This window comes from Tamandua tetradactyla, chromosome 5 (genome assembly GCF_023851605.1).
Source record: "Tamandua tetradactyla isolate mTamTet1 chromosome 5, mTamTet1.pri, whole genome shotgun sequence".
Lineage (NCBI taxonomy): Eukaryota > Metazoa > Chordata > Mammalia > Pilosa > Myrmecophagidae > Tamandua > Tamandua tetradactyla.
Genome location: NC_135331.1, coordinates 183,998,937 through 184,103,285, shown reverse-complemented (window position 1 = coordinate 184,103,285; position 104,349 = coordinate 183,998,937). Strand labels below are relative to the sequence as shown.

The following is a 104,349-nucleotide window of genomic DNA, read 5'->3' as shown; positions in this document are numbered from 1 at the left end:
TACCAATTACGGCACACAATTCTCAACGAATGGAAATCAATTGATGCTATCTGTTTATAAGCGTGACCCTCCCTTCACTGTCTAGGACAAAGGGGATGTGAAGACTGCTGGGGAGAGAAATCTGCTCTGTTTGTCACCCAAAAGTTATTCTGGAGTTCAGGAAAGATGAGGGTGAGTCCCAAAGAAAGTGTGATCAGGGAAGCATGAGACACGGGCCTACAGCCATGCCCCGTGCCCTCCTCTTAGACGCCAGCTGGCCCAGGGAGAAAGCCGTGGAGACAACGCTGAATCAGACCCAGAAAGAGCCAAGGCTTCTCCAGGCTTGGAAGAGGAACCTGTGCTCAGAACAGCTGGGTGAGAGCAGGAGAGGCCCCCTCTTCCCACCGTGGTGTGCATACTTCTAGGCAAAAACGGAAAAGCACGTGACTTTCAGATGTTGAGTGGCTTCATAGCAATGGGAACTCCACAAAGCATCATTCCGCTGCTGCTGTGATACACTCAAAGATCCCCAATGGCATATATGGGACAGAAAAAGTAAATCCTCAGGTTCTACACATCTTGTTACATAGTACCAGCACAGCCAAAGTAGAGGCTTTAAATCTCATCAGCTCCATTTGTTAGATGTAAACCATTTATGGTTCAGACAACTGAGCGTGGCAGTGGAAATGAAAACTAAAGCATCCACTGCAGTACTCTTTGGGTAATGTGAATTTGGTAAGTCTTATAAAAATCAGGAGAGCAGCTGCTTTGCCTACAAAGTTAAGTATAATTCTAGGCCCTTCTTTTTCAGGGATTCCCTTTAATTCCATGTTGTTATATAGTACATTTAGAAAAACCTGCTCTATACAACCCCTCTTTTATTTTTCTTTGTTTTATTTTTTTTTCAGTTATTGACTCCAAGGACCACACATATTGTCAACCTTCCTTTTGTCTTGTGGATTAAAAGGAAGACAGGAACAATCTATGAGGCTTTCTCTAGATTTTATACTTGTTTCATGCAATTACTTTTTTAAAAAAGTGATCTCTCAGAGCAAAAAAAAAAGATATTACCTTATATTTGATTTTCTCAAGCTTTGGAAACAAATGGCAACCCACTAGTTCAACAGTTTGTTTCTTTCCACTCTTCTTTTCCTCTAGACTTAATTGCTCCCTCCTCTGTCCTGGCTCATTTGTAGCTCTGTTAAAGGACTTGTTGTATTCCATCTGGAAGCAGACATTTTTCACTTGTTTATCTCTATGCCAGGATTGCCAGGTCTTAGAGGGAGTGTCTGTAGGATTTTTATCTTTGTATCCCTCACAGCCACAAAACTGGTACTCTCCAGAGAGAACAAACTCAATAATATTTTGTTTAATTAAACTGAGTTTGACTTAGCCAGTTCAAACGCATCTTGCAAGGCTTTTTAAATAACCATTTAAAGGGAAACATAATTTCTTACACTTCCCATGGCGGCCATCATGAACAACCTGTGGACAGCATGAGTCCAGGTGACAAAATCCATTTGGGCAGGTTAGACATCAATAAACCCTGAACATTGGTGTTGCGAGCTACACGGCCAAGACCTGACCATCCATGTAAGCAGTAGTGTGGTGAACACAGCATTTTTCTTGCCATTGCTACATGATAAAGCATCCAGATGAGAAAACAAAAATGTCTGTCAATCTTATGGTCGTTCTGACAAAAGACTACAATGTCCAATGTTCTAAAGGTATACTCTATATACATTGTATAGTTAATTGCTACTTCTAAATAGCTGACTATTTAATGTCAGTTGAGTAAAATATTTGTTAAAGTGTCTCAGCTTTATATTTTCCATAAAGCCTTTTTCGCATACTTGTGCTTTCAGTTAGCACATTTATTTGGTGCTTATCATGCTAAGGCTCTGTAAGAGGTGCATTAGCGCTTTGCAGGCATATGTGTGCACTTTGAGATTTACAAAGCGCCTTTGCATTCTTTGGGCATTTCATCCTCATAGCAATCCAGTATTTGTCTCTGGGGTAAAAGACATTTTTAATATCTGCTCTAGAGATGAGGAAACTGAGCAGACAGAGGTTAATGGTAATGACCCAAATCCATGGTCAATATACGCCTGAGTAAGGACATAAAACTCCAGGAAACTAGAAGCTCACCGAGGCTTCCACCATCTCTGCTACATGAACACATGGCCTGGAATCCAGGGTATAGCAGTGATTATCATATTCATTTGAATGTTTTTCTTGCACAATTCTTACTTTAAACTAGAAAAGCCCTTACTTTAAATATTAAAAGAAGAGCTCCCTGCAAACAGGATTATTTACAAGTGAAAAGACATGAGGTCTGGGATTCACTTTAAAATACTCCAGGGGTAAAAAATGAGAGTGGTTGAAAGTTGAAAAGACATTGGGAGAACATTGCTAATCGTTGTAACTGGGTCATGGATATATATGAATATCCATTGTGCTATTTTCTCTAATTTTGTGTGTATGTTTGAAAATGCCCATAGTAAAAAGTTGAAGAAAATAAAGAGGACTTTTAAACATTCACTTGGGAGCATAGGTGGTAAATTATTCAAGTAAATGATTCCCACTGTTGCTGATGCCAGAGTAATTCTGGCCGCTATCCAAAATTACAACTCTTAGAGCTTTCAAACTGCAGATTCCACTTTAAATTGCCCCCTTTCAATAAACAATGCCTTCACTTTCCCAAAACATTCACTGAGTATTCAGATTCCCCCATAGGCTAATCAAACAAAGTAACAGTTCAAGGAGAATTTATGCAAAAAAAAAAAAGACAGAAAACAAAATTAAGATACCTTCTCAGATTTATGGACAGAAGAACTATATGGGAAGGGGAATTAATAAGAATATATTATTTGACTGTATTATTCTCAAAGTCTGTATAATATAGTTTGACATATTTTAAGTACAAGGTTTTTAAATGGAATTTAAAGAATACTCTTTAAAGTAATTCAAGAATAAAACTAACACTATGTATAAATTAAAAATAGCACCGAGAAAAAAAATCATGATGTTGAGTGACTTACCCTGGGACTCCTCTCTGGCATCACAGGGGAAGGGTGACTCACTGGATGTGACAGTCTGCATCATGTCACCTGTGAAGGGAAAGGATTGTCTTTTGTCAGACAAGTAAAAACGATGCTATGAAATATCACACTTGTTCCAGTCCATAGTGACAAAAAGACAATATTTAGCACAAGAGATTAAATATTCCTGCTCATACTGGTCAGTCAAGGCAATTTGTCCAAGTTCTTCTAAAGAGACACAGACCTGAACTTTCTGGAGAAAGTAGCTATCTTAAATTTATGACCACCCCTTGGAACTTTAAGTGATATCCAGTATCTTTCAAAGTACACATAAGTCAAAAGAGAAGAGTGGAAACATTGAATCTCTAATTGTGTCTGCATTACTGGAGGCCAACAGAATTCACATTTTCTTTTTGTCAATGTTCTGGTTTGCTAGCTGCCAGAATGCAACACACCAGAGACAGATTGGCTTTTAATAAGAGGGGATTTATTTCGTTAGTTCTTCAGAGGAAAGGTAGCTAACTCTCAACTGAGGTTCTTGCTTATGTAGGAAGGCACAGGGTGATCTCTCCTGGCCTTCTCTCCAGGCCTCTGGGTTCCAACAACTTTCCCCAGGGTGATTTCTTTCTGCATCTCCAAAGGCCTGGGCTGAGTTGCGAGTGCTGAGGGTGAGGTATGCTGAGCTCTCTCATTTAAGCACCAGCCAATTAAATCAAGCATCATTCATTGCAGCAGGCATGCCTCCTAGCCGACTGCAGATGTAATGAGCAACAGGTGAGTTTCATGTACCATTGACTCATGTCCACAGCAACAGAACTAGGTACCTTCACCTGGCCAAGCTGGCAACTGAATCTAACTACCACAGTCAGTAAGTCAGAAGCATAACAACTTGAAACGTGAAGGGAAAATAAAAGAGGTTACAGTCACATCTGGAGAAACAAAATATGATTAATATCATTGATTTTCATTCTTCCTTAGAGCCCTCTTTGACTCTCTATTGGATGTTTTAAAGGAAGGGCTCTGCAATGATGGTAGTTTATTTTGTCCAATGCAACATGAACTCCTTTGTGAAGCAATTTTTTTTCTATTTTAGATGAAAATGGGTTAGTTATAGGTCAACACACCCCAGACTGTGATGCACAAATTGAATTAGGGGACTAAGGTGGATCTAAGTAAGACTCCCGGGCATTCTTTGGTCAAACATTTCTGGGGTCTTGTGCCTATAGCCAGCCACAGAAGATAACTGCTGCGTCTAATCAAGGAAAGGTCACCATAGACACTTGGGAAGTGGTCAAGAAAAAGCAGCTATGAATGACAATGCAGGGCAAGATTTTCTAAATGAAAACAGGAGGGAAGAGGAATTTTACTAAAAATTAAGGAAGGAAAAGATAATTGATGGACTTTACCTAATGCTCAAAGAGATACCCCCAGATTTCTCCACTTGGAACGCTAAGTGTTTCTGGCAGCCTGTTGTGCCCAAAGGAGGATGGGTGTAGTGTCAGAAAGATCCTGTTTTCATGCAGTGTACCCCACACTGCTGTTTACTTACCCAGAATCCAACCCCTTCTTTGTTCTTAACAGAACTCACTTTTATTCATTTATCCAACCCACCCCATTTAGCTTCTGACCCTCAAAGTAACTGACACTACTATTAGTTCCAGGACTGACTTTCATTACTCAACAGGCCATTGATTCCCTTTTGCCAGTGATTAGGTCAATTGAGTTTTGGTCAGTGAAGTTCCAAGAAAAGGCTTGCCACTGTTGTAGAGTTCTGGGAAAGTCTGCCTTGCTCTTCTGGGAGAAGCAATGTTCTCTCACTTTGCCCCTACACTTGAATGGGGAGACGTGTAGCTCAATGGCTATGGGCAGACACCGTAGGCCATGAAGGAAGTGGCCTTAGGTTGAAGGCCAAGCTATGGAGGGTTGCATGCAGAGACCAAATATTAGACAATGGGAACATATGACCCACAGATGACAATTTAGGTTTCAAGTCTGAGAACCGGAATAGTGTTCTCCTGCAAGCTACACAAACTGTACTTAGGCCGTAGTTTTTTTTATAAAACTAAAAGGGAAACTATACCAATGTGGTAGGCATTTGGAGTAGACACAGGATTAGAATTGCTAGGTTCAAGTCAGTCAAAAATACATAAATGCTTATGTGAAGGGAGTTGGAGACTTGAAGAGCTGCAGATTACCATTTGCAGCTCAAGGAAGAAATTGGTTCAGTAACCTCTACCCTGAAAATTGTGATTCAAGCTTCCATCATTTTATCACACAGACTTTGGATTCTCAGTCAGATGCCAAGTAGTAAGCTAGGACAGATTTAAGCTGATACAATAAAAAAGTTGTGCATTTCATGTCTCCTTGCAAAAGATTTGTGCATTTATGAGCTATATCGTTTATATAGTTTGTAGAGTCATTGGGTAAATCACACCAATACAAATAAGTGAGTATTGTGCAACATACAGAAGGCTTTTAATTTTGTGTGTTGTCAGGAATTGTTTATGATACTTTAAAATTTCCACACAGCCAGTGACAAATTATAATTCAAGAGACAGCTAGCTCCACATAACTCTATTATAGATTTTTGCTCTCAGAACACATTATCAAAGCCATTACTTTCCAACTTAACATCACTGCTGTCCTCTTGTGGCTTTAGCTTTTTCCAAGTTGATTTTATTTCTCTTGTCTACATCTTCATTTTTTTTAAGAGAAGTTGCAGGTTGACTTAAAAATCACGCATAAAATACAGAATTCTCATATTCCACCTATGACATTTTCTCTTTTAAATAAGAGTTATACTAATTTAGGCAGCATCAATGAAAGACAGTAGTTTGGGACCACATGGTTTCAAGTAATATTGATCATATTAGTTTCTAATCCTTTAATGTCCATAGTTTTAAAAATTGATCCAAAATCCCTGAGGAAAAAGATGCATACAAATCTAAAGCAGAAGGCTCTTATTCAATAGTTTATTGAGATGGCTATACCCGGTGGGTAGCTGCTCTTTGCTAATAAGGCAGTTTAAGAAGTTTATTAACTCTGTGAGCCTGCCTAATGGCAGCCCACAAAGGACCAGGTGCTTATCCTGCATGCAAAGAGCAGCTCCTGTGATAAGTTACTGGTTTATATTTGTACCATTTACTTCAGTTCGTATCACACCTGTCTTCTACGTCCCTGATATAAGCATCCGATGTAGACACAAAAGATTATAACAGGGTAATAGGTTCAGAATTAATATCATTTAAACAATTTCATGTCAACTCAAGTATTTGCTGACTACTTTAGACCAGGCTAAATTGGGAGAAGAGTAAAAAAGAAATTATAAGTCACAGTTCCTATTTTAGAATTTACTCAAGAAAAGGGAATCTGATTATGGATATATATAGAGAAAGAGAGAGTTAGAGCCAAAGTGATTATACAATTATGTATTATTTATATATTATTTAACATACTTTTAATGTACATATAATGCATATGCAAATTGTATTACACCTACTTATATACATTTGTGTGTAAACAATGTATATTATATATGTTATACATAATAATATAACTATATATAATAAAGTACCAAAATTGAGTTGTTTCATTCATTCATTCATTCAACCATTACTTTTGGAATAGAATTCAGACCCTCTCAGAACTACTCCATTCTGCAGCTGAATAATATGTAAATGAATGGGGGTGGCTACGTTCAATTAAAACCGAAGCTCTCCTGGTAGCCTGTGAGGCTCTACGTAACCTGGCCTCTCTGTAGCTCCCCTTTGCCATCTCTAACTGTTCCTTCCTGTCCACAGTGCTCCAGGCATCGGGACCCTCTACCTGCGTTGCCACCACAAGGCCAGGTGTTTGCTTCTCTCAGGAATTCTGTCTCCCCTGATGTCCATCTGTGTGACTCAGTTCCTCACCTCCTTCGCTTCCTCAAATATCACCATCTGAGAGAGGCCTTTTCTCACCATGTTATCTAGTCCACGGTTTTTTGAATTGCAACCTTCCATAACTTTGCCAGGACTTTTCTTTTGCTCTATGGCACTCATTTGCCAGAGGCTGGGAAAAGCAGGCTCTAAAGAGAGAAAGTCGGGTTGAGTTCTTGTTCTCTTGCTCTCTGACTGTGTGGCTGTAGACCAACTACCCTCATTCGCCTCTATCCATAAAATGAACAGACTAAAGCAGGGCTGTTCAGAAGTAATTTGTCAGCAAAACACAGAAGTTTGTTCTTATATGCCTCATGTCATTAACATTAATTTTTATTTTCTAATAAAAACTGCTCATTACAGTACTCGTAAGACTTTTACTACCGGTTGAATTGTGTTCACACTTCAGCGTTTCTATTCTTTAATGCCTAGAGGCATTAAGAGAAACTCAGTTCAGTACAACAAGTTTAGCCATATAGCCATGGCAGAGATTCTTCACATATTTACTGGGAACATAAATATTCATTAGCATGTCTTATTTCTCTTCAGGGTACTCTCAATCTAAATCACTGCCCACCACCCCCCTGTGCTCAGTTTCTACACTTCAACTTTGCAGCGATGTGGACATTATGATTTATGCTTTCCCACATGCATTTCAGACACTTGCAGTGATATGGAAACCCCCTACTCTCATTATCATGCATTTACACAATGCCACAGAGATATGGTTTGAGAATGAATAAAATGAATTTCAAGTGTTATATTTTAAAGATCTAACCATGAATATCTGGCTGACTTTTTAAAGCCATGTTATAAATGCCATTATATTGTCATACAAAAGGGAGATTTATCTGTACCCGTAGGTGGTGCTTTCTCAAAGAGCTCTCAGGTGCTTGTCTAGGTTATTATCTCTCACTCTCTCTCGCTCGCTCACTCGCTCGTTCTCTCATTCTCATTCTCTTTCCCACTTCTGTTCTCAAGCCCTTTCTTAAATTTTAGTTGAGCAAAAGAGAGAAGCATTAACATGTAAATAAAATTAAACCTTTTATTGAGACTGGATTATAGCTTTTAATATCTGAAAATGACCGGAAGGTAATGGAATCTTCCTAAAATGCTGGAAGGGGGCTGGAAAGATTGTTCTTGGGGGAAAAACCCTGTTGCCTGATTGTACCGTCCTGTGTTCCACCAGTTTGAGGAGCCAGTTGAATTCAATCCTGAAGTCTGGGCTGCCCACCGACAGCCCACCGCCGGGCAGCAGGCCTGGTTTCAGGGGCGCTTCCAGGCTAGCGTGCGCCCGACGGGCCCTCCTGCAGTCCTGACGTGTCCCATCCCTACTCCCCGATCAACCACTCCAAAGGCGTGTAGAGGGCCTGGCACTCTGAGAACAACCTATAAACTCTATAAATTAAAAAAAAAAAAAAAAAAAAAACTCAAGAAAGGACACTTATCAAGGGAAATAAATATGTAGAGATGAAGTCTGTGTATCAGAGACTGTCAGAGGGAGCAGTTTACTGCCTAAAGCCTCAGTCTTCTCCATGTAAAGGGGGTCTTTGCCCAACATTTGTGCTCACGGGGGTAATTTTCCTAGAAGAAAGGGATGCTGTGCACCAAAGGTGAAGTCAAGCCTTCATCTCCTACAGAGAGAAAACTGCTGGACTGGAAGCACTCAAATTGCAGCTGTTTGTTAAATTCTGCCTTTCTAAACAGAAAGAAGGCCATTACATTTCCATTTTGTATGTACACATAGTTACTGTCATACATTCCCTGCCTTAGCACTTCCCTGCAAAGGGATGTATACTTTCAAACTAGTGTATATGACCTTTTAAGAAGGGCATGACATTGAGAAGAAACAAAGATTTTGTTGTAAGCAGTCATTCTTCTCTCATTAGTGCATTCAACAAACACTTATCAAGCCTTACCCTGTTCCAGGCATCAACTAGGGCCTGGGATAGAAGGAAAAAGAGTGTGGTGCCTGCCATTTCTTCTCTTATCGAACACAGTTCAGGAGAGACCCAGTAAAGTCAAGAGAAGATTACAAAGCAATCTCATACGGCTTGGTTCCCAGGTCTATCACTGACTAGCTAAGTGACCTAGAGCAGTTCTGTTTCTTGGACTGTCCAAGCCATACCACCTTTACCTGTCCTGGCATTACCACGTCACACGTGGACTTCCAAAACCTGTTCAGTCTATACCCACAACTTTCCTTGCTATGATGGTTGGTGCTCTCAGGAAAGAGAGATGTTGAGTGTGCTGCGATCAGTGAAAAGTCCCATGGACCTTAAGGACACATAGTCTTGGGTGTGAATCCTAAATTTAGGAGGGAAACAAATCAGTTGACAAGGACCACCCAGACATGAATTCCAGGACTACAGTCAGCAGCCTAGAACAGTTAAGAACAAGGGTTAATAACAGTGTTAAGGCAAAAGGTCTGAGTTGCGGTCAGCCAGGTAAAGAGACCTACCTTAGTGGTGGTTCACAGAAGGAAGTTGAGACAGGCCTGCTGAGGGACAGTCAGTCCAATGTTTTTGCTTGTTCTGTTTTATGGGGGGTGTGCACAATCCGAGAATTGAACCTGGGTCTCCTGCATGGACAGCGAGCATTAATCCAATGATTTTATTTGAAGGAAAGACTGTGCTAATATAATGAAAACACAATATCAGTATATGCAAATTTCTTACTGGCATATTCTACCTCCTACAAATCATACAGGAATCCTTAAGAATTGCCTGACCTCAAAAAAAAAAAAAAAATGGCTTTCTGAAAGACTTATATCGTTTAAACACCTCAGCCATCTTTTTTACCCATAATTTAGCATGGATAATGAAATTAAATTCATTTAAGAAGAAAAGAAATAAAGATTATTTTTCCTGGGACAGGCACATTACTTTCTTTGAATAAAAGATAGTTCCACATTCCAGAAAATCATTTTACAATTATTCCCAGCAAGCATTCTCTGTAATGGGCTGTAATTTATAAACTTATCATTCATAAACCTGTCAATAAAGCATGAGGATTCCACTTTTCCTCAGACTTGGGACTTCAAATAAATATTTTAAAAATGTTATTTACACACACCTCATATCTAACAAACATACACACCCTTATACATGCCCCCACCCCATCCCCTGGTAACCTCTAATCTACTTTCTATCTCTTGTGGATTAACTATTTCCAGACAATTCTCATAAGTGACATCATGCAATATTTCTTCTTACATGTCTTGATCATTTCACTGAGCATAATGTTTTCAAAGTTCTTCCATTTTGCAGAATGTCTCAGAACTTCACTCTTTCATATGGTCAAGTAATATTCCATCATCTGTATGTAGCATGTTCATTCATTTGTTGATAGATGCTTGGATTGTTTTCACCTTTTGACTATTGTTAATAAAGCTGCTATAAGTATTGGTATACAGGTATGTGTCTGAGACCCGTTTTCACTTTCTTTGGGTCCATACCTAGAAGTGGAATTGCTGGGTCATATGGTAATTCTGTATTTAGGAACTGCCATATTCTTTTTCACAGTGGCTGTACCATTTTACAATTCCTTCAGCAAAGCACTAGAATTCTAGTTTCTGTCTTGTTATAGGTGCTAAAGCTTTATGTTTCTTCTTGATTCAACTTAGATATTTTGCCTATTTCTAGGAATTTTCCATTTTGTCTATATTTTTGCATTTGCTGGATTAAAATTGTACATAGTAATATTATAATCCTTTTTATTTCTGTAAAGTAAGTACTAAGTAATAAAATCACCAATCTTGTTTCTGATTTTGGTCATTTGCATCTTTTTTTCTTTGTCAGACTAACTAAAGGTTTGTCAGTTTCATTAATTTTTGAAACAACCAACTTTTTGTTTTGCTGACTCTCTCAATTGTTTTTCTACATTCCATTTCATTTATCACCACTCTAATCTTTCTCCTTCTTTCTGCTAACATTGGGCTTACTTTGCTCTTCCTTTTCTAGTTCTTCGAGATGTGAAGTGAGGCTATTAATTTGAGATCTGCTTTTATAATTTGGTCATTCATCCTTACACCTTTCTCTGTGAGCACTGCCTTTCTATAACCCATGAGCGCTATTGTTTTGTCTTCATTTTCATACATCTCTAGGTATTTTCTATTTTCTCTTTTAATTTTTTCTTTAACCTACTGGTTCTTTAAGAGTGTGTTGTTTAATTTCCATATATTTGTACGTTTCAAGTTTTTCTTCTGTTACTGATTTATAGTGTCACTCTAGTACAGTCGGAGTGGTTATTTTGTAATGTTTCAATATTTCTAAATTTGAGACACCTCTTGTTCCTTAACATATTGTCTATCCTTGAGAATGACCCATCTGCTCTTAAATTGAATGTGTATTCTGCTGTTGCTAGGTAAAGTGATGTATACATATATATATCTGTATACATATATATGAAATCTGGTTGGTTTATGATGTTGTTCAAGTCTTCTATTTCTCTGTTGATCTTCTGTCTCAATGTTTTATCAAGTACTGAAAATGGTATAATGAAATGTCCACCTATTATTGTAGAACTGTCTATTTATCCCTTCAATTCTGCCAATGGTTGCTTCAAATATTTAGGGGATTTATTGTTAAGTACATGTTGTTGTAATTTTTATATCTTCTTGCTGAATTGATCCTTTTATCTCTATATAGTGTTCTCCTTTGTCTCAGAAAGCATTTTTAAAATTTATTTTCTATTTTTTCTGATATTAATATTGCCACCCCAGCTCTCTTTGGAATATTCATTTATTTGTCGCCATTCAGCCTGCTCATGTCTTTGAATATAAGTTGAGTCTTTTGTAAAAAAGCATAGAGTTTGGTAATGCTTCTTTACCCGTTCTGCCACACTCTCTACACTTTTATTAGATAATTTAATCAATTAATTTAAGGTCGTTTCAGATGAGGCCAGATTTACTTCTGCCATTTTTCTCATTGATTTTTGTCTTGTGCCTTTTTTGACCCTGCATCTTTTTTGTCCCTTCTTTTCCCTATTACTGCCTGCCTTTGTGCGTAGATGACCTATATAATGAGCCATTTTAAATCACTTCCCATTTCCTTTTGTGTAAATGATTTATGTATTTTCTTTACAGTTACCATAGGGATTACAGTTAACCTCCTAAACCTATTATAATTTTGTTTATATTGATAGCAATTTAACCTCAATAGCCTACACACCCTGTTGCTCTATCACTCCCTCTCTCCTTTATGTTTTCCTTGTCACAAATTACACCTTTATGCTGTGTGCCCAGTACCAAAGATTTGTGCTTATTTTTATGCATTTGAAGATTAAGCCCTATAAAAAATAAAAGACAGCATTACAAATGAGAAATGCCATAATTTCTGGCATTTGCATTTACTCACATAGTAAAGAAAGATTTTATTCCTTCGTACAGCTTTGAGTTACTGTCTAGTCAATAAATATTATTATTGACTAACTGTTAGGTGTTAACTCTAGATTAATCTCTTGAATGAGCTCAATGAATACAAAACATGTTATAGGTTTTTAGGATGTACCACTGGGGCCTGCTCAGTGTGGGCAGCCCAGTCTACCCAGGAGAGCCTAACATTGAGGTGTAATTAGCTCTTATTAGACTCGTGGTGGTCCTTGTTAGCATGAAATATTTCTGTGCATAATCAGGCATATGACATAGGTTTCATTGATAGTAATGACCTGAAGTTGATCAGCATTTCCCCACCGCTGCTTATGAAGAATCTCAGGCCCCTTGCAGAGTGCTCCCAAACTCTACCTACCCAAATTTCCCATAGAAATTGTCACAGGTTTCCACCAACAAAACCTCTTCCACACAATATCACTGGGAACCACCATAATCTTCAGGAGTCAACTGTCTCCACCAAAGGAGGAGAGTCTTCAAAATGCCAAAGTTACATAATAATCCACCATTACATAGGGAAGAATTCACCCTTTAAGTTTTCTTATTGGGTCAGTCTTTTCATACTTTTTCCCTTCCTCTCTTGAGATGAGTTAGCTTCAGTGAAAATGGACTTTCATGTGATTGTCCCACCTATTTTCTATAAATGCCCAAATGTGTCTGATTCCCAGATATGGATACAGTTTGGGCTCAAGTAGAAATTTCCACTATATCAGCCAAAATCAAGACCTCATTAAGTTACTTAAACTGAGCTTTAAAACAAAAGGAGTTATCTAAAAATACTCCAATCTATATAATATGGATAAAAGTATAATTGGAAAGAACAAAACATTTAAATATGAACATACATAAAATTGTAAATATCTCATACCACTAGACAATTATACGACTATGATTTTTAGATTACAATATTTCTAGAAGTTATGCTGGCAAAAAAAATTCTTTCAAAAAAAAAAGAGAAAGAAATAAAAGGAAACCATCAAAAACATCAATAACCATCTTTCCATATCTTGCTGACATTTTCTATTTCCTGTGAATAGCAGCCAGCAACATTATTCATTTCAAAACTCCCACACTATAGTTGTATGACAGGCACTTAAAAGGTCACTATGGGCAGTGGGTTCTCCCAAGTTACACAGAGATGGTCAGAGGTGTGAGATTAGCATATAAACTACAAATAAGATGTCTGTGAAAATGGATGGAGTGCACAATTTAAAATAATTCCAAATGAAAACTTAGGTCTATCTTTCCAAAATACACCTTAGGTGGCTTCTATACTATAATTTAAAAGCTTGATTCTTTGCTTAGTATTAAGCCTTTGTCTCTAGGCTTTACTCCTCATCACTCATTCTCACATTTTAGGGAAAACTGTCATTTTCTGTCTACCAACCTGTTTTTTTTTTGGGGGGGGGGGGTGGTGGCGCATGATCCGGGAATCAAATACCTACCTATTTTTATATTATTTTTTATACTTACCAAATCCCTCACACTAAATGTTGGTGCATATACTTATGTAAGAAAGTACATAATTGGCACATTTATGTGTACACATGTGTAACAGAAGCGCCAGAAAAGACTAAGTATGACCTGTGAGGAAAAAAAGGGAAGGAGGAAATTTCATATTTTGAGAATCTACTATTTCTTGAAACTTTAAAGATACCATGAATAAACTATACCATTTAATTGCCATAGGCTATTAGAATTAGTAATATGTCCTTTCCTTGCTGTTGGGAAAACTGTGATTCAGAGAGATAAGTAACTTGCTGAAATGTACACACAAATTAATTACAAAAATGGGATCCAAGCCTAACTCCAGCTCCAAAATCCTTACTCTGTCATTTATATAATTATCCCTGGTGTTTGTGGTTTATACTTAAATATAGAATGGGATGTCTTTTCTGTCTCAATATTTTTTACACAGATCCTGTAATCGCAAGGTTAGGATCATCAAATAACTTGTCCCAAAACACAAGACTTACCCATCACCAGGCTTTGCTGATGATTATCAAAAGATATGACAGGTGCACCGAGTGAAAGTTCAGCTAAAGGGAACCCTTTCGTTTTGGGATATTGTGTACTCGATATCAAGCTAGTCGCCTAGCTTTGTTCTGGCTGCCTGAGTTTGATTCTTTGGTGTATCTGTGAGGTCCATATATTGCCTGTTTTCTTACAATGAACAGAATCCGTTAAGTGCAAGCTTTTAAATGCATCGCTAAGTCAATAATCAGTACACAACAACACGCAACCCCCATATATCTTCTAGCTCACAATTTCATTAGTCAATACTTGTATGGTCTTCAAGTTGTAATCAAATGGCCTCGGGCATTTTTGAGGAGTCAAGAAGGTGACAGACTCCATGTTAACCCTTTATCCCCCACAAACCTAACTGGGCATGCGTTTGCTGTGATTGGTTCCAGGTGGAAAAACAAATACAATCTTCTGCATGAAAACGGTGGATGGTTATGATGATATATAATACAAATATAGATTTATAATAGCTGAATACATTTACAAATCACTTTTGTATATAAGGCTCTTTCAGAATTAAGACATTAAGTTACTGGTTACTATTTTATTGTATCTGAAGCAAAGTTTCTAAGAGTCTCCTTAGAGAAAATAAGAGGCCCTGCAAAGACTCTTAAAATACTCTCTCCTCCCAGTCATGCCAGTTAAAGATTATTGAGTTTTTAAGATCTTTCTTTAGGTTATCAATCATTCACACCTCAACATGAAATAACGAGTTAATTTCAACATATTTCTTCCTATGGATTAGCATATTTGATGGAGGAAAAATGGAATAAATAAACTAGACATACTTTTGAGAAAGAAAAGCTTTGGTGGGGTCTCAGAGTGGGCAATGTAAGGGCAGGAGCAATTTATGGATGGTGAGGAGGGGGTAAACAGAATGAGGAAAAGATAGGGAGCAGGAAGAACACCCAATATAAATAAATCCAGCTTCCTACCACATTTGACAATGGCCAGACTTGGTGGTGTACCCCAGAAGACACCAACGAAGTCAACTTCTAAGTCACCATATGTTTTCAGTCCTTGTATGGTCATTCTCCACTCTGCGTGAATTTGTCTTGCCAGCCTTGTAGCTATATCTCTGTAGAGTCAACTCCTCTGTATGGAAATAGAGCCATTAAGGTTTATTCTCAATCATTTTGTCAAATAAGATCCACAGGAAATACCTTATCTAGTAAGTAAGTAAATAATGAAAGTAATAAATAATGAAAGAAATAGACTTTAGCATAAATGGAATTTCTCATGAAAATCCACAGTATTTTTAATCTCATTAAATCCAAGATTTTAAAAAATTTTATAACATAAACAAAGAAAAATATACAAATTAGCAGTACATATTACATACAGAATGCATCCTTATAATAGCTCCCCAGATCAGGAAAGAGAAAATTATCAGTACTCCAGAAAAACCTTTTATTTCCCATCCAGTCATTACACCATCAAAGTTAACGACTATCTTGACTTCCAGCACTTGCTTTTTGTACTTTAAATAAATGCAGTGATATATGTGTACTTTTTGTGACTGGCTTCTTTTGTTCAACATTTTACTTTAAAGACCTATCCATATTTTGTGTAGTTACAGTTCATTCATTCTCATTGCTGTTTCAGAATCCAAAGTGTTACATTGCTCCAATGTATTTATCCATTTCACTACTGGTGGAAATTTGGTGGTTTCCACTTTGCAAATAGTACAGTGTTGCTATAATCATTCGTACACATATCTTTTGGTGAAAATGCACGAGCATTTAACTTGAATGAGTGGCCAGGAATAAAATTGCTACATCAAAGAACATGTATATGTTCAATTTTCATAAATACTACTAAAGTGTTTGTTAAAGGGGTGGTAATAATTTATACTCCCATAGCAGTAAAATGAGAGTTCTGAGAAGTCTGTATCCAAGCCAAGTCATGGTATTTCATTTCAGTCATTCTGTTGGCTCTATAAGGTACCCAACTGGTTGGCTTAAACAAAAGCAACTTCAATTTGCATTCCCCTGACAACTAGTAAAGTTGAGTCTCTCTTTTTATATTTATTGTACATTTGGGTATACTCTCTTGTGACATTTTTATTCAATAATATCCTGACCAATTTTCTACTGGGCTATGTTTTCCTTATTGATTTTTAGGAGTTATTGATTTTTTATATGAGTGTATTATTGTATATACACATTGCAAATATCTTCTCCAAGTATGTGACCACCTTTCTCACTCTTAATAATGTCTTTTGAGAAACAGAAGTTCTTGGGCTTAATATATACCACAATATCATGCTATATATTAATATGATATAGATATTAATTTTATTGGACGCCATTCTTATTTTTTTCTAAAAGCATTGTTTTACTTTTCACATTTAGATCTTCAAGAAATCAGAAATTATTTAGTTTTCTGTAATTCATCATAATTTATTCACAAGGTTATCCTTTATCTATTGTGACATCATGTGACAATTTATATGTGGGCTGTTTCTGGACTTAGTTACATTGGTTTATTTTTCTATTCTTCCAGCAATGCCTCACTGGCTTAATTAATATAGCCTCATTCTATGTGTTGCTATCCTCCAGCATTGTTCTTCTTTTTCTAACTTATTTTCACTATTATTGGTCATTTATAGTTTGATATAAATTTTAACATCACTGCCCTAGTTTTCCAGATCTGTTACTGCAAAAACCGCCCACTGGTTGGCTTAAATAAGAGGAACTTATTGGTTCAAAGTTTGGTAGTCTAGAAGTCCAAAATCAGGGTATCACAAGGCCATGCTTTCTCCAAAATCTATAGTGATCTGTTGATGGCAATCTACCATCACATGGCAATCTTCCATCACATGGCAGTCTCTCTGGTTTATTCTACTTTTGGCTTCTCCTTCCATGTCTAATTTCCTATGCTTATAAGGACTTTAGCCTTCTGCTTTGGGGTCTGCCTGATTCAATTTGGCCTCATCTAAATAGAGTTTTTGAAGATCCTATTCACAAATGAATCCATACCTTAACTAATAATTATAACATTGTCAAAGTTCCTATTCACAAAAGAGTTCACACACAGGACCTGGATGAGGACTTTAGCATGAGAAACCTTTATGGGGAACAGGATTCAATCCCCAACAATCATCTTGTCAATTTACATTAAAACAGTACTAGGATTTTGGTTGGAATTTCTTTGATAAGTTTTCTACAGACAAATTTGGAGAGAACTGACATCTTCACAGTACTGAATCTTTACTTCCATGAAGATGGTACGTCTTTGCATAAATTAAAGTCTTCTTTATTTTCTCTCAGAAATCTTTCATTCTTTTCTGTGTAGAGGTTGTGTATGTATTTCATTCAGCTTGTTCCTAGGTATATAATGTTTTCTGGTGCTGCTGTAAATGGCATCATATTTAAATTTCCATTTTCTACTTTTTTTCCTCTTTAGGCTGACATATAGGTATTTCTGTATACTGACTTTGTATCCAATACCTTGTTATATTCACTTGTTAATTTCACTAGTTCTTGTCTAAATCTTTTGGACTTTGCACACTGCAGTAGTTAGATTCAGGTGTCAACTTGGCCAGGTGAAGGAGCCTAGTTCTATTTCTGTGGACATGAGCCAATGGCATATGAACCTCATCTGTTCCTGATTACATCTGCAGTTGGCTAAGAGGCGTGCCTGCTACAATGAATGATGTTTGATTTAATTGGCTGGTGCATAAATGAGAGAGCTCAGTGTAGCACAGCCCAAGCAGCTAGGCACACCTCATCTCAGGACTCGCAGCTCAGCCCAGGCCTTTGGAGATGCAGAAAGGAATCATCCCCGGGAAAGTTGTTGGAACCCAGAGGCCTGGAGAGAAGGCCATCAGAGATCACCCTGTGCCTTCCCATGTAAGAAAAAACATCAGTTGAAAGTCAGCTGCCTTTCCTCTGAAGAACTATACGTCAACTAAATAAATCCCCTTTTATTGAAAGCCAATCTGTCTCTGGTATGTTGCATTCCACAGCTAACAAACTAGAACATACACAATCAGTCCATCTTCAAATAATGACAGTTTTATTCTACGTTTTCCAATCTCACACTGCCTTTTTCTTTTTTTTTCTGTTTTTTTATTTTTATTTATTTTTTATTTTATTATTATTTTTTTTATTAATGGAAAGAAAAAAAAAGAAATTAACACAACATTTAGAAATCATACCATTCTACATATGCACTCAGTAATTCTTAACATCATCACATAGATGCATGATCATCATTTCTTAGTACATTTGCATCAGTTTAGAGGAACTAGCAACACAACAGAAAAAGATATAAAATGTTAATATAGAGAAAAGAAATAAAAGTAGTAATAATAGTAAAAAAAAAAAAAACCCTATAGCTCAGATGCAGCTTCATTCAGTGTTTTAACATGATTAATTTACAATTAGATATTACTGTGCTGTCCATTTTTGAGTTTTTGTATCTAGTCCTGTTGCACAGTCTGTATCCCTTCAGCTTCAATTACTCATTATCTTACCCTGTTTCTAACTCCTGCTGGACTCTGTTACCAATGACATATTTCAAGTTTATTCTCAAATGTCCGTTCACATCAGTGGGACCATACAGTATTTGTCCTTTAGTTTTTGGCTGGACTCACTCAGCATAATGTTCTCTAGGTCCATCCATGTTATTACATGCTTCATAAGTTTATCTTGTCTTAAAGCTGCATAATATTCCATCGTATGTATATACCACAGTTTGTTTAGCCATTCTTCTGTTGAGGGACATTTTGGCTGTTTCCATCTCTTTGCAATTGTAAATAACGCTGCTATAAACATTGGTGTGCAAATGTCCGTTTGTGTCTTTGCCCTTAAGTCCTTTGAGTAGATACCTAGCAATGGTATTGCTGGGTCGTATGGCAATTCTATATTCAGCTTTTTGAGGAACCGCCAAACTGCCTTCCACAGTGGTTGCACCCTTTGACATTCCCACCAACAGTGGATAAGTGTGCCTCTTTCTCCGCATCCTCTCCAGCACTTGTCATTTTCTGTTTTGTTGATAATGGCCATTCTGGTGGGTGTGAGATGATATCTCATTGTGGTTTTGATTTGCATTTCTCTAATGGCCAGGGACATTGAGCATCTCTTCATGTGCCTCTTGGCCATCCGTATTTCCTCTTCTGGTAGGTGTCTGTTCAAGTCTTTTTCCCATTTTGTAATTGGATTGGCTGTCTTTTTGTTGTTGAGTTGAACAATCTCTTTATAAATTCTGGATACTAGAACTTTATCTGATATGTCATTTCCAAATATTATCTCCCATTGTGTAGGCTGTCTTTCTACTTTCTTGATGAAGTTCTTTGATGCACAAAAGTGTTTAATTTTGAGGAGCTCCCATTTATTTATTTCTTTCTTCAGTGCTCTTGCTTTAGGTTTAAGGTCCATAAAACCGCCTCCAGTTGTAAGATTCATAAGATATCTCCCTACATTTTACTCTGACTGTTTTATGGTCTTAGACCTAATGTTTAGATCTTTGATCCATTTTGAGTTAACTTTTGTATACGGTGTGAGATACGGGTCTTCTTTCATTCTTTTACATATGGATATCCAGTTTTCTAGGCACCATTTATTGAAGAGACTGTTCTGTCCCGGGTGAGTTGACTTGACTGCCTTATCAAAGATCAAATGTCCATAGATGAGAGGATCTATATCTGAGCACTCTATTCAATTCCATTGGTCTATATATCTATCTTTATGCCAATACCATGCTGTTTTGACCACTGTGGCTTCATAATATGCCTTCAAGTCCGGCATCGCGAGACCTCCAGCTTCGTTTTTTTTCCTCAAGATGTTTTTAGCAATTCGGGGCACCCTTCCCTTCCAGATAAATTTGCTTATTGGTTTTTCTATTTCTGAAAAATAAGTTGTTGGGATTTTGATTGGTATTGCATTGAATCTGTAGATCAGTTTAGGTAGGATTGACATCTTAATTATATTTAGTCTTCCAATCCATGAACACGGTATGCCCTTCCATCTATTTAGGTCTTCTGTGATTTCTTTTAGCAGTTTTTTGTAGTTTTCTTTATATAGGTTTTTTGTCTCTTTGGTTAAATTTATTCCTAGGTATTTTACTCTTTTAGTTGCGATTGTAAATGGGATTCGTTTCTTGATTTCCCCCTCAGCTTGTTCATTACTAGTGTATAGAAATGCTACAGATTTTTGAATGTTGATCTTGTAGTCTGCTACTTTGCTGTACTCATTTATTATCTCTAGTAGTTTTGCTGTGGATTTTTCCGGGTTTTCGACGAATAGTATCATATCGTCTGCAAACAGTGATAGTTTTACTTCTTCCTTTCCAATTTTGATGCCTTGTATTTCTTTTTCTTGTCTAATTGCTTTGGCTAGAACATCCAACACAATGTTGAATAACAGTGGTGATAGTGGACATCCTTGTCTTGTTCCTGATCTTAGGGGGAAAGTTTTCAATTTTTCCCCATTGAGGATGATATTAGCTGTGGGTTTTTCACATATTCCCTCTATCATTTTAAGGAAGTTCCCTTGTATTCCTATCTTTTGAAGTGTGTTCAGCAGGAAAGGATGTTGAATCTTGTCAAATGCCTTCTCTGCATCAATTGAGATGATCATGTGATTTTTCTGCTTTGATTTGTTGATGTGGTGTATTACATTAATTGATTTTCTTATGTTGAACCATCCTTGCATACCTGGGATGAATCCTACTTGGTCATGATGTATAATTCTTTTAATGTGTTGTTGGATACGATTTGCAAGAATTTTATTGAGGATTTTTGCATCTATATTCATTAGAGAGATTGGTCTGTAGTTTTCTTTTTTTGTAATATCTTTGCCTGGTTTTTGTATGAGGGTGATGTTGGCTTCACAGAATGAATTAAGTAGTTTTCCCTCCACTTTGATTATTTTGAAGAGTTTGAGGAGAGTTGGTACTAATTCTTTCTGGAATGTTTGATAGAATTCACACGTGAAGCCGTCTGGTCCTGGACTTTTCTTTTTAGGGAGCTTTTGAATGACTAATTCAATCTCTTTACTTGTGATTGGTTTGTTGAGGTCATCTATTTCTTCTTGAGTCAAAGTTGGTTGTTCATGTCTTTCCAGGAACCTGTCCATTTCATCTAAGTTGTTGTATTTATTAGCGTAAAGTTGTTCATAGTATCCTGTTATTACCTCCTTCACTTCTGTGAGGTCAGTAGTTATGTCTCCTCTTCCATTTCTGATCTTATTTATTTGCATCCTCTCTCTTCTTCTTTTTGTCAATCTTGCTAATGGCCCATCAATCTTATTGATTTTCTCATAGAACCAACTTCTGGTCTTATTGATTTTCTCTATTGTTTTCATGTTTTCAATTTCATTTATTTCTGCTCTAATCTTTGTTATTTCTTTCCTTTTGCTTGCTTTGGGATTAGTTTGCTGTTCTTTCTCCAGTTCTTCCAAGTGGATAGTTAATTCCTGCATTTTTGCCTTTTCTTCTTTTCTGATAAAGGCATTTAGGGCAATAAATTTCCCTCTTAGCACTGCCTTTGCTGCGTCCCATAAGTTTTGATATGTTGTGTTTTCATTTTCATTCACCTCGAGGTATTTACTAATTTCTCTTGCAATTTCTTCTTTGACCCACTGGTTGTTTAAGAAGAGTGTGTTGTTGAGCCTCCATGTATTTGTGAATTTTCTGGCACTCCACCTATTATTGATTTCCAACTTCATTCCTTTATGATCCGAGAAAGTGTTGTGTATGATTTCAATCTTTTTAAATTTGTTAAGACTTGCTTTGTGACCCAGCATATGGTCTATCTTTGAGAATGATCCATGAGCACTTGAGAAAAAGGTGTATCCTGCTGTTGTGGGATGTAATGTCCTATAAATGTCTGTTAAGTCTTGCTCATTTATAGTAATATTCAGATTCTCTATTTCTTTATTGATCCTCTGTCTAGATGTTCTGTCCATTGATGAGAGCGGTGAATTGAAGTCTCCAACTATTATGGTATATGTGTCTATTTCCCTTTTCAGTGTTTGCAGTGTATTCCTCACGTATTTTGGAGCATTCTGGTTCGGTGCATAAATATTTATGATTATTATGTCTTCTTGTTTAATTGTTCCTTTTATTAGTATATAGTGTTCTTCTTTGTCTCTTTTAACTGTTTTACATTTGAAGTCTAATTTGTTGGATATTAGTATAGCCACTCCTGCTCTTTTCTGGTTGTTATTTGCATGAAATATCTTTTCCCAACCCTTCACTTTCAACCTATATTTATCTTTGGGTCTAAGATGTGTTTCCTGTAGACAGCATATAGAAGAATCCTGTTTTTTAATCCATCCTGCCAGTCTATGTCTTTTGATTGGGGAATTCAGTCCATTAACTTTTAGTGTTATTACTGTTGGGATAATATTTTCCTCTACCATTTTGCCTTTTGTATTATATATATCATATCTGACTTTCCTTCTTTCTACACTCTTCTCCATGTCTCTCTCTTCTTTCTTTTTGTATCTGACTCTAGTGCTCCCTTTAGTATTTCTTGCAGAGCTGGTCTCTTGGTCACAAATTCTCTCAGTGACTTTTTGTCTGAGAATGTTTTAATTTCTCCCTCATTTTTGAAGGACAATTTTGCTGGATATAGGAGTCTTGGTTGGCAGTTTTTCTCTTTTAGTAACTTAAATATATCATCCCACTGTCTTCTAGCTTCCATGGTTTCGGCTGAGAAATCTACACATAGTCTTATTGGGTTTCCCCTGTATGTGATGGATTGCTTCTCTCTCGCTGCTTTCAAGATCCTCTCTTTCTCTTTGAACTCTGACATTCTAACTAGTAAGTGTCTTGGGGAATGCCTATTTGGGTCTAATCTCTTTGGGGTGCACTGCACTTCTTGGATCTGTAATTTTAGGTCTTTCATAAGAGTTGGGAAATTTTCAGTGATAATTTCTTCCATTAGTTTTTCTCCTCCTTTTCCCTTCTCTTCTCCTTATGGGACACCCACAACACGTATATTTGTGCGATTCACATTGTCCTTGAGTTCCCTGATACCCTGTTCAAATTTTTCCATTCTTTTCCAGATAGTTTCTGTTTCTTTTAGGAGTTCAGATGTTCCATCCTCCAAATCACTAATTCTATCTTCTGTCTCTTTAAATCTAACGTTGTAGGTATCCATTGTTTTTTCCATCTTTTCTACTTTATCCTTCACTTCCATAAGTTCTGTGATTTGTTTTTTCAGTTTTTCTATTTCTTCTTTTTGATTAGCCCATGTCTTCTTCATGTCCTCCCTCAATTTATCGATTTCGTTTTTGAAGAGGTTTTTCATTTCTGTTCGTATATTCAGCATTAGTTGTTTCAGCTCCTGTATCTCATTTGAATTATTGGTTTGTTCCTTTGACTGGGCCATATTTTCAATTTTCTGAGCGTGATCCGTTATCTTCTGCTGGCATCTGGGCATTTAGTCAGATTTCCCTGGGTGTTGGACCCCACAGGTTGAAAGATTTTTCTGTGAAATCTCTAGGTTCTGTTTTTCTTATCCTGCCCAGTAGGTGGCACTCGTGGCACACGTTTGTCTACGGGTTCCACCATTGAAAGTTGCTGTGGGTCCTTTAACTCTGGAAAACTCTCGCCGTAGGGGAGGTTCGGCAGCCAAAGCGTCTTGGAAGAGTGCCAGCCGGCCCGAGGGTCCGAACGCGGGGAGGGTCGCCGGCCGCCGCAGCACGGGAGAGCGCCTGACCGAATTTCCTAGTCGGCCTGGGGCACCAAGCGTGGCGGGAGGGCACCAGCTGTCACAGCCCGGGAGAGTGCACCATTCCCAGCCGGACCGGGGAGTCACGTGTTTGGAAGGGACCCCCTGGTCACTGTTCTCCGCAGTCTGGGGATTTCTGACCCAACTCTCAGTTGGTCCGGGGGGCCTCGCATGGTGGGGGCGCCAGCCGCCGTGGCCCAAGGGGACCGCCTGCCCAATTCTGCCAGCTGGCCTGGGAAGGAGGAAGGGAGGGACTCCGGCCGCTTGCCGTCCCGCCCAGGAAAGCCCGCGCCCCTCGGTGATCTCACCGGAGCTGCTTCTCCCAGACAGTCAGCCATTCCAGGATGGGGTACGCCGTCCCTTTGATCTCCGTCGTGGCTCCAGGAGCTGCTCTGTATTGTCTCCACTCCCCCAGTAGCTGTTCTGGAGGAGGAAAGGTGAGGGTGGCAAGGCTGTCGAGGCCAGTGGCGGAGGAGCCGGTGAAGGCGGAAGAGGGCACGGTGGTGGTTGGAGAGCCGCCAGAGCAGGAGGGGGAAGAGGGGAGAGGAGGGTGGGCGGGCCGGCTGCTGCGGGGCGTCTGCCTTTTTCTTATTGCATTATTTAAAGCGTCTAGTCCAGGCTTTCTCAATGAGGAGCAATTTTACCCTTCCTCCCAAAGAGGGCATCTAGAAGATAGTGGCCAGAAATGCTTAGAAAACATCCTACAATGGATAAGTCAGCCTGAATAACAAAGGATTATACAGTCCAAAATGTCCATGATTGAGAAAATACGTTGCTGTAATGTGGGGAGAATGATGTTTGGAGAGGGTGGAGTCAAGAAAATGGTGGTCTCCCCAGTACCCCCAAGCTTTCATTTGGACAGAGGTGGATCACTGCATAGGCCCTTGGAAAAGGTGGGACTGCCACTTTCAAAAGCCCAGGGATAGATGAATCTTGGACTTTGAAATCTAATGGAGTTTGCCCTTCAGGTTTTCAGAACTGTTTTGAGTCCAATGACCCCTGTGTTCCTTCCTGAGAATATGTATCCTATGACTGTCCCATTTTTGTGTGTTGGCAGAAGATAACTTGCTCTGAGTTTTAGAGATCCACAACCAGAAGAGAATTTTACCTTATGAACAATCATGCCTGTAGCTGACTTTAATGAGATTTTGCACTTTTTCTGACTTTGTATTGTATATGCATTGTCACTGAAATGGTTTAAGCCTTTCTGATATTGTTATGGAATGAATGTATTTTGCATTTGGAACAAACATGTCTTTTTGGAGTCCAAAGTGTAGAATGTGCTGATTTAAAGCTGTACTGTACCCCAGAAAAGCCACGTCCTTTAATCCTCATTCAATATTGCTGGGTGGGATCTTTTTTATTGTTTCCATGGAGATGTTACCTACCCAATTTTGGGTGGTAACTTTTGATTAGATGTTTGCCATGTGGATGTGTCTCCACCCATTCAAGGTGGGGTTGCCTACTGGACCCCTTTAAGAGGAAATCATTTTGGGAAAAGCTTTAGAGCCAAGACAGCTTATACAACCAGAGACCTTTGGAGATGCAGAAGGAAAACACACATGGGAATCCTTGTGAAATGAGAAGCCAAGAGAGAAAGCTGGCAGACATTGCCATGTGCCTTTCCAGCTGACAGAGGTGTTCTGGACCCATCGCCCTTCTTAACTCAAGGTATCTTTTCCTGGCAGCCTTAGTTTGGACATTTTCATGGCCTTAGGACTTTAAATTTGCAACTTAATAAATTCCCCTTTTTAAAAGCTGTTCTGTTTCTAGTATATACATTTCAACAACTTACAAACTAAAACAAAAATGAACCATTTGTAAAAATCTTCAGTGCCAACAGAGATGCAGACATCTGGAGATGCTTGGAGTGCCAACAGAGAGAGAAGACTTCTGGACATGGACATTTGAAGATGCAGAGCTCAGCAGATGTTGCTATTTGCCTTTCCATGAGATACTTAGTAAGCCAGAATCCAGAGCTGTTTCCAAAAGGAGCTAAGTAAAGGCCCACAAACACTCAGAAAGGAAACCAGTGGCATCAGAAGCTGAAGACAATGAAACTGGGAAAACAACCAGTAGATGCCAGCCAAGTGCCCTCCCATATGACAAACATTGGCCTTTCTTGAGTCAAGGTGTCTTTTTCTGGATGCCTTAGTTTGAACATTTTTATGGCTTTAGGACTGTAAACCTGTAACTTAATAGGCCCCCTTTATAACAGCCAACCCATTTCTGATATATCACATTTTCTGCAACATTAACAAACTAGAACAGCATGATATTTTAGTTTTCTAATTTCTAAAACAATATCATGGGATAGATTGGCTTAAACAATGGGAATTTATTGGCTTGTGGTTTGAGACTAGTGGAAATCCAAAATCAAGGAATCATCAAAATGATGCTCTGTACCATAAGAGTGTAGCATTCTGGAGCTGGCTGTTGGCACTCTTTAGTCCTTGGCTTTTCTGTCACATGGAAAAGCACATGGCAGCCTCTCGTGGCTTCTCTGGGTTCCAAGGACTTTTTTCTGCTTCTCTTGGCTTTCCTCTGGGTGTCTCTATTTAATTTTGCTTGTGAAGCACTCCACATAAATTATAGGAATTATGGCCCAATCAGATTCAGTAGGATATTGCCTTAAATGAAGTAATCTCATCAGAAGGCCCTAATTACAATGGATTCCTATCCATAGGAATGGATTATATTTAAGAACCTGCTTTTCTGGGACACATAGCTACAAGAACCTGTACATTGTATGTCTCTTCTCAAACTTCTATTCCAACATTTCTGTTTTCATATATTTAAGAGGTTGTGATGGTTAATTTGATGTGTCAACTTGGCTAGGTTATGTTGTCCAGTTGTTTGGCCAGCCAAATACTAACTTGATTATAACAGTGTGGTTATTTACTGGATTTAAATCATTAGTCATTTGATTTCATTTATGGCTGATTATATCTGATATCAATAAAGGACTGATCAACAATGAGAAGAGTCTCCTCATCCAGTCAGTTGGAAGCCTTAAAGGTAGAACTGAGGGTTTCAGCAGTCAGACGAACTTTTAGCTCTACCTCAACCAGTCAGCTTCTCCTGCAAAATTCAACAAGTTCCCAACTTGTGGCCTGCCCTACAGAATTTAGATTTGCCAATCTCCCTGGTAACATCAGCCAATTCCTAATATAAACAAATATATATGTGCATGTGTGTGATTTACATTTATATATATACATACTGTTGGCCCTGTTTGTCTTAAGAACCCTGACTAATACAGATGTATTTCTTGTAAGCAGTCTATTTTTAACCAGAATGAAAATATTTGTCATTATTTAGAATATTTAATACTTGTATGACTATTATATTTTGATATGATATACTAGTATCTCCCATGTTACCATTTATTTTTTGCTTGGTCCATCTGCCTAATATTCTTTTTTTTTACTTTCTTGCTCTTTTTGCATTTATTATTTTTCTGTATTTTCCCCAATTAACTTCTTGACTGTATATTTCAGTTCTATTTTTGAATGTATACTCTGGAAAATATAATTCACTCTTGATTTATTACCATCTAAAATAAACTATTTCTGTCCTTACTACACTAATATTGCTAGAATCTCAAAACATTTTACCTTCTTTTACTGCCATCTATTGTTTATTTTCATTGGCACGCATTTTAAATCTATAAATATTTTACTTCACAAAATGCTATGAATGTAGTGACATATGCTCAATTATTTTTCCTGTCTCATGATCTTCATTTATTCTAGGATGATTTTCCTTTTACTTGAAGAATACCTTTAGTTATTTTTTTGTTCTTCTTAGTGAATATTTATTTAGTCCATATTATGTTCCAAGTAATGAACAAAACAAAATCTCTACTCTCATGGAGTTTACAGTCTAATGGGAGAGCCAGATAGTAAACAAAAAGAAAATACCTCAGATATTTAATCACTGTGAAGAAAAAATAAAGCAGCATGTGGAGAAATGGAGAAAGAAGATATTTTATTTATGTATTTATGCATGTATGTATATATAGTATTAAAAATACCTTTAGCATTTTATTAGTGCAAGCATGCTGGCAATAAATACTCTTGTATAAAGAAATTTTATTTTACCTTCTCTTTAAAGGGGCATTTTAGCTAGGTATAGAATTCCAGGATAGCATCTACTTTCTTTCACTACTTAAAGTATGTTCTTTTTCTTGTCTTTTGTATTTCAACACTTTTGTCTTTTGTCTGGATGCTTTTTAGAAAAACAGTTTGACTGCAAGGTCCTTAAGTAGGATTTTCACTAAATGTATTCTGTTTGGGAGTTCACTAAGTTTTTGAATCTGTGATTTGTCTTCCATCAGTTTTGAAAAATTCTCTTCTTTTGGTAAATCCTATATGGTTCATGCATTTTTCTGTTTCCTTTTTCTTCTTTTTTTCCCTCACGTGCTTCAATTTAATATTTTTCGATTGTTCTATCTTCCAATTTCCTATCTTCTGCTTGTCCAACCAACTTTTACCTACATCTATTAAATTCATAATTTCAGATATTTATTTTTCAGTTTTATTATGTTCATTTGATTCTTTATTATAGATCCCAGTTTATTTCAATTCTGAAATTGTCCATCTTTTCATCTATTTTTTAGTTTCCTCTATTTCCTTTAATGTGCTCATCATATCTTATTTTCAATTTTAAGTGCCTAAATCCCAGAACACTTACTAATACCTTGCTGCCTATGCAGCCAAAAGGCACTAGTTAAGTTTCCTTGTGCCTGGTCCACTTTGTGTAGAGCGTCCCCAGGCTTTTGGGAGCTGGGACGCTGCAGTCAGAGGCAGGACCCAGAATGGGAAAGATGGTACCTCTTAGGAGCCTTAGCAAGGGCAGTGGGCTTCAAACAGGCCTTGAGGCAATCAGGAGTGTAGGCATGAGCAAGGTCCCAGGGGCAACATTCCTTGATATGAGTCAAGCCCCAGCCCTCTCTGGGTTTTCCAGCATAAAGATTGGGTGTAAGAACAGCAGAGCTGGAGCAGGGGGCTTGTCTCCCAGGTGCCATTAGAGCTGTGGGAGACTGGGAGAATGGCCTGGATGATGGTTGCATAATCTGTGGCTAGTGGGCCTTCCTGTATGACTATGGAGGGTGAGTATCCCTTTTAGGGAAGTCATGCAGCATGGCTGGATGGTGCTGGGGATAGAGGGTCTGCTGGAGTAACCACAGTATACAAGGTCCCATAGCTCCCTCTGAGAAACTGCATTAATGCAGGATGAGACATGGAACCTCCCCCATGAGGGATGTGATCATTTCTCAGGCCTAGGTATCTAGACTCCCTTAATTCCTAGTCTGGAGGGACTTGAGGGATATTAAGAGTTTCCTGACCAAAATCCACTCTTCAAGTTTCCCAGAGACTGGGAGTCAACCAGTCTCAATCAACCTCCAGAGACTGACCTGGCTGCTCTCACTTCCCAGCTTCTTACAAGGTACTTTCTTCAGAGCTGCTGAGGACAAGAGAGGGCTAAGAGGTGGTTCAGATTGTGGCACCTAATCTACAGGGTTAGGGTTAGGGTTAGGGGTCAGGAGTAAGGGTAGAGGTAATCAGAAGGCAAGTGGCTGCCATAAGAAAGGTACACAGCCAGGCCAATGAGCAGCATGGCCAGGAAGAAGGTAGCTATGAATTACAGTCACAGCAAGGATGCTGAGAGCATGGCATTGAGCACCAGTGAGCAGAACACAAAAAAGAGGTATCTGATGCTGCTGCCATGCTTGATGACAGCTGACAAGCTGTCCATGTAGTGTCTGGCTCAACACCATGAAAGCTACCCATCCAGAGAAATCCTCCAGGATGCCGGGACCAGAGCCAGCACCTGCGAGCAGACCTAGGTTCAGTAGCATGTCAAAAGTGTAAAAGAAGGGGTTCTGAAGTGTCAGGATAAGCTGCTGCTGCTCCATGAGCAGCTTTGTTTACAGGGTTGGTAAGACTGAGATGTGGCGATATAGGAGAAGACACAGCAGTCCGAGTGCAGTGATACGCAGGGGCATGGACCCAGTAGCAGTTGCTGGACAGGACTCAGGAAGGGTGTTCCAGCATTTCAGGAAGCCACCAGCTATATAGCAGGTCCCCACTACCATCTGCAGCAGCGGTGCTAACCCCTAGTGAGCAGAGATGTGGTGTTAGATGCAAAAGAACAGGGTGGTGCTTCCAATTTTGAGATTGCTCAGCACCTGGTAGGTGCTGGGGTCCATATAACATTGAAAGCAGATCACTATTTTACTGTTAGCACTATAGAGCAGAGCTGATAATGCAAAGGGGGCATCCTGGTGAAAGGGTGGGGTCGTCCAGGGCCATGCTCACCAGCCTATTAGGAGAGAGAAAGCACAACAGCAGTTTGGTCAGCTTTGTCAGTAGCAGGGCCAAGAAGGGCCAAGAGGGCATTTCACCATCCATGTGGCACAATGCCAGCAGTGAGGCATGATCACATGCATGGCCGTGGATAGGATTAACATCAGGGTCCAGCAGACCTGCTTGGGATGGTCCAGGCCTGGCATACCTCCATCCTCTACAATCATACCCATACCAGATCCTGTGGGCGATGCGAAATATTTGGGGAAAATCAAGTTATGAAGCCAATTCCAAGGAGGGAGGAACTGTGATACAATTGCCAGAGAAAATACTGATAACAGTCATTTGCAAACTCCACAGTCAAGACTGAAAGAGGAAGGGGTTGGTGGTCCATGAAGCCAAAGTCTTAAGGCCAATCCCATGGAGTTAGAGGGAGAAGAAGGAGTCCAAGGTGAAAGTGGATGAGCCATTGCCCACCTTCTGCAGGAAGGGAAGCAGGGATGAGGGTGGCAGAAAAGGTAGAGATAGCAAATGAGTGACAGACAGAGAAACCAGATATGGTGCTTGCGATCAAAAGGCCCCTGTAGATTCCAACTCCTCATTCTGCCTCCCCAGTGGGATCCAGAGTGGGTCAGGACCCTTGCACAGTGACCGCAGATACTCCTTCAATGTCTTCTCCACACTGGGCATAGCATAGGCTTAAACTGTGTAAGGCGCCAGTGCAGGTGCCCACAACAAAGCCCAATACTGCTGATGTCCTCCGTTTAGCTACCACATACCCAGCCAGGAAGCCTTGAGGAATGGGGAGGACAGGAGTGAGACATCTTGGAGGAACAAGCCATCCTGGCCATCACCACTGTTGACTTCACCTTCCAAGCACCAATCAAAGTTATTTCAGAGTCTGTTCTCTGTTAACTCCAATATCAGAATATTTTGAGTCTGTTTCAAATGTCTATTTTTATCTCTAGTTATTTGTCCTGTGGTTCTGACTCTTCAAAGGCCTACTAAATTTATATTAATTGTTGAATTTATTTATTTTAACAAAGAATCAGGTTCTACTGATACTGCCTTCCCTGAGAGATGGCTCACCCATCTCTCTGCTTAGGAAACTGAGCAAGCAGGTGATCAGTTTAATCCAATTATGGACTCATTTTGTCTGGGTTGTACTGTAGCTTTTGAAGGACTCAGTCTGTCTCTAGTTTTCCGCTGTTCTCAGCAGCTTTCAAAGATGAGCCTATCAGACCTTTGTCTCCTCAGTACTGAAATACTATGGGAATTTCCACTCCATCAGAGATTGTTAGCTTAGTTCTTGAATCTCCCACCCCATATGACTTCAGAATTTAGCAAATATCTTCAGCAGGAGATTGGCAGTGTGTTTGAATCCCCTTAATTCTCCTTTTATTTCATTCTAGCCACATGCAACCTACAAAGGCTCTGCTGGTTTCTCTGCCCCCCTGTTGGGAGGGCATTTTTCCCTGATTGGCTAGTGCTCCCAGTTGCAGAGAGTAGGTGCCAAAGCACCATTCCCTCCAGGGCTTTGAAATCTCACCTGTTGTTTTATGAGAGCTCTCTTCCCTGCAGAGCCTTTGTTTCCTAAGCATTGTCAGAGTGAAGGAAATTCCACTCTTTTTTTTTTCTAGAGATTTCAGTTTAGTTTTTAATCCCCACACAAAATTGGAATTCAGCAAATGTCTTCAAGAAGAAAACATCCATATTTGGAAACTCAAATCTCCAGTTTTGTCACACCAGCCCTGCACGATGGCTAAAATTCTACTGATTTCACTCCCAAAGCAGCTTGTTTTTATCTAGTCCAAGTCTAGATTTTCAGCACCCATCCTAGTTCCCCTGTCAGCAAATGCTCCCAGAAAAAAAGTAGCTGTGCATCTTCAGCACACCTCCGAAAGGTTCTCCCTGATCTGGAATTTTAATTCCTTTAGTTCTTATTACTTCTATAGCTTTCTGATGTCTTCCACACTATGACTTTTAAGATTTATCTGTTTATTTTTCTAATTTTCTTTAGTGAAAGTGAATGGCTTGCTGCAAACTACCTTGTTTTAGCCAGAAGCAGATTTCTCTGTTTCTTTTAAACATTACATTTACATATATTTTAACATCCAATTTATGTTACTTGTCACCAACACACTGCGAATGAAGAATTGAAGAAAGATTATCTGCCTACCTATTTTAAACATTTCTCCTGAAAACCCCGATGTTCTCCTCATGATCCAATATTTAATATTTGTAGGAATATATTTTAAAATATAACTTTAGGTGTATATGTAACTCATTGTTTAACTATAATTTTTATTTTGATTTCTAGAAACAATGGGGCATCACATCTTGGTTTATATTTATCAGTAGATTAATAATTACATCCCAATTTTTTAAAACCTAGGATAAGTCCAGACAATCAAGGAATGACAAAAATTCTCAAAGTGATCTAAAAAATAGACTTCATGTAGCTCATTAAAGAAAAATTCAAATACATAGATACATATGTGCATTTTCTCTGACAATCACTACATCTCTTGAGAACAGTTGTATGAAATATACTATATTTGTAAGACATGATCTGTAATTGTTAACCCAAAAAATAGTCAGCAGAGCACAGACTGAAGTTCACTCAGGAGAGAGTACTAGTGCTCATTGGAAATAGTTATCATTTAAGCAGCTTATTATACCTTAAGTAAGGTATGATAAGAGAATCATGCCAGTGAATCTAAGCTACCATACCTGAATATATTCTCACACACGTTCTCAAATAGAACATTCAAAATTGTTATTGAATGGATTAACTTCCTACAATCATCTCATTTCTGTCCAAAGTCTCATTAAAATCGTAACAAAGAAATAAAACTGTTAGAAAACCACATTTTTATAGAGAATCTGAGTGATGCCCTAGTATATGAGAACTTTCATAAAATAGATGAAAGACAGAAACAGATGAAGAACAATTAATTAAGTAGAGCAGAATGGGCCTTGCACAAAATGAATACAACTAAGCAGAAAACTAATCGGCAGAAACCTTGCATGTGGAGATGCCAAGTATATTAGGGAGTGGAAGTGAGATGTAGATCTAAGAACAAGAATAGTAAGAGAAGGTTTTTATAAGTAATATACTTATATATGAACAGATAAACCAACACACCATCTGCTCCTAAAATACACAGCATAACAGCCAGACACTACTGACCTCTTACAACAAAAGAAAATTAAAGAAAATTTTGAATGGCTCAGAATAAAGATATCTGAATTCTGACATTTAGGTACTGTGCTGGTTTGAAATGATGTATGGACCCTATAAAAGCCATGTTTTAATCCTAATCCCATTTTGTAAAGGCAGCTGCTTCTTCTAATCCTTATTCAGTATTGTATGTTTGAAACTGTAATGAGATCATCTCCCTGGAACTGTGATTTAATCAAGAGTGGTTGTTAAACTGGATTAGGTGACAAAGTGTCTCCACCCATTTGGGTGGGTCTTGAGAAGTTTCTGGAGTCCTATAAAAGAAGAAACATTTTGGAGAATGAGAGATTCAGAGAGAGTAGAGAATGCTGCAGCACCACAAAGCAGAGAGTCCACAAACCAGCGACCTTTGGAGATGAAGGAAAACACCTCCTTGGGAGCTTCATGAAACTGGAAGTCAGGAGAGAGAGCTAGCAGATGACGCCGTGTTCGCCGTGTGCCCTTCCAGCTGAGAGAGAAACCCTGACTGTGTTTGCTATGTACCTTCTCACTTGAGAGAGAAACCCTGAACTTCATCAGCCTTCTTGAATCAAGGTATCTTTCTCTGGATGCCTTAGATTGGACTTTTCTATAGACTTGTTCTAATTGGGACATTTTCTTGGCCTTAGAACTGTAAACTAGCATCTGATTAAATTCCCCTTTTTAAAAAGTCATTCCATCTCTGGTATATTACATTCTGGCAGCTAGCAAACTAGAACAGGTACATCCCAAAATAGCTTTAGATGTCACATCATCCAAAGCAAAACTCATCAAACAGCCCTGCCAGAAACAGAGTTCACAAAATTTATTCTTAAATATGAAGGATTTGAATATATTCCTCTTGCATTTTAAATATAGACCAAACAAACATGCAGCAATAAACATAAACTTAAAAAAAAAGAATTATTCCATAGGAAAAAAGTTATATATTGTTTAATTCCCTATTTTCAGGACTAGGGAAGATATTGTGCCCATGACACAGAAAAAGACTGCTCTCTTATGAGACAGAAACAATTGGAGTAGACAAAAGAAATCATGGAAGCTGATAAAATGATTACTTAAATAAATACAACTGATAATTCATAAAACAGAGGCATACTCCCAGAAAACAGAACAATTTGAAAAGAGATGAAAAATGCATAAGAAAAGATAAAAATATAAAAACCTTAGACAGTGAACCAGGTCATCAAACATAGAATTTAATACAAATTCTAGAAAGAGAGACCAGAGAAAATGAAGGAAATAAATTATTATTTAAGTAATAAGATCAAATACCCTAGAATGAAAGAAGGTCACAGAGCCATAGATTCACAAAAACAGAGCGAACAGGGGGAAAAGGCCACCACCTTAGGAAACTGGAGCACCACGAATAAAGAGCAAACCTGGAAAGCCTCCAGAGGATTAGTGATCACTTGCAAAGTTCTACAAGAAAACTTTTATCACTGGAACCTGGTAGACATACCGCAGTTCTTTTGAAGCTCTGAGGAAACACTTTTTCATTCTATTAGTGAATCAGCTGGAGAGTAAAATTGAAACATTTTCACATGGGGCTCAAAAAATTTACCTCCACACACTTTTTCTTAGGACACTATTTAGAGCAGTGTGCTCTGGTGAAATAAAGGTTGCAATAAAAGATTTCAATCAGGAAAAGTGAGTGGACGTTTTTCAGATATCAATCTCTCCATTCTTCCTGCTTGTTTTCAGGTTTCTCCTTCTCCTAAGGTGAGCTAGGCGTGTGTTCCTTGTTTCTACCTCATGGGTAAGTTTTGATTATTTGAACCAATCATAGCAATTCCATTGACCTTGCCAATAATTAGTTTGGACATGAAATAAAAGCAAATATCACCAGCATGGCTGATAGGGAAAGTTTTGTTAATCCTAAAATGGAGGCAGCAACGCCATGACTAGAATTCTGACAGCTGTCTTTCCATCCTGAGAGCGGCAGCGTGGGCGAAGAGCTTAATGTTGAGGCTGGCAGAGCAGAGAGATGGAAACAAGTACATCTTTGTTGTTTCTGTTGAGCTGCTAAATTAACTAAAAATGAAGTCGCTACAGGTCAGGACCTCTTTTTGTAATTGTAAAAGTCACCGGGTGTGATTTTCTGTTACTTGTAGTCCAAGTCATTCCAAATGATGCAAAGATGCTAGTTTGGCATCCAGGAAACTGTGGAACAGATAAAGTGTCTTAGGATAACTGCTATGTAACAGACCTAAGGTGACAAACAAGGATGAACAGCCCACACAAGGAGGCTCCTAAGGAAAAAAGAAGAGTTAATAGAATACTTGATTGGGTAGAGAATTTTTAAAAAACAAAATTTGATTTTAAAAATAATGCAAAGAAAAAATAGCAGCAAAAACTCTAGGAAAAACAAAGAGCTGCAGAAAAGGAAAAAACGCTTGACAAAGCCCCGGCTCTATTAAGAAAAAGATTTTGCTAGTTACAATAACATAAACACTATTTTCTTTAAATTTTTTGAACTTACTCATGGACAAATTGAAAGGCAATTACCATTACAAAGCACAATATAGATATTATCAATGTTAACAATTTAAAGTTTGGGATGAAAAAACTTAATATGGGAAAGGTGGAAGGGAAATTTGAAAGCACTAAAATCTTCCTCTTCCACATTGGGGAGTGAAGATACGCTTCCCACTATAAATACAGCAAGAACAATGTAAGTATGCAAATATGGTATAAATATAAGTTTAAAAATCTTGATAGAAAATCCTCAACTTAGGGCCTTTGCATTTATTGTTCCTACTGCCTGGAATACTTTGCCTCAATTTCCCTGAAGGAATCCACTTGTCCAGGTGCTGCTCAATATCCCTCCCCAGAGAGCTTTCCCTGACACTCCTATGTACTGTTGCACCAAAGTTCCAAACACCTTTCCTTCCTCGTGTCACCCTGCATGACTGTCCCCATTTCAGTCTGCAACATTTGACTTTTATCATTTATCCATTTACATGTTGATCTCTCTCTATATTATCTTCGAGAACAGGGACCTTATCTGTCTCCTTAATTTCTATATTTCCAAGACCTGGAAGACGTTTGGCTCTTAGTATGTCTTCAGTGATTATTTCTTCTATGAATGAATGAATGGGAGGGGGGGGATGAGATGGTTTAAAGAAACCAGAATAGTAGGAAATCAAAATATGAGGCATAAAATTGATAAAGCAAAAACTATCAGCATGAGCATATTATTCAGAGATGTACAGATGGTCAGATAAGAAGCAGTTAAAAGATTTAAAGTGATTAAGTTGCCCATTATTAGTAATCGAACATGGGTTTTCTATATAATGTTCCATACTAGAATTATAACATTCCATATGTTCTTTGGAGTAACATATAATATTTTCAGGGCATTTTTTTTTGTATGCTGTGTGGTGGGGTCACATTTCATTATTTTTCCATGTGAGTATCCCGTTATTACACCACCATTTGTGAATTTTTGTTTGCTTGTTTGTTTTGCTTGTTGGTTTGTTTTTTCAGAAGTACATGGCCTGGGAATTGAACATGGGTCTCCTGCATGGCAAGCGAGAATTCTACCACCAAACTACCCTTGCATCCCCTCTTCAAAGCATTTTATAACCATCTTGTCTTCCTAGTCCTCCCATGTTGAGACTGAATATCATAAATTGTGGAAGATGGTACAACAAATTCAATTCTTTTACAAATGAATAAAACATTTGGATAAATTATCATCCTGTAGGCAAATCCTTCACTTATGCTTTATGCCGTTAAAACTTTTTCTAAGATTTAAGGACAGGAATATAAAACTAACTCATCTCCTAGAATGGTGGCTTGCTATTTCATTGCCAACTAAGAGCTATATCCTGACTTTAAATTTCTTGCAGAAAACAGGAAATTTATGGAAAAAGATTTTTATTTTTACAAGCGTTCTATTGTTCCTTACTTATTCGTAGAGAAATAATTTCCAGATTTCATAATAAAAAGATAATGTTTTCATATTAGTTTTATTTTTCTGATAGAAATAACAAGGATTTATCTAGTGTTTAAAAATAAAGCCTAAAGAAAACATATTCTTTCTATAAAAAATAACTTTTAAAGGATGCAGAAACCAAATTAGAATTCCTTGGGATTTTAATTTCATCTTAGGGATAAAGGAAATATTTCAGAAGTCATTTCCCTCCAATTCCACAGTACAAGCAGACCTAAGCCATTCCTAAGTATACCTTTTACTGCCTATATCCTCTCACTGTCTCTTAAGTCATAACCCCTGAGGTTGTGAAGCAAAAGAGTTTCCTATCATATTGGAGATTCTTTCCCTAAACTGGAGAGTTTGGTATTATTTTGTTTTGACTCCAAATAGGACAAATTACTTATGTAACAAAAATCCTGAATGAACCACACAGATGTGCATTTGATATGCCTAGTACTGTCCTCTACTTTCACCAAAAAATGTGAGAAATAAATTTTCCATATGTGTTTCAGTTTGTAAAGCTGCCAGAATACAAGATACCCAAAATAGATTTTACAAAGGGGACTTATTAAGTTACAAACTTACAGTTCTAAGGCCATGAAAATGTCCAAGTTAAGACATTTAGAGAAAAATACCTTGACGTTGAAGGAAGGCCCCTGGCATTCTGGACACCTCTGTCAGCCAGGAAGACATGTGGCAGGCGTCTGTCTGTCCTTACTCCTGGCTCCATTGCCTTCGGTTTCTGATTCCCATGGCTTTCTCTCTAAGACTCTGTAAGTCCTCACTTACCTTCTGCAGGGCAAACTCTGGTTTTCATCTCTTAGCTTAGCATATCCAAACATCTTGGTTTCTGCTCTCTGCATTGGCTCTAAGCACTTTCCTTCTCCATGACCTCTTTTAAGGATGCCAGTAAACTAATTAAGACCCACCTTGAATGTCACATCTCCATGGAAACAGTCTATTTAAAAGGTCGTACTCACAACTGGGTGGGTCACATCTCCATGGAAACAGCCTAATCAAAAGGTCTCACCCATAATAAGTCTATACCCACAAGACTGGATTAGAAGAGCATGGCTTTTCTTGGGTACATAGCTTTAAACTAGCACATACTACTGTGTGGACCCCCAAAATACACGTTCTTTTCGCATACAAAATACATTCATTACATCACAGTACCACAAAAGCCTTAAACCATTTCAGTAACAATACAAAGTCAAAAACAGTAAAAAATCTCATCAAAATCAGCTACAGGCATGGTCTGTCCTAATGCAGCATTCTCCTCTGGTTGTGGCGCTGTGAAACTTGGAACAAATTATCTGCTGCCATATACAAAAGGGGCAGTCATAGGATAAACATTTCCATTTCTATACTAAGAAATTGAAAGGAAGACAGGAGTCACTGTACCTAAACAGTTCTGAAAATCAGCAGGGTAAACACCACTAGATTTTAAGGCCTGAAAATCACTTATAGAATGATGTTTCATCCTCAAGTCTCAAGAAAGTGGCCATCCCACTCTTTTCAAGGGCTTACACAGTGGCTCTGCTCTCTCTCCAAACACTGGGGTGAGCATTTCAACATATTGAAGCACTAGGGGACCACTTTGTCCTTGGCCCCACCCTCTTCAAGCATCTGAGTGACACCCAGAGTCTCTGCCATCTCTGGGGTACACACTCAACCCCTTCAGAACAGTGGGTGGTGGTTAGGCCCCAGAGACTCTCTGGGGTATGAGTAGGCAAAACTCTTCCTGAGCATTAAAGAGGAAGGCCTGCTCTCTGCTTCTGGGGCAAACTCACCCTCTCCATATGCAGGGATGGAACTACTCTTCTGGATCAAGATTTCATGGTTCCAGACCTTAACTTCCATGGTTCTGTCTGTGAAGTAATTTTTCCTTCAATCTGTCCCTTTTCTATTCCATTTAGTCCAGACTTATAGTGGTTCCACAACAACCCTGTTAGTTTTCCATGTGTTATACAGGGATCACAACTATCAGACATTAAGATCTACCACAAATCCTTTCTGGATAACTCCATCTCTAATCCAGGTGTGTGCTGAAATGGCTGACTGGTTCCATTTGTGATTAAATCCTCACATGGGGCACTATTCTCTGGAGTTTCACTTATGGAAGCCCAGAATTTTCCATGCCATAGATTTCTGGTTTCTTTGCCCAAGAGTTCAGTTCTCAGTTTATCTTTTTCCTGTTGCATTTTGCTATAGGCTGCAAAGGGGGAGCCAGATTGCATTTTCCATATTTAGTTGGGAAATCTCTTCAGCTAAGTATCCCAAGTCATCGCTTTCGAGTTCTTCCTTTCATCCAGCACCAGAACTAAATTTTGCCAAATTCTCTGCCACTTTAAAACATCATCTCTCTTCCAGTTTGCAATGACACATTCATCACTTCTGCTTAAGTCCTTATTGGAAGAACCTTTAGCATCTATATTTCTACCAACAGTCTTTTCTAAGCATTCTAGAGCTTTCTTTTCATGCTCTTCACAATTCTTCCAGAATCTTTCCCTTATCCATTTAAAAATCTGTTCCAACATATTTGGTATTTGTAAACCCAGCAGCACCCCACAAATTCAAAATCTGATTTTGTTTGCTAACCTGCTGGAATGTAATCCAGAAATGGATTGGTTTTTACAAAGGGGATTTATTAGGTTACAAATTTACAGTTTAAGGCTGTAAAAATGTTCAAATTAAGGGATCCAGAGAATGATATCTTGACTTTGAAAGAAGGCCACCAGCAGTTTGGATACATCTGTCATCTGGGAAGGCACATGGCCAGTATCTGCTTGTCCTTACTCAGGGTTCCATTATCTTCATCTTCTGATTCCAGTGGCTTTCTAAGTGTCTGTGGGTCCTCAATGAGTTTCAATGGGCCAAACCTTGGGTTTCATCTTTTAGCTTAGCATCTCCAAATGTCTGTGACATGGTTTCTGGTCCCTACATTCCTCTGAGCTCTGTCTCTCTCCATGAGCTCTACTAAGGACTACAGTACATTCATTAAGACCTACTTTCAATGGGCATGGTCACATCTCCATAGAAATAACCTAATTAAAAAGTCCCATTCACAATTGGTGGGTCACCTCTTCGTGGAAAAAAAACTAATCAAAAGGTCCCATCCATAATAATTCTACAACCACAAGATTGGATTAGAAGAACATGGCTTTTCTGGGCTACATAGTTTCAAACCAGTACAATATGAGACTAAAACAGCTTAGATGAAGGGAAGGATAAAATTTGACAATAAACAAAATGGAAGTAAAAATGAAATAGCTTTAAGCATTTCACATTTTCAATCATTGGTTTTAAAAAACTATATAAAGGGCGGGCCGCGGTGGCTCAGCGGGCAAAGTGCTTGCCTGCTATGCCGGAGGACCTCGGTTCGATTCCCGGCCCCAGCCCATGTAACAAAAACGGAGAAACAGAATACAATAAAACAAGAAAATGTTTAAAGATGTTTCCCTTTCTTCCTTCCTTCCTTCCTTCTATCCTTCCTTCCTTCTCTCTGTCTTTAAAAAAAAAAAAAAAAAAAAAAAAAAACTATATAAAGTGGTTAATTCTTTTTAAATTCTTATTTTATGAACTTCCATTTCCATTAACATGATTGATTAGGTATCTGTATACATTCTGTAGAGGAAACAAACTTTAAATGCTGGATGAAATATAAATAATATCTTCTCAAATGTACCCAGAAATTAGCATGTAAGTGAGTTATAATTCATGCCTTGGTTTCAGCTTCTTAATGAAGATTGGAGCACAGAAGACAAAGCCAACACATACCCACGTTGGGGAGTCTAATAGGAGATACCCCAAAATTGAAACCATAAAAGACTCCCACTGTAGTTCAAGATTAATTAAAAATTAATGGAATGCAAGAGTAGCTCAGTGGTTGAATTCTTACCTGCCATGCAGTAGACTCAAGTTCTCTCTATATATATATATCTGAATTTCATTCTTCTTATAAAAGACTCTAACAATAGGATAAGACCCATCCTGATGGAAGTGGGCCATACCTTAATAGAAGTAACCTAATCAAAATATTCTATTTACAATGTGTTCACACCCACAAAAATGGATTAAATTTAAGAGTATGTTTTCCAAGAGTTTGTACAGCTTTAAACCACCGTACTCCACCCTCTGGATCATCCCTCCAAACACAACTTCTGTCCATATGCAAAACATATTCAGTCCATCATAACATTCCAAAAGACTTAAGTCATTTCAGAAACAATGATAGGTACAAAGTCTCATCAAAATTGGTTATGGGTGTGGTCTGTCCTGGGATAAAATTTCCCTTTTTCTGTGGACCTGTGAAACCTAGAGGACAAATTATCTGTCTGATATACAATAGAGGGACAGGCATAGAATAAACATTTCCATTCCCATAGAAACTGGAAGGAAAACTGGGGTCACATGTTCCAAACAATATGAAAACCCTGGAGGGCATGCTGCATTAGATTTCAAAGTCTGGGAGTCATCTATGAAACAAGGTTTAGTCCTATAGGCCTATGGGGACTGGAGCTCCATACCTTCCAAGTGCTTGCACTTCAGCCATGCTCTCCTCAAACATTGGGTTGCGGACTCCACCCTCTCCAAACATCAGGTTGGTGGCTAGACTCTCTGAATGCTGGGACATAAGCTTCACCTTCTCAGAGTTCTGATGTGGCAGCAAGCTTCATAAAAAATGGGGTAGAAGGCCCACCCTCTCCAAGCATCAAGGAAGGTTCACCCTTTCCACATTCATGGGTGGGCCCACTCCCTTGGCCCAAGAAGTTGGCTAAGGTCCAGACTTCAGCATCCATGGTTCTGCCATTGAAGTGATTTTTCTCCTTCAAATTATTCCTTCTCTGTCCCTTTTAATCCAGGATGGCAATGGTTCTATTCATACAAGTTATTCAAAAAACTTGGTGGTTTTGCATGTAGTTCACAGGGGACTAAATCACTGGACAAGAGAATTTTCAACAGATCCTTCCCATACAACTGCATTTCCAACCCTGACTTCTGTGGAAGTTGCTGACTGGTTCCACATTCAGTTAAATGCTCATTCTTCTTTGGGGGCATGCTTTCTGCAAATTCAGAATTTTTGAAACCAACAATCTCTGGTTTCTTTGGTACCAGGAATTCAGTTCTCAGCTTATCCTTTTCTTCTCACATTTTACTAAAAGCCACAAGGAGATACAACACTGCACATTCTGCAGCTGTCTTGGAAATCTCCTCATCTAAATAGTCAAATTCATCTCACTTAAGTTCTGCCTTCTATCCAGCATTAGAACTCAATTCCACCAAGTTCTCAGCCGCTTTAAAACAAGGATGGCCTTTCCTTCGGTTTCCAATAACACATTCAGCATTTCCATCTAAGACCTCTTCAAAGTAGCTTTAGCATCCATATTTTTACCAACAGTCTCTCCAAAAAATCCAGGCCTTTTCTTCCAAAAAACTCACAATTCTTCCAGCTTCTACCCAGTAACCAATTTCAAAGCAATTTCACCATTTTTTGTTTTGCAATGGCAGCACCCAGTCTCCTTGTAACAAAATCTATTTTAGTTTCCTAGGCTGCTCAAGCAAATAACTTGAAATGGGTTGGGTTAAACAATTGGAATTTATTTTCTCATGGTTTTAGGCTAAAAGAAAGTCTAAATCAAGGCATTATCAGTCCAATGCTTTCTCCATGAAGGTTGTGGCATTCTGGGGCTGGCAGTCTGGTCTGCTGGTAATTTTTGGTCCTTAGCTTGTCACATGGCAAGGCACATGGCTGCCTCTCCTGGCCTCTCCCATCACTTCCAGTTTCCATCGATTTCAGTTTCTTGCTATTGTGGCTTTAATGCTCCATCTGAATATTACTCCATTTATAAAGGACTCCAATAACAGGATTAAGACCCATCCTGAGTGAGGTAGCTCACACCTTAAGTAACATAATCAAAAGGTCCTTCTTACAATGGGTTAACACTCATAGGAATGGGTTAAATTTAGGAACATACTTTTCATACAGCTTCAAACTACCACAGTAATCGACTCTTACGAAGTGAGATAACCTTCACAGTAAAACCTCCAAGGACAACGTGAGAAGGAAAATAACATTCCAATTTAATCAGGAACTTCGATGTTAAAAATCTTAAAGAAAATATTAGCAAACCTCATCTGAATGTAAAATAGGAATAGCAATAGATATAGACCATAGAGAGATAAAGAATTAGATATTTAGTTGATAATGGTGATAATGATGATGGATAGATGATAGATAAGTAGGTGGGTAGATAGATGATAGATAGAAAGACAGGTAGATAGATAGATAGATAGGTGAATAGATAGATAGATGGATTTATCATGGCCAAATTGGGTTAAATTCAAGATTTCAAGCTTTATTTAATGTTACAAAGATCATTGTAATTTACCTCATTAGCAGGCCAAAGGGAAGAAATTATGATTTTTTAAACAGATACAGAGCAATACTTGATTAAAATTCTATATCCAGTCACTATAATATAGCTACCTGACCTTATTTTAAAACCTACAGCAAACATAATACTAATAATGTGATGTTTAAATAATTGGTTACAAGGAAAAAGTGACAACTTTCAACATTTAATTCAACATTATATTGGAGACCTTTGCAGTGTGTAAAACCAGAAAAGGAAATAAAACACATGAGGCACAGAAGAAGAAAATATGTCTGTATAAAAAAATACAGAAGAATCTAAAATAAATTAGTATGCAAATAAGAATTTGCCAAGATTGTTGAATTCAAAATACTATGCAACAAATAATAAAAAGAGCATAGCATTTTAAAACAGAATCATATAAATGCCTAAAATGAATTTAATAAAAGATGTGCAATACCTTTATGAAAACAATGATAAACTTTATTGAAAGACATCAATGAAGACTTTTAACAAAGTACAATTAGATATTCTTATAGTTCAGAGGATTTAATACTGTAAAAACACCAACTTTTCCCAAATTCATTTTTAAGTTTGAGTCAGTTCCAATCAAAATCCCAACATGATTTCTATAAAACTTGATAAACTGTTTCTAAAGTTTGTATGGAAGAGCAAAGTTCCAAGAATAGTCAGGATAATTTTGAAGGAAATAGAAGGATTTGACATTCAATATATCAAGAATTATTAGAGATACAATTATCTCTAAAAGACTGACAGTTTTTCCATCTGTACTCAATTTAAAGAACTCTGGAATTAATTTTTGCATATGGTGTGAGGTAGAGGTCCAGTTTCATTTTTTGCTACATAGGCATACCCAGTTGCCACTAAACCGCTTATTGAAAAGATTGACATTTCCCCCACTGCTCTTTAGTTCCACTGTGCTCTAAATCACATGCCCATATATATGCGGATCTGTTTCTATTCTGTTTCTACTACTTTTTATTCTATTTTTACTACTAATCCAAACTTGTAACAAATGCCACATTTTGTTAGTGCCTGCTCCTATCCTATATCGCTGTATAATAAATCACTCCAAAACTGAGTGACTCAACACCACAGCCATTTTATTATGTCTCAGAATTTTGTGGATCAGGAATTTGGGGATTCAGTTGGTCAACTAAGTGAGTCTTCTCTTCCATGTGGTGGTCCACAACAGAAGTTACTTGGTGGTATTCAGCTGGTAGTTCGGATGGTTTGAAGGGTCTGAGATAGTTTTCTTCACATGTCTGGCATGTTAATGGAAGTGGCTAGAAGCCTGACTCAGCCGGAATTGTTGATAACAGCACTTACACCTGGCTTCTATTGCATGACAGTCTCACCATGCCTGGACTGCTTTCATGGCCATTCAGTGTTCCAAGAGACCTGAGTGGAAGCTGCAGGGCTTATGACCCAGATTCCAAAGTTCTAAAATGTGATTTCCACTACATCGGTCAAGCAAGTCACTAATGCCAGCTCATACAAATGGAGAAAAGAATTAGACTCCACCCCACAATGAGAGGAGTGATGAAGAATTTGTGACTATCTTTAATCTACTTCACTACAGTTTTAAAACAAGTCTGTTCTTTTTCAGTGTCTTGCTCATTCTTGGCCAATTTTTTTACCACATAAGTTTACTTAGATATTAATTTCTCTCATAATGTTTTTCAGTTTTCTGTGAAAGGCCTTCCACATATTTCTAGATAGCTGATATTTTTATGTATCTTTAAGCAATATATTTTTAAAGGTTTATTTCCTGCCTTTTTCCAGTATACTAACAATAAAAAATCTGATAAACTTGCTGTTCTAGTTTGCTAGCTGCCAGAATGCAACACACCAGAGATGGATAGGCTTTCAGTAAAAGGGGATTTATTTCATTAGTTCTCAGAGGAAAGGCAGCTAATTTTCAACTGAGGTTCTTTCTTATGTGGGAAGGCACAGGGCGATCTCTGCTGGCCTTCTCTCCAGGCCTCTGGGTTCTAACAACTTTCCCCAGCGTGCTTTCTTTCTGCATCTCCAAAGGCCTGGGCTGAGCTATGAGTGCTGAGATGAGGTGTGCTGAGCTGCTTGAGCTGTGCTACATTGAGCCTTCTCATTTAAGCACCAGCCAATTAAATCAAACTTCATTCATTACAGCAGGCACACCTCTTAGCCGACTAAGAGCAACAGATGTAATGAGCAACAGATGAGGTTCACATACCATTGGCTCATGTCCACAGCAACAGAACCAGGTATCTTCACCTGGCCAAGTTGACAACTGAATCTAACTACCACACTTGCTAAATTCATTTACTAATTCTAACCATTTATCTATGGATCCTTATTAATTTTCTATGTACATAATCATCCCCACAAGCAACAAAAATTTTATTTTTTCCATTACAACCTATATACCCTTATTTTTCTTGTATAGGACAAATGATCAAGATTTCAGAAGGTAACACAGGACAATAACTTCATCATGCCAGGGTAATAAAATATTTCTTAAAGACACCACACACAAAAAATTTAAAAAACAGAATCCATATCATTAGAACATTTATAATGGGACTACATTCAAATGATTATATTCTGCTCATCAAAAGAGTCATTAAGAAAGAGATGAAAAAATCAGAAAGTAAGGGGAGAGGGTGGTGCACCAGTGACTCAGTGGCAGAATTCTCACCTGCCATGCTGGAGACCTGGGTTCGATTTCTGGAGCCTGCCCATGTCAAAAAAAAAAAAAAAAAAAAAGACATATAAATTATATGCAGATTTTTTTAATTCCTATAAATTGATGAGAAAAGCCAAGAAAACTTACCCACAAAATTACTTCTACAATTCTAGATATTCTTGCAAGCAGTGTGGACAACAAATTCCACAGGCTGAGCCCTTAATCTTGGATCTTGCCCCTATGAAAATTATTCCTGCAAAGGAGAAGCTAAGCTTACTTATAATTATGCCTAAAAGTCACCCCAAGAACCCCTTTTGGTGCTCATATGTGGCCATTTTCTAAGTGAACTAAGCAGATGAATGCACTGCCCTCCCCCCTACATGAGACATAACTCCCTGGTGTGTAAAAACCTCCCTGGCAACGTGGGACAGAAATTCCGGAATGAGCTGTGACCCAGAATCAAGGGATTGAGAAAACCATCTTGACCAAAAGGGGGAAGAGAGAAAAAAATAGTTTCACTGGCTCAGAGTTTTCATACAGAGTGGCAAGATTATCCTGGAGGTTATTCTAATGCATTTTATAGATATCCTTTTTAGTTTATGGTGTATTGAAGGCCAGAGGGAAGTACCTGTTGAACTGTATTCCAGTAACCTCGATTCTTGAAAATGATTGTATAACTATATAGCTTTTACAACGTGACCATGTGATTGTGAAAACTATGTCTCATGGGCATATGAGTAAAAAATTAAAGACAAAAGACAAATAAATAATAGGGGGATAAGGGGTAAAAAAAATGGTAGATTGTAACACTAGTGGTCAATGAGAACGAGGAGTAAAGGGCATGGACTGTATGGGTTATTTTCTTTTTTCTTTTTATTTCTCTTTCTGGAGTGATGCAGATGTTCTAAAACTGATGATCATGGTGATGAATACACAACTGTGTTATGATATTGTGAGCCACTGATTGAACGCTTTGGATGGACTGAATGGTGTATGAAGATATCTCAAGAAAACTATTTTTAAAAATTACTTCTACAAGAATATTTATAGCACTATTATGCATAATAGTCAAAAACTGGAAATAAACCAAATGTATATATGTCCTTGAATGGTATATTCACACAATGGACTATTATGCAGCAATAAAAAGAATGAACATACATCACATGAATAAATCTCATAAACATAATTGCTATCTAAAGAAGGAAGACACAGAAAAGGACACAGAAAATGTTCAAAGCAAGCAAAATTAAATAATACATTGTTCAGGGATTTATGCATTGGTGGTGAATCTACAATAATAAGCAAAGAAACCATTATATAAAATTCAGGTTAGTAGTTACTTCTTGTGGTATTGAAGGAAATATGATCTGCTAAGTCAATAAGAGCTTCTGGATGCTGGAAGTATTCTATTTATTAGCCTGTGTGGTGGCATTTCTTTTTTATTATTTTTTATGCTCTAAATACTTTTTCATGATCTCTTTTAATGAATGCATATTTTTCAATATCTTTTAAATCCCTTCTTTAACTAAGAAGACAGAATTATTCTAATATATTGTTTAAAAGCCTAGTAAACTTTGGGATCAAATGCCCTTTGATCTTTGGGATTCTTCCCTTAGACTCGATTTAACTTAAATTTTGAGACAGTATTTTTTAGTATGAAGATTGCCTGAATGCTACTTACAATTTTAAGTGAAATGTTTATTGTATTACTCAAATTTTTATGTATTTCTAAGTTTATCTGATACAGTTGTTATTAGAACATTTACTTGTGTGAGCTATGATAATAAAATAGCAAGACTTGTTTTTCTTGTTTGGAAATTAACTTACTAAAAAATAAACATCCAAATGAGTACTATTGTCCAAATAATCCACCTTGAAAGGCTAAACACATATGCCAATGTTGATGCAAACATTTCTGGATGTATTCCTTTGAAATGCCCTTCCAAGTCGATTTAGGAATTATTTTCTGCTATTCACTGCCTTACAGCTTCATATTTAATTTGTCAATCAAAAATTCAGATTTAATTAACATAAAATGAGATATAGAAAATCACTGCCACTATCTTAAAGCACAGAATCAACTAGCAGCACAGATGACATGGATAAATGTATATTTGACAGATGGAGAGCAATTGGTGGCCACTGTGCCTGGAACAGTTCTAGGAACAGATGGGATCTGTGTTTTTGAGCAAGAATGAAGAGAAGCTTATTTTCCTTGAGATGAGTGTACAGCTAGTTATAGAAGGAAAGAAAATTATCCTCAGAATCACAAGGTAAGCAAAGAATAAGTATATTTTATGTGCTACAAAAAGGAAAAAACATAATTTCTTTTAATTAAAAACACAGCATTCTAAAGGAAATTGACTCAAAGCCCAAATCAAAATAAAGGAAATGCATTTCTAAGATGTTATATAGATCACAAACTTGTTTTTACTCACCCAGGTACACAAACACACATATAGGTCAAACTTATGGTGGAACCTATTATGTTTAAGAAATATTTTAATAAATGAAATCTCTTTGTCTTCCCATTTTCACTGTGTTGCCTAAATAATAGAAATTGTCATTCCTAAGATATAATGATGGATACTGGAGAAAGGTATTTCTCCTTAAATGATTTCAAGTACTAACTGTAAAATAATGGATATCCATTTTGATACCAAGCAGAAAACGTGTACATACAATTGAAAATTAGCCTTTTGAGGATCTGTCCCCTTGGGAGACTACAAGATACGCTCATTCTTGGAATGTCACCAGTAGTTAAAATAATTATGGAACTTCTTTTGCAATTGCCTTTACATAAGCTCCAAAACAAAACGAATTTATAAATTTACATCCACATTTCTCTTATCATACATACCCAATCTGATCAAATGTCATGCTTATCACCTTTGGGTCCAAATAACGTATGCATGCCTCCATGAACTTAATCCTCCACCTAACAAAAGGGATGAAATTGTGCCTTCCCAATTGAAGGTGTCTGCAAGTATAAGCTACAGATTCTGGAAACAGACCTTTGAGGTCAGACCAGAGTTTGAATCCTGGCTTTATATTTGTAGCCATGGGCAAGTATTACTTAAACTCTCCAAGTTTCAATTTCTCAACTATTAAGTGATATTAATAATATAATGTTGAGCCCAAAATATGAGAAAATGGAGGGCAAAAATTAAGTTTTATGCATTCTGTTTATCCAGAGCCAGTATATACAGCACCCAGTATATGGAAGGCATGCAATAAGTATTTTTTGACTATGTACATCATGTTTTATTTTTAAAAGCTTTGGTTACAGGGGATAAGAATTTGTACATTGTATTAAAAGAAGTAAATGCACGTATAAGGAAAAACACTTTGAGAATTGTCTTAACAAACAAAAAGAGAATAAAAATATGTGAAGGGTAAAAGAAGGGTGTTTTAGAGAAGTGCAGAGCAGAAAACACGAGGAAACTAAAAAAATGGTAAGATATTTTGCTCAGAGTCACAGAAATGCCTCTAAGCACTCATCAATCAGAGTATAAGCAGGAAGAAAAAGATGAGAAAAAATTTCTATATCCAGAGTAAATGACAGGTAGGTCATTAATTCAGAGCTCAGGTCATTGGAAAGGAACAACTCTTAACTAGAATTAAAGCAGTTCATTTGACTCAAGCAGGATAACCTTACTTCCTCCATGACCAAGAAATTTCTGAGACATGTTTCTGATACTGTGTTGAGGGAAAACCAAAGCAGATTCAGGCGTGCATGTGCACCGAGAAGCACAGGCAGGTGTTGTACAGAAGACGAGAATGAAGCTGACTGCTTGACAAGCAGTAGAGACTGTGCCACCCCGGGAGATGGTGAGGGACATCAGGACACTGCTGTGCAGCCACCTAGAGGCCCCGCCGCACCTCCGGCTGCTGAATCCCACAAAGCAACTCCACACCTTTCTAATGTTTTCTTGTTTCTAGTCAAGCACTGTCAGCGGGCTGCTGTTCTTTCAAGCAGAATTTCCTGGCTATGAGAAGGACTCATCATTTGCAACCTTCTCAAAATTTTAAACATTCCCCGGGATTCAGACATGTCTGAGTTTAAATCATGGATCCACTAGATATAATACTTCCAAGAACTAACTACATCCCATGGCTCCAGGTGATGAGGCTGAAGAAACAGGCGGGGAGAGAAGTCAAGTAAGATGAAGTCAGAAGAATGGACGTTGACTTTAGAGGAAAAGATGTGGGTGATTAATAACCTTACAATTAGGTGTTTTGGTGGAGTAGTTGATGCAGAAATCAATATTTTTTTCTTCAAAGGGTGAAAGTGATAACATACTAGCTGGCATAGGGTAGGCAGGGTTGTTTGTATATTTGTTTCCTTTTTTTAAATTAATTTAATAAGGAACAATCTGAGCATGTTTAAGTTGTGATGTTAAGGAGACAGTAGAGAGAAAAAAGAAGCTAGAATGGAAAGAATTTTTTTAATGATGTCTCTAATGGAAGGAGATGGCATTCAAAGAATTCTCTCTTTCATTATATCAAAGTGAGGAAGAAGAAAAGGTTGGCACTAGTGTAGCCAGATGTGGTGTGTTTGAACCTGCATGGACCCCAGAAAAACATGTTCCTAAACCTAATCCATTCCTGTGGGTGTAAAACCCTTTGTAAGTAGGACATTTTGATGAGACTGCTTCAGTTAAGGTGTGGCCCATCTCAATTACTATGTGTTTTGATCCCATTACTAGAGCCCTTATGAAAGAATGAAATTCAGACAGAGAAAAAGAAAGCTAAGGAAGTAATAAGGTGAAATCAACAAAACCCAGAAGAGAGGGGAGAGACCAGCAGATCTCCACGTGCCTAGTCATGAGGCAGAGGAGCCAAAGTTCACCAGTAGCCCATCTTCGAAACGCAAGTATCACCTTGATGATATCTTGATTTGGGCATTTTTCTGGCCTCAAAGTAATGAGTGATTAAGTTTCCATTGTTTAACCTGGCCCAATTCACAGCATTTTTTTTGAGGAGGGTAGGAAATGTAAACATCAGGTTTATAAGTATACTCGGCAGCTCTATTTCCTTTTTGAATTAATAGGCAAGATAATTTTCCCAAAATATGATGGAGATCATGGAAGGGTAGAATAAAGGTTTGGGAAGTGAAGAAAAGATTTGAAATGGCACCTATGAAAAAAAAAAGAATTGACAAGTGAAATCTTGAGGACCTTCTGAGTATGGTCCCTAGGACCATTAATTTACAATCTCAATAATCTGCTTGATTATGTGATCATTTGCAGCAATAATAGACAGGTATTAAAAAGGTAGGTAGTTGGGTTTATTCATCACTAGGGTCTGTCCACATAGCAGACTAATGAGGCAAGGATTCTTCAGATGTGTGAAAGAGAATGACATCCAAGCTAGCTGGGAGAGCTCATGAAAATGGGAAATGTTGATAGATAAAGAGAAAGTAGAGGATTCAATGTACTAGAACTCCTGATAAGGCAGAATCTATGACAAAAGGGATAATCAGTGTTATTGGTATTTGTTATATTTCTGGCTACCCTACCCTTTTGAACACCTTGGAATATTTGAGAAACTTTCTGCCTTATGAGTACTACTTCTCTATGGTCTGAAGCAAGAAGCTCTCGTGGAAAGCTTTTCTACCAAACACAGACATGTAACCAACAATCAGTGCACCCACTCAGAACATCAATTTTCAGGAGTGAGCAACTTGAGGAAGTAGGCAAAAGGGACTCACTTTCCAGTAACCATATTAGCAAATGGCCCTGGCTCTTGGGAACTGGTGCAGGAGACTTGAGCGTCCAATAGCACCAGTGGCATCACTGATACCAGCAACAATGATGGTGCTAAGTAGTGGCAGCAGGGGTGTTTTCACAAGAGCAGCCTCCGATAGGGTCAACTACTTTTCCTGGCTTCTGGCATTTAGGCATAACTATCTGGCCCTCTAAAGTTACCTAGTATACTTTACTAAATTATTTTTCTGCTTAAACAATCCAGATAAGATATCTTATATTTGACAAAGAACCTTTATTGATACTGAGTAAGGTAGGAAGATTAAAAATTGAAACAATGGAACAATTCTGAATGATAGTCTGATCCAAATATGGCCGTGGGAACAGTGACTATAAAAAAGTGGAGGATGCCATTGGAGATAAGACATCCAAGGGATGGAATGGCCAAGATGTTGGCTATTGATGCAAAGACAGGGTGATGTCTTCTGGAATCCAGGAAGGAGACTGAGAGCAGAGGATGAAAGAGAAAGAATGATGACGTATGCAAATGACAAACCAGCACAGCTGATTGCATGAGCCTCAAAGGAGAAAGTGAATGTTTTAGTTTCTGAAGCTGCTCCAAGAAAACATCATGAAATGTGTTGGCTTAAACAATAGGAATTTATTAGCTTACAGTTTTGAGGCCATGAAAATGTACCAATCAAGACAAATCTTTCTTCTTGAAGAGTAGCTACTGGCAATCCTTTTCTCCTCTATGACATGGCAAGGCAAACAGCAGCATTTCCTGTTCTTGATTCCATTACAGTTTCTTGCTTCCTGTGCCTGCCCCCGCCTCTCCTCTCCTCTTCCCCCCCCCCTCCCCTTCTCTCTCTCCCTCTCTCTCTCTCTTTCTCTGTCTCTTCTGTTTATAAAGGTCTCCAGTAATTGGATTAAGGCTATCCTGGCTTGAAAGGATGTATGTACCCTAGAAAAGTCATGTTTTAATTCTAATCCCATTTTGTAAAGGCAGCCATTTCTTTTAATCCCTATTCAGTACTGTATGCTTGAAACTGTAATCAGATCATCTCCCTGGAGATGTGACTCAGTCAAGAGTGGTTGCTAAACTGATTAGGTGGAAACAGAGCTCCACCCGTTTGGGTGGGTCTTGATTAGTTTACTGGAATCCTATAAAAGTGGAAACATTTTGGAGAATGAGAGAGATTCTGAGAAAGTAGAACAACATAGTACCAAAAGCAGAGAGTCCACCAGCCAGGGACGTTTGGAGATGAAGAAGGAAAATGCCTCCTGAGCTTCATGAAACAGGAAGCCAGGAGAGAAAGGTAACAGATGATGCTGTGTTCACCATGTTTCTTTCCAGATGAGGGAGAAACCCTGACAGTGTTCGCCACAGGTCCTTATACTTGTGAGAGAAACCCTGAACTTCATCAGCTTTCTTCAACTAAGGTATCTTTCCCTGGATGCCTTAGATTGGATATCTCTATAGACTTGATATAACTGAGACATTTTCTCAGCCATAGAACTGTAAACTTGCAACTTATTAAATTCCCCTTTTAAAAAGCCGTTCTGTTTCTGGTATATTGCATTCTGGCAGTGACAAAGACCCATCCCAAATGAGGTATATCACACTTTGAGGTAGCTTCATCAAAAAGTCTTATAATGGATTTACTCCCACAGGAATGGATTAGATTTAAGGACATGCTTTTATGGGGTACATGCAGTTTCAGATCATCACAGTGATCTACCTAAAGGTGAAAGAATAATGGCTTGGACTTCATGGCTTGTAGTGAAAGCCTACCAATCCCACCTAATTACCCTAACATTTGGGGGTGCAAGAGACTGTGTGGCTGTCATGTGAGAGAGATGCAGGGGACATGGTGCTCTCTAGGAGAGTTGGCTTTCAAGGGAGAATTGGAGGGAAAGGAAATGGTAGTAAAATATCAAGGATGGAGGAGATCTGTTAGGGTTAGAAAGGAAGGAAGAATGAAAACTGGGTCAGAAAAGAGAAAGTAAAGAGTATAATGAAGATGAGAGGATAAACATGGCATATGTTCTGGAACCAGAGGGGCTTGCATATGGGCAGTGACCAAGAAGACTGGGGACACTGTGGATTTAGGGGACTACAAGTTTGTAAAAAGATTATTTTTCTCTGTCTCCTGGTGGATGGGGGCCTCTCAACTGTCATGAAATACACTGCTTTCTGGGCAGGACCCCTCTCCTGAAGGTTCACTCTCCATCCTTGTGCACTGTACACTGTACCTCATTTGCATCTGCATGCATCGTGGCCTGGCTTCTGAGGGAGCTAAGATGTCTGTACAGTGGGAACTCTCCAAACTCCCCAGATATCTAAATTGAAGATGAAAGCTGAGGGGAGACTAAAGTCTAAAAGCTTCCAGCATCCTGACTTTCAGGGACTGCTTGAAGGCTGTGTTGAGACATGAGGTCCTGTAGTCTGAGAGCTCCTGGGGATGGAGGAAGACTGCAGGATTTACCAAGGTACAGCCAGAGGTGGTTAATATACCAGGCAGGTCCTTTTATCTGTCAGATATGATGACAAAACCGCATGCATGTATTTAGTAAAACTCTGTCTCATGAGTACTGCAGTTGTTGGTAGTTTCACCCTTTGGAATCATGCAAAACTTAGTTCACAACTTCTAGCAAATAAGAGTCATTTTCAAGAATGTGACGACTACTCTCCTATGCCCCTGAAGTCTACATCTCTTCTATTTTTGTTTCCCATGGCCTTATACTATTCCTGAGACAGATATCTTTTTTCCATGTGAGTATCCCTTTATAGCAGCACCATTTGTTGAATTTTTGTTTTTGTTTGTTTGTTTTTTTATTTGTTTCTTTTGCTTTGGGGAAGTGGATGGGCCAGGAATCGAACCCAGGTCTCCTGTATGGCAGGCGGGAATTCTACCAGTGAACTACCCTCACACCCCCACCTGAAAATTTTAAGTCTTTTTTTCAAATGTCCCATTCTTCAGTTGTGCTGTGTATTTGTTTATTGGTGAAACAGACCCAAAGAACTAAGCCTTATATTTCCTCTTCATTTCACAAGTATTTATTGAGCCCTTTCTATGTGTCTGGTATTTTTCTGGGTGTTTGAGATACAACCATGGTCAAAACAAACCAAAATCCTTGCCTTTATGAAATTTACTTTCTGCTTGAGAGAGGCAGAAAATAAATAAGATAATGAATATACATCAGTTTTATGTTAGATGATGCTGGGGATTGAATCATGTCTCCCACCAAAGACATCTCTAAGTCTTAATCTGTGTTCCTGTAGGTGTGAATCCATTTGTAAATAGGACCTTAGAAGATATTGTCATTAAAGTGTGGATTTATTTGTGAATAGATCTTGAAAGATGCTATTTAGATGAAGCCAGATTGAATCATGGTGCACTTTAATCCATATGGCTGAAGCCAGTATAGGCTCAGATGACTGAGCAGAAGTAGAAGCCAGAAGGAGAAACCACGTGACAGAAGTAGAGCTACAATACAAGGAGGGATTACGGGGGATTGCGGCAAGCCTGTTGTGGAACACCAAAGACTCAAGGAAAAAGCACGGCATGATGAGACCTTAATTTTAGACTTCCAGCTTCCAAAACTGTGAGCCAATAGGTTCCCCTTGTTTAAACCAACCCGTAGAAGTCATGGCTAAGACAGATGATGATGCTATGAAGAAAAAAGGTATGAAGAAAGATAGAGACTACTAAGATGGGGAAGTATAATTTTAAACAGTAAGTCAAGGAAGAGCCCCCATTGAAACCATGAAATGTGAGCAAAGAGCAAAATATTGAGGAGATGGATCATGAGGATACCTGAGGGACAAGCCTACCATGATCAAAGTCTCAAGGTGAGGTCTGTTCCCTCTAAATGAGGATGGCAAATACTCAACTGTATACAAAAGTGTGGCGTTCAGGGGAGAGGTACGGCTAGAAATATAAGACAGAAACTATGTGAAATAGTCATCTAGAATCTTGGAAGGGGAAAGGCAAGGAAAACATAATTTCACAGGGCAGCAATAATGGTTTGATAGATATGTGTCAGTAGTGGAGAGGTAGAAACAAATGCCCCCAAGAAGGGACCATGTATATATGAAACACTTGTTTTATCACAGAGGTAGCAACACTGAGCACTGGGTATAGGATTTTCCTCAACAATGAAAAACCAGGACAGACACAGAAATGTGGCTGAACTCTAAAAATGTCTAAAAACTGATAGTGCAGATTGTGGTCAACCAAGTTGGTGGCATAGGCACCCCAAGGAGTCACTCCTCGCAGAATCCTTAAATAATTAACAAAAAAAATGGCAAAGCCATCTTTCTCAAAACTCTGGAAAGCAGTTAAAGGGTTTCAATAACTGGATGAGTGCTGAATCAAGAAAATGCAACTTTAAAAAATGTTAGGAGGAAAAAAACAGTAGAAGAAGCTCCTGGTGCCCGTGCCGTCCCATCCCTCATCCCCTTCCTGGTGCAGCAAGGAGCAGCCTGTGCTCCAACAGTGGATTACTAGCCCCATTCCATATGGAGCAGAGTAACCCCTATGGGATTACTAGGGTGCCTGTATGCTAGTGCTAATCTATTGGGTGGAAGTCTGAAATATTGCACCAGGAAATCTATCTTTGGTTCATTTTCCCAGAACTTACCACACAGGCACAGGCAGATTGCAGAGAGCTAAATCAGTTTAAGAAGCAAGTAAGGCATATGGGGTCTGGAGCAAAGGGTTACCAGATTTAATGCATACAATAAAGAACCCTGGGAGGAGAGAAAAGTCTATTTCAAAGGAAGTTGAGGGGGCATTTAAATTCCTGTAAACTGAGGAAATCTTAACACTATGAATGAGCACGAGCCCAAGACAAGAAGCAGGATAAGGAGAGAATCCTGCACTTCACTTTCACCTAGGGCTGATCTTCTTGGTAAGATGTCTGAACTATAAAGGACAGCACCAACCAATGCAGAACTAATTCGCAAAGACTGGGAAAGGTGATTTTTGAGTTGGTTTGTTTATTTTTGTTAGCTCCTGGAATGCAAGGAAATCTCTGTCATATCACTAGCTGGATTCAAACTTCAGGGACAGCACAGTGGTCAAATCCCAGAGTTAAAATTTAAAATATTAAAATAAGCAAGATAAACAAAAGATTACAATACAAACAAAATATAGAAAATGATGGTTCATCGAAAAGAACAAGATAAAAATTCAGAAACCATCAATGAAGAAGACAACACTTTAGAACTACCAAAGACTTCTGAAAAATGTTAAAAAAAAAAAAAAAGGAGATAGAAAGAAAGCATAGGAAAATGATGAATGAACAATATCAGAATCTAAATAAAGAGAAATTTAAAAAGAAACCAAACAGAGATTAAGACCCATCTTGAATGGGCAGGAGCATAGCTCCATGGAAACAATCCAACGCACAGGTCCCATCCTAATCAATAGATCTACCACCACGAGACTGGATTAAAAGAACATGACTTTTCTGGGGTGCATAATATTTCAAACCGGCACAGGGGTTTTCAGGTTCTTTATTATCCTAAGACATCCATAGGAGAAAATTAAACATTGTTCTGTTTGGCAGTGATGACAAGAAATACTGCAGCCATCTTCTCCCAGCCTGAAGATGAAGCTGATACAAGGACAGATGTATAGCTAAGAGAATTCTAGGGAAAGAAAAGAGTGATATCTCACCCCCTGGTCCCCACCCCAGCTCCTGAACTTTCTCTCACGTGAGCCAGTATACTCCTCTATTGTTTATGGCAGCTTGAATAAGAATCTTTATTACTTGTAGCCAAAAGCAAATAAACATGATAATTTATATGCCGACCTAGAAGACTTGAACTTCTGAAAGACTTTTTGGTAGCTTTTGCAAATCTGATGGTAGGTTTGGATATAAGAACTATTACTTGTTTTGTCTTTGGATTCACTTAAGGAAAATTAAAGTAAGTGTGTATTTATAAAGGAATGCTGGGCCTGGATTTGAATTGCATGAATGAAGTAATTAGGGAAAAAAAAAAACCCTAGACTTGAACTTGCTTTATTCTCCTTGACATCTTCCTATATGCTCAATCTCCTAAAGGAAACGGTAGGTAATTGTTAAGTTTCCTCCAACTTATTTTAAGGATAAATATTACGGAAAGCTTCAGAAAGTGAGTTGTTGTCCTGTCTCTGGCAGACATCTCACACTTCTGGAGAGGCATCTGACTGCACACGGGAGTATAATAGGCATACAGGCCATGAGAACGGGGCTTGAAACACTGTCTGTTTGCATCATATTAAAGCTTCTAGAAGCCTGGGATTATTTTTATGGCTCATAGCACTAGAAATAAAAAAAAAAAGCAAACTAAAAGAAGAAGGTGGTGTTTATGTATCTAGAGGGAATGCTTTGTAAGCCAGTTTCATATTTGCTCAAATAACATCCAGTAGAGCCAAATCCTATCAGTGGTCAGTTGGTTGATACTGGAATACTGAATTGATAAGAATGACTTCAACATAAGGGGAACACTTTGAGGAACTATCTGAATTATGGAAGGTTGGTCACTAATTATAAAACCAGAAAATTTTAGGCATCTTCAACTTTTTTTCTTTTTTGGTATGCTGTATGGCAGGGCCACATCTCATTCTTTTTCCAAGTGAGTATTCTGTTACCACAGCACCATTTGTTGAATTTTTACTTGTTTGGTTTTTTTGTTTGTTTTTGGGGGAAGTGCACGGGCCAGGAATTGAACCCGGCTCTCCCACATGGTAGGTGAGAATTCTACCACTGAACTACCCTCACACTCTTAACTTTCTTTGTAATTCAAATGGTTACATGTTTCTGTGTAGAAAGATTCAGAGTAAAAGTGAACAATCCTGTTAATGATTGCTGTTTGCCTTTCATATTATTTTTATTATGGACCTTTTAGCTTTTTAAATGAAACAGTTTAGATATTCTAAAGATATGATATAACATAATGAAGATCTATGTATAGTCACCCAACATAAAGAAAAAAATCCTTACAAATACTGTTTCCATGTCGCTTTCCTTTTCCTCAAAGGCATCACTATATGAAATGTGTCATTTGTGTTTCTGTTTGTCTTTCACTTTTAGTATATGTATATGTAGCTACAAATAATAAATAGTATTATATGACTTTGAATTTTATTTAATGTTATCATACTATCTGATTTCTTTGACAATTTGCTTTTTCATTTAACATTATGTCTTTTGGGTTGACCCACATTGATACATGTAACTGTTGTTCATGTATTTTCATTGCTCTGCTTATTATAAGCACTCCACAATTTATGTATCCATTCCCCTGCTGATGGATGTATAACCATTAAAAACAATGCTGCAGTGAAGACAAAAAAAACCAGAACCAACCAAGATAAACTGGAGTTGAAGGCCTCTACAACTAAATGAAAAATTCCCTAGAAGGAATTCAAGAATCCCAAAAAATGCCAAATTAGATAAACTCAAAAAGCAACATGCCCAGACACATAGTGGTCAAACTGTCAAATGCCAATCAGAAGGAGAGTGTTCTGAAAGCCGCAAGAGAAAAGCAGCATATTACGTACAAGGAAGCCCCAATAAGTATTGATTTCTTATCAGAAAGCTTGGAGGCAAGACAATAGTGAACTGAAATATTTAAAGTACCAAAAGAAAGCAACTGTCAACCAAGAATTTTTTTTAATATGATGAGACTACCTTTCAAAATTGAGTGATATTAAGACATTCTGAGACAAACAAAAGCTGAGGGAGTGCATGAGCACTAGAGTTGCTGTACAAGAAATGCGATGGGAGGTCTTCAGACTGAAAGGAGATGACACTAAACAGTGGATCAAAGAAATGAAGCATAAGGAAATGAAGATGTCCAGTAAAGACAATAATAGAGGTAATATAAATGCCAATACTACAATATCAAAAATTAAGGGGTATGCAATTATATTTTTTACTTATTGCAGGTACTAAAATGCAAATCCAATAAAAAGTAATGATAAATCTATGGGTTTGGACACAATGTATAATGATATAATTTGTTACAAGTACTACAAAATGATGGGAAAAAAGGCAGTGTAGAAAAAGTGTTTGTGCATGCTAGTGAAGTAAAATTGGTATCAAATACAATGGTATTGCTATAGGTTTGTGATGTTAAATTTGAGCCCCACAGTAATCATAAAGAAAATATTTGAAAAATATATACAAAGGAAATGAGAAGATATTTAAGATGGTACACCACAAAAAAATCAAATAAACATGAAAGAATTGAGAGACAAAAAGGTTTAAGACTTGCAAAGATAAAATAGCAAAATGGCAGAAGAAAGTTCTGCATTATCAATAGTTACTTTAAATACAAATAGATTAAATTCTTCAGTATAAAGGGAAAGTTGATGGAAAAGATAAAAATGCATGACCTGACCATATACTGTTTACAAGAGACTAACCTTAAATTCAAAGCCACAAGTAGGTTAAAGTGAAAGTATGGAGAACAGTATACCATGCAAATAGTAACCAAAGGAGAGCTAGGGTACTGTTTCAGTTTGCTAAAGAAACCAGAATGCAATATACCAGAACTCAGTTGGTCTTTACAATAGGGATTTATTAGTTTACAAATTTATAGTTCTTAGGCCATGAAAATGTTCAACTTAAGGCATCTACAGGACAATACCTGGACTCTGAAGACAGGTCGCTGGCATCTGGGACACCTCTGTCACGTGGGAAAACACATGGCTGGTGTCTGTTGCTCCTTCATTCCTGGTTTCATTGCTTTCAGCTTCTGGCCTCAGTGGCTTCCTTTCTCAGTTTCTGTGGATGTGTCCTGGTTTATGAAGCTTCTCTGGGACTTCTCTGAGCATCTGTGTGTTCTTTTTCCTCTAGTGAAGGACTTCAGTAAGACATAAAGACCCACCTTGAATGGGATGGGTCACATCTCAATTTAAATAACCTAATCAAAAGGTTCCACCTACACTAGGTCTGCAGCCACATGAATGGATTAAAAGAGCATGACATTTTCTGGAGTATGTACAGCATCTAAACTACGACAGGTAGCCACACTAATATCAGATAAGATAGACTTTAAGTCAAAAACTACTGTGAGAGAGAAAGGTAACTGCATACTGATATTCAATTCGGTCAATTCAACAAGAAAACATAACAATCATAAATAAATATATGAAACAAATGGCAGAGACATAAAATATATAACAAGGATGTCCACTATAACCACTGTTATTCAACATTGTACTGGAAGTTCTAGGCAGAGCATTTAGGTGGAAAAAGAGATAAAAAGCATTCCAAATTGGAAAGAAAGCTGTAAAACTTTCCCCAATTTCAAATGACATGATCTTATCTATGAAAAATCCAGTGGAGTCCACAACAAAACTATTAGAACAACTGAATTCAGCAAAGTGGTAGGTGCAAGATCAACATGTAAAAATCAGTAGTTTTCTGTACACTACTAATGAAAATCTGAAGAGCAAATCAAGAGAAAAATCCATTTACAACAGCATCTAAAAGTATCAAATATCTAGGAATAAATAGAACCATGAATGTGAAGGTCTTGCACATAGAAAACTGGAAAATACTGCTAAAAGAAATCAAAGACCTAAATAAATGGGAGGATATTCTGTGTTCATGGATTAGAAGACTAAATGTCATTTAGAGTTAATTCTATCCATGATGATTAGGTTCTGGTGCCAACTTGGCCAGATGATGATTCCCAGTTGTCTGGTCAGGCAAGCACTGGCCTGATCACTGCTGCAATGATATTTCACGGCTGGCTGATTGCATCTATGGCCTATCAACTAAGGCCTGTCTCCCACAGCAAAATAACCCAATCATTTGAAGGCTTTTAAGGAAGAAGAGAGGCTCTTTCATTGCTTCTTCAGCCAGTGAGCCTCTCCTATGGAGTTTGTCCAGATCATCCGTCAAAGCCTCAAGCTTCACAGCCTGTCATATGGATTTTGGACCCTTCCATGAGATACCTTTATAAATCTCATATTCAAAGATCTTTCCTACTGGGTCTGTTTCTCTACAGAACCCTGATTAACAGAGTACCCAAAGCAATTTACAGATTCAAAGCAATGCTAATCAAAATTCCAGAGCATTCTTTGCAGAAATGGAAAAGTCAATCATCAAATTTATATAGATGATAAATGACCCCCAAATAGCCAAAATATCTTAAAGAAAAAGAACAAAGTTGGATGACTCGCACTTCCTGATCTTAAAATTTATTATAAATCCACAGTTATTAAATTCACATGGTTCTTCCTGGTCCCTCTCCATGAAAAAAAAAAAAAAATCACATGGCTCTGACCCAAGAACAGACGTATAGATCAACCGAATCAAATTGAAAGTTCAAAAATAAACCCTCATATCTAAGGCCAATTAGTTTCTTAAATCAACTCTAAGTAATTATAGAAAAACAGTTTCCTTACAGATTGTTAATATTTTCTCCACTTCAAATTCCTGAAAGCTTGAAAACAAAATCTTTCCATTTTTATTGTCTCATAATAAAAGGATAGTATTCTGAATAAACTTACTGAATTTATACAGATTTCTATAGTTTTTTGTTATTTTTATTTTGAAATATATCTACAAAAAAGCAAGAAATTTCAAAATACATTTCAACAAATAGTTATGGAACAGATTTCAAATTTTGATATGGGTTACAGTTCCACAATTTCAGGCTTTCCTTTCTAGCTGCCTCAAAACACTGGAGACTGAAATAAGTATCAACATAACAATTCAGCAGTCATACTCCTTTGTTAAATCCTATATATATCTTCTCTGTTATAACTCCTCCTTCTCCTTTGATCCTTCACCCAACTTTAGGGATTTGGGGGCTATGTTCATCCTAAGATTTTCATGTTGGAAAAAGGTGTTGAAAATATAGGATAAGAGGATAGAATTAGTTGAATTTTTGGAGAGGCTTATGGCCAATTGATTTTTACAAATGTGCTAAGTCTACTCAGTAGGGGAAAACTGGTCTCTTCAACAAATGGTCTGAAAAAACTGGATATCCATTTGCAAATGAATGAAGGTGGGCCTCTACCTCACACCATATAGAAAAACTAACTCAAAATGAATCAAAAACCTAAATATAAGAACCCAAACTGCAAAAATCCTACAAGAAAACATAGGTAAGCATCTTCAAGACCTTGAGCTAGGTAATGGTTCCTTAGACTTTACACCCAAAGCATGAGCCATAAAAGAAAAAATAAATGGTACTTCATCAAAATTAAAAACTTTTGTGTATTAAGGAATTTCATCAAGAAAGTAAAAAGACAATCTAGAGAATGAGAGAAAATATTTGGAAACCACATATCTAATAAGGATTTAATAGCTAGAATGTATAAAGAAAGTCTGAAACTCAACAACAAAAAGACAAACAACATAATTAAAAATCGATTAAAGACTTGAATAGGCATTTATCCAAAGAAGATACACAAATGGCCATCATGAAATGATCTTCAACAGCAACAGCCATTAAGGAAATGAAAATCAAAACTACAGTGAGAGCCACAGTGAGGTGCCATTTCATACCTACTAGAATGGCTACTATTAAAAAAATCAAAAATAACAAATGTTGTAAAGGATGTAGAGAAATAGAAACACTAGATCATTGTTGGAGTGTAAAATGGGGCAACCATTGTGGAAAACAGTTTGGTAGTTCTTCAGAAATTTAAGTATAGACTCCTACTCTAGGTATATACCCAAACTAATTGAAAGCAGAGACTTGAACAGGTATTTGTACACCAATGCTCATAGTGGGGCATTATTCACAAATGCCAAAAGATGGAAACAAGACAAGTGCCAAACAATCAATGACTGAATTTAAAAAATGAGGTATATAAATACAGTGGAATATTAATCAACTATAAAAAGGAATGAAATTCTGATACAAACAATAACATGATGCCTTGAAGGTATCATGATGAGTAAAATAAACCAGACACAAAATATTATATGATCTCATTGATATAAAATAATTAGAATAAGTAAACTCATATAGTAAGAAAACAGAATACAAGTTACCAATGTTGGAGTGTGGTAGGGAATGGGAAATTAATGCTTAATTTTTATAGAGTTTCTGTTTGGGGTGATAGAGAAGTTTTGGTGGTAGATGGTTGTGATGGTAGCACAACATTGTGAATGTGATTGCAGCATTGAATTAAATAATTGAATCTAGCTAAAGGGGGAAATATTAGGTTGTATATATGTTCATAAGACACAAATTAAAACTGAAACATAGAACCGTTAACACAGTGAGCCCTAATGTAAACAACAGACTATAGCCAATAGCATAATCATAGTAATAGTGTTTTACCAGTTGTAACAAAGCTATCACACTAATGCCAAGTGTTAATAATAGGGAAAGTTGGGGGGGGGGATATATGTGAACTATATTTATGTATAATAGTTTTATAAGCCTACAACTTTCTTCAATAAAAACAATAAATAAATACTTTTTAAAACTGAGAGTGCAAAACGTAAGTAAAACTGGTAGAGAACTGGACTTCTCAAACAGCTGATGAGAGTATAAGTTGTTAAAACTTACAGTATCAACTAGAGCTCAACATAAGCATAGTCAATAACCCAATCATTTCACTCCTAAACGTTATCAGAACCACATACATGTGTACATCAAAGATATGTACTAAAATTATCTTAGGCAGAACATTAACTTCCATTTTCCACAGCCAGCTGCCACCATGGAAGATCCTCTCCTATTCATGAGTTCTATTTAATATTTATGTCTAACTCATGCCTGGTATGCCCTTTGGTCTTTGAGCTACCCTGCCCAAGCTACCAAGAGCTGGGTTGGTACAATTGGCTAGTCAGCCAGGAGACCAAGGAGCCACTGGCAATAGCAAGCATGAGTCTTGTGAAGTGAGAATCATGGAGGAAATCCCAAGTTGGCCTCTATCATCCATGTGGGGCAGGGTGGCTGCCCTCCCAGATGAATGGGGACCACTGCAAGAATATGGGGACATCCTGAAAATGCCGGTGGGGTTGCTAACAGATAGCAGATAGCAGGACAACTAGCCATGGGGGAATTCCCAAATTTGCCTCTATCATCCACGTGGGGTGGGTGGATGCCTTCCCAGACAAATGGGTGCTCTGTATGCGTATGGGGATGCCCTGAAAACTCCAACCGTTTTGCAAGAGATAGTAGGCCAGACAGTGGCGGCCATGGCATGGCTCCTGTTAGGAGCCCTGGGAGTGGCTACCAAGGCAGAACAAGCAGTGAAAGCCATTGTGCACCATTTTGAAGAAGTTTGGGAAGCAAAGGATAGAGTAATGCCACCTTTGTATGCAGGGGTTCAAAAGTTGCCTCTTTACTGCAAGGAATTAGGACTCAATTATGTCATTAGCACTTTGTTTTAGATCTAACTAATAGTTTTAGTATTTCTTTAAATAAGGCCAGTCAACTTTCTTTCACCTTCACTGGAAAAGAGAACAAAGGACTGTTATATAGCCAGACCATCTGCCACAGTCTCATGGCAGAGGATCTGGCTAAGCGGAAAAGTCTATTTCACTATATTGATGATGTCATATTAACTAGTAACTCTTTTTCAGAACTGAAAGAAGCCTCGCTGTTATCGCACCTTGAGAGCTGGGGATGGACAGTTAACCCTAACAAACTGCAATGCCTTGGCTGCCCTGTCAAATTCTTAAGTTTTGTATGGTTGGTTAAGACAAAAATTATTCTTTCTGCAGTAATAGATAAGGTAAAATGTTTCCCTACACCACATAAGCCAAAACAACTCATAGCTTTCTTGGGGGTTGGGGGGTATTCCAAACCTTTTGTTTTCCTCACTTACCCCAAATGTTAAAACTCATATGCTAATTAGAAAAGATCATATAGGAAACAGAGGAACTCCAACAGGCTGCTTTTGAAAAAGCAAACTGGGTGTTAGACAAGTACAAGCACTGGGGGACATAGATCCAAAGCTGCCCTATAAATTGGATGTAGCCAACACTGTTATTATGTGCTTTGAGGGGGGTTGTGTCTGTGGCAGAGGCAACCTTCTAGATGACTATCTCTTAGCTCTTGTTCACAATTATGGAAAGGGGCAGAACTGAGATACAGCCCCTTGGGAAAGCAATTGTGCTACATACAATGCCTTATTGCAAGTAGAGGGATGACGTAAAGATGCCCTGTTACCTTGAGAAAAGCCATCCCTATTCAGCCGTGGGTAACCAACACAGCTTCTAAGCCACCCTCTGGCAGTGCCCAACTGACCAGGCTGACCAAATTGAAAATCAGAAAGAAAAGTCTTCTCAGTTACAGGACATTGTATGTGGGGATATAATCTTTGTGGGGTCATTAATTTTGGGGGGACGAGGGATGGAACTCCTGTGTCCTGTTGTCTCTTATTCTGTTGCTGCAGGATAAGATGCAAGGACTGTTTTATGGTGGATTGTGGGGACCCAGGGCCCAGGATTCCCCTCCATGTTGAGAGCAGGTCACCACACGTAGCCACCTGTATGACCAGGACAGATATTAAAGGTCATCAAACCTCCTCACGGGGGAAAGAATGTACAAATGGTATCGTAAACAAGGCATGGAAACTCTCCTCCCTTGATCACTGTTGATAACAAACTGTCTTGAGAACCTGATGAAACTCTGTTCTCACACCCTTATCCTAAACCCATTTCAGCCCTTGCAGTCCCCCCAGCCCCTGTGTGGCGCATTCACTTCCATTCTCCATGGCCCGTCCCACCACCATGCATGATCCTCTCCTGTTCCTAAGGCCTCATTATAATTCATGTTTAAAATATATATATATTATTAAATTTCTGCCCCAAACCAGAAAGAGCCCAAATGTATAACATCAGGAAAACTGTTGTTGTGACCGTATAGTATAGGAAACCATACAACACAAAATGAACAAGCTACAGCTACATACAGCCTGATAGGTGAATCGTAAAAATAAAATGTTGGACAAAAGAAACAAAACACAAACTAACGCAATCATATATAGAGGTCAGAAAAGGTGAACCTGACCTACAGTCTTTATGAATGCATATTTAGAAGATTTTTAGATGTTCGGTGAAATGAAAAGTTGAGGCAAGTGACTGGGTGAGATTTGGGGAGAGAGGAAGGATATTTTGTTCTGTTTCAGTGTGATATCTTATTGAGCCTCCTCAATAAATAATGAAATAACTTCTCAGGGGTAAAAGAGTAAAACAATAGAAGTCGGCATAGTAGTGTTTTTCCCCCGACATTTAACTGAAGGGAGAATTGTCAGAGCAATGACCTTGAGCAGGAGAGGGGATGGGATTAGAGCAGGAGTGTGGGGTAGCCTTAGGTAGAGCACAGACAGTTCTATGACAGTGAGACCAAGAGTAAAATATAAGGGGACAGAATCTAGCAGGGGGAAGATAAGTGAAGTCCTCAGTTGGGAGTAATAATTGGGACAAAATGTTGAAGATTTCAGAAAAGGGGTGAAATGTCATTTCCTACAAGTTTCCAAAAATCATTAGACATTTTATCCAGAAATAAAATTGCCCCAGATCAAAAGGCACTTTTATCTTGCAAAGTAATTCAACACTTAGCACCTACAACCCAGAAATTCAATGTAGATGGTTTATGACAAAATCAATGGAGAGGGAATATTGGTTCAAAGAGTTTTTAAATGATACAAGCACAAATGCCCATCCCTAGCCCAAATATTCTTAGATGATATATTCCCTATTATAATTCAAATCATTAGGCTAGAGTCAACAAATTTTCTGGGGCATCTTAAAGGCAAGAAAACAAAAACTATGCCAGTGTAATTTAATTTCACTGTTTTGTTGTCATTGGTTCATTTTCTGAGCTCAAATTTTACATAAAGAATAACTATTCAAAACATAAGTATGGAGAATGGGGCTTAGGAGGAAAACAGATCAAATAAAAACCTGGTCTAGTCTTTCCACATTGGTAATATAAAGGTTTCTCTCCATTTTATCCTCATTCTGTTAGTCTCCAGAGGTCCACAAGTGTCAGTTTCTTGGGATCTTATATAGCTGAAGCTGCCTGGACACAATGACAGTCTAACATTCAATGAAGAGACTTTAAGAACTTGCAACACACCAACAAATGTCCATTATGTGGAGCAGAATTTTTTGAAAAAAGGAGAAGAGCACGATGGAAGACTAACAAAGCCATGTGTTTAATCCTAATCCACGATCCTGTGGGTGTGTCCCCATTACAAATAGGACCTGTGGAGACGCTATTATTAGTGAAGATGTAGTCTCATTTGTGAACAGGACCTTCAAAGATCTTATTTGGATAAGAACAAATTGAATAAGGATAAGCCTTAACCCTTAACACTGGCGGCCTTACAAAGAAAGGAAATTCAGATGCAGAAAGCGGAGAAAGCCACAGGAAGATGCCAAACATCAGCAGAAACCAGAAGAGCCGACAGAAGGAGAAATTGCGATGTGACAGGAGGCCGAGATGCAAACCAAGGAACCCCAAATACACTAGCAAGGCAGGAACCAGAATGCTACAGATGTCAGACTTTGGGGAGAAAGACTGTCCTTGCCAACACCTTGATTTTGGACTTTCAGCTTCCAAAACTGAGAGACAATAAATTCTTATTGTTAAGCTAACCAGTGTGTTGGTATTTGTCATAGCAGCCCTGGCAAACTGAGGCAAGCCCTATACTTCTTTTTTTTTTTTTGTAATTGTCATAATATATTTTATTTAATCCAAATAAAAATCCAAAATATTTTCATTTCAGCCTGTACTAAACATTAGATTTGTTAATGAAGCGTTTGGCATTCTTTATTTCACAGGAAGTTTTTACAATCCTGAGAGTATTTTACACTTACAGCACATTTTAATTTAGATCGGATCCATTTTCAAGTGCTCAAGAGCCCCCATGTTTCTGGTGGCTACTGAACTGGACAACACAAGCTTATTCTCTAATCCACTTTTTTCCTGAGTGATTTAATTTGGAGCTCAAAATAGTCCTTGTCTGCATGCACAGAAGTTCCTCATTCTTTTCCAAGGCTACACAGGTCCCTTTGTACAGATTATCTGGAATCTCTTTAACCTGTATGCCATTTATGTAGTTTCCAGACTTTTGATATTACAAAGCACACAGTTGTAAATGTCCCATACATATTATTTATACATTTGGGATATTTACCTTAAGACAGCTTCTACAGATGGTATTTCTGGGTAAAATGGTTATGACAGATTTACAGGTTTTTTAATGCGTTTAAATGAAAAACTGCTCCAAATCTCAGTTCCTGGGGTATAGCCGCTTCCCCCTGTGCATGTACCTTTTCATCTTTTCCTAGATGAATCCCCAGTCTTACCCTCTGGTCCCAAACTGAGATGTGCTCATCCCATGGCTCTGAGGAACCTCATCAGACCTTGCTGCTCAGAGACCTGACCCTCTGGTCACAGACACTGTACCCTAGAGACATGTGGGAAAGATCATGGTCTCTGGCTTCAGAAAGAGTTTGCAATTCTGCCTCTGGCTAATCAGTCTGTGACATTAAGCAAATTATTCCAAGCTTTAATTTTGTACCTGTGAAATCTTGGATTAAAATGATCTCCCTCTCAGGACTAAGATGAGAAATAAATAAATTTCCTAATTTATCTCTGTCCTTCTCAGAAGACCATTTTTTATTGTGAAACATAACAGGATATGCAGGAAAGTGGTATGTTTCAAAGGACAGTTTAACAAGCAGATATAGAGCACTATTACTTTTCACTCCAAATAAATTTCTGTATTGCTTGTCGTTTCCATAAGAAACATGTCTTAGACTACTAAGATGGGGAACTACTAAGAAAGAACTAATAAAGAGCTCACTCCCAAGAAGCAGGGAGCCCTGAGTGATGGAACCATACTTGTCTCCTGAGTGCTGATTTCTTAAATCAACCTCGACGCCCCTCTCCTGACTCGGCTTCAAGAGCCGGACGCGGCAGCTGACATACTAACAGATTACAGCCACCTTCAGCTGTTCATCTGCAAGAATCTCACAGCAGCATTTGATAGTGACTTCTATCAGACACCAGATAGACCTGCAGGAACAACAGGAAATACCAGGGCAAGGAGATTTAAAGCCTACATTGAGGACTGCAGAGAGAAGACTGTGTCCCTGATAGAACCTGGAGTTACAGGTTCTGGGCCTCACCTCTAAGCTGAAAGAAGCAGACTGCTACTGCTTTAAATGTGATGAAGCTAAAATTAGCACTTGGAGAATTGTAAGCTGCAATATAGAGAATGGAGGCATTGAATTGGAGTCAGAGCCATCTCAGTCTTGTTCTGTTTACTCCTGTACAACCCAGTTTCCATTCCTGAAAAACTGATGTGGTGAAAGCTCACGGACAATCCCATATGGCTGACCAACTACAATGGAGCACTGCTTTCAACTTGATGGGACTCTTCAGTCAACCCAAAGACCCAGCTCTCCTTTGTGTGGTCATTTTTGTGATTTCCCTGATGCTCTTGTCTGAAAATGCCATCCTGATCCTTCTGATACACACTGATGCCCACCTTCACACACCTGGGTACATTTTTATCAGCCAGTTGCCTCTCATGGATGTGGTGTCTGAAGAAAATATTGAAAATGGGATCGTTCGGGAAACTGTGAAGTAGAAAAGCATATAGTAACAAATCATTTTCCTTTTCTTCACACATCGGAATTTCAAATATTATACCAATGTGGTTCTTCAGCTTCTCATAGCATAGTGCCCCTACTCCTTTTCACCCCTCTCTTAAAGGAGGTGTTTTCTTGTATTAGAAATCTTGTTATGTTTACACAGCTTTTCCTTTTAAAAAAATGTTAGTTAATCACATTGTATAAATGTTATATTCACTGTATTGATAACTGTGATATGAATCTGTAGGAATATAAAATGAAAACATTTGGAGGTAAAACTTCGTGGGATATACAACTGTTTCTCAAATAATAGAGAAAGTGAGACAGAGAAAGAGAGTGGGAAAGTGTGAGAAAGAGACTGTTATGATATTGTTAAAATGGGGAGATTGGAATTGTATATATTTTACCACAGTAAAAAGTAAAAAAAGATCTAGCAAAGAAACATGTCTTACTTTTCAAATTTAAAAGGCAAGTAAAGATTTCTAGCTTTTGTTTGTTGGTTTGTTTGTTTTAAAGAAGTAGATCTGTTTATCAAAAGCCTACCACCTCTAGTGTTTACAGCTCTGGAATCAGATTGCCTGGGTCTGCTATTTCTAAGCATGTGATCCTGGGCACATCATTTAAACTCCTGCTATCTTTGTTCATTCATCTATAAATGGGACTAATAGTATTTTCCTACAAGGATTGACTGAGTTAACATATGTTAAATACTTAAAGGGGTGCTTGAGATATAACAGGCACTTAATAAATGTTAACTATCACTATTATTCCTTTTGCATAGTCTTACATTTATACTTTTTAGTTTTGAGCTCTAACAACCCATCTTAAAATATTTTTTTACTGCCTTGTCTTGTACTGTTATTCTTGTGTTAACTTTTCACCCACGTATCAGTACATTCATTATCAATTTCACCTGACATTTAGGTGGTGAGCATTTGTAATTTTTTAAGCTGCCCATCATTTGAAACCCTTTGCTATATTTGGGGAATTCACATCTTATTCATATTAGTAAGAAAGAGAGAAACATCCCTCCCTCTAAGTTGAAGCAACCAGATGCTCCTTTTCCCGGTGTCCTTTTCAGCTACAGGCTACCACCAGTGGTCGAGACTTTAGCACTAAGATGCACCCAACTCAGACTGCAAATGGGAACAAGTGACTCAAAGATGCAGGGCCATGAGAGCTCCAATCTGGTGGCACAGTATGTCTATAACAGAAAAAAACACTAAGATTCTAGAGACAGCAGGGACAGCTGAGCCAGCCGGTGCTTGGGTCTGGTGTCTGGGTGGGCTGCTGAGTGAGCCGTGCTGCTCGCTGTCAGCCGAAGTAGCCTCAGTGTCTTCCCGGGACTGGTTTTAGTAGGCCGTTAGCCTGGCCTGGCCTCTGCCTACTTCCCTTGTTCTTGCTTGTCTTCCACATCCTAAGTTTTTAATGGTATTCCCAATATCCTTTCAGAAAACTCAGTTTCCGCTTAAATCTACCACAGTATTCTTCTGAATTTTACAATTAATGGGCCTTGGCTGATAAAATTCAGTTTCACTTAGTATTGCACGAATGAGCATATACTACCCCAAGCCAGTCCCCTCTCACAGCATTCCTGAGAATATGTGAAATGGGAACAAATGCTTTTGTCTGGATTTTATATGAAGACATTAAATTAGTGGGAAAAATCTGTATTACACTGTTTTATTTTCTTATCGCTGCTGTGACAATTTACCACAAATTTAGTGGCTTAAAACAACACAAATTTATTGTTATAGTTCTGGAGGTCAGAAATTCAAAATGAGTCTGGTAAGGCTAAAATCAAAGCATCATTAAGGTTCATTTCTCCTGGAGGCTCGAAAGAACCTGTTCCTGGCCTCTTACAGATTTTAGAAGCTGCCGGCATTCCGTGACTCCTGGCCATACCACTACAATGTCTTGCTTCCATCGTCACAACTCCTACTACTGACTCTGATCTCCTCTTATAAGCATCTTTGCACTTACATTTATCTTACACTTACCACCAAGATAATCTAGAATAATCACCCAATCTAAATATCCTTAACTTAATGTCATCTGCACAATCCTTTTTGCCCCATAAGGTGACATTTATAACTTCCTGGGCTTAGGACATTAATATCTCCGGAGGAGGGCATTGTGCTGCCTACTACAAACACACAGACCAACTTGATAAGAGTGCAGCCTAAGGTAAAGGATCCCAGGCCCTCTGAGGACCTCTAACCTCCTTCATATTAAAACAAGTTTTCAGACTCCTCAAAGGATTGAGAAGACTCAAGTTGTTTAAAGCTGTTGGTTGCCAAAATCAGGGAAATGGCAAAAGTGTCCTTGAGAAGAGAGTTGACAAGTGACCTGAAGTAGGAAAAAAGTCACACATATAGAGTCTACCTCATTGCCTGCCTAGCTCGGCCTTGAGTCAGTGTCTGTATTACTTAGGGTTCTCTAGAGAAACAGAATCAACAGGGAACACTCTCAAATATAAAATTTATAAGTGTCTCATGTGACCATGGAACACAGAGTCCAAAATCCGCAGGGCAGGCTGTGAAACTCACGATTCCGATGGAGGGTCTGGACGAACTCCACAGGAGAGGCTCTCCAGTCAAAGCAGGAAGAGAACATGTGTCTTCTGAATCCTCCTTAAAAGGCTTCCAGTGATTAGATTAAGCATCACTCATTGCAGAAGACACTCCCCTTGGGTGATTACAAATGGAATCAGCTGTGGATACAGCTGACATGATCATGATTTAATTCTATGAAACGTCCTCAGTGCAACAGACAGGCCAGCACTTGCCCAACCAGACAAACAGTTACCACCACTTGGCCAAGTTGACACATGAAACTTACCATGACAGTGTCCATCACCAAAATTCTTTCCCAGATCTTCCAAAGAGGAAAACATTATTCAATCTGCAGTCAGTTGGTTGGCACACACACATACACGCACATATTTGACAATAATGAATATCTATATAGAATATCATAGCCTAAAATCTTAACCCTGTAGAGTATTTAACACACCTAATACAATGAATTGTCTTTACTTTGCATATGAGCACAGTTTCTCATGCCAAATTCATACTCTGAGAAGGCTTCTGACAGTCTCATTGGCTGATCCATACACAGCCACACATTGAACGTAGAATTCTTAGCCATCTCAGACTCTCTTCTTATTGGACAAACCCATCCTGCATCTGCAGAACTGCTCCTCACCTTCTCTGTGGTCACTCCACTCCAGTCACCAACCACCTGATTGATTTCACTTTCCTCCAGACGTCCAAACTCTCTCTGTGGGGTTTTACACAGATTCTTCTCTTGAACATCAAGGGGCATTCTGTGAATTTGAGGGCTCCTATGCATTCTTTAGTTCCAGGGCATCTGGATATGTTCTGCCTTTATCCTAACTCTACGTCTTATTCCTGTCCTTTCGCTTCTGTCAATTCAGGCTTTTGTTTCCTTCCACCTTCTTTCATTTCATGTTTCCTTTGTTTGATCAAGAAATGTGAGCTATTAGGGTAGTCACAAGATAGAGAAATTCGATTTATTAAGACTAGCTGTAAGGTAAGAATTTGCAGGAACTAGTGACTAGAAAGTATGACAATCTGAATTTAAGATTGCATGAAGACATTTCAAACAGTGCTCTCCTGAAGTGGAATGAGCTGCCTCCATGTGAGGAATTCTCTAGAAATATCCACAAAAAGCCATGTTCAAAATGTAGGAAATTATGTTACAATAAATGGATGGGTGAGGCCACCTCTCAAGAATTTTTCAGTTCTAAATTCCATGATTGCATGTAGTTACCTTATTTCAGAGCTCTCCCTGAACTGACCAGACATCTCCAAGGTAACCTCATGTTCTCTGAAAAATCTCTCAGGTAAAATTAAGAGGCCTCCATCATTTTCAGCAGTGATTCTACTCGAGGAGTTCTGTATGTTTTTGAATTTTCATTTTTCTAACATTTTGCCTATTTCCTTGATACTTTTTTAAGGTTAGGATAGTCATTCAAATAACCACCTTATTACTCAAAATTGACTTTCAATAATTTATAACTAAGTACCATATCATTGTGCATAATTGTGTTAATGATCAATCTGGTCCAAGAAAAGGCCAAATGTGCACGTGCCATGAATATAAGGCCAGACATCTTGAGGCTGTGGGACCCAGTCAGGATGTGGTATCTAAATACCCTCCAGTGGGTCAAATGATAAAGAGTAATTTAAAGGGGATCTGTGACTTAACTCATGGCAACACTCAAAATTATATTTCCTTGTTTCCCTAGTTCTTTAACTACTCAGAATTTCTCAGTCTCCAAAACCCTTACCCCTACTCCGTACTCCCCAACATACATGAAGATTTACCACATTAGCAGTTAGTCTCTGTGGTTCGTTGTTTTCCTATATTAGTTTCCTCAGGCTGCCATAACCATTAACCACAAATGGCATGACTTACAACAACAGGAGTCTATTCTCCCACAGTATTGGAGGCTAGAAGTCTGAAATGAGTGTCTTAGCAGGGCTGCTCTCCTTCCGAAGTCTTGAGGGGAGAATCCTTCTCTGCCTCTTCCAGGTTCTGGTGGCCCCCGGAGCTCCTTGGATTATGGCTGCACGTCTCCAATCTCTGCTTCCATCCTCATGTGGCTTTTTTCTCTTCTCTCTTCTCTGTGTGTCTCTTATAAGAACACATAATTTGTCATTGGATTCAGGGTTCATTCAGATAATGGAGGATGTATTCGTCTCAAGATCTCTAATTTAATTACATCTGTAAAGACCCAGGGGAAAAGAGGAAGTCATATTTTGGGGGGAAGAGGGATGGAGTTGGGGGAGTTAGACATTGTTTAACTCACTACATTTCTCATTTTCATCTGTTTCTCCAGATCTCTTTCTACCCACTTGCCTGATGCTGAATCAGAACAGATCAAATACAAGACACAGAGAGAGAAAATTCTTAGATTTGGAGCAAGACAAACAGGTGGGTAAACAAAATTCTCTTCAGCAATGGGGAACACTAGATGAATTAATAAACTTTATCTACGTCATTGGTTAATTTGACTGAAACTCTTCATTGAGCTATGTTCAAGAGAATATTCTATTCTAATACATCAGTGCACAAAACGAATGGTCCCTGCCCTTGGAGAGTGAGATTAAGCCAGGTCTTGAGGGAGGTGAAGGAGTAAGCCATGTAGAATCCCAGGAAAAGGGGGCTCCAGACAGTGGGGTCAAGAGCAGCAAGGAGCTGGGATGGCTTGAGGGAAAAGAGGGAAAGACAACGTGCAAGAAATGGAATCAGAGATGACACGGGGCTGGACTGGGGAGCACAGGTCATGAAGAATCTCATAGACACTCACAGGTGCTGGGAGTGAGATAGGGAACTGTATCAGAGACCGGAGCAGAAAAACGTTGGTGAGAGAATAGAGTCATCACATGAGATTTAGACATGCCAAACTCCAACCACCCCTTTCCTGTACCCCATAAGAATTATACATGTGCAGAGCCTGTTAGTACAGGAACCAACTCCTAACAGCTCAGTAGCAGATCACTAGTTATATATGTACCTGCTAATGACAGTTGATCACTACTAAAAGATAAAGGTAGTTTTCAATATTTGATTTTGGGACACATTATTAAATCGGTTCTTCAAAATAATGACTGATGGTAAAAAAGAAATGAATTCATTTCATTTTTCAAGGGAAAAAATGAAAATAATATCAGTGACTCAATTGAAGGTCTCACACTCAAAAATGCAAAAATCAAATTAAATGAGTGAAACATGAAACAAATCAATACATCTTTCTGCTATTAAACCTAACATCCATTATTTAGTTTCAGCCAAAGCTAATTCACTACGTAATAGTAATGTTATTTGAATTTTCTAACTCTGCTTGTATTTGATTTGTAAATATTTAATGTCTTTAATGCATGGTTGTGACAAAAAGCTATAAGTATAAGGAATTTGACCTGGTAATCACAGATATTTAATGGTATTGTGATAAGAATTGTAAAGTCAATATGAGAAAGATCTGTTAAAAAGAAAACAATTTTTTTCTTTAAAATAAATCTGCATGTTCATTCTGAGTGAGAAATCCGGATTTGTGCTTGGTAATAACTATGCACATCATCTGTTTTTTGATAGAAGTGAATGCTGTGCAGATAACACAGGAAATAGTGCTTGTGGGGGCTGCGGCCACATGAGTGAGACTTGTAATAACTTGGCGCCCTGAGCACAGAAGTCCTGGGGCACAGATGCCAGGAGGTGGCAGAAGAAGAGAGAGGAAACAATCTCCCACAAACCTGTCCCTGTTTTTTCTGGTTTCTTCTACTCTCTGCTCTTACAACAATAACAAAAGGAATCAGAAAAGTCGTAATATACTTCAAGTACATATACAACTAAATTCGTTTGTCAGAGCAAAAGTGAAAAAAAGAAATCAGCCAAACCATGTTTTCTACAGAATGCTCTAAGGGTTCCTAAACAACCAATGTATGCATAAACTTTTGGAAAGCAATTTATTGGTGAGCAGTGGGAAACCACCTGCAATGTTTCATTTTCTCCCTGATTTGTTTCAGGTGTCTTAATATATAATAAATACATATCTTACATGATTAATAAATAATAAACAATATATACAGTTGTTTCAGTTTGCAGAGGTGCCGAAATGCAATATACCAGAAATGGGTTGGCTTTTACAATGGGGATTTATTAATTTACAAATGTACAGTTCTAAGGTCATGAATATGCATAAATGAACGATACCACCTCTGCAGCCAGGCTGGTGGCATCTGGGGCTTCTCTGTCACATGGCAAAGCCGCATGACCTTCATCTGTTGGTCTTTAATTGTTTTCTGCTTCCAGCTTCAGTGACTTCCTCTGTGAGCTTCTTTGGGTCCATTCTTACCTCCTCTGGAGGGCTCTCTGATCTTTTGGGGATTATTCTGTCTTTTATTCTCTCATAAAAAACTCCAGTAAAAGGGTTAGGAACCACCTGTGATGGGGCAGGTCACATCTCAGTTGAAATAACCTCACCAAAAGGACCCATCTACAGCAGGTCAGCACCCACGGGAAAGGATTTTAAAAACATGGCCTTTTCTGGGGTACATAAGAGCTTTAAACCCAACACAACAGCCTTATAGGTGTTCTTAGAAAGACAGCAATTGTCAAAAACTTCTCCAGCAAGAATTCATTTCATATAAAAGAATAGCACTGTCTACTTCCCTCATGCTGTAAGAGGCATGTTATCCTGACAGTAGGAAATGAGAAATTAAGCTATCATTCAGACAGATAATATGCAGGGATAAAAAACCTTGTTTTACCTTGGGAGAATTGTCTAGATTACTGCTCCAATTTTGTAGTTTGCCTGGGGAGTGAGGGTTTGAACTCAGAAGCCTCTCACACAGCAGCAGTTCTACCTTCAGACTCTGAAACCATGGCAACCCACAGCCACAGCGAAGGCAACTTCCTGTGCTGCTGTTTATTTTCGAGATCTTTGCAGCTGAGACTGAAAAGACTGCTGTACAATCAGCCAATCCCACCGATTCTGCAGTGAGCTCGTGGCCCTTTATTGATATAACTGGCATCATTATTTTGGGGATGAATGTGAACATAAGGCAATATTATGAAAAGAAGGGAGGAAAGGATTAACTTTGCGCTGTTATATTTTGCTATCAGCATTATGTGACAAACTATGGTAGCTCTTCCTATTTTATTATTTTAATTAAATTCCCAAGAGGCAGAGGAAAGGAAATATAATGTCTTCAACATAAAAGCAGACACGCTTACTTCTTCTAAATATGACGTTTATATTGTTCTCTCAGAGGAACATCCTAGAGATTACCTGTCTCATGGATCATAAATAAAATAAATAATGAGCTCCAGGGTATGGGGTGTGTGTGTGTGTGTGTGTGTGTCTGGGCTGGGGGGAGGTGGAAGAGGATAAAGAAAGAATTTTGTTAGATCAAATATCTTTGAACTACAAAAAGCAGCTTTATTATTTTGGAGATCTATGTTTGTTGCTTTAAAATGTGTCATTAAATAAACTCCACTAATTAGCATGCTAACCTTCCATCTGCAGCACCTCAAGTGTATTGGAAGACAAAGTGGAACAGTTTAAAGAGCAAGTTCAGAAGTGGGCCTGCCTCATCCTCTGCCTTGTACTGGCTGTGTGACCCTGGGCTACTATGACAATTACCCCACAATGGGTTGACTTAAACAACAAGACTCATTGGGTCCCGGTTTTAGAGGCCAGAATCCCAAATTAAGGCATCAACAAGGCCATACTTTCTCCAGGGGTCAGTCATACACTAGTGATGGAGTCTTCTGGAGCACGCGATGTCCTTGGTCTCCTCCTATGCCTGCTCTTCTTTTCCTCCTGTGGCTTTCTCTTTATAAGGCCTCCAGTAACACAGGTGAAGGCTCACCCTGATGCCACCTGGCCACATTTCTTGGTACCAGAATTTGTGTTAGGATTCTCCAGAGAAACAGATGACAGAATATGTGAGTGTGTGTGCATTTGTGTTTATTATAGGAATTGTCTCACACAACCGTGGGGACTGGCAAGCCCAAATTCCAAAGAGCAGGCTGATAGCTGGAGACTCCAGTAAGGAGATAAAGTTGCATTCCCAGGGGAAGCTGGTAGGCTGAGACAGAGTTCTTTTTTCCTTAAAGCCTCAGTTCTGTCTTTTAAGACTTCCAGCTGACTGCATGAAGAGTCTTCCAACATTGCTGAGGACAATCTCCTTGGTTGATTGTAGATGCAATCAGTCATAGATGCAATGAACTAAATGTAGATGCACATACATCTTTGAAATGCCCTTGTAGTCATGATCAGCTCTGTCCTTGCTTGACCCAACAACTGAGCACTATAACCTAGTCAACTGAATATATGAAATTAACCATCATAGGCAGGTTACCTAATATCTCTTACATTCCTCAGCCTTATCATCTGTAAAATGGGGATAATATTAGTGCCTATTCCTTAGGACTGTTGTAAGGATTAAATGAGTCAATATACATATATCATAAATATACCTAGGATTTTGTATTTCATAAAAGTTAGCTACTACCATAATTAACATTATCACTATTTTACTATTGTTGAACTATTTGTCTAATATAGAATCAGATTTCAGAAATAAAAGAAATAATTGTTCAATAACTTGAATAAATATATACTAGAAGAAAACGAAATCAACATACAACTGCTGTAAGCAATTGCTTTAGAAAGCACTCAATGCAAATGCCACCATTTAAACTGTGAATAACCAGATGCAACGTGGTGCTGTGGAATCCATGGCCCTGGGGACAGGTAGGAAGAGAAAATTGACTCAAGTTTCCAAATTCATAGTTCATTTCTGCCCCATAAAACAAAATACCTTTAAAATTCTTGAACTTTGGGTAAATCAGGTTTAACTCAGCTTTCGGGAAATGTAATATAACTTGAGATATTAATAAAATCCATTGATAAAGAAGGTCAGCCTATTACTAGGTCTGTTACATGTGTGGTGCCTAAGTGTATGTGTGTGTGAGTGTAGAGGTGTTTATGTACATGCACTGCTCTTTAATAGGTGCTACTCACAGAGCAAACTTCTTAGCTTGTTAACGATGTATTATATGCTTCAAAGATATCAACAGATGAGTTTGAAATCGGAGAGATCAATATCTGACTCTTGAATCCTAACATTACCTTTCAGTGGCTGTGTCTCAATTTCCTTATTTGTAAAATCAGGATAATAATAACAACTCCTTCACAGCTTTATTGTGAGGGTAACACAGAAATAAAATAGGTATAATCCTTAGAGTGTCTGACAATAAATAGTAAATATTGTTAATGGAGGAGACTTCTCACTCAGAATCTCTTATAAAATGATGCTTTAGTACTTTTCCAATATTTCTATATTCAGATTTCTCTATTGCTAGCTTTTATACATGGTTGGAAATAATAATCAAAACTCTGAGGAGGCTCCTCCAGAAAAGCAACTAAAGAAACAGAAACAATACGAAACAGCTCCTGGAGTCACGACAGAGACCAAAAAGACAGCGTACCCCATTCTGGAACGGCTGAACGGGCAGGGAGAATCCGCTGCACTGCGGTGAGATACCCGAGGGGTGCGCGTTTTCCCCGCCGGGGCGGCTGGCGACTGGGGTCCCCTCCACGCACGTGGCTCCCCGGTCTGACTGGGAACGTTGGATAGCGGGGCCCTCCCGTCACACTTGGCGTCTCGGGCCAGCTGGGCAATTTGGACCGGCACTCCCCCAAGCCGCGGCAGCCAGCGACCCCCGCCTCCACGCGCGGTTTCCCGGGCCGACTGCGAGATTCAGATTGGTGAGTTAAAGGAGCCACAGCATCTTTTACTGGTGGGCCCCGCAGACAGATGAGCGCCACGAGCGCCACCTACTGGGCAGGAAAAGAAAAACAGAGCCCAGAGATTTCACAGAAAAACCTTTCAACCAGCTGGGTCCCACACCCAGGGAAATCTGATCAAATGCCCAGACACCAGCAGAAAATAATGGATGACGCTCAGAAAATTGAAGATATGGCCCAGTCAAAGGAACAAACCAATAGTTCAAATGAGATACAGGAGCTGAGACAACTAATGCTGAATATACGAACAGAAATGGAAAAACTCTTCAAAAACCAAATCAATAAATTGAGGGAGGACATGAAGAAGACATGGGCTGAACAAAAAGAAGAAATAGAAAATCTGAAAAAACAAATCACAGAACTTATGGGAGTGAAGGACAAAGAAGAAAAAATGGAAAAAACAATGGATACCTACAATGGTAGATCTAAAGAGACAGAAGCTACAATTAGTGAACTGGAGGATGGAACATCTGAATTCCAAAAAGAAACAGAAACTATAGGGAAAAGAATGGAAAAACTTGAGCAGGGGATCAGGGAACTGAATGACAATATGAAGCGCACAAATATACGTGTTGTGGGTGTCCCAGAAGGAGAAGAGAAGGGAAAAGGAGGAGAAAAACTAATGGAAGAAATTATCACTGAAAATTTCCCAACTCTTATGAAAGACCTAAATTTACAGATCCAAGAAGTGCAGCGCACCCCAAAGAGAATAGACCCAAATAGGCATTCTCCAAGACATTTACTAGTTAGAATGTCAGAGGTCAAAGAGAAAGAGAGGATCTTGAAAGCAGCAAGAGAAAAACAATCTGTCACATACAAGGGAAACCCAATAAGACTATGTGTAGATTTCTCAGCAGAAACCATGGAAGCTAGAAGACAGTGGGATGATATATTTAAATTACTAAAAGAGAAAAACTGCCAACCAAGACTCCTATATCCAGCAAAATTGTCCTTCAAAAATGAAGGAGAAATTAAAACATTTATAGACAAAAAGTCACTGAGAGAATTTGTGACCAAGAGACCAGCTCTGCAAGAAATACTAAAGGGAGCACTAGAGTCAGATACGAAAAGACAGAAGAGAGAGGTATGGAGTAAAGTGTAGAAAGAAGGAAAATCAGATATGATATATATAATACAAAAGCCAAAATGGTAGAGGAAAATATTATCCAAACAGTAATAACACTAAAAGTTAATGGACTGAATTTCCCAATCAAAAGACATAGAATGGCAGAATGGATTACGACCCAGCAATACCACTGCTAGGTATCTACTCAAAGGACTTAACGGCAAAGACACACACGGACATTTGCACACCAGAGTTTATAGCAGCATTATCTACAATTGCAAAGAGATGGAAACAGCCAAAATGTCCATCAACAGACGAGTGGCTAAACAAACTGTGGCGTATACCTACGATGGAATATTATGCAGCTTTAAGATAGACTAAACTTATGAAGCATGTAATAACATGGATGGACCTAGAGAACATTATGCTGAGTGAGTCTAGCCAAAAACTAAAGGACAAATACTGTATGGTCCCACTGATGTGAACCGACATTCGAGAATCAGCTTGGAATATATCATTGGTAACAGAGACCAGCAGGAGTTAGAAACAGGGTAAGATAATGGGTAATTGGAGCTGAAGGGATACAGACTGTGCAACAGGACTAGATACAAAAACTCAAAAATGGACAGCACAATAATACCTAAGTGTAATGTAACTAGGTTGGAACACTGAATGAAGCTGCACCTGAAATATGGTTTTTTGTTTGTTTGTTTGTGTGTTTGTATCTTTTGTTTTTGGTTTTTTCTTTTTCCTTTTTATATATATATTTTTTATTAGTATTATTATTTTAATTCTCTTCTCTATATTAACATTCTATATCTTTTTCTGCTGTTTTGCTAGTTCTTTTCCTAAATCGATGCAAACGTACTTAGAAATGATGATCATACATCTATGTGATGAAACTAAGAATTACTGAGTGCATGTGTAGAATGGAATGATTTCTAAATGTTGTGTTAATTTCTTTTCTTTTTTTTGATTAATAAAAAAAAATTAAAAAAAAAAAAAAAAAAAAAACTCTGAGGAGGGTGATGCAAGGATAGCTCCATGGTAGAATTCTCGGCCGCCATGCAGGAAACCCAGGTTCGATTCCTGGAGCCTGCCCATGCAAAAAAACACAACAACTCTGAGGAATATTGGAAATCGTCGACTTTCTAGAGATCTCTGTTCACTCCTGAACTTCTCCAAACCCACGAGGTCCAGATCATGAGCAGGGACTCAACCTTGGCTGCAAGTAAGAATCATCTGGAAAACTTTAAACTTCCCAGTGCCCATGCCAATTAAATCAGGATCTCTGAGGTGGAATTCAGACATCAATAGTTTGTAAAACTATTTAGGTGATTTCAATGTACCACCAAGATTGAGAACTCTGCTCCTGATCCTTCTATAAAATGCAATGCTGTTCAAATGTACTCATCCAGCATTGCACTGGAGGAAGCAACATAGTGGGAACAGTACTATACTTACTATTGAGCTGAAGACTTCAGTTCTGGATATGACTCAGACACTTACCAAACATGAGACCAAGTCATTTCATTTGAGATTTTGTTCTTTTGCCTATAAAATGAACAAAATAAATTAATAAAATCTGTCCTTCCATCCTCACAATGCTGTCATGAGGCTCAAATGAATCAATGCCTATGAATAAGTGCTGGGGAATCATTAACCTTCTAAATATAAGCAATCATTATTTTGGCTGTCAATTCTTCTTGGCACAAGGTAGGAGATGGCTGAGATGAGCAGGCGAAGGGAAGTCCAAAGAGGGGACAAAGAAGTTGGTGATTGAAAATAAATGTCACCCTATACCTAAGGGCATGTCCAAGGCAATCCCTCTTTCAACTGTCACATACCCAGGGCCCTTAGGGACCCTCTCCAGTATTATGGGAAAGCAGCAAGTGTTATTCCTCATAGAAGCGGTTGCTCCAATTCATTCTTCACTTCCAACCCTCTTCCATCTCCCCAACCCAAAACTCAGCAGCCAAGAATTCAAACTGCCCCTTACAAGCCTCTGGAGAGAACCAAGTGAAACCTGGTAGAAAATGTAGGCGTTCTCCTAATCTCCTCATCTTTCTAGCACTCACAATTTAATGAGTGAATAAATCCCGTCCTTTCCTTTTCCTCAGCATTCTCTGCCTCCCCTCTGCCACAGCCCTCGGTCCTTGCCATTTGGACATCTTCCGACAGACCTTCAGGTCACCAAACGTTCCCCCACTTCCCAGCCCATCCTCTAACCACAGGCTGATATTCCTAAAATAGAAATCTAACCAAGTAACACCAGAGCTTATCATTTTTCCCTTAACTTTGGAAAGAACTGCTCTTCTTCATCATCTATGCCTTTTTTGCATTTTATCTTTTCCACCCCAGAATCCTCTCCCTACCCTCATCCATGAGAAAAGTTTTTATGAAGGGCAAACAATCCTATACTTTAACATTTGCCGGTGATGAAGGTTGATTACTTCTTAGCTATTAAGAATTAAATTGCTTGGTTGTTTGGTAAGTCTACTTTGCCAAACAAATTTGCTCTTTACTCAGTGTATGGTGAAAGCCTTTTAATGATAAGTTCAGAATTGAGGATGGTGTATAGAACACACTACTCCAAACCATATACTGATCTTGAACAAGGTGGTGGTACACAGAATTTTAAGATGCAATCCCCCCGCCAATCCTCCCAGTCCCTGGTGTATACACACCTCTTCCCCCCTTATTTCATCAGACAGTTAGCTAGGCATGGCCATGAGGGATTTTGCAGGTATAATTAAGATTCCAAATCAGTCCACCTTAAGACAATGACATTATCCGCTGGGCCCAAGGAGCTTTTTAAAATCTTAGTATCTCCCCTGACCTATGCAGAAGGGGAAGTCAAAGGTTCAAAGCACAAGAAAGATTTGACCAGCATGCCGTCACTAGATTGAAGACAGAGGGGCCAAATGGTAAAAAATATAAGTGGCCTTTTGGCTCTGAAGTCAGCCCCAGTAGAAGCCAACACGGAACTCAACAGTGACAAGAATGAAATTGGAACTTGGAACTTGGAAGAGGATTTTTCCCCAGAGCCTCCACATGAGAGGCTGGAGTCTGGCTCCCATCTTGGTTTCTGCTTTTTGATATCCTGAGCAGGGAACTGAGCCAGGCCAGGCCAGACTAATGACCTACAGAACTCTGGTCGGTCATCACACAGCAACATAAAACTAATACAAGGGGATGCTCAATAGACTGAAACAGCTCTTCTCTCTCATCTGTTCTTTAACTTCCTTCCCTTCCCTTCACACATCTGGCTTACAGATCCTTTAACTTTATTATTTTAATTAAAAGTAAATAACCATTTTAAAGATATCAGGAGTCACCCCCTAAAAAAGTGGTAGGACTTCCATGTAGAGGCATATATCTCTCTGGTCTCTATAATGCCAGCTCTCAACATTTTCCAACTTAGAACCCAGATCAAGTAAAAGTGGGGTACACAGTGACTCAGATCATGACACTGCAGGGTAAGCGTGGAGGGCCCCATACGTGAACATCCTGAAGCTCTGAGAAGTTAAGAAAACTTACCCAAGGTAACATAGTAAATGATAGGACTAAGACTTAAATATCAAGCTGAATTTAAACCCAGCTCTGCCCTTAACTGTTTGACCTCATATTGAATTATTTTTCTGGACTGTAACATTGAATCTCAATTTGGTTACATATTAGAATCATCTAAGACATTTAAAACAATCCTGCTGGCCGAGCAACGATGCAAGTTAATTTGATCAGCATGTCTAGGGAATATGCTCAGGCATCAATATTTTTCTAAGGTTTCCCAGGCTGCTTCCAATGTTCAAACAGCTTGAGATCTATTCATTTATAAAATGAGGACCCAGGCTATGTGATATAAACCTCTGTGAGTTCTAACATTCTGTGAGTCTGTAAGTTCATGTTTAATAAACACAAATATAAATTCTCAAACAGTGTAATGAGGAGAGGAGGAGGAGGAGTTGATTGCTATTTAAGTTTACAATATACTGCAGACATTCCTGTATTAAGTACCCTAAATGAGTGGCATACCTTCAATCCAAGGGACATGCCCATTTTATTCTTTTAGCGACTCCTTCAAGGGAATGCACTGGATGTGACAGCTAATCTCTGTATGTTTTGAGGTGGGTAGAATTCAGAGCAAAAGGGAGAAGAGGGAAGTGTGGTGTGGAACAGAGTAGGGGCAAGGAAGGAGGGAGAAGAATAGCAAAAACAAATAAATTACACATGCAATATGTAATATGTAGTATCTAATGCATATAGATAAATATATAATATGTATATAAATTACATATATATATGGAAGGAGAGAGAGTGGGAAAGTGACGGACATGGACAGAGATGGGAAAGTGTCAACTAAGAACACATCCCAATGCTGAACTGAAGGACTTTTAAATGTCGACACGCAACAACAAAGCTCTCCATTTCTCATTCCTTCAGGAAATGATTATTACATGAAAAGCCTTGTGGGAACAGAGGTGTTTTAGGGACATCAAGGAAAAATGGCTGTTTTCCTTAGCTTGGTAGGCACAAAGCATCTCTGTAGTTTGAAACACAATTGAAGTTAGGAGTTCACAGGAAAATTAAAATTAGATCAGAAAGTTACCACAAGAGAATTTTAGCAAATGGACTACACTAAAGCAAGGCTTTAATAATAGGATGTTATTTGGAAAGTCTGCATTTTATGCATGATTTTTCTGTAATCCTTAAACTTCTTTAATAAAAAAAACTGAGTGGCATAGTGGGACCAAGTCCTTGTGAAAACTTGCAGGTTGACCATGAAATCATCCTAGGAGTTCAGTTACCCGATGGTGGACAGAGCAGAGGATAACAAGTAAAACTGGTTGAAAACCACCCTGTGCCAGGGATTGAATCAAGATACTTTGTTTAGTAATATTTTTGACACAATAATGCATTAATACATTCTTACTAAAATATTTTAGCAATGTCCAATCACCCCTTTTAAAAAGTTGCCATGAGAAAATAAAGCCACTGGAATTCCTAGAAGCCTTGAGTGGAGCATTGACATTTCCATGACTCTTGGGCTGGAGATTGAGAACAATTCCAGATCTCTCTTCTCTAGGTTTCAGTTTCATAGTCTGTAAAATGGATTCAATAATGGGACTCACTTATAGGGTGACTGGAGGATGAAATTTTTTAATAGCTATAAATCACTAAAAAGAATGTTTGGCAATTGTATTATAGAAATATTTCTTAAATAAATTGAAATAAATAACAATGTTAAAACAGTCAGGTATTGGCAGAGGACTAGGCAGATAAATGAAAGAAACTCAAATCTTCAAGAGACGCAGGGATATGTAAACTTTCAGCATGTAATGAATACCACATTTCACCCCAGTGAGAAAAGAACGAAATATTTTCTAAATGGTGCTGGCACAGCTCCACCTCTCTGATTTTTTCCCCATTGCTTGGAAAAGCTGTGGAGAAAAGAAACTGAACCCAGATTGATCTCAGATTTTTCTTCTCTCAAGCATTGATCTAAGTAAACAATTTATAAGGATAATTCATGAAATTCAATGTATGAACTATGAGTGCTAAACTCCCAAAACGCACATTTCAACAGCATTCAGCCCCTATGTCTTCCCTTTGTACTTCTTATTTGGGGTTTGCCTTTAACTCTGTCTTCCCAATTTAATAGCTGTGTTAAACGAATGAATGACAGAATGTGACTCTATCAAACCACTTGGTCTGATCTGATACATCCCTGGTATCTTCATTGCCAAGGCCGCCCGAACAAATACCATGCACTGCTTCTCAGTTCAGGATGCTTGAAGTCCAACATCAAGGCCCTGGCAGGATCCCGGTTTCTCTGAAGTCGGTAGCATTCTGGGGGCGGCGTGTTTAGCCAGTACTGAAGCTCTGCCTGCATCATGTGGCCGTCTGTCTCCTCTTGCCTCCTACTTCTGACTGTGCCCATTTCCTCTGCTTATAAAGACTCCAGCCATATCGGATTAAGGCCCATTTGGCCTCACCTTGACTAATTGCATCTTCAAAGATCCTATTTACAAATGGGTTCACATTCACAGGACCAGGGAATAGGACTTGGACATGTCTTTGTAAGGGACATGATCAAATCTGTAACACCTGGTCTGATCAGCCAAATGTTTGTAGTGTAAGCAGTGAACACCCTTCCCTGCATGGCCTTGACTTTGTGAGGCCAGTGCACTTGGCAGTCACACCATTCGAGGACGCTTCTAGAAAGACAGTCATTCAGTTATACAGCTGGTGGACCCCTGACAGCACTGCCCCAAGCCAAGAGGAGCCTTTTCTCGGTCGTTCAGCTGTGACACCCGGTAACAAGGAAATAAGGGCAGCAGACACCTAGGAATTACAACTGATGCTAGCTCCAGTTGACACATTGTCCCATACATGAGTAACCCCTGAGGCTGCCCCATTGCATTTAGAAAACGATTGCATATATTCATTGTCAAAAACAATATTATTAATTCCCCCTATTTGTTCATAACCAATCCCAGGAAGAAAGACTGATTGCATCATTTTTAAAGCACTCTCTCCCCCACTACTCTTCTCTCCTTTCATGTGCTTCAGGAAATAAAAGCATTGCAATTTCCAGGAACTCCATGAAAAACATGTTCCAAACAAGTACTGTAAAGGACAAGACTATTAAAAATTTTTTCTATGACTGGCTTTTGGGTCAAAGAATGTGAAGCTGTATGTGATATTTTTCAACCTAGCTGAAAACAGTTAAATGTTAAATGGCACTTTTCAATACTATCCCTGAAATGTTTGGATCTGTGATGTCTGACCTGTTACCTCTCACCCTTTTCTACCCCAGGATCCCCTGGCCCTCAGGAATTCTGCTTTGAACATAGGATGATCTTCTTACCATAGATGGCAGTAGCGCAGTTTCGCAGTGCTTCCCCTTGCCCTGGCCTCTCGGTGCCCCTGCTGCGCTCCCTGGGGAATGTTGCCCGCTCTTGCCCTCTGCGCTGGAACAATCCCCTCACACACACGCGCAGATGTAACGTGCTGTAACACCATGGTCCTGAAACTATTTCCCTCCCTCTCCGTGGTTCACAGTCCAACCCAGCTAATAAAGATTTAGATAGCAACAGTTTCTGCAAAAATGTGTGTTTCCCCAGGTAATTTGAGTGGGTATCAAGTGACTGAAACCAAGCGTCTGATGGCTGACACCATTCTTATTTATCATGAAGTGTGCAAACAGGCATGTCTAGATTCCGCCTAGGAAGTGACCTTGCAGCACTATGATAGTGATACTAAGAGTTATAGCCCTGCCAGGGACTCCACAGTCACCCCAGGTGGGGACGCTATTGTTTACATGCTCTCACCCCGGGGGTATAAGGTTCCCGCTTGCTATTTTCTGCCTGGACACCTGAAATAATCTCTTTTAAACGAGTAGCCTTCCACAAGCCCCACTCTGTTCTTCAAATGCTGCCAAGGCGGCACTTTTTATTGCTCAATAAAGGGCACCGTTTTCTTCCCGTTTCTCCTGCCTCCTCTATTCTTACTCCCCACCCAGCTCATTGCGATCTCCTTGAGTTTATTAAATGACTACTTAGAGAAGCTGGTATAATTCATTTCCTCCACACGTCTCGCTTATGGTAATGCTGACAGGTTGGCTTTTTTCCCGAAGATTCTCACCATCATTTAATATTAAATATTTTCAGAGAGACAGTAAAGAGTTGTAAGACCACAAGACTGAACTAAGCATAGATGCTTTGCCTTGCCCTGTGCTAAATTCTGTTGACAAGATTAAACATAAAGCTTCAGAAAGACTCCCATCCTTGGGGCTGATAGAGATCTCAAGCAAGTGTGCAGCAATGAATGCTCAAGAAAACATAATTCCAAGAAAGAGTGAAAAGATGCTAAAATTTATTAAGCTCCAAATGTGCATTATCCTCACAACAAACCCACAAAATAGTATCATTGCTCTTATTTTACAAATGAAAGAAAACTGAAGGACAAAATGATTCAGAAACTTTCCTAAGATCATACAGTGAGAATTATTATCAAGAAATATTTAGTACTATGATAACCCCAATATAATATTGCAAGAATAAGAGAAGTACTCAATGCACCATATTATAAAGTAAAATAGACAAGTATTTGCAAGGTGAAATGAATTATATGTTTTTAAAAAGGGAGTTCCCTTCGCATCTGTTGAAGGGAACTGGAAAGACTTCAGAGAAGGAATTTTATTTAGGATAGGCCTCGGAGAAAGGCCAAGATTTCAACAGAACAACCTGAGGCAAAAAGAATCAGTTCCACCAAAACACTCCTAGAACTAATAAGTGAGATTAACATGATTGCAGGATTCAAGGTTGACACAAAATATATCCAAGGCATTCCTATATATTAGCAATATATATTTGAAAACCAATTGTTGAAACAGTATTATTTATAACAGCCCTCCCCGCCAAACTGGAATAGGTAAAATCTAATAGAGACTGTTCTGGATTTGTATACTGAAAACTAAAAATGCTAATGAAAGAAATCAAAGTAGACCTAAATAAATGTAAAGAAATACCATCTTCAAGCATCTAAAGTCTCAAATAGCCAAGTCATCAATCTGCCCAAAATTGGCCTATAGATTTAATGCAATTCCTATAAAATTCCCAGCAGGATGTTTTGTGGATATGGTGTGATGGTTAATTTCATGTGTCAACTTGGTTAAGTTAGTGTCAGTTATTTAGTTAAGCACTGACTTGCTTGTTACTAGGAGGTTATTTGGGATATTTTGTAGATTGGGTTTGCATCTAGAATCAGCTGATTGTATCTACAATCAACAAAGGGTTATCGTGACGGAATGAATGTATTTTGCATATAGAAAGAACATGCCTTTTGAGGGTGCAGAAGGTGGTGTGTGGTGGTTTGAAGCTTTATGCACTCCAGAAAATACATGTTCTTAAATCTGATCCATTCCTGTGGGTGTGACGCATTGCAAGTAGGACCTTTTGATGAGACTACTTCAGTTAAGGTGTGACCCACACCATTCAGAATGGGTCTTAATCTTATTACTGGATTATAAGAGAAATGAAATTCAGATGGAGAGAGAAAGCCACTCCATGGAAGCAAGAAGCAGAAATCAGCTAGACCCAAAAGAGAAATGAGAGAGCAGCAGACCCCACCATGTGCCTTGCCATACGGCAGAGAAGCCAAGATCGCTGGCTACCAGCCTCACCCAGAATACCAGTCTTAGGGAGGAAAGCATCGCCTTGATAAGACATTTTCTTCATCTCAAAACCATGAGCAAACAAATTTCGATTATTTAAGCCAAACCACTTCAAGATACTTACTTTGGGTGACCTGGGAAACAAAAGCATAGTATGATGGACACTCAATCATAGCACTGAGAAACACACATCCTCTACGGTCTAACGGACAAGCTGGTAAGCATGATGCCTAGCAGAATGTAAGAGCTGAAGATGATTACAACTTTTCCCTCCCTCCCTTGTTGGAACTAACATGGATTATCCCTTGGTACAGAATTGTCCCAGCCTTCCCATAGGAGTTTCCTTAAAAATAGTTTATCAGATCCATCCATTTGCATATAAAGGAAGTTTGTCACTCGGCAAAATTGCTTAAAAGTGTACTTCCCCAGTCTGCTTCATAAAATTGTCCAAGGGTACCTGGCACACAGCATAATAGATGCTTGATAATCCTGTATCAATCATAATTTTAGCTTCTGGGGAGTTTTTAAAATGTATTTACATGTCTTATCTCAGTAGAGCAGCTTTATGATAATTTTGCAGATGGAAAAGCTGGTATTCAGATGGGTTATGAGCTTAGTCATAGAACATGTAAATGGCAGAGTCTGGACTTCTGATTTCTAATCATTTATTTATTTTCTCTTTATTTGTAAAGGCACTAAGGACCACAACTTTTAACTTAGTACCAAGGAAGTGGTCCAGATTCACCATTGCTTTATTCTCTCCTTAGCCTAGCAGGTGGGCTATTGTTTCCATAGTGAGTTGGGAAAAGCTGGGTTTTCCTTTTAAAAGCTGGGTTTTCCTTTTCTTTCGCAAAGTGCGTGGATGAACTATCAACCAGGATCACTCTTCACAAGGGGAAATCCAGTACAGTCCTTGCACACTCCAGCAACTTACTGGAAGATTTAATAATCATCTGGTTTTATTTCATTTTTATTTCTTGATTCTCTTTAGCTTCCAAATCTTAAAAAAAATCTATGGATTTATTTTTTCAGTATTACTTTTTTGTCTATGTTGTTAATAAATAAATCACTTTCTATAGGAAACCAATAAAACTTTTTTGTTGGTATTTATTTACTCTAGGAATTTTTAGCACAGGAGTTATGGAGGAAATAGAAAGAGAACCTACCATGAACTCTGTGACATTTAGTAATTTCATTTTCACCAAAGAAAGAAACATTATAAGATAATATCTATATCTATATACACATGCACACACATTTTATCTAACTTATTTTTATACTGAAAATTGTGGAAATGTTTATATTAGCATTATAGAGCATAGTGACGTGAATGCATGCATAAATGCCTTCAGTGCAAACAGATATTCTTATTCAGAGGAAGCCAATCTACAGCAGTAAATGCAATTTACTAGCAGAGGCTTTTATTAATTTTATGGGCTGGGACGTTTCATCCTTTGTCTATTGAGCAGGCCAGGACACATGGAGCAGCCAGTGGTGCATACTGGAAAGGAGTGATGCCAGTGATACGTCAGCACTGAGGTCCACTTCCACTGTTCATCCCCACCCCTTCCCCACCCATCTTTCCCATGGCCGTGAGGGTGCAGGACGGGAATCTCTTACGAAAGTGTGCAGGTCGGAAACTGTTACGTACTCCAGAAAAGGCCATGTTCTTTTAATCCATTCCTGTGGGTGTAGACCTACTGTGGGTGGGACCTTCTGGTGAGGTTATTGCAATTGAGATGTGACCCACCCCATTCAAGGTGAGACTTAATCCTTTACTGAAGTCCTTTATGAGAGAATAAAAGACAGAAAAGCCCAGATGGTTTAGAGAGAGAAAAGCCCAGGAGAAGCATGCAAGGAGCCACAGAGGCTGAAAGAGCCACTGAAGTCAGAGCTGAAAGCAAGAAAACTCGGAAGAGAAAGACCAGCAAATGCCAGCAATGTGCCTTGCTAGCGAACAGAGGAACCCATTCTTCAGAGGAGATATCTTCATCCTGATGCTTTAATTTGGACGTTTTCATGGCCTTAGAACTGTAAATTTCTGGGATGTTTTGATTAGGCTGTTTTCATGGAGATGGTGAGCCGCCCAATTGTGGATGGGCCTTAATCCTTTTACTGGATTAAGCCCTATAGAGAGAGAATAAAAGACAGAAAGCCTTAATTTGTTCATATTTGTGACCTTAGAACTGCAAATTAGTAACTTAATAAATCCCCTTTGTAAAAGCCAGCCATTTCTGGTGTATGGCCTTCTGACAATTTTAACAAACTGAAACACTCAATAACCCTCCTTTGTAAGAACTCTGGATTTTCCACCTTTAGCCAAAAGCAGAGAGAGAGCTCAGAGTAGACTCAGAGAGCAGAGAGATGAAACCAAGACACAGATGTCGAGAGATGCAGAAGGGAAACACCCCAGGAAGGTCCAAAAGCTGAGAGAGCCTTTTGGAACCAGAAGCCAGGAGGGAGGGGCCATGATGTCACCACGTGCCTTGCCATGTGACAGAGAAACCCCAGAGGTGGGAGGCCTTTCTTGAGTGAAAGCATCCTCGTGTTGATGCCTTAATTTGGACATATCTGTGGCTTTAGAACTGTACATTTGTAACTTCATAAATTCCCTTTGTAAAAGTCAATCCATTTCTGGTATATTGCATTCTGACAGTTTTAGCAAACAGAAACAGTCGATAACTCTGGATTTTTATAAGAACTCTGGACTTTTCCATCTCCAGCCAAACCAACCTATTATGTAACTTCTTCTGCAGTGAGCTGCTGTCAGCTGGCTGTCAGATCACAGGACAGGAGCTGATAAACTGTTTCACACAGAAATGCCAATAGATACTATCTATTTGTCACTCTTCTCAAAGCATGATTTGCAGAGGATGTTTATAGAGAGAGAGAGAAAATGTTGGGTCCCTAGTATGCTATTTCAAGCAACAGAGATCAGCCTGAGAAATAGATATTATCAGCATCTTTTCAGGGTCGTTCCTGAGAACCTTCAAATTACAGTAAATGTTGTTTTAAAAAAAAAAATCACTTGCTGTTTTCATAGATAGCTATGCCTCAGCAGCCAGAGCATTTACCCTAATCCCAGAGACAATGAATATAAAAAGAGGATGCCGAGGCGTGATACATTATGTTGGTTAAGCAATGCAAACGATTTCTTTTTAGAGTGGATTTTCTAAATTAAAATATAACTGGCCTATGTTTAGCACTTTGAAAGCTGTAAATGTCAACTATAAGAACAGCAGAACTTATTTTTCCTATTCTATTGTGCTTTTTCTTAGAAAAAAGAATTTTTTCATAATTTCTTAAATTTTTCCTACAATGTACATTTTAAGTGCATTTAATTTTCCTCAAATAAACATTTTCTTGAAATTTAACATCCTCCAAGTAAAGTGCCAAAATCGTTCAATGATGAGTTTTCATTAAATGAACACACTCATGAATTGAATACTAAGAAACGTATTCCCATGTCCCGTGCCATTTTGCAGTCACTAGCTACCCTTCCAGGTGTAAACACCACCCTAACTTCTAACACCACAGACTAGTTTTGCAGACATATTTCTGGTGGAAAGAAGTCTGCCTTTTTGCATCTGTCATATTATTATCCATTTGCCTTTCAAGCAAGGACATACTAATTAAAGATGTTCATTTCCCTAAGGATTTCTTCGGAGCTTCTGTTTTTCTGCAATTCCATCATCTTGAATTATCAGACTCTGAAAGTGCCAGTTTTGAAATGATGCTTTTTATCAAAGGTTCTAAAACAGAAGAGTGATGATGTTGAAAGAAGCCTATGTCAGGTGAGCAAGCAGAAATCATTACTACTACATGAAATACAGCAGTGGCTTTAGCCATAAATTCATAGTAAACTTCCTTTATGTGTAATGCCTTACTGTTTTATTATTATCGCTGAGAAACATAACTTTGCCTTTAGCCATGTTCAAATCTTCTGGGGGAGAAATATTAAGTATATAAACATGTGAGGAATGAGCTTAGCACTGAAATATATAATGAAAGTATTTGAGGCATAAAATCTGTGATAAATGGATAGAACCAGTACCAGTGCCACTTTACATTTAGAATACCCATTAATACTTCATTGTGACTGAGCAATTTATAGATGGGATGTTTGCTTTCTTTACCCTTCATTCAAAGTTAACAGTACATCAATTTTCATGTTTTTAAAAAGTTGGATGATGAATTAATTGGAGACTGATTTCAGTGCTAGCAGTTTTGTTTTCAAGGCGGGGGTGGGAGAAATAAACTGACTTGTAACTCTTCACTGGCTTGGAGGAACTGTGAGGGGATTATCCCTTGGTAGTTTCTTCCAGCTACCATGGACCCTGATAAAAAATAGTGTGATAAGAGAAAAAGAAATATCATTGCATACACTTACTATGCAATTGGGCAGCTGTCGTTCTTTATTGGTAGCTGGTTATCTAATAAGTATAGCCTTATTTCCTATGGGCTTAAAGTTCAAAATTAAATCATATCGAGCTTTTCCTCTGTGAGCAGTCAGCTTTATAATTTCTGTGGAAATGGAAGGGGGCATAGAATCCAGGTGGAGAACCCTGAATTCTAGCTGCTCCAGAAGCTTTTATCATTTAATGTGTTTTCCCCTGTATTTATAGGTGATCCTGTCTGCCATTAAATTGCAGCATTTCCAACAAAATAATGAAACAATCCTGTAAGGACTTAACTCATCAAGAACCAATGTTTCCACTTGATCTGATCTGAACTTCCTCCTAAATCCTTCTTCAAGATGAACTATGTGGTTACTTCTCAGATCAAAAACAAACAGTTACATTCCTGTCATTATGGTGGGAAGTGAATGTTCCTGACAGTCAAGTTTCCTTGAGCCCAGGTCTCTGGAAGAGGACTTTTAGGGGAGCAGAATCTGCCCAGATTCAAGATGGCACTGGAGCATTCAAGTGACACTTTTCCAGAACATGGCTGTAGAAAACAAAGCTGGCGGATAACTGGCAGAAGGGCTGCTTTCTCACTATTTGCCAGATCTGCAGAGATCAAAACAAGCCGTCCGGGAACTAACACAGAAACAAGTATTACTAGACATTGAAACAGGAAGTTTCAAAGTTTAAAGAATGTCATACTATGCAAACATTAGTGCTTCCTCTGCTGTACCTAAACACTGTGATAGCAAAACTGCTGTGCACCCCAGAAAAACCATGTTCTTTAATCCTGATTTAATATTGTAGGGTAGGATCTTTTTTATTAAGTTGTTTCCATAGAGATGTGACCCACCCAATTGTGGGTGGGACCTTTTGATTAGGTGGTTTCCATGGAGATGTCTCCACCCATTATAAGATGGGTCATGCACTGGAGTCCTTTAAGAGGGAACCATTTTGGTAAAAGTTTCAGAGCCAACACAGACCTTTGGAGAGGCAGAGAGAAAATGCCACTGGAGAAGCTGTTTGAAACCAGAAACCAAAGGACCGGCATACGACAGCCACGTACCTTCCCAGATCAGCCTTTCTTGAGATAAGGTATCTTTCTCTGGATGCCTTAGTTGGACGTTTTTATGGCCTTAGAACTGTAAACTTGTAACTTAATAAATCTTTTTTATAAAAGCCAAAAAAACCAGTTTCCCTCTCCTTCAAAACGTTCACTCAAATTAGGAAAACAACAATGTGGCTTCAAATTATTTCTTTCATATGCTATTGGAATAGCATAAATAGACATGAGTAAACTAAAAGAAAACAAGCTATAATTGGTTGGAGTATCTATTCTCAAAAAGTTTGCTGCCAAAATATTAATATGTTTCACCTCAGGATGATGAAGGGGCATCCAAGCCTGTTGTTTAAGTGAATTACCTATTTTAAAGAGCTGCATAGAAAGGGAGAACCCAGAGAGAAAGCCAGCAGAATTGAAATGGAATTTCATAAAGGTGACCTTCCAAGCTGAGATAGATGCTGAGCCAGAAATAATCCCTTGAGCACATAGCTAAGCAGCTTTTTCTTTGATCCAGGCAAAGGTGAGCCCTGATAGCTTAAAGATACAGTCAGAAAAGAATTTTTAAAAGATACAGTCAGAAGCAGTGGTTCTCAGCAGGTGGTCCAGCTTTGCCAAAACCTAAAATGTGTTAGAAATGCAAATTCTCAGACTGTGTCCCAGACCTACTGTTCTAGTTTGCTAGCTACCGGAACATGATATACAAGAAATGGAATGGCTTTTAAGAAGGGGAATTTAATAGGTTTGCTAGTTTACAGTTCTAAGGCTGTGAAATTGTTCAAATTAGAACAAGTCTATAGAAATGTCCAATCCAAGGCATCCATGGAAAGATAACCTAGGTTCAAGAAGGCCAATGACATTCAGCATTTCTCTCTCAGCTGGAAGGGCATGTGGAGAACATGGTGGCATCTGCTATGCTGGCTTTCTCTCCAGGCCCCTTGCTTCTGAAGCTCCCGGGAGGCATTTTCCTTCTTCAGCTCCAAAGGTCGCTGGCTGGTGGACTCTCTGCTTCTTGTGGCTATGTCATTCTGAAGTTTTCTCCAAAATACTTCCTCTTTTAAAGGATGCCAGTAAACTAAGACCCACGTAGAATGGGTAGAGACATGTCTCTATCTAATCAAGTTTAATACTCACAATTGATTGAGTCATATCTCCATGGAGATAACCTAATCAAGTTTCCAAACCAGAGTGCTGAATAGGGATTAGAAGAAACCGTTGCTTCCACAAGATTGATTAGGATTAAAACACGGCTTTTCTAGGGTACATAAATCCTTTCAAACCAGCACACCTACCCAATCAGAAACTGGGGATGGGGTGCAGCAATCTGTAGTTTAACAAGCCCTCTAGGGGATTCTAAGTACTTTGAATTTTGAGAATCATCGCCTAAGGCAGAGGTCAGCAAACTTTTTCTATAAAAGGCCAGGCAGTCCATGTTTTAGGCTTTGCTGACCATTTTGCCTCCATCCAACCACTCAGCTCTGCTCTATCATCCCTAAGCAGCCAGAGACCATGGCTGTGTTCCAATAAAACCTTATTTCCCAAAACTGGTATTTGATCTGATTTGGTCTTTGGGTCCTGGTTAGTGACCTCTGGAATAGAAAAGGGGTTGGAGAAAGAGGTGGTAGGTGTGCTTGCTACACCTCCCTTCACATCCCTTCCCCCTTTGTCTGTCCTGACACCTAGTGAGGAGTGGATGGTTCCAAAGTGTCCTTGGGCCCCTTACTTTACACCATACAAGCATTTCCTGCCTTGTCTCCAGAACTGTGCACAGGGAACACCCAAGCATTCACTAATTAAGAGTATGTTGTGGATTGAGTTATGTCCCCCCAAAAGATGTGGAAGTCCTCAGTACCTCAGAATTTCATCTTATATAGCTGTAATTAGGCTCAATAAAAGGAGGCCTTAATGGAGTAGGTGGACCCTTAATCTTTTATGACCAACGTCCTTGTAAGAGCAGGAAATCTGAGCACAGACAGACAGGAGGACACCATGGATGGCCAATGAGCCACTGCCAGGAGCTGGGAGAGGCGCATGGAACAGAGTCTTCCCTACAGATTTCTAGGAGGCATGGCCCTGCTGATGCTGTGATTTTGAACTTTCAGCCTCCAGAACTGGGAGACAATACATTTTTGTTGTTTTAAGCCGCCCAGTCTGTGGTACTTTGTTATGGCAGTTCAAGGAAACTAAGACAAGGTAAGACAAAGAAAGGAAATCAGCGGACAAGTATGAACAGAAATCCACCAGTTCATTCGTCGGTAGAACTCCAGGTCCCAGAAAAATGGAGCAGCTTTAACACCATACAAATGCCATCACATTCAGTTATCCAAGTTTTTGTTTCATTTTCCTAAAGAAAATAGCCTCTATTTTTCTCTGCCTTATCTTCAGGGTGGCAAGTACAGGAGCTTGACATCTTTCACTCAAAAAACAAACAGACCACAATGAACCTGACAGTAAGCCTGACACTTGAACATCTGCACCTGTTTGTCCTAGTGGAACTAACATTGAATGAGTTCCAGGTGGAAATTTTTATTTTCCCTCTAAAACAGAGGTTCCAAACTTAAAAAAAAAAATTATATTCATAAGGTTATCAGAGTAAGCAGATCTAATTGTTCATTGCTGGAGAAAACAAGCCTGGGCTCCAGTCTTCCCCAGCGGTGGAGGAAATCCAAATCTCAGCACAGGTCTCCCCATTCATCAGACTCACCTATAGGGCTAGTTAAACCACTAGGCTGGAGATGTAGAATTCTAACTCGTTAAAATTTAGAATTCTAAAAGCTCCCAGGTAATGCTGATGCAGCTGGTCCAGACACCACGCGTTGAGAACCCTGCTTAGAAGCATGCTTTTGCTCTTGTATTCCCAGTCATAGTTGGCAAAATCCCCTAACTCTCTCCAAGTACCAATGATAAAACCCAGTTTATTCTTGCCTCTTCACCGTCTTTATTAGTTAGGGTTCTCTAGAGAAACAGAATCAACAGGGAACACTCGCAAATATAAAATTTATAAAACTATCTCATGTGACCTCTGGAACACAGAGTCCAAAATCTACAGAGTAGGCTGTGAAGCTGATAATTCCAATGGAGGGTCTGAATGAACTTCACAGGAGAGGCTCACCAGCTGAAGCAGGAAGAGTCTATCTCTTCTGAATCCTCCTTAAAAGGCTTCCAGTGATTAGATTAAGCATCACTCATTGCAGAAGACACATCCCTTTGGTTGATTACAAATGGAATCAGCTGTGAATGAGCTGACATGATCATGATTTAATTCTATGAAATGTCCTCATCACAATAGACAAGCCAGCACTTGCCCAACCACCACTTGGCCAAGTTGACACATGAACCTGACCATGACACCGTCTTTCACCTCCGCATTCATAAACCATGTCTATTTAGCTTTGTCTCCTCAGTATCTCAGAAATCCAACCCCTCTTCACCATCTTCATTGTCAAAGACTTGGTTTAGGCCAGTGTTCCCAAACTTTAAAAAAAAAAATGTATTCATAAAGTTATCAGAGCAAGCAGATCTAATTGTTCATTGCTGGAGAAAACAGGCCTGGGACTCCAGTCTTCCCCAGCGGTGAGGGAAATCCAAATCTCAGCACAGGTCTCCCCATTCATCCAGTAGGGAGACCTGTTTTAGGCCCTCAATGTCACATCTGGGATATTTTTATAGCTATCTGTGTGGGCAATCTACCGAATGCCAGATTAACACCTCAAACTTTCCACTAGCCATAGTCATTTTCTTTCACATTATAAGTCTAACCAAATGCTCTAAGGCCAAACCCTCATTAGGGATCCTTTTACCATACAAAATGTACTTCAAGTTCATTTAACTTTGCTCACATGGTACATCAGTCATGATTACAACAGGTAACAGATGTCATAGTCAAAATAGGATGATGGAAGGAAGGCTTATTCTTAAAATGATATTAAGTAGAGCAATGATTCTCAGCAGTGGCAATACTTCACCCAAACAGACATCTGGCAACGTCTGAAGGCATTTTCATATTTTCAAGGCCGGGAGAGAGGATGCTACTGGCATTTAGAGGGTAGATGCTAAGGATGCTGCCGAACAAGCTGCAATGCACAGGACAGGCCCAACAACAAAGAACCATCTGGCCCAAAAGGTGAATAGTGTCATGGCTTAGGAACTTTGCCACAGGGAACATTTCAATAAATGTTTGTCAAACTGAACAAACTTGAACTGCAAACACATATTCCTGATGCAACTGAAGAGGAATTATGCTAGATGATGCTAGATGATCCTTCTAGGAAGACAGAAACTCCATCTTACACTGGGCTTTAATATTTGCTTGAAGGCAACTGATCTGAACCAGTTATTAGCTTTTAGGTGGCTGAGGAGTTTCAGGATTTTTCTGAGATGCTTTTAGAGCCCAAGGACAAATCCTCAGAAGCAGGTTTAGGTATCCATTCAACACGGGAAATGAAAAAGTCACATTAATACATTCATAAAATATTTATTCAGAGCTCACTACTTTCCAAACATTATTCAAAACAACTTGAAAATACAATTCAATATAATAAAAAGGTTTAGATCTGATGTTTCAGATATAAGTCTTAACTTTCAGATTAAAAAATCAGATTCATTCTTCTAGATTGCTCCTTTGCTCAGGTATGATCATGGGGTCCCATTGATGAGCTCTACAAGAACAAAAGAAGAGTAGAAATGTTCTTTGCATGCTCCCAACACTACCCTTTATGTTGAGCGTAGGCACCTGTATTTTGCTTCAGTAAATATTCCGTTTACCAACCACACGGAACCGTAGAAAATGGTTCAGTCGTTCACCTTCTTGACTGATTCTGGAGCAGGAGTACATGCTTGTGCATTGTTCCTCAGAAATAATTAACTACTATCTCTCTCAAGTGAAATAGTTAACAGAATAGTTGACAGTCTATATGGAGTAATTTGTATGTCGCTTGCTACAAATATATATTTATTATTTTATGCCAAGATAGGTGGAGTAACCACTATCTCTCTCCTGCTCCCACAATGGAAATGAGGAATCAATCATGACACCCTTTCCTCCTGAGTCTGGGCAAGACCTCAGATTCCTTCTATGCATAACACTTCAGGAGGCCACTATTAAGAGACAGGAATTGGCATTTCAGGTAAAATCTACTCGTGTTTCCTTGGCAAATATATTGACTCTGGAAGCCCTTTTTAACATACAAACAGGTACCGGGAAAGGGTAACACAATGATACTATATTGTCCTATTTTAGTTATTTAGTCCAGATGTTTATTAGTGGAGACCTGATAGCATAGAATGTGTAGCCATTTAGTTCTCTTAAGAGGGCTGGTCCTGAGAGTGGAGGGGAAACTTCCAGGACAAAAGCTATAAATTTATATTATAAATGTACAACTCCAATCTGGACCTCTTTCCTGAACTCCAAATTCATATATTGAATTTCCTATATGATATCTCCACTTAGATGTTCAACAAAGACATCTCATAATTAAAGTGGCCAAAAACTTCTGCTTTCTGCCAAGATGGAATAACAGAGTCTGTATTTGACCATCATCCCATACCTATACAACTAGTAAATCAGACAAAATACATGAAACAACGGTTTTCATACATTGGGCAACAGGCAGCATAGATAATGATCCAAAGAGAAAGGAAGCGGACAAGATGAGCCCCAACCTACTACCTGAAGAGAGTTTCCAGGTTGAAGTTCAGGAAGAAAGAACTCAAAGAGCCCAGCTGCCCTCCTGAGTTGAGTTGAAGATAGGAGTTCAGAGACCAAGGCAGCTAGAATTTGTAAAGTAAAGTCCCAAAGAGAAGGGAACTACATAGAAAGAATTCCAAAGATCAGAAGAGGAGTTCTCTAAAGTATTTTTCTGACTTTTAATATAAGTCCATATGCAAAGAAACTACCTGAGGTTATAGAAAAAACTCCCAAAAAGCAGCAAAGCTAGAAGCTCATACAGAACTGGTATGCTAGTTTGGAAGGATTTATATACCCTAGAAAAGCCATATTTTAATCTAATCCCATTTTGTAAAGATAGCCATTTCTTCTCCTCCCTACTCAGTACATAATGTTGAAAACTTTAATTAGATTATCTCCATGGAGAGGTGACTCAATCAAATGATAGTATTAAACTTGATTAGGTGGAGATGTGTCTCCACCCATTCCAAGTGGGTCTTGACTACTTTACTGGAATCATTTAAAAGAGGAAGCATTTTTGGAAAAGTTTTGAGGTTCAGAGAGAACAGAGAAGGACGACTGAATGCTACAGAACCACAAAGCAAAGAGTCCACCAGCCAGCAACTTCTGGAGATAAAGAAGGAAAACACTGTCCCAGGGAAAGAGAGAAAGCTAGCAGATAATATATGTTCACCATGTGCCTTTCCAGATGAGAAAGAAACACCGATCATGTCTGCCATGTGCTTTTCCACTGGAGAGAGAAACCCTGAACTTCATCGGCCTTCTTGAATCAAGGTATCTTTCCCTGGATGCCTTAGATTGGACATTTCTATAGACTTGCTTTAATTGGGACATATCCATGGCCTAAAAACTGCTAATTTGCAACTTATTAAATTCCCCTTTTTAAAAACCATTCTGTTTCTGGTATATTGCATTCCGGCAGCTAGCAAACTAGAACAATTAGGAATACTTAAAGTTCCCACTAGCTAGGAGAGAAAGGCTTTGCAATACATGGAACATCGAGTAAAATCCTCAGAAGTGTATAAACTTAGTAGTAGGGCTAAATTAGACTTGAACTAAAGGATGCTCTGGACTCGCCTTCACAAAGCTTAGAACTGCCATCAAATGGGTTGTACTGATTCTAAGAAACTTAACTACACATCAGATTAATGTCCAGCACTATTTAAAGGAATGAAACAAAACCGAGCACATGACAATGTAAAGTTCCCAATGTCTGTCTTCAAATAAAAAATATCAGGCATCAAAGAAGGAGGCTATAAGATCCATAACCATGAAGAAAGCAAATCAATAGCCAATCAACAGACCCAGAATTTACAGAGATGAAATCAGTAAACAAGTGATTTCAAACACCATTATAGCTATACTCCAAATGCTCAAGGAGATGTAAGAAAACATGGACAGAGTGCGAGACCCAAGGCCGGAGCGCGCGGCGGATACCGAGATTGGTGCGAGGGGCGGACAGGCCCAAGGAGCCCTGGAGAAAGTTTCTTTATCACGAGGTCAGGGCGCCCGGCACCCGCACTGCTCCGGGGGATGCGTGACTGTGCACGGCGTGGCTGCCGTGTGGACCCAGAGCCCCGGAGCATGGAGGCGCGGCGTGTCCCAGAGTCACCTGGAAGAGAAGAGTTGGAGGAGGAAAAGCTGCGGTAGTCATCCCCCCTTTGAAGCAGCAGACAGTTCCTCCTCCAGAACAGCTACTAGGGGAGTAGAAACGATACAGAACAGCTCCCGGA

At 38.7% G+C, this 104,349-nt stretch overlaps 2 long non-coding RNA genes and 1 pseudogene across 2 annotated transcripts; all 3 read right to left on the bottom strand.

Annotated features, from left to right (window-relative positions):
• Positions 1-1,092: 1,092 nt before the first annotated feature.
• LOC143682924 (uncharacterized) lies at positions 1,093-78,336 on the bottom strand. The gene is made up of 4 exons (XR_013175365.1): positions 78,177-78,336; positions 9,399-9,518; positions 3,021-3,089; positions 1,093-1,203 (listed from the first exon to the last, which is right to left on the bottom strand). It is a non-coding gene; the product is annotated as an uncharacterized LOC143682924 (long non-coding RNA).
• Positions 29,581-30,574, bottom strand: LOC143682516 (putative UDP-sugar transporter protein SLC35A4; annotated as a pseudogene).
• LOC143682922 (uncharacterized) lies at positions 73,577-75,565 on the bottom strand. Its single transcript, XR_013175364.1, has 3 exons — positions 75,219-75,565; positions 74,086-74,379; positions 73,577-73,782 (listed from the first exon to the last, which is right to left on the bottom strand). It is a non-coding gene; the product is annotated as an uncharacterized LOC143682922 (long non-coding RNA).
• Positions 78,337-104,349: the final 26,013 nt, after the last annotated feature.